This window comes from Lutra lutra, chromosome X (genome assembly GCF_902655055.1).
Source record: "Lutra lutra chromosome X, mLutLut1.2, whole genome shotgun sequence".
Taxonomy (NCBI): Eukaryota; Metazoa; Chordata; class Mammalia; order Carnivora; family Mustelidae; genus Lutra; species Lutra lutra.
The window spans coordinates 2,374,254-2,496,149 of NC_062296.1; the positions used below are offsets into that span (position 1 = coordinate 2,374,254).

Sequence of the window (121,896 nt, forward strand, 5' to 3'; positions counted from 1 at the left end):
TTGGTCCTGTTCGCTTTGCCTTTTGAAAATAAGTGGTATTCATCATAATTGTGTCCTTCATAGGGAGAAGTGGTCACAGGCGGCCAGTTCTTAGGATTGAGGATTGTTTCTGGTGCCCTCGTGCTTGACTTCTCTAACCCAGTGGATGCCCTGAGCCATACAGCCCTTCCACAGATCCTGGAGCCTCAGGCCCTACCTGCTGTCCCTCTCCCTCCCTTGAAGATCTAACCCACATATTCCTAAAGACTCTCTGAGTTTTCTAGGAGTCCCAGCCAGCCACAGCTTGTGCCAAGTTCCTGTCACCAGTCTCCTCCCAGCCCAAGGGATCACACAGCCTCTCTTGGATGCACCCTTGAATTTACCCCTGTACCACACCACAGTTGCCACCTGCCAACCCACCCCCTTCCCCAATGCCAGCACGCTCTTCACTCGATTGCCCACAGCAGAGACGAGACTCAGCTGACATATTCAATGAACTTTATTGAAGAGAAACATTTACTGAAACCATCGAAGACAGGGAATGACAACAGAGAGAGGAACATCTAACGGCCACTAGAGCCCATGGGTCATGGCCTCCCCCTCCTCTTGGGGTCCCAGACGAGGTGCCTCTGCTTCCCCCAACACCGTGGCCCTCCCACGTCAGTCTCCCCTCCTGGGGGCCCCCACGATCAACCTCTGGCCAGGACGACGGACGCTGGCCACGTCCCCTCACCCCAGGGCACGCACCCTCCCCTCTGGCCGACGTGCTGGGGCCTGGTCCCGCCCCATGGTCTGCACAGGACAGTCCCAGGATGGCGGAAAACGCAGCAGGGGACACTCGGCCAAGCCCGGGACACGGAGTCACAAGAAACAACGGGGTGGCACATCAGAGCACGGTTCCCGTGGAGACTCCCGCTGGCCACCTCGGTCCTTGGTCGGTTCCTCCTTCCCGAGGTCATGGGGCGAGCAGCAGCCGTGCCCTCGGGCATCCTTCCGGCCGTCTCCTGGAACTGGGCTGGGGATCTCGGGGCTGGGGCTGGGGACAGCTGCTCAGAGAAGCACACACACACATCTCCACGAGAACAAGCAGCGGCCGGCTTGAATCTACACCGAGAAAGCAGCGGTGGAGCTCACAACACTGGGAGAGAGCAGGCGGAGCCCCGGTCGCCACCGAAGCTCACGGCAGGCCCCCGGCCTGGGGGGTGGCTGCCCCGGTGGGCCAGGACACCCACCGCGGGCTCCTGCACACCTCAAGGCTCTGCACAGGAACGGGACCTAGTGGGGTGGGGGAGTAACGTGACACGTGGGTCATAAGGGCCCTAGAGAGACACAAGTGGGTTTCCCAGAACATGGAGCGACGTGCCCTGGGGGATGTACATGAGGGTCTCCCTCTTGGGCAACCCAAGAGGCTGGCACCCTTGAGGCGGTCCCTAACATCTCCCAGTCCAGTGTAGGTGGCAGATGGCTCTGGGTACCCCTCACCTAGGCTAGGGTCAGCCACTCAGGGGTGCTTCCCAGACTGGCTGCCTGAGTTGGCATGGATTGGGACTGGGGCTGGGGCCAGGTATGGTGCTGCCATGGGTTGGGGGGGGGGCACCTTTCCCCGCCCCATGTGGTGTCAAGTGTGGTCATCCTGGTCACTTGGAGGGGCTGATGGTGGTGTTGAGGTCCCCTTATGGGTGGTGGAGTGCCTCGGGTCTTGGCTTGGGCTGGGTGGGGCCTTCCCTCGGCCCTGCCCCCCATGTGGGGTGAGGCTGCTGCCCCGGCATGGCCTCCCCCTGCCTCCAGAGCTCTGCTGCCTGAGAGGAGAGGGGGGCCCTGGGCCTTCTGAGCCTATTAGCCTGAGGAGGACTCGGTGGGGATCGTCTCCCCAGCCCCATCCACGTTTCCCGATCCCTCTGGGATGGGCTCGAGCCCCTCTTCGGGGGGCTCTCCGGCCTCCTGGTCTCCGGCCTGGGGGAGGCCCTCTGGCTCATAGCCAGGACCTCCTGGGCCTGCCCTGGAAGCTTGGCCCATCTGGGCAGGAGTGGGGCCCCCAGGGGCCTCTGAGGGGCTTGCCTGAACTAGGTCTGCGGGGAGAGTGTCACGATCGTCACTGTCCTCCCCCTCCTCCTCTCCTCCTCCTCCTCCTCCTCCTCCTCCTCCTCCTCCCACTCTGGCTCCTCCAGCTGCCTCTCCTCCATCTTATCATCCTCCGCCTTAGCCCTGGCCTGGGCACCGGCCCCTTCCTCTGCCTGGGCACCGGCCCCTTCCTCTGCCTGGGCACCGGCCCCTTCCTCTGCCTGGGCACCGGCCCCTTCCTCTGCCTGGGCACCGGCCCCTTCCTCTGCCTGGGCTCCCTCGATCCTGGCTAGACTGGCCTCCCATGTCTCAGACTCCCGAACAATCCCCATCATCTCTAGGAAACTTGGACACCTCCCAGCCATTCTCAGCTTCCTCAGTACCTCGTCCAGAGGCTCAGGAACGATGGCCCTGGTGAGCATGTGCCTCAGGCGCAGGAGGTCAGCTGAGCCTCTGGCCAGGGCCCCCTTCTCAATGCCTTTCTGCAGCAGGACTTCCAGCCGCAACACGAAAGCGGAAAGCCCCTCGCCCGGCTGCTGGTGAGCGGTCAGACACCTCATCCGGATGGTCCTCTGGGTCGCGTTGTCTCCAAACACCTGGGTCAGGGCCGCCAGGCAGTCCTCCGCCGTCCTGGCAGGGTTGTCCGCCAGGAGCTCATGCATGAGCTGCAGGGCCGTCCCTCGAAGGCCTTCCATCAGCCGCCGCCTCTTCTCCCTTTCTGAGACATTCTGCCACACCTGTAGCATGTCGGAGGCATGGTCGAGCCAGGCCTCAAAGGGCTCCTCCCCCGGGGCAAGTGGATCCCTCCCGGAAAACACGCCCAGGCGCTCATACCGCAGGGTCTCCACCAAGGGCTGGATGGCCTGAGTGACCGATCGGAGCCAGCACACCCTGTGCAGTCCCAGCCCCAGGACCCCAGCCATGGTCTCCACCATCTGCCCCTGTTGCTCCAGGAAGTGGAACACGCGACTGAGAAACTCCTCGCCTGAGTAACGGGGCACAAAGACCACGTTCCAAGGACCCCCGGTGCCCGCGATTGCCCTGGGGACCAAAGCATAGTTGACTTCCCGGTCAAGCTCGACCAGGGCCGCACTGGCGTTATCCTCCTCTCGAAACACTTTGCCCAGCACGGTGAAGTGGCCCAAGGGCCACAGGGCGGCCTCCAGGGACTCGTGGAGTTCGGCTTCATCACAGTTCTCCGGGATTCCCAGAATGAGCAGGCCCCTGCGAGCGCTGACGCCCATCCACCTGCACCAGTCCTGCAGCAACGTCACCGCCATCGCGCGCAATTTCTGCCGGCGCGGGGCTAATACTACGGGCAGGAAACCGTTCCCGACGCAGACCGGGGAGGGTGCTACTGGGAGGGAGGAAAGAATGAGGCGGGGGGTGGGGTGGAGGGCGGCTAGGACTCGGAGAGAACGGCCCAGGTCTCCACAAGCCTGTGAACAGGAACCGGACGAGAGCGAGGTTAATGCCCACACCCTCCTCCCACCGCCAGGTGACCCTCCTCCCCCGGGGCGGCGCCTCTGCCGCTCAGCCTCGATCCCTGCCCCGCCTTCCACCGACCCGCGGGGGCCACAGCCCCCTCCTCACCCCGCCCCCCACCCCCTGCCCCCGCGGGCTGCCGCAGTCCCGCTGGAGCGGGCGGAGGGCGGCGGGGTCTCCCGGGGGCCAAGCGCACCCTCCCCGGGGTCTGGTACCTTCCTCTGGGTCGGGGTCCTTCCCGGCGGAGGTCCCAGCAGGAGGGGCGCAGGGGCTGCGCGGAGCAGCGGCCCGGTCGTGCTCGCCTCTTTCCCCGGCTCTCTCGCGCGGCTCTCCCGCTTCCTCTCGCGGTCCCTCTCTCCGCGCGGCACGTGGGCCCGCGCGCCGGCGCCTGCTCGCCGCCACTCTCTGCAGTGCGGACTCGGGGCGGGGGCGCGGGGGCGGCGGAGCGCGGACCCTCCGCGTCGCCCCGGAGACCGCCGGGCCATTGGCGCGCGCGGGTCACGCGGCCGGGCTGCGGCCACCGCCGCGGGCACCCCGGGACCGCGCGTGACGTCAGCTGCTCCTCCTCCCCCCCCCCCCGCCGCCCCCTGAGGGGCCGCTGGCACAGGTGGGGGGACCCGGGGGATCCGCGACTCGGTGCCCCCATCCCTCACCCAGCCCGGTCCACCGCCCTCCGCTCTCGGAGCGTGCCCTCGGGGCGTCAGCGTGGCGAGGGTTCCACATCCGCGGGGGCCCCAAGTCCGCGGGGGCCCGCCGGAGAGGGGCTGGGCGGGCCTGAGATGCGCCCGCGGGCGCTGCGCTCTGGCGTGGGTGGGGAACGGGATTGGGGAGGGGAGGGCGTCCTGGGGACCTCTTCGCCTGTTTCCCCCCTCCTCCACCCCACCCAAGACTGGTCCGGTCCCAGCTCGTCCGGGCAGCACCTTGTCCAGGTGCCATTAATTACGTGGAGGAGACGCCTCGTGCGCACACTCGAGCACTCACACACTCCACCCCAACGGAGGGTCTGCAGTCCCCGGGCTTGCTCGCGGGGGGGGGGGGGGGGTGGCGAGGGCGAGGCCCCTGTGGGTGCACGCAAGACCCGCCGACCCAGACCCACCGGCCAAGGCGCGTCGCTACCCCAGTGCCTGTGGCCTGTCCCTAGGAGGGTGCCATGGACTCTTCTCCTGTTTTGCTCACTCCAAGTACTCAGAGGTCGACCCCTTGGGCCTGTTATCTTGCCATGTGTCCTTGGGCAAGTCCTTGCCCCTTCTCTGGGCCTCAGTGGAACGGCAGAACTGGGATCTCTACCTGAGGGTGTGTGTGTGTGTGTGCAGGAGAGCTGGTGGGCTGGAAGTGGAGCCCTGGATGTGTCCCCTGGTCCCGGTGCCCTTGCCAGCCTAATGGGCTCCAAGACATTTGCTCTCTTGGCCCCTGAGGGCGGCACGGGCGCGGTGCCTCCCCAGAGACCTCCGAGTCAGCCTTCTTCCACAGATCCTTCCCCTTTCCTTTGCTAGCTAGGCTAGTCACCATACCAGGGCAGTGCTGCCACCACTCAAAATGGAGCTCCAGTCCCTCTGGGTCTCGGCAGCCTGCACCTGTCCTGTCATGGGAGTCTGGGGCCGTGGGCACAGCCTCTCTGCTGGTCCGATGGCAGACAGTTTCCCTCAGGGTCACACCCTCAGGCACAGGTGTTGTCGCCTGTCCACCCCCCCCTTCTCTATCCTTGCCTGGCATCTGGCCAGACATCCTCTCCCGTGACTTGCTTTGCACACTCAAGATGTACTGGTCAAGGCTTCCTCCGAGCATCCAGCTCACTCATGCTCCTGGCCGAATCAGAGCCCTGGTTTACTTGTCTGTGACCCCGTGGACGGGCATTCGTTCACACCGTTCCCAGTCTTCGGCTGTCAGAGACACTGCTGCCACCAGCACCTTGTGCATGCCTGTCTGAGCCGCTGTTGGCACGACAGGCTCTGGCACGTACACCAAGAAGTGGTTTTGCTGGGACTTGGGCCCTTGGGTGCCCGTCGCCGCCACAGCCAGGTGTTGCTAATCTGTTGTTTCCCATGGGTGGCGGAAGCTGTGTTCGCTCCCACCAGCAGCATGGGCGAGGTCCTGTGCGCTCCACAGCCTGAGCAGCCTTTGGTCTTGTCTAGCCTTGACCACTTGCCCACCTCCACAGGGAGAAGTGCTACCTCATTTTTGTGTGCCTTGTGTTTCCCTGGTCGGCAGTGAGGTCGGGCATCCTTGCACGAGTGTGTCAGACGTTCCCAGCTCCGCTTCTGTGAATCTCCTTTGCTCATTTCCTTCCCACTGCGCAGAAGCCTCACTGCCTGTTCTAGGAGAAACCTCCCTAGCATCAAGGCTGAAGGCACTCTCATTTTTTTCCGTACAATTACCCATGGCCCAGAAGCAGGCCATGTTGGAGTTGGTCTCATCGTCGGAGCTTGGCTGGCCCATGTGGTCTTACTCCCCCAGCTTTCTTATCTCCTGGGTGGTAAATGCTGGGTAAATGAGGAAACACAGGTGCTCTGTCACAGACCCGCTTTTCCCACAGTCGGCCTTGTGGGTGGGCTCCCTCCCTTTCTCCCTGCCGAAGGCCAAGACTGCCCCTCCTAATACAGGTGAACTGCTGCTCTTAACACCCACCGCGAGAATGTCTGTCCACCAAACCTTGGCGTTGGCCCTGCCATGGCTTGCACCCCACGTTGTCCTCTTTGTTGGTTTCTGCCATGATTTGTCTGGGATCCTTCCCCAGAGAGGGTGCTCCTGTGGGAACATATGTGGGTTCCATGTCACCAACTGGCCAGCTGACCTGCAGGCCGACTGTCAGTTCATTCCCTCTGCATTCAGCCTCGCCTCTCCTACTCTCCTTCCTTCCGTACCTGCTGACTCCGAGTCCAGGACTCTCTGGCTGTCCCTTGGGGTACCCGTTCCCCCCCTCTGCCAGGGCTGGGCTGTGACGCCCCAACTACCTTTCCTTTGTCACCTCTCGGCCCCCATTCTGCTCCACGTCTCAGCACAGCTGATGCTCCTTCCTTCTTGGCTTTTCCTTTCTTGGCTTCTGTGAGCCCCCACCTTTGGGCTAATCTCCTCCCTCTCTGCCTGCCCACCCTCGGGACTCCCTCCTCCGTCTCCTTTGCTTGAGTTCAGTGCGGGGCCGGTAGGCTCCCAGCCTCAGCCCCAGGACCCTTGGTGCCTCCAACACCATTCTCACTTGAGGTCCTCTCATCTGAGAGACCATCTGCCTACCGATGGCTCCAAATGTCTTGTCTCTGGGTGGGACCCCTTCCCTGAGCCCCACACATGCTCATCAAACTGCCCACTGGGATGCCCCATGGGAACTTCAGAATGAAGATGTCCCGACAGGAGCGCTCCAGCCCCGCTCGACACAGTAGCCTCTTCCCTGGGCTCCCCCCAAGGGCTCCACCTCCCACCTGGCTGCTCAGGCAAAGACGCCAGGAGTCTTTGTCCCCTCTCCTTTGTTCTTCACTCCCAGTCTAACCCGTTGTGGGATTTTATCAGCTCTAGTTGGTGACTGCTGATCCTCTCCACGTCTCCATGGTTCCTGGCCCCATCTCCTGCTTCCCCAGCCTCCGGTCCAGCCTCCGGTCCGGGCTCCAGGTCTACCTTACTCCCACCCACATGGCAGCCGAAGCAAAGGAGCAAACTCGTTGCAATCCCACCAGACCCCGATCCGTGCCAGTGACAAGTCGTCCCTGTGGCTCCCTACCTCCTCAGACTAAGGAAAACTCCAAAGTCCGCTCCCTGGCCGACAACCCCTCTCCACCCGTCCCCCCAAGGAGCTGGCCTCTCCTTTCCCTACCACCCGCTGCCAGCACCTCTCACCAAACCCCTGCTTCACCGGCCTTCTCGGCTGGCCCCAGAGCACCACACCCAGCTCCTTCTCACCGGTGGCCTTTGCCTTCCTTCCTCCTCTGGGTGGGACAACCCAGCCCAAGAACTTCCCGTGGGGGCCTCCTCCTCCTCCTCCTCTTCCTTGTTCAAATCTCGGCAGAAACGTCCTCTCCTCCCAGAGGCCTCCTCGGCCCAGCCACCCACATCAAAAGGGGGTGGGGGGAGGGCTGGAACACTCCCCGTCCACATTTCACATCAGCAACAGTGATTTATGGGTCATCCCGTGACACACAGACGTCAGAGGTTTCAGTCTCTGCTTTGGGGGCATTGCGGCTTTCCTCCCCAGGCGGCCTTGCCCATATTTCTCACCCGAGGGTCCCCAGTGCCTAGGACAGAGTCTGACCCACAGGAGGCTCTCAGTACCATCCTTCAAGCGAGCGCCCGAATCTGTCAGCCAACTCCCGTCTGCCAGGGGCCTGGGACCTTTACCCCGAGGGCTGTGGAGAGCCCCAGTGGGTTTGAAGTGAGGGGATGACAATGATCAGGCCCGCTGTGTGGTGAACTGGGCAGAGGGCGCCTTCTGCAGCAGGCCAGAAGGCCAGACCAGATGGGGGTGTCCTGGGCCTCCTCAGGCAGAGGGCTTGAGAGAAAGGAGGGGATCCGGGCTCCAGGGAGGGAGAAGGCACAGGGTGGGCTCGAACAGGGTCCCAGATTTCCCAGTTGTGTGTGAGCCCAGAGGATGGGACCGTGCTTCTCTGACATCGGGATCACGCCGGCAGTTGCCTTTCCTCTCACCTTTCGTGGGAAGGGGGGTTGGAAAGTGAGGTGGCAGAGGCAGGGATGAGTTCCTGTGGCCACGCTTGCGCTTGAGAGCCCTGTGTGACACCAGGTAGGTACACACTGTGCCCTCTTCCTCCTACCCACCCCCCCACCACCCAGGCCCTGTGGATGGCTGGGCTCCCTGCTGGACGTAAAGGAATTGTAATTGTGCCACCTGCTTGGCTCGGCTCCCAGGGTCTTCCGTCTTTTTGGCTTGGTCCGCCCGATTGCCGGTACTAGGCCCGGCACAGAGCCGGTGCCCAGCAGATGGTAGCCACGGGGAGAAAGAAGCTCAGAAACACTTCACTGTGGGGTGGCACAGAGACGCTTCAATCAAGATTCACAGAGGGCCTGGGCTGCTAGGGGACGGGATGCTCCCATAACACACCTCCTCGAGCAGTAGCTGTTGCGAATACAGTCCAAGGGACGACGGCCAGCCTAGCTGAGCACAGAGAACACAGGCAGGGCAGCAGAGGGGGCTTTCAGTGCTTCTTTTCACTTGGCTGCTGCCCGGCAGGGCGACCTCGGCTGTGTCCCTTAACCTCCATGGGTTGAGGGGGAGCCCTGTCTGCTCACAACCCAGGAAGGGCTTCTCTGCTTCGTAACGCAGTCACCAAGGGCCCAAGCCCTGCACAGCTGAATGGGCCCCTCCTGTCTCCTCCAGGGAGAGCCTGGGGTTCCCGCCTACCTTCTAACCAGGCAGTGCCCACCCACGCTTCCTAAACTATGGCTTCAGACCAGGTCCCTACCAGCCAAAGACGGCTCTGGCTGCTCGACAGCCCTCTTCCTCCACCACCCACTCTGCTCACACACCCAGCTCCCGCTCCCAGAGTCTGGGGGCTCCCCACCCTGCCCCAAACCTTCCATAGGTGCTTGGGCAGCCCGGCGGGTCCTCTCCTCCCTTTCTCTACCCGCCATTCCCTTGCTGGCTGCTCCTACCTGGGGAACAGTACCTCCTCAGCTCCTTCCAGGCTGCCAGCCCTGTGTCCAGCTGCCCGCTGGAACCTCACGGGTACAGGAGGCTCCCATTGGGCCCACATGGTCCTTTGGAGCATCACCCCAACATGGCACTCATGCATCCCTACTCAGAGTACTGCTGGGCTGGGTATGTGGCAGCATGCCTTCCGTCGGTCCTTCACAGACCTGGCTGGCTGCAGCACACTCCATAACTCATGACAGCCCCTCGGGGGGTGGGAAGCTGGGGGGCAGCAGGCTCGGTACAAACATGGGACACAGGACGTGGCCAGACTCGAGGGGTGGCCAGCCTGTCTCTGCCTTGGGTCAGGGTTTGGATGGTTCTCACGTCAAGAGTCGGTGATGGGAGCGTGAATTGTCAGAACATCTTTAGACATCTGCATGCGGTCCTTTTAAACAACCTACCCACCCTACCCTGTGACCCAGCCCTGGCACCCCTACTTGTTTACCCAGGAGAATGGACCACAAAGAGACTCACACAAGGATGTTCCCATCAGCTCTCATCCTAATAGCCCCATACCAGAGCCCACCCAAATGCCCATCCGCAGGAGGAGGGACAAGGGGCTTGCTGTGAATCCCTACGCTGTGGACCTCTGACCCTCACAACCACATGGGTCTGTCTCACAGACAATACGCAAAGTGAGAAAAGTTAGACGCCGGAGCGGGACACCGTGTGATTCCACCGACACAGAATGCAAGAGCGGGCAAAAAGGATCTGTGGTGCAGGAGATCCCGAGGACGGTTGCCTCCAGGGAGGCAGGAGTCACTGGCAAGGAGGTCAGGAGGTACTTTCTGGGAAGACGTAAATGCTTTCTAGCTTGACAGGGGGCTGGGTCAGTCCCTGGGCGGATGCAGTTTTCAAAATGCACCAAACTGTGTACGCTTCGAAGAGAGGCAGCAGTAAAAGGAGCCATGTTCTCTAAGCCTCCGTCCGTCTGTTATGGAGCACCCGGTGCTATGAATTTTGTCTCCACAGGGTCTGTATGAGTGACTGAGTGAGTGAGTGTGTGTGTGTGTGTGTGTGTGTGTGTGTGTGTGTATGCCCGTTTGTATGCGGAAGCCCTAAACCCCAGGGGCTGTATTTGGAGATGAGGCCTATAAGGGGGCAATTAACGGTTAATTGAGTTCCTAAGGGCCTGATCTGGTAGGAGTAGTGTTCTCCTAAGAAGAGATGCCAGAGAGCTCTGTCTGTCTGTCTGTCTCTCTCTTACTGCCTCTCTTTCTTCCCTCTCCCCGACCCCAAGTGCACAAAGAAGAGGTTCTGTGAGCACACAAAGAGACGGCAGCCACCTACAAGTTGGGAAGAGAGCTCTCAGCAGAAACCAGCCATGCTGGCACCCTGATCTCAGACTTCTCGCCTCCAGAACTACGAGAAAACCAAGGTCTGTCATTTAAGCTGCCCACTCTGCGGTATTTCCTGATGGTGGCCTGAGCCGGCTAAGACACCCGGGTTCCCTTGTGTTTGCCTGGGAGAGTCGCACTTCCTTAGAGAACCCCTGTTTCCTCATCTGTCAGTCAGGCTCATCTGCCTGTGCCACAGGGAGGCCGTGAGAATCCCCTGTGAGACGGCTATGTGGTAGTGTTCTGAAGATTCCGAGTTTTTGTATTCTCCTGAGGTGATATTGTGTTCCCCACCAGGGTGGGTACAGTGCCTCTACCCAGGCTCCGCCTCCTGTATATCCTGCAGGGTGGGTGGTCGGGGTCAGAGCCCCAGTGAGGGAGTGGGTAGTGGAAACTCAAGAGCTGTCAGTCATGAAGGTTCTGGGAATGGCAACTTCCAGGCTGTGGAGGGGAGCTACTGCCAGGCCGGGCTGGCCCACTGTTCTCAGGCTTGATCCCCATCTCCCAGCCCAGCCTCCCCAGAACCTAGCCATGGCCGTTGCCGGTTCCTAGGAACGAAGCCGCTGAAAGGAGGGCAAGTCAGTCTCTCCTGACCTGCCACCACTGTGCCTGGAATCAGGGTGTGTCCTGCCCTCTAATGCCTTGACCCAGGTGAACTGAGTCCACTTCCTCCCTCAGGGGCCCAGCCCAGCCCAGCCCAGCCCAGCCCATCCCGGCCCAACCCAACCCAGTCCAGTGCTCCCTCAGTGAGCCCTGAAGCCTTTGCCTACTTGTCCATGGCCCCCCTTCCCGGGCTGCCTCTCTCCTAACCAACCTCAAGCCTTCTCCAAATGCGAGTGCTCCTTTAGCCTCTGGGAACCCTGTGTACAGGGGACTTCCTGTCCCTGTCCCTGGGGAAGGAAAAGATATGTTTTTGTTTTATCTTTTCCCTCCCTCCGTCCTCCCCACGGGGAAGGAAGGAAAGTCCATCCCTGTGAACTTAGGGAGCTCCCAGGGCCTTCCCCAGACAAAAGGAGGACCTTCTTTAATTCATCCAACAAGGAGCTAAGCTGTACCCTCTACGTTCCACTGATTACACTATGTGCTGAGCCTACGCCTGGACATCAGAGCAGAAGAACACCCTGCCATAACTCAGGGCGTCGTCTAAGGGGTGACCACAGACCCTAAGGACACCATCCCCCAAGCAAACGCAGAGGGATGCACTCTGTCATACCCGTCAAGGGGATCCACTCCACCCCGACCCCAGTGCCCTAGCATCCACCCAGGTGGCAGCAAGTGCACTCTTTGTGCGCACTTCCTCCCAGGGGATGGATGGTACAGAGATACAAAGGTCAACCAATGTTCACTGAGCGCGTCCTCCAAGTCGAGTATGGCTCTAGAGTTCAGGGATCTGGGCAGTGAACGCAACGAGAAAAGTCCAAAGAGAATGAAAGGTGTACCTCTTGGCCTCTTTTTTCTTCTTCTCCCCAATCCCCCGCCCCCCCCCTCCTCTCTGCCTTTTATTTATTTATTTATTTATTTATTTTTCACTTCTGTGGAGCCTGGCAAAGACCATCCTCTTGAAAACCAGGACTCTTGGCTGTTGGGGTCAGGTGCTCGAAACAGAAAAGTTTCAGCGTCAAGACAAAACTTTGAGTGTCAAGACTCATCAAGTGTGTCGATCTCAGAGCATAGGCAGTGCCCATAAATGGTAGTGTAGGGAGGAGTGAAGGGAGGCCAAAGAACTGTTGTCTCATTCAAAAGGAACCGAGAGCTTGACCTGTGGATGGGTTGGGAGTGCACGTGGGAGGACCGTAATTCTGATCACTCCTGAGTCTTTGTGGATCTGCGCTAAGTATCATACCTGCTGATACCTATAGAATGGCAAATATGACTAGTGCTATGAAGGAAAGGCACACAATGCTGTGTGAGTACTCTCAAGGGGGATATGAATCGGTCTGGAAAGCCAAGGAAGTCTCTCCTAAGAAAATGGCACGGGCGCTGAGGCCTGAGGGACGGGTAGGGGATGCCCAGGGAAAGGAAGAAGGCAAGCGCATCCCGGGCCAAGGGTACAGCAGTGTTCAAATGTCCAGTGGTGGGAACCATATTACCTAAGGGGGGCTGAAATAGGACAGGTCAAGCGAGGGTGGAAGGCTGGCTTGAGATCATCCTGATTGGCAGACGCGTTATCAGAGCTCTCAGGCTGTGTAAATCAGGGTTAAGAATTTTGGCCCAGGGTTAAGAATTCAAAGCACAGTGGGGAGCTGCTGAAGAATTTCTAAGCAAGGGATTAATGTGGTCAGATCCACATCTTAAGGGATCACTCTTGCTGCAGTGTGGGGAAGGTTCTGGATGGGGCAAGGTGGTCTTTTGGAAGACCAGTTAGTGGGATACTGTAGAATCCCAGCCAGCAGAGAACAGCTTAGATGGGAAGGAGTCAGCGTTTGCTCACAAACCCTCTCAAACAATTCTGAGAAACCGTGGATCCCCTCGCACATGGGAGTTGACATCTAAAATGTTTCAGTCTAAGCCCAAGTAGTAAATATGTCATTTCTGCTATATCGTAAGTGTTGACATTTTTTAAAACAAAACTTGAACGTCACGGTTTTGATGGCACCCAGTGAAATCTAAAGATCCTGGCCATTTGACACCCATCACCACTGACCTAAAAACACAAGAAAAAGCTCTCCTTTAAGTTGGAAAATCGACATCCACATTTCGTCTCCGTGAACTTATATCTCCATCCCCCTTCCCTCACATAATGTTATCTGAATGTAATCTGTCTTTTATCCTCAGCATCTCTTGTGGAACCCTATAGTGTTTCTCTGCAACAAAAGTGTATAAACAAATCAAAATGCTATTTTATTCGTTGTGACTTTTATTCACTGTGCTAAGACTCCACATTTTTTAAGTTTCCACCACCACAATTATTGATCATAATACCCAGTTGCTCAGAATAACAAAGATAGTAGAGTTTTCAAAAACTAATTCATTGACCTGAAAAGCAAAATTTGGTTGGAAATGAATTTTTAGGAGAGATGTATGGGATTTTTTTCCCAAGGAATGAATGTTTTCATGGAGAAGTATGAGGTGTGTGAATGAGAGGCAAGATTATTTACCTTTTTTTTTTTTTTTCCCAAAATTTTTTAAAAATTTCTTTGGAGTTTTTTAAATCCAAAGAAGCAGGTGAGCCTAGGCACAGCAGCTGGGAAACAAGAAGAAAAGAAAACAAAACAAAAAGAAAAGAAAAGTCATCAAAATCAGAAAGGCAATCATTCTCAATGGAGAAAAACTGAAAGCTTTTCCGCTAAGGTCAGGAACACGGCAGGGATGTCCGTTATCACCACTGCTATTCAACATAGTACTAGAAGTCCTAGCCTCAGCAATCAGACAACAAAAGGAAATTAAAGGCATCCAAATCGGCAAAGAAGAAGTCAAACTATCACTCTTTGCAGATGATATGATACTATATGTGGAAAACCCAAAAGACTCCACTCCAAAACTGCTAGAACTTGTACAGGAATTCAGTAAAGTGTCAGGATATAAAATCAATGCACAGAAATCAGTTGCATTTCTCTACACCAACAACAAGACAGAAGAAAGAGAAATTAAGGAGTCCATCCCATTTACAATTGCACCCAAAACTATAAGATACCTAGGAATAAACCTAACCAAAGAGACTAAGAATCTATACACAGAAAACTATAAAGTACTCATGAAAGAAATTGAGGAAGACACAAAGAAATGGAAAAATGTTCCATGCTCCTGGATTGGAAGAATAAATATTGTGAAAATGTCTATGCTACCTAAAGCAATCTACACATTTAATGCAATTCCTATCAAAATACCATCCATTTTTTTTCAAAGAAATGGAACAAATAATCCTAAAATTTATATGGAACCAGAAAAGACCTCGAATAGCCAAAGGAATATTGAAAAAGAAAGCCAAAGTTGGTGGCATCACAATTCCGGACTTCAAGCTCTATTACAAAGCTGTCATCATCAAGACAGCATGGCACTGGCACAAAAACAGACACATAGATCAATGGAACAGAATAGAGAGCCCAGAAATGGACCCTCAACTCTATGGTCAACTCATCTTCGACAAAGCAGGAAAGAATGTCCAATGGAACAAAGACAGCCTCTTCAATAAATGGTGTTGGGAAAATTGGACAGCCACATGCAGAAAAATGAAATTGGATCATTTCCTTACACCACACACGAAAATAGACTCAAAATGGATGAAGGATCTCAATGTGAGAAAGGAATCCATCAAAATCCTCGAGGAGAACACAGGCAGCAACCTCTTCGACGTCAGCCGCAGCAACATCTTCCTAGGAACATCACCAAAGGCAAGGGAAGCAAGGGCAAAAATGAACTTTTGGGATTTTATCAAGATCAAAAGCTTTTGCACAGCAAAGGAAACAGTGAACAAAACCAAAAGACAACTGACAGAATGGGAGAAGATATTTGCAAATGACATATCAGATAAAGGGCTAGTGTCCAAAATCTATAAAGAGCTTAGCAAACTCAACACCCAAAGAACAAATAATCCAATCAAGAAATGGGCAGAGGACATGAACAGACATTTCTGCAAAGAAGACATCCAGATGGCCAACAGACACATGAAAAAGTGCTCCATATCACTCGGCATCAGGGAAATACAGATCAAAACCACCATGAGATATCACCTCACACCAGTCAGAATGGCTAAAATTAACAAGTCAGGAAATGACAGATCCTGGCGAGGATGCGGAGAAAGGGGAACCCTCCTACGCTGTTGGTGGGAATGCAAGCTGGTGCAACCACTCTGGAAAACAGCATGGAGGTTCCTCAAAATGTTGAAAATAGAACTACCCTATGACCCAGCAATAGCACTACTGGGTATTTACCCTAAAGATACAAACGTAGTGATCCGAAGGGGCACGTGCACCCGAATGTTTATAGCAGCAATGTCTACAATAGCCAAACTATGGAAAGAACCTAGATGTCCATCAACAGACGAATGGATAAAGAAGATGTGGTATATATACACAATGGAATACTATGCAGCCATCAAAAGAAATGAAATCTTGCCATTTGCGACGACGTGGATGGAACTAGAGGGTATCATGCTTAGCGAAATAAGTCAATCGGAGAAAGACAACTATCCTATGATCTCCCTGATATGAGGGAGAGGAGATGCAACATGGGGGGTTGAGGGGGTAGGAGAAGAGTAAATGAAACAAGATGGGATTGGGAGGGAGACAAACCATAAGTGACTCTTAATCTCACAAAACAAACTGAGGGTTAATGGGGGGAGGGGGGTTGGGAGAGGGGGGTGGGGTTATGGATATTGGGGAGGGTATGTGCTATGGTGAGTGCTGTGAAGTGTGTAAACCTGGCGATTCGCAGACCTGTACCCCTGGGGATAAAAATATATGTTTATAAAGCTGTAAAAAAAAAAAAAAGAAAGAAAGAAAAGAAAAAAAAATCAGAAAGGCAAAGTAAAACTGTCACTATTTGCTGATGACATGATACTTTATGTATGTAGAAAACCCTGAAACCTCCACCCCCCCCCAAAAAAAAAACTATTAGAACTAATAAATGGATTCAGTAAATTTGCAGGATACAAAACCAGCATACAGAAATCTGTTGCCTTTCTATACACTATTAACTAACTACCAGGAGGAGAAATTGAGAAAACAATCCCATTTACAACTGTACCAGAAAGAATAAAATACCTAGGAAAAAACTTAACCAAGGAGGTAAAAGACCTGCACTCTGGAAACTATAAGACACTGCTGAAAGAAATTGAACACAACTCAAATAAACAGAAAAAAACAGATATTCCATGCTCATGGACTGGAAGAATTAATATTATTAAAATGTCCATACTAATACTTTATGTGGAAAACCCAAAAGACTCCACTCCAAAACTGCTAGAACTCATACAGGTATTCAGTCAAGTGTCAGGATATAAAATCAATGCACAGAAATCAGTTGCATTTCTCTACACCAACAGCAAGACAGAAGAAAGAGAAATTAAGGAGTCGATCCCATTTACAACTGCTCCCAAAACCATTAAGACACGTAGGAATAAACCTAACCAAAGAGGCAAAGAATCTGTACTCAGAGAACTATAAAGCACTCATGAAAGAGCTCAAGGAAGACACAAAAGAAATGGAAAACTGTTCCATGCTCATGGATTGGAAAAACAAATATTGTGAAAATGTCTATGCTACCCAAAGCCATCTGCACATTTAATGCAATCTCTATCAAAATACCATCCATTTTCTTCAAAGAAATGGAACAAATAATCCTAAAATTTATGTGGAACCAGAAAAGACCCCAAATGACCAGAGGAATGTTGAAAAGGAAAACCAAAGTTGGCGGCTTCACAATTCCAGACTTCAAGCTCTATTACAAAGCTGTCCTCATCGAGACAGTGTGGTACTGGCACAAAAACAAACACATAGACCAATGGAACAGAACAGAGAGCCCAGAAGTGGACCCTTAACTCTATGGTCAACCAATCTTTGACAAAGCAGGAAAGAATATCCAATAGAAGAAAGAGAGTCTCTTCAACAAATGGTGTTGGGAAAATTGGACAGCCACATGCAGAAGAATGAAACTGGACCATTTCCTTACACCACACACAAAAATAGACTCCAAATGGCTGAAAGACCTCAATGTGAGACAGGAATCCATCAAAATCCTTGAGGAGAACACAGGCAGCAACCTCTTTGACCTCAGCCTTGCGGCAACTTCTTCCCAGAAACATCGCCAAAGGCGAGGGAAACAAAAGCAAGAATGAACTACTGGGACTTTGTCAAGATCGAAAGCTTCTGCACAGCAAAGGAAACAGTCAACACAACCAAAAGACAACCGTCGGAATGGGAGAAGATGTTTGCAAACGACATATCACATAAAGGGCTAGTACCCAAGATCTATAAAGAACTTATCAAACTCAACACCCAAAGAACAAATAACCCAATCTGGAAAGGGGCAGAGGACATGAACAGACATTTCTGGAAAGAAGACACCCAGATGGCCAACAAACACATGAAAAAGTGCTCCACATCGCTGGGCATCAGGGAAATACAAATCAAAACCACAACGAGATGCTGCCTCACACCGGTCAGAAGGGCTAAAATTAACCAGTCAGGAAATGACAGATGCTGGCGAGGATGCGGAGAAAGGGGAACCCTCCTACGCTGTTGGTGGGGATGCAAGCTGGTGCAGCCACTCTGGAAAACAGCATGGAGGTTCCTCAAAAAGTTGAAAATAGAGCTACCTTATGACCCAGCAATCGCACTACTGGGTATTTACCCTAAAGATACAAATGTCGTGATCCGAAGGGACACGTGCACCCCGGTGTTTATAGCCGCAATGTCCACAATTGCCAAACTATGGAAAGAGCCTAGATGTCCATCAACAACAGATGAATAGCTAAAGAAGATGTGGTATGTAAACACACACACACACACACACACACACACACACACACACACAATGGAATACTATGCAGCCATCAAAAGAAATGAAATCTTGCCATTTGCAAGGACGTGGATGGAACTAGAGGGTATTATGCTGAGTGAAATAAGTCAATCAGAGAAAGACAATTATCATATGATCTCTCTGATATGAGCAACTTAAGAGGCAAGGTAAGGAGTTGTGGGGGGTTAGGCAGGGAAAAAATGAAACCAGATGGGACCAGGGAAGGAGACAAACCATAAGAGACTCAATCTCCAGGAAACAAACAAAAGAATACATTATGTGTTAAAAATTAATTAATTAATTCAATGTCCATACTACCCAACGCAATCTACAGATTCAATGCAATCTGTATCAAAAATACCAATGGGGGGCGCCTGGGTGGCTCATTGGGTTGAAGCCTCTGCCTTCGGCTCGGGTCATGATCCCAGGGTCCTGGGATCGAGCCCCACATCGGGCTCTCTGCTCGGCAGGGAGCCTGCTTCCTCCTCTGTCTCTCTCCCTGCCTGCCTCTCTGTCTACTTGTGATCTCTGTCAAATAAATGGATAAAATCTTAAAAAAAAAAACCAATGACATTTTTCACAGAGCTAGAACAAACAATCCTAAAATTTGTATGGAATTCCAAAAGATCCCAAATACCGAAAGCAATCTTTTTTTTTTTTTTAAATGTGGACTGTATTTAATCAGTAAGTATTTTTTTAAAAGATTTTATTTATTTATTTGACAGAGAGAGAGATTACAAGTAAGCAGAGAGGCAGAGGCTTTAACCCACTGAGCCACCCAGGCGCCCCCCGAAAGCAATCTTGAGAAAGAAGAAGAAAGCTGGAGGTATTATGCTCCCAGGTTTTAAGTCATACTACAAAGCTGTAGTAATCAAAACAGTATGGTACTGGCACAAAAACAGAAACATAGTTCAGTAAAACAGAATAGAGAGCCCAGAAATAAACCCACCCTTGAGTCTTTTTTTTTTTTAATTAACATATAATGTATTATTTGCCCCAGGGGTACAGGTCTGTGAATCATCAGTCTTACACAATTCACAGCACTCACCAGAGCACATACCCTCCCCAATGTCCATAACCCAGCCACCCTATCCCTGCCTGCCCCCCAACTCCAGCAACCAGCAATTTGTTCTCTGAATTTGCAGGTCAGATTCTGCTGCTTGTTTGTTTATTCATTCGTTTTGTTTTTTAGATTCCACCCAGGAGTGAAATCATATGGTATTTGTCTTTCTCAGTCTGACTCGGTCAGACGAAAAATGACACGACCTCATCCTTTTTTTATGGCTGTGTGATATTCCATTGTGTGTGTGTGTGTGTGTGTGTGTGTGCGCGCGCGCGCGCACGCTCCACATCTCCCTTATCCATTTGTTTATTGATGGACATTTAGTTTGCTTCCGTATCTTGACTACTGTAAATAATGCTGCAGTAAACATAGGGGTGCACATATCTTTTCCAAGTAGAGTTTTCTTTGTCCTTGGGTAAATACCAGTAGTGGAAGTAGTGCATCATATGGTAGTTCTATTTTCGATACCCGTGTGCACTGTTGGTGGGAGTGTAAACTGGTGCAGCCACTATGGAAAACAGTATGGAGGGTCCTCAAAAAACCTAAAAAGAGAAAAACCATGTGACCCAGCAATCTCCCTTCTAGGTATTTATCAAAAAGTAAAAATAAATAAATAAATAAATAAAAACACAAATTCAAACAGGAATATGCACCCCTATGTTCGTCGCAGCATCATTTACAATAGCTGGGATATAGAAGCAGCCTAAATGTCCATCGATAGATAAATGGATAAAGAAGATCTGGCACATAGACCGCGAAATATTACTCAGCCACACAAAGAAAGGACATGTTGCCGTTTGGGGCAACGTGGATGGACCTACAGGGTATCCTGTTAAGTGAAATGAATCAGACAGAGAAAGACAAATAACTGTGTGACTTTACTTACATGTGGAATCTAAAACAAAACAAAACAAAATAGACGAAACAAAATAGAAACAGACTCATGGATACAGAGAACAAAATGATGGTTGCCAGAGGGGGAGGAGGGTAGAGGGGTAGTGTGGATGAAATAGGCGAAGGGGACTAAGAGGTACAGACTTCCAGTTATAAAACAAATAAGACACGGGGGATGTAGTGTACAGCATAGGGAATATATAGCCAATAACACTGTAACGACTTTGTATGGAGACAGATGGTGACGAGACTTACTGTGGTGACCATTTTGTGCTGTATACAAGTGTCAAATCACTGTGCTGAAAACCTGAAACTAATATAATAGTGTACATCAATTATTCTCCAGTTGAAAAAAAAAATCAGAAGAAAAAAAAGAAGAAGAAGCGGATGGGACCAAAAGCAGACTTAATGTAGTATGCCATCTCATTCTTTAAATTCCTTCCATGAGGCCAGCCAACAATCGCACAACAATCTCTCCTCAAAAGCTGTTTTTAAGGGCCTATCAATCAGCTGACAACTCACTTAAGTCCTTTAGGAAGCCACCTGGCCTGCAAAAGGATTGGTTCTCCACTCGTTAGAGCCCGCTGTTTCACAATTTCTGAGAAATAAACCAAAAGCCTTTGCAAACACATGGCTATAAATTCAATCTCTTACTCTTTCACTTAGAAGAGTGAGTACTAGGCTCTCAACAGATGAACGGGTAAAGAAGGTGTGGTCTATATACATACAATGGAGTACTATGCAGCCGTCAAAAGAAATATAAAATCTTGCCATTTGCAACGATGTGGGTGGAACTAGAGGGTATTATGCCAGGCAAAAGAAGCCAATCAGAGATAGACAGTTATTACATGGTCTCACTGATTTGAAGAATTGGAGAAACAAGACAGAGGATCATAGGGGAAGGGAGGGAAAAATGGAACAAGATGAAACCAGAGAGGGAGACAGACCATAAGAGACCCTTAATCTCAGGAAACAAACTGAGGGTTGCTGGAGTGGAGGGGGATGGGAGGGATGGGGTGGCTGGGGGATGGACATTGGGGAGGGTATGGGCTATGGTGAGCACTGTGAAGTGTGTAAGACTGATAATTCACAGACCTGTACCCCCGAAACAAATAATACATTTTATGTTAAAATAATACAGAAAGAAAGAAAGAAAGAGAGAGAGAGAGAGAGAAAGAAAGAAAGAAGAGTGACTACTACTTTGCTTCAAGTGATTTGCTTGGAAAAGTCTGGGCACACTGAGCATTAATTTAAGTAGGCTTTTGACAATAATTAGTTCTTGATTAAAATGCCCTTACCTTATGCATGTTTTCCACATATTGCTGCTAAAACTTTGAAGTTGCAGATCTAGCTCATTCAACGTATGGGGAATATATGCCCTGGAACTTTACTAAAGAAAGCCCTCATCATTGTCACGCCGATGAAGCCCATCGCCCTTAATTTCTGTCAGAACAGTCTGACCTTTTCCCCGCCAAGTTAAATGATTGCGTTAATACGCAGACGGAAGAATTTTTTTTAAAAAAGATTTTATCTATTTCTTCGAGAGAGAGTGAGCACGAGTGGGGCGGAGGGGCAGAGGGAGAGGGAGGAGCAGACTCCCTGCCGAGCAGGGAGCCAGATGCTGGGCGCGATCCCAGGACGCTGGGATCATGACGCGAGCCGAAAGCAGACGCTTCACTGACGGAACCATCCAGGCGCCCCTGGAAGAATATGTTCTAAACCACTAAGAAACACGTGATAGGATACCTCTTTGAATATTATATTATATAATAATAATAATAATAATATATTACTAACGTCTTCAATACTGAGGTTTAAATGCTCTAGAGGTATCACATTTTGTCCATTTTCTAATCAGTTGCAGAACTGGGTAACAAGACTCATCACCTGGTATGTTATAAACCTACGTGATCTGTAACTAAAACGCTATGCTATCAAATAAGGCATTATAATAGAAAGTATGGCAGGCATCCCTGCGTGTTTTTCGCTCTAGTGTTGGTCTTTTGGGAATCAATCAGTCACAATCATGTAAACCTCAGAAATAAAGTCACTAATTTTATTAGGCGTTGTGGTCAACCTTTCCTCATGTCATTTTAAGAAAAAGAAATGGGGGCACTGGGTGGTTTGGTTGGTTAAGGATCCAGCTCTTGATTTCAGCTCAGTCATGATCCAGGGCCATAATATCAAGGCCCATGTTGGGCTCCACATTCCGTGCAGAGTCTGCTTGAGATTCTCTCTCTCCATCTCCCTCTGTCCCTCCCTTTTCATGTTCTTTCTCTCTAAATAAGGAAATAAATAAAATTTTTAAAGATTTTATGTATTTATTCGACAGAGAGAGGGACAGGATGCACAAGCAGGGCGAATGGCAGGCAGAGGTTGAAGGAGCAGCAGGATCCTGGGAAGCAGGACACCATCCCAGGACTCTGGGATCATGATCAGAGCCAGAGGCAGATGCTTCACTGACTTAGCCACCCAGGTGAACCAGTAAAATATATTTTTTTAAAGATTTTATTTATTTGTCAGAGAGAAAGGGAGAGAGAGCGAGCACAGGCGGACAGAATGGCAGGCAGAGGCAGAGGGAGAAGCAGGCTCTCCGCCAAGCAAGGAGCCCGATGTGGGACTCGATCCCAGGACGCTGGGATCATGACCTGAGCCGAAGGCAGCCGCTCAACCAACTGAGCCACCCAGGCGTCCCAGTAAAATATTTTTTTAAAAAAGAAAGAGAACTGGATATATTGTTAAAATTAATTGAATGTGTTACCATGCTTAATGTCGTATGAACCATAGTATTTGAGGTGGTATTTTTGATTACCTGGTGCTATAAACTTATTTTGTACCCCCAATATTTGTTTGGTAAGTTTTAATCCCTAGTTCCTCAGAATGTGAACTTATTTTGCAATCAAGTGCTCTCCCCCGAGCTATATTGCCTCTGCTAGAATGTGAACTTCCTTTAAAATAGGTTCATTGCAGATGTAATTAGTTAAAATGGAATACAATTGATGCCCTTATAAAAAGTGGAAATTTGGACACAGAGACATACACAGTGGAGAATGCCATGTGCACACTGGATTTGTGCTGCCATATACTAAGGGTACCGGAAGCTAGGATAAAGAAATGGGACAGGTCCTCCCTCAGAGTTTCCAGAAGGATCAAACTCTCCTTATACCTTAATTTCCAACTTATATCCTCCAGAACTATGGGACAATAAATTTTTCTTTATTGAGAAATTGCCACCCAGTTGATGGTAACTTTTATTGCGTCTATAGGACCCTAATACACCTGGGAAAGGTTTATTCCTCTTGCATTTCCAAAGGAACTGCCTGGGTTTCTTTTTTGGCACTAGCTCTGAAGACTTTGCGATGCTCGCCCACATATTGTGGGAGGGTTGGGACCTCGGTTGCCAAGGAAACCTCAGGGTTTTGTGGGAGCTGGCCATGTGTATTTCCTATGTGTACTGCTCTGTTACCTGTCACCAGTTTGGGCTTCTGAGGTTAGGCCCCTCCTCTGTGTCCTTGTTGGTGGGTCTATAGGTGGTTTCCCCAAAGCTCTAATGAGCCGCAGACAAACCAGCCTATGATTTCTCCAAATCCCGAGTGTGTGTGTGAGGAGGGCAGTGATCAGGATCCCTGGAGGGAATGCCAAGGAAACGTTACCTTTAGGCAAAGAGGTTGTGAGCAATCCAGTAAACACTTATTACCAGGAGTGGTAGTTAACTGTAAACAAGTTGTTTGGCCTTAATTGGGATGACATACTGGGGCAAAGTCGGGACAAATCAATTCTGCCTGAGTTTGTGGTCCTCACACACTCCCTGGCAGAAATGAGCCTTTTCAGGGTCAACTCATACAAGAGTGGAGCCAGTAGAACATGGCCTCTAGACAGAACGTAGGCCCTCCCTCTTGAATTCCTCCTGTAGTTTTGGTTTAGAAAAGAGCAGGTACTAGCTGACAAAGACAGCTGCCTCTAGGGAGTGGAAGATGGTTAGGCAAAATGCCACTTTTCAATGGAGAATTTTGGCTTAGGTCTGCAAAGAGATCCTGTCCAACAGGAATCTGTTTAACTCCCAGCTTTGGTGTTCCTCTAACCTCAGTATATAACACTCAGTAGCCTCTGGGTTCACTTATCACCTGGATCTGTATAAGCACTTTTGATATGACACAAAGCTCCCTCTAGTTCATCACAAACACTTTTTTTCTGACTGACTTTTGTAGTTCACAGACATGAGCAGGTTACTCCTCTTCTTTACAAACTGCTAAGCTAGTGATACTTCCATGGAGATTCCCGCAGCCTGCTGCATATCTGGAGCAGAAGTCTGAAGATAGCATGGGCACCATAGGAACTGCACAGCCCCATACACGTTCCTTGTGGATCTGCTCCCTTTCCTTGCCCCTCTATTCATCACTCTGGGCCCCATCTACACTAACCTTTTCTCCAGGTACCAAATATCTTCTGACCATTTAACTCCTTCCTCTACAGGATGAGCTTCTTGGCTGTGGGGAGTTTGCCAAGATTGTGAGACCTGAGAGAAGGCAAATAACCAAGGTGAGGCCAAAGATCAGTGCTGCTATTGACATGGAGGTACATCACAGTCTACGGCATAGTGAGAGGGAATCCAAGAAGCAGTGGCAATCTTGCTGAGTTGTGGATTCGGATATTACTCCATTTTGCAAGCAGTGTACTAGAGAGAAGGGAACTGAGCATAGAAAGACTCCAGAGTATGGCACAAAGTTATTGCTGAGTTTATAACTGCATACTAACTCTGCATGCTCAGATTGAGACACCACAAGTTTGGATACAGAACACCCACCAGGAGCTATAAGATAGAGAGCTACGAGAGCTTACACAGGGTTCCCGCCAGCCAAAGTAGAGATACCACACTGAAGTCCCCAGATGTTCATCACAGAACCCAGTGTAGTCATACATTAGGAAAATGGCTCACGTAGCTCTATAAGACCTACATTAACAAAGCTTAACAACAAACCCTGAAAGGCTCATTCTAGTAAGTAAACAAAGTGCATAGTGGAAAAAAACTGAACACATAAATAAGATAAACAAAACTTAGACACTTAACAACATAACAACCAAAATGGCCTCTATGCAAAACTTCTAGATATGTGAAAGAAAGAAACATGACTCATAAACAAGGGAGAAATGTGCCAGTAGGTCCAGAAATGTGTAGGATGATGGGATTAACACACAGCAACTTAATACATTATTTTTTTAAAGATTTTATTTATTTATTTGACAGAGAGAGAGATCCCAAGTGCGCAGAGCAGCAGGCAGAGAGAGAGGGGGAAGCAGGCTCCCTGCTGAGCAGAGAGCCCAATGCAAGGGGCTCGATCCCAGGACCCTGAGATCATGACCTGAGCCGAAGGCAGAGGGCACTGAGCCACCCAGGCTCTCCTACACACAGCGACTTTAAGACAGCTATTGGAAATAAATATGTTCCAGAATTGAAAGTGAAACATAAAAATAATGAAGGAAACAATGAGGGAAAGTCTCTATAGGAAAGTTATATCTATAATGAAGAACCAAATGGAAAGTCTGGAACTGAAAAGTACAGAAGAGGGAAATATGGAATACCATCATAGACCCACAAGGACAGAACTAATTTTTTACCAACACTCCAAATAAAATCAGTGTCAAAATGAATTTTTTTCAAATGCATCCTGACCCCACACCTCCCCTGAAATACAAAAATTAATTTAGGCACATCCTAAGACCTAAATGCAAGGCTAAAACTACGGGGCTTCTAGAGGAAAACAAGACAATACCTTTGCAAATGTGGGTTAGGGAAAGATATCTTGGGCAGGACCCATTAACTAATTACTATAGAAGAAAAGAAAGGATGCAGTGAACCTCATCACAGTTAAATCCATCTGCTTATGAACAGACACCACTAAGAATGTGCATAGACAAGACATAACAGGAAGAAAATAGTCCCAACAGGTATATCTTATAAAGGGCTTGTAACCAGAGTATTTTGACAATTTCCACGAGTGAATAATGAAACGAAGGCAAGGAACCCACTTGAAAACTGGGCAAGAGACTTGAATAGGCAGTTCATTAAGGAGGATAGCTAATAATCACACAAAAAAGTATTCCATATCATTAATCATCACAAAAATGCAAATTGATAGCACAGTGAAATACCACAATGAGTCACTGACCAGAATGGATAAAAGTTCAAAGGTAACAACATAAAATTTTTGAGAACTCCAAGAAATAGGCACTACTGATGGGAGTCCAAATTATCATAACAGCTTTGGAAATCTGTGAAGAGTTTCTCATAAAGTTAAACATAACCCTGTTCTGTGGCCCAGCCATTCCAATGCTAGGTGTTTATCCAAGAGAAAGGAAAACAAAAGTCCAGAAAAAGCCTCACAAACAGATGTTCACATAGGCTTTGATCACACAAGAATATTAGTAACACACACAACTGTAGAAATCTTGATAAAAGTAACATGCCAGGGGCTGCAAATGGATGATTGCATAGTAGATGCAGCTGTAGGGTTCATTAGCTTGGTACCTACCAACATAAGTCTTGCTCCTGTTTTGTGAAGCACTGACATGTGTCTTGCTCTACCTTCTTCCATCTCTGTTTGATTCCTCAAAGAAATAAAAAACCACCATTTAACACATGCACTCACACAAGCGCTCACACATTTTCTCATTCATTCACTCATACACTAACACATGTACACTCACCCGTTAGCACATATTTACTCATACTCATATACATACTAACTCACGCAAACTCATACATACTCATACACCAGACATTTTTACTCTTCAACACTTTCACACACACTCACATACATTCGCTGACACAAATCTACTTATACACATTAACACTCATAAATATATACTTGGACACCCACATAGTCATACTCACACACAGTTATGTACAGACAAACTTGTACATGCTCACAAATTCATACATACTCACACAGTCACACACAGGACACATTAACCCATGTATACATTTACACACACGTGCATTCACTGACATCTGTTCATTTCACTCTCATGCTCATATATAGACACTTACACATTGACACACATTTTCCCTGAACACACTAACATATATAAACATACACCCACATACCTGCATACTCACATAGTCACACACACTCATGCACAAAGTGACACATACTCATACATGCTTACACTCAACACACATTTATATACATTCACTAACACAGTCTTACATACTCATATTCATACACATTCACTGACACACTTATAGGCACACATTCACAAACTCATATATATACTTCCACATATTTATTCATACACACACTTACAGATACAATAACACAGGCTGGCTTGATTTTGATGCTCTAGGTCTGGATGCCCAGAGGCCCAATAAGACAGGGAGGGATGCTGGGGCCTCTGGCTACTTCCTGCTGTCCCTTACCCTACCTTATTCCTGGAAGTTTCCTAAGTGCCCCGAGAATCCAGACAGCCACTCCCAGCTACGTTCTGCTCACTGGCACCATCTGGCTCTGCTTAGCTTTGTTCCCTTGCCAGGTCCATAAGCCAATGTTCCTTAGATGTTCACCACCTTTTGCAATGAACACACCGCCAGGCTGGGACACTTTGGTGGCTCAGTCGTTAAGGGTCTGCCTTTGGCTCAGGTCATGATCCTAGGTTCCTGGGATCAATTCGTGCATCGGACTCCCCACTCAGCAGGAAGCCTGCTTCTCCTTGTCCCACCCCCTTACTTGTGTTCCCTCTCTTGCTGTGTCTCTCTCTGTCAAATAAATACATAAAATCTTAAAAAAAAAAAAAAAAAGACACTGCAAAGTTCTCATGGAGCTTACCCCACATATACTCCCATGTTGACCAGGCCACTGTTTCCCCCCTACACCCACATCCCCAGTAGATCCTTCCCTCAATTGCCCACAGTAAACGCAAGACTCAGTTGACACATGAAATTAACTTTATTGAAGAAAACATTTACTGAAACCATCAAAGAGGGAATGACAACAGAAAGTGGAACATCTAACGGCCACGAGAGCCCATAGGTTACGGCTGCCCCCTCCTCTTGGGGTCCCAAATGAAGTGTCTCCGCTTCTCCCAACACCGTGGCCCTCCTGCCTCCCTTCCTGGGGGCCCCACGATCAACCTGTGGCCAGGACAATGGACGCTGGCTACATTCCCTCACCCCAGGGCACGCACCCTCCCCTCTGGCCAACGTGCTGGGGCCTGGTCCCGCCCCATGGTCTGCACAGGACAGTCCCAGGATGGCGGAAAACGCAGCAGGGGACACTCGGCCAAGCCCGGGACACGGAGTCACAAGAAACAACGGGGTGGCACATCAGAGCACGGTTCCCGTGGAGACTCCCGCTGGCCACCTCGGTCCTTGGTCGGTTCCTCCTTCCCGAGGTCATGGGGCGAGCAGCAGCCGTGCCCTCGGGCATCCTTCCGGCCGTCTCCTGGAACTGGGCTGGGGATCTCGGGGCTGGGGCTGGGGACAGCTGCTCAGAGAAGCACACACACACATCTCCACGAGAACAAGCAGCGGCCGGCTTGAATCTACACCGAGAAAGCAGCGGTGGAGCTCACAACACTGGGAGAGAGCAGGCGGAGCCCCGGTCGCCACCGAAGCTCACGGCAGGCCCCCGGCCTGGGGGGTGGCTGCCCCGGTGGGCCAGGACACCCACCGCGGGCTCCTGCACACCTCAAGGCTCTGCACAGGAACGGGACCTAGTGGGGTGGGGGAGTAACGTGACACGTGGGTCATAAGGGCCCTAGAGAGACACAAGCGGGTTTCCCAGAACATGGAGCGACGTGCCTTGGGGGATGTACATGAGGGTCTCCCTCTTGGGCAACCCAAGAGGCTGGCACCCTTGAGGCGTTCCCTAACGTCTCCCAGTCCAGTGTGGGTGGCAGATGGCTCCGGGTGCCCCTCACCTAGACAGGGGCTGACCACTCAGGGGTGCCCCAAGCCAGCTCCCCAGGTGGCAGGGACTGGGACTGGCCTTGGCATTGGCAGCTGCTGAACTGTGATTCATCAGGCCAGTCCCAGGTCTCCTTGGCCGTGGTCTCCCGGTCTCCAGTGATACTGTACAAACAAAAGCAGAAACACCTCCCACCACAAAGTCCTCCACCTTCCTCCTCCTCCTCCTCTCCTCTCCCTTTTCCTTCTCTTCCTCCTTCACCTTTTCCTCTTCCTGTCCTATACGTTTTTCTCCTCCTCCTTTCCTCCTCCTCTTTCTCTTTCTCTTCCTGCTTTGGAACAAAAGTTTTCCTGCACATCCAGTCACACTAGAGCCAGCTGTGGGGTACTGGTCTGCCAGGTATGTGGCACCCCACCTCTCAGGCTAAGCCAAGACTCTGTGAGGCCCATGGGTCTTCGCCTCACAGTCTTTGCTCTCCTTGCCCTCATAGCCCTTCCAGGCTGTACGGGAAGGAAGCTGCCCGTAGGCTGGTGCTAGGCTACCAGGGCGTTTGGGTCTCCTGCTTTCACTCGTGCAGGTGCTCGAGGGTTTTGCCTTCTTGGGGCTCCCCTAGAGCAGTGCAGACAACCCTAAAGACGGGCTGGACCGTGTGGCATCCGCCCCAGGGCATTCCCTCTTGGTTGTGCAGCTCTTCCTTGCTTGAGCTGACTCTTTCTGGCAGGGCTGGCCCTGGGGAAGATTCCTCCAGGCCCAATGTGGCCTGAGGGCCAGTAGGCATCTTCAGCTTGGAGCCCATGGGGTGGGCATATAGGGGTGGCCAGACAATGGGACCGATGACCAAGTCCCCAGCTGCACCTTCTTCAGCCTCTGCGATGTCGGAGTCTTTGCCCGCATCTGGTGCACCCCATGTGCTGAGTGTGGCAGCCTGCCACTTGTGTCTCTGGCACCTCTTCAGGGCACTGCTCTTGGCCATCACTGAGCCCCGTGTGGCTTGGTGAGTGGAGTCCCTTTCAGCTGATAGAGGATGAGGGGGCTCAGCCTGGGTCTGGCTTCTTTCCCCCTCCGCCCCACTCGAGTACCCTGCTGTTTGTGTGGACTGCCCCTTTCCATTCTTGCAATAACTCTTCCATTTCCTTGACCTGTAGTAAGAGGAGCTGCCCTGTTCTCCTGAGCCTACTTGGCCTTGGGCTTGGGATGGCTCTTTTCCCAAGCCCAGTTCCCATTTCCCGACTCTGCTGCAGCCTGTCTCCTCTGCCTTACCAAGAGCAGGTTTGGAGCATTGCTGCACTGTGCCTTAATGTGGCCATCTTCTCCACAGCTATAGCAGAACGTGTAGTGTTTCCGTTTTCCTGAGCCTCGAGACCTGGCCCTTAGCACACGTCCCCTTCGGTGCTGTCCTCTGCCCCTCCTGCGTTTGAAGCCTTGGGAAGGCCTGGCCTGAAGAGTGTTGCCAGGGGCAGGAAAGGACACTGCTCTGAAAGCGTTGGCTCTGGCAGATGACCTTATGCCTGCGTCTAGCCCTGGTATCCTCTCCCTGTCTGGACCAAAAGTGGCCTCCCACTCCTCTTCCTCACGTAAGAGCTTCACCAGTGCCAGGAAACCAGGTGGCTTCCTTCGCTGTTTCATCAGCTTAAGCCTGTCTCGAAGTTTGTCAGTAAGGGTAGCCCCACTTAAGACTTGTTTCAGGCGAGCCTGATTCACGTTCCTCCGTAACACTGCATTTTTTTCTACGGCTCTTTGGAGCAGGGGTTCCAAACGCAACACAAAGCTGGAGACTTTCTCTCCTACCTCCTGATAGGCCTTACAAAATTTTACGTGGGCGATTTTGCGGCTCTCCACAGGTCCAAACACCTGCTGCAGGGCGGCCAGGCACTCCTCCACAGTTATAGCAGCATTGCTGGCCCGCAGCCCACTGATCACCTGCAGAGCGGGGCCCCGCAAGCATTCCATCAGCCGCCGCCTCTTTTCACCCTCAGGGACCTGCCACATCTGTAGCATGTCAGTGGTGTGCTCAAGCCAGGCTTCAAAGGCCAATGCCCCTGGGATAGACACAGTGTTCCCAGAAAACACTCTTAGTTCTCTGTACAACACTTGTTCTAGCAGTGGCTGCACTGCAGCCCCCAGGGTCTGGGCCCAAGTCCAGAAGTCAGGAGATATGGCCAGTCTTGGAGCAGGACAGTTGATGTCCGATCCAAGCACCCTGTTCATGTCGGACACTGTCCGCCTCTCTTCCTCTAAGAAGCCGTTCAGTCTATTGAGAAATTCCCCATCTGAGTTACGAGGTTTTACAACAACTTCCCAGGGCCCTCCCTTTCCAGGTATTTCCCTGGGGATCAAAGAATAATCAATATCTTGGGCAAGCTCCAAGAGAAAGGCTTGGGCATTCTCTTCCCTCCTAAACATCCTACCAATGACCCTATACCTGCCCAGGTGCCTGAGAGCCTCCCGAAGAGTCTCCTCGAATTCATCCTCACCACAGTCCTCAGGAATCCCCAGGATAAGCATGGACCGCTGGGTGTTCAGGTGTTCCCCCCTACACCAATCCTGCAACAGGGTCAATGGCATGTCCCCAATCTCTGCGGAGTCTAGTTGAGGGGGGAATGATCACTGCGTGATGCACATATATTTGAGTCAAGTCCCAGGGCGACAGGAGACAGACCAGTTCTCCACAGCCTGTGAACAGGAACCGGACGAGAGCGAGGTTAATGCCCACACCCTCCTCCCACCGCCAGGTGACCCTCCTCCCCCGGGGCGGCGCCTCTGCCGCTCAGCCTCGATCCCTGCCCCGCCTTCCACCGACCCGCGGGGGCCACAGCCCCCTCCTCACCCCGCCCCCCACCCCCTGCCCCCGCGGGCTGCCGCAGTCCCGCTGGAGCGGGCGGAGGGCGGCGGGGTCTCCCGGGGGCCAAGCGCACCCTCCCCGGGGTCTGGTACCTTCCTCTGGGTCGGGGTCCTTCCCGGCGGAGGTCCCAGCAGGAGGGGCGCAGGGGCTGCGCGGAGCAGCGGCCCGGTCGTGCTCGCCTCTTTCCCCGGCTCTCTCGCGCGGCTCTCCCGCTTCCTCTCGCGGTCCCTCTCTCCGCGCGGCACGTGGGCCCGCGCGCCGGCGCCTGCTCGCCGCCACTCTCTGCAGTGCGGACTCGGGGCGGGGGCGCGGGGGCGGCGGAGCGCGGACCCTCCGCGTCGCCCCGGAGACCGCCGGGCCATTGGCGCGCGCGGGTCACGCGGCCGGGCTGCGGCCACCGCCGCGGGCACCCCGACCGCGCGTGACGTCAGCTGCTCCTCCTCCCCCCCCCGCCGCCCCCTGAGGGGCCGCTGGCACAGGTGGGGGGACCCGGGGGATCCGCGACTCGGTGCCCCCATCCCTGACCCAGCCCGGTCCACCGCCCTCCGCTCTCGGAGCGTGCCCTCGGGGCGTCAGCGTGGCGAGGGTTCCACATCCGCGGGGGCCCCAAGTCCGCGGGGGCCCGCCGGAGAGGGGCTGGGCGGGCCTGAGATGCGCCCGCGGGCGCTGCGCTCTGGCGTGGGTGGGGAACGGGATTGGGGAGGGGAGGGCGTCCTGGGGACCTCTTCGCCTGTTTCCCCCCTCCTCCACCCCACCCAAGACTGGTCCGGTCCCAGCTCGGCCGGGCAGCACCTTGTCCAGGTGCCATTAATTACGTGGAGGAGACGCCTCGTGCGCACACTCGAGCACTCACACACTCCACCCCAACGGAGGGTCTGCAGTCCCCGGGCTTGCTCGCGGGGGGGGGGGGGGGGGGGCGAGGGCGAGGGCGAGGCCCCTGTGGGTGCACGCAAGACCCGCCGACCCAGACCCACTGGCCAAGGCGCGTCGCTACCCCAGTGCCTGTGGCCTGTCCCAAGATAGGGTGATCCACCGTTCTGGTTTGCTTGGGCTTTTTCCATTTTGAGGGCGTCAAGTCCACTATCTGGAAATGGAGCCCAACATCTTGGGCCTGCATTTTCCTCCTGGCAGTAGGCTGTGGGTTGTGCTGCATCCCTAGGACCCCAGGGCCATCAGAAGAATGGAGGGAGTGGCTGCCCTCACGCAAAGGGTCCAGTGGTCTGTGTGCTCCTGCCTGCCTTGCCAACTACATCCTCGCCTCTTTTGGGCAGGACTCTCCCCAGTCACACAAGGAGGAGCCTGTGCTTGATGTCCCTTGGGAGGCTCACTCACCCAACCAGGTCTGGAAAGCCACCTTGTACCGGGTGGGGCATAGAACTGTCCACTCACATTCCCAGTTTAGATCCTAAATTGGTCCCCATAACTCTTTGAGTAGACTTGAGGCTATGTCTCTTTTGCTTGTTTCATCCACATTAGAATTTACTTCCACTCACAGTCCTGGTAAGGAAGAAAAATCCTCCTCGTATTTACTAGAGACAAAACTGACTACACCTCAGATTTGTAGGTTTCCTTCTGCTCAATCGTGGGAAAATGGCAAGACTGTCTAAAATTGTTTTCTCCAAAACTCGTGATTCACTTTCCATGGTATATGGAATGGGATCTAGTCAAGGGTGCCTTGAAAGTCTACCACGTGGGTCTTCTTTTTCCTAAAAACATCTAGGAGGTTACTCAGAATCCATGTCTCTGATAAAACACTTGGTTGCCAATTTTCAAATCAGCTTTTTGTGATCCCGGAAAGGCAATGAAATAGCATGGTGACCTGGAAGGCTACATACTGGTCCAAGTTTTGCCACTCTGAGGACTTAACCATCTGCTCAACTTACAGAGGCAGAAAGGGAGTCTCAGAGAAGGGACACAGCCAGCCCAGTCACACAATAAGTAAATGGCAAAGTTATGAGACATTATGGAGAGATGCAAAGTACAGCTGAGGCAAAGAGGGGAATCCAGAATTTCTCTTGGCGGAAGCATGTAGAGGTCCCAATCAGGTGCAATGAAGCAGGCTGTGGCTGTCCTGCATATCAGGAAAGAGGGGTTTAGGGACACCAGGGTCGAACTGATAGATTTCAACATGTTCGGTTTCAAAGTTTTTGAAAGCTTTTGTAATTGGAGTTAACCTTCCCTCTCATTTTCGGGCCTCCTCAACTCTCTGCTCAAAGGACAACAAAGAATTATGTCTCCTCCACTCAAATAGAAGACCCATGAAGCAAGTAAAAAGATCTTGTTTGTTTTTATGTCCACATTGTCTTGCATGGTAGCTAGCACAAAGGCACTAAAATTGAGGAACTGATAGATAAATGTCACTTATAAAGTGGAAGTGTAATACAGCATGAAGTAGGCCACCTCCACAGGGATGGGCTTCTCCTGGCTTAGACCCCTAGTGTCAGGGTTACCTAGGGGGCAAATTCTTGAGCCCCACCTCTGGGGATTCTGATCTGCTGGGTCTGAAACACACCTGGGAATTTTTTTTTACAAGAGCTTCTGGTAAGTAAGTAGTATAAAAAATACATTCTACAATATTTAACATACAAAAAGGTATAAAAGTGCAACCAATACTTCTATACCTAGTACCTAAGACATAAAACACTGCCAATGAAATTAACCTCTTTGCATATTCCTTCTCAATAGCCTCGGACTCTCCGCCCCATAGAGGGAGGCACTGTTCTTCATTTACATTTCTTTGTATTTCCTTATGTTCTCATGTTTTAGACTTTATATAAATGGTATCATATTTTCTGTATTCATCCATTTAGTTAACTAATCATGTTTGTGAGAACTGCCATTTTGAGAAATGCAGATTTGTTTCATCAATTTTCAATTCTGTATAATATCTCATTGTAGGACTGTGTATGTGTACAAAAATTCATTTATAAATTTCCCATTGACAGAAGTTAGTTTCTTATTTTTAGCTCTCACAAATAATGCTGCTCTAAATAATCTTGGAGAGTTTCACTAAGGTGTGTACCTAGCTGTGGCATTGCTGAGTCAAAGAATATTTTCAATTTTAAGATAAATTGTCCAATTGTTCTCCAGGTTGCTATACCAATTTAAACCTCTATCAATTTCCACATCATCATCAACATTTATTTTTTAAGTTTTAATTCAGTTAGTCAACATATAGTACATCATTATTTTCAGATGTAGTATTCAATGATTCATCTGTGGCATATAACACCCAGTGCTCATCACACCACATGCCCTCCTTTAAAAAAAGAGACTTACTTATTTATTAGAGAGAAATAGCTTGAGCAGGGTGAGGGGCAGAGGGAGAGGGAGAATCCTTGAGCAAACTCCCCGCTGAGTGAGGAGCCAGACACGGGGCCCCATCCCAGGACCCTGAGATCATGACTTGAGCTGAAATTGAAAGTTGGGTAATTAACTGACTGAGCCACGCAGGTGCCCCCACCAACATTTAGTAGTATGTGGCTCAAATATTATTTCATTGTGCTTTTATTTGGAATTTCTCTGATTATGAGAAATTAGGTTAAATACCTCAGTTAGGGGTCCATTTCTGATTCCTTTTGTTTGAAATTTTTATTTTTCCTTTTTCTTCATTGAGACATTTCTCCTTTTTTATGCTTCATAGAAGTTCTTTATTAATCTGGGAACTTTTTCCATTTAAGTTATTTTTGCTGTGTAACCAATTACCCAAAACATACTGGCTTAAAACAACCATTTTATTCTGCTTACAATTTTGTGAGTTAGGAATTGGGGGAAAGTTTGGCTGGGCAGTTCTTTCTTGAGATTTCTCATGTGGTTGAAGATGTAATTTGGAAATTTAATGATATGAAGGCTTAACTGGGCTGGAAACCCAAGATGGCTCATTCACATGGCTAATATCACTGATCATTTTGGTACTCAGAGCCAATAACATTCTAATTTTTACACACACTTGGACTACAATAGCTCTTTTGAATCACCAGTCTTGGATCAATGAAATTTTTGATGTGGACTATAAAAAATTTCTGTGGAAGAATACATGGATAGACAGAAATTACTCCCCTTAATTGTTCAAGATTGTTTTTAAAAGATTTTATTTATTTAATCACGAGAGAGAGAGAGAGGAAGAGGAAGAAGCAGGCTCCCCACTGAGCAGGGAGCCCAATGCGGGACTCAATCCCAGGACACTGGGATCATGACGAGCTGAAAGCATCCCCTTGACCATATGAGCCACCCAGGCACCTGATTGTTTAAGATTGTTATGTGTTAAATTGTGTCCTCCCAAAATTCATATGGTGAAATCTTAACCCCCCAGTACCTCAGAATGTGCCCTTATTTGCAAATAAGGCCATTCATTGCAGATGTAATTACTTAAAAGTTATACAGTCATCATTTTGCATTATTTTTAATTAATAAACTTTATTTTTTTAGAACAATTTTTGGTTCACAGCAAAACTGAGTGGAAAATATAGAGATCTCCCATATACTCTTTACTCCCCCCAAAACACAGCCCGCCCCCTATGTAATTGACATCTCACACTACAGTGGTACATTTGTTACAATTAGTCAAACAGTTTACATTAAGATTTACTCTTGGTCTTGTACATCCTCCTGGTTTTGACAAATGTATAATGATATGTATCCACCATTATAATGTCATGCAAAGTGGTTTCCTTGCCCCCCAAATCCTCTGTGCTCTGCTCATTCATCCCTCCTTCCGCACTAAACTCTGTCAACCACTGATCTTTTCACTGTCTCCAGTTTTGCTTTTTCCAGAAGGTCATGTAGTTGAAATTATATAGTATATATCTTTTCAGATTGACTTCTTTTATTTAGTAATATGCATCTAAGATTTCTCCATGTCTTTTCATGACTTGATAACTCATTTCTTTTTAATGCTGAATAACATTCCATTGTCTGGGTGCACCATATTTTATCCACTCAGCTACTGAAAGACTTCTTGGTTGTTTCTAAATTTCAGCAATTATGAATGAAGCTGCTATAAACATCCGTGTACAGGTTTTTGTTTGGACATAAGTTTTCAGCTCTTTTGGATAAATACTAAGGAGCACAACTGCTAATCATATGGTAAGAGTATGCTTAGTTTTGTAAGGTAACTGCAAACTGTCTTCCAAAGTGGCTTTACCTTTCACATTTCCACCAGCAATGAATAAGAATTCCTGTTACTCCACATTCTCACCAGCATTTTGTGTTGTTAGTGCTCCAGATTTTGGCCATTCTAAGGTGGGTAGTGGTATCTCATTGCTTTAATTTACATTTCCCTGATGACATATGATGTGGAGCATAGTTTCATGTGCTTACTTGACATCTGTATGTCTTATTTGGTGAAGTGTATTTTCAGGTCTTTTGCTCATTTTTAAATAGGGCTGTTTGTTTTCTTATTTTTGAGTTTTAAATGCTCTTCATACATTTTGGATAACAACCCTTTATCAGATGTTTGTTCTGCAAATATTTTCTCCCAGTCTGTGGCTTGTCTTTTTTTTTAATCTTTTTAAAATTTTTTCATGGTTCCAAGATTCATTGTTTATGCACCACAAACAGGGTTCCCTGCAATACGTGCCCTCCACAATACCCACCACCAGGCTCACCCATCCTGTCACCCCCTCCCCTCCAAAACCTTATTTCTCAGAGTCCACAGTCTCTCATGCTTCATTTCCCCCTCCGATTTACCCCAGTTCACTTTTCCTTTCCTTCTCCTAATGTCCTCCATGTTATTCCTTATGCTCCACAAGTAAGTGAAACCATATGATAATTGACTTTCTCTGCTTGACTTATTTCACTCATCGTAATCTCCTCCAGTCCCATCCATGCTGATACAAAAGTTGGGTATTCATCCTTTCTGATGGAGGCATAATACTCCATTGTATATATGGATCATATCTTCTCATTCTCTTGACATTGTCTTTCACAGGATTTTTAAAATTTTAATGAAGTACAGCTTATCAATTATTTCTTTCATGAATTGCGTCTTTGGTGTTATATCTAAAAAGTCATTGCCATACCCAAGGGCACTTAGCTTTTACCCTGTGTTATCTTCTAGGAGTTTTATTGTTTTGTGTTTTACATTTAGGTCTATAGTCCATTTTATTTTTTTAAAGATTTATTTATTTATTTGAGAGAGGGAGAGAATGAGCAGGAGGAGCAGAGGGACAGGGAGACAAAATTTCAAGCAGACTCTGTGCTGACTGTGGAGTCCAGGGTGGGACTGGATCTTATGACCCTGAGATCACAACTTGAACCAAAACCAAGAGTCAGACACTTAACCAACTGCACTACCCAGGCACTCTTTTTATTTTTAATTTTTTATTAACATATAATGTATTATTAGCCCCAGAGGTACAGGTCTGTGAATCGCCAGGTTTACACACTTCACAGCACTCACCATAGCACATACCTTCCCCATAACCCAACCACTCTCTCCCAACCCCCCTCCCCCTGGCAACCCTCAGTTTGTTTTGTGAGATTAAGAGTCTCTTATGGTGGGACGCCTGGGTGGCTCAGTTGGTTAAACGGCTGCCTTCTGCTCAGGTCATGATCCCAGCGTCCTGGGATCGAGTACCACATTGGGCTCCTTGCTCAGCGGGGAGCCTGCTTCTCCCTCTGCCTCTGCCTGCCTCTCTGTCTGCCTGTGCTCACTCTATCTGACAAATAAATAAATAAAATCTTTTTTAAAAAAAAAGAGTCTCTTATGGTTTGTCTCTCTCCCGATCCCATCTTGTTTCATTTTTTCCTTCCCTACCCCCCAAAACCCCCACTTTGCCTCTCAACTTCTTCATTTCAGGGAGATCATATGATAATTGTCTTTCTCTGATTGACTTATTTCGCTCAGCCTAATAGCCTCTAGTTCCATTCACGTCGTTGCAAATGGCAAGACTTCATTTCTTTTGATGGCTGCATAGTATTCGTGTGTGTGTGTGTGTGTGTGTGTGTGTGTGTGTGTGTGTGTGTACCACATCTTCTTTTTTAAGATTTTATTTATTTATTTGACAGAAAGAGAGATCACAAGTAGGCAGAGCAGCAGGCAGAGAGAGAGGGAAGCAGGATCCCCGCTGCAGAAAGCCTGATGCAGGGCTCAATCCCAGGACCCTAAGACCATGAGCTGAGATGAGGGCAGAGGCTTAACCCACTGAGCCACCCAGGTGCCCCACCACATCTTCTTTATCCATTCTTCTGTTGATGGACATCTAGGTTCTTTCCATTTTTTAATTTATTTTTGTGAAGGGTGTAAAGTCTGTGTCTAAATTTTTTTTTTTGCATGTAGATGTCCAGTTGTTCCAGCACCATTTGTCTAAAAGACTGTCTTTGCTCCTTTGTGGAAGATCTGTTGACTATATGTTGGTCATTTTATGGGCTCTCTATTCTGTTCTATTAATCTATTTATCTATTGTTTGCCAATACTACACCATCTTGATTACTGTAGCTTTACAATAAGTCTTGAAATTGGGTAGTGTCAGCCCTCCAACTTTGTTCTCTTTTAGTACTGACTTGGCTATTCTGGGTGTTTTGCCTCTCCATATAAACAGTTTGTTAATATCCACACAATAACTTGGTGGGATTTTCACTGGAACTGCATTCAACTTACAGATCAATTTGGGAAGAACTGACTTCCTGACAAAATTGAGTCTTCCTAATTTTTTCATGTTATTTGTATTTTTCATCATTTGCTTGATTAGTGGGGAGAAACACATAACTTGTAGTATTATAATGCTGAGAACTGGAATGGTGCTTTGAATGGAGATCGTATTGAACAAAATATGATGTTATAAACAGAATTAAGTGGAAAATAAGAATGAGCAATGGAACTGCTTGTTTCTAGGTAGGAAAAATATGGGTAATATTTTCATGGAAAAAGAAGACATGGGTTTTTTCAGACATTTGGGCACTCATAAAAAACACAAAGTAGAGATTTTGTGTAATACTTATGTGCCATTATGTCTTATAAATTTTAGGATTATCTTTGTTACACAGTAAGCTTGGACTTTGGGGTTCCTTCGTGTTTTTCTGGTGGTAAGGTGGGTTTTATTCCTTATTTCAGGCTGGCTTGTGTTATCATATTTACTTGACTTCACTTATTCAGGTCACAATGATGGCCATTCTAGAGTATATGATGACTGGAGGGTCCCAATGACTGAGGTTGAATTTTACACTTCTGAAGAATACATAGGAAGCACAGGGATGTTGTAGGCTAGAGAATATTGTCTGCCTGCCTTTGATATGATGAAGGAGGATTGCCTTGTGGAGGCAACATGTTAATGTTGCTCACTTGAAATCAGTAGTGTGTAGGCCTAGATTTGGACAAGCTGGAATGTCCTTATCTTGGTCAGTAGTTCTTGTAGCTAACCACTATCCTGGAAACCTTGATCAGCTCATGGAGACATGAGGTTTTGTTCATGCCTACCTACTGCTGCATGAGTCCTAGCCTTGAGCAGTGATCTTATGTGAGAGTGGTGACATATCAGTATCTGGCTCCAGATTTAACATTTCTTGTTCTCGGGTCTAATAACCCTGAAAACTCCAGAAATGTAGGTTTCCTGCCAGCCCTTGGGGAGGGGCTTCAGTTTTTCATTTTTGAGGGGTCAGTTTTCCAAAGGATGCCAAATTAACAGACCAGTAACAGTTCTCTATGCAAATGCTCCATTCAAGGGCTTAGCATTTCTATTCTAGACCTTTTAGTCTTTCACTTCTAACATTACTTGTGGTTCTTAGCAACCAAGGAGGATGGAGGTAGAAACACATTCAGTGAGTTTAGTCACCCCAGATTGTGTGCAAGCTCTTAATTGCCACAACAAAATTTTCACTATGCAAAAATTTCCTTTTAGTCCCATAAAGAAATGAGTTACAACAGCTAAACGCATACTTCAGTGAGAGATTAAACTTAAATCAGTATCTCAAAAAATGACAATAGCTTTCATATCCAATATTTCATAAATGGAGTCTTAAGTGTCCTTCACCCAATAAGGAATGTATATCAATTACACTTAAAACCTCAGCCTCAAGGACATGGGAAGGAAAGGAGAGACTAGGGGATGATTGGAAGCATAGGAGGCATTTTTCCTGAGCAACTGAGTAGTGGTTCAAGGATTCCCCAGGTTGTGAGTGGCTTTTGCCAAAAACAGTATTTCTTGAGCTCAGTCTGGAGAAGACAGGTATAGCTGGCCTCCAAAAGACTTCACTTTAAACACGTGTTTGTTCATTTTGCAAATTAAGTGTTGAATTTGTATGGCCATACATATCTGGACCTCTGAAGCTAATAGACAACTTCTAGGCTCTGGACAGAGTAGTTGAACTAAAACCTTAAATGTACTAACATCATTAGCTGCCAATACTCTACGGTAGCAGTTTCAGTTACCTATACCTGCATAGGATCCAATGTCAAATCAGGGAGTCTCCTCTAGGTTGACAGCAAGGCCAATGCTTACATCTAGAAGCTTTTCAGGAGCAGTGTCTTTGTTATCACTAACAACAGACTAGAAATATATCTAGTTAACCTGGAACATACTAAAGCTAGCTTGAAAAAGAAATAATGGGAATCCTTGAAAGTTTTTAATTGTGTTGCCCAAAGTAATGAAAAAATTCCAATAGAAGGGCTGATGACACTCTTGATGACTAAATTAGAGAGGTGAAAGTTAACAGTATCTCTCAGAAAGACAAAGAAACAGGAACCATGATGAAAAGAACACTGACAGGATTTCCCAAAAGCAAAATAGAGGGAAAAGGAAGACAACTTCTTCCCTTCCAATGTGGAGAGCTCCCAGTCCTGGGGATCCCCATCCCTCCTCCATACCTCTCCAGCCATACTGCTCTATTAGATGTTGTCTTCCTCTCTGTGTGTCTCCAGTAGGAAAAGGCTATTTCAGAGCATTATAATCTGGCTGAATCCACCACAGCCCAGAGCAGCTCTTTAGAGCTGCCTCTGCAAATCCACTTTACCTCTGGTTGAGACAATCCCAATGGGTTGTAATCTGCATATGTTTGGATAGTATATGATCTGCACACACATACTCCTTGCATGAACTGGAAACAGTTTCTTCTGCTCCCCAGCATCCTGTGGAGAGAGCACTCCCCTGGACTTTCAGGCTTCTGTGTAGGGGGAAGGGAACAGGGGAGAATGTAAAAAGCAATTCTCAGACCCTTCCTCCCTTTCCAAGTCCAGAGGCCATGCTGTATGGACTGCCACCCCCTGCTGGCGGGAGGTATTAGTACCAGCACAGTCCTGGAGTCTAGCCTAGGAGCACTGAGACCCTGATAGTTCAAACATCTCTTCCACTTCTGCCTGTTTTTAAAGGTATATGAAACACTAAAGAGAGTCTGATATACTAGTCTGGTACTTTATATTAATTTCTTAAGTGTTTGATTATATTTTTAGCCAATGCTCGAGGTTTTGGAAAAAGTTACTTTGTTAAAGCCATAAATAGCATGGGAATGTTCATTCAGAGGTATCTTGGCCATTTGCCTTTTTAGAATTATTATTATTAAACTGAAAATGTCCTTAAACTGGAGAAGGAAATAGGCACCCAACTCCAAGGAGCACAGAGTTTCAAACAAGATGGACCCAAGGAGGTCCACATCACTACACATAATAATTAAAATGTCAAAGGTTAAAGACAAAGAGAGAATCTAAATAAGTAAGAGAGAAATAGAAAATTACCTATAAGGGAAATCCTATAAGGCTATCAGCAGAAACTTTGCAGGCCAGAAGAGAGTGGCCTGATAAATTCAAAATGCTAAAAGGAAAAAGTCTGCAACCAAGAATATTCTACCCAGCAAGGTTATCATTCAGATTTGAAGAAGAGATAAAAATTTTCCCAGACAAATCAAAAATAAAGGAGTTTATCAACACCAAACCAGCCTTATGAGAAACGTTAAAGGAACTTTTTAAGTGGAGAGAAAATGACCATAATTAAGCATAAAAAATAATGAATAAAAAGATGTAATATGTGATAATATATACATAAAATGTGGAGGCAAAAGAGAAGGGAAAAAGAATAAGAAGGGGGGGCACCTGGGTGGCTCAGTGGGGTAAAGCCTCTGCCTTTGGCTCAGGTCATGATCCCAGGGTCCTGGGATCGAGCCCCACATTGGGCTCTCTGCTCCGCAGGGAGCCTGCTTCCCCCTCTCTCTCTGCCTGCCTCTCTGCCTACTTGTGATCTCTGTCTGTCAAATAAATAAATAAAATCTTAAAAAAAAGAAAAAGAAGGGCTTTTTCTTCTTTTAAAAATGTATTTGAACTTAAATAACCATCAAATTAATATAGACTGCTACTAACATAGGCTTATATATGAACCTCATTGTAACCACAAACCCAAAACCTATGATAGATACACAAAAAAATAAAGAGAAAAAAAATCAAAACCTAACACTATATAAACTCATCAATCACAAAAAAAGAGCAAAAGAAAAAGAAAGGAACACAAAAGAACTATACAAACAACCAGAATACAAATAACAAAATGGAAATAAAATACATCGGAATAAACCTAACAAAAGAAGTGAAAAACCTGTACTCTGGAAACTATAAAACACTGATGAGAGAAACTGAAGATGACATAACAAATGGAAAGATATTCTATGTTCATAGACTGGAAGAATTAATATTGTTAAAACATCCATGTTGCCTAAAACAATCTACAGATGCAGTGCAACCCCTATCAAAATACCAACAGGATTTTTCACAGAATACTAAGATTTGTATGGAACCACAGAAGACCCTGAACAGCCACAACACTCTCTCTCTCTCTCTTTTTTTAAAGATTTTATTTATTTATTTGACAGAGAGAGAGATCATAAGTAGGCAGAGAGGCAGGCAGAGAGAGAGGGGGAAGCATGCTCCCTGCTGAACAGAGAGCCTGACATGGGGCTCGATCTCAGGACCCAGAGATCATGACCTGAGCCAAAGGTGGAGGCTTAACCCTCTGAGCTAACCAGGTATCCCAGCCAGAGCACTCTTGAGAAAGAACAAAGCTGGAGGCATCACAATCCCGGATCCCAAGCTATACTACATAGCTATAGTAATCAAAACAGCATGGTACTTGCACAAAACCAGACATATAGGTCACTGGAACAGGATAGAGAGCCCAGAAATAAACCCACACTTATATGGTGTACTAATCTATGACAAAATAGCCAAGAATATGCAATGAGGAAAAGAGTCTCTTCAATAAATGGTGCTGGGAAAACTGGACAGCTACACATAAAAGAGTGAAATAGGACCACTTTTTAACACCATGCACAAAAATAAACTTAAAATGGATTAAAGACCTAAATGTGAGACCTGCAACAATACAACTCCTACAAGATTCTAGATATGTCTCTTACGGCAAGGGAAACAAAAACAAAATTAAACTACTGGGATTCCATCAAAATAAAAAGCTTTTGTGCAGCAAAGGAAATCAACAACAAAACAACAAGATAATGTACTGAATGGGGTTAATATCCAAAATATATAAAATATATAAAGAAGTTATAAAGTCAATAATCCCCAAAATAATGCAATTAAAAATGGGAATTCCCCCAAATAAAAATATTAGATCTGTGGATCTAAGCATGTTCATGGTTGCCTCTCAAAACTCCTAAGTCTGCTATGACCATCTAATCTTTAAAATTGGCTTACCAGGTGTTTATGGAAGTTGTGGCTGACACTTGAAAAATTAGATTTGGTCCTGTATGAGTTTTCTAGATCTGCTTTAACAAATTACCACAAACTGGGTGGTATAAAACAGAAATTTATTCTACTACAGTTCTGGTGGACAGAAGTCTAAAATTAGTATCACTGGATGAATTAAGGTTGGCAAGCCTAAACTCTCTCTGGAGGCTGTAGAGGAGGATCCTTCCTTGCCTCCCAGCTTCTGTTGGTTGCCAGCATTCCTTGGCTTCTGTTTACATCACTCCACTCACACAATTCAGTATTTTCTAGTCTCTACTCCTCCACATTACTTTCTTCCCCACTGCCTCCCCCGTATGTGTGTGTGTGTGTGTAACATAGAGAGATCTCCTCTGCCTCTCTTTTTTTTTTAAGATTTTATTTACTCATTTTACAGACAGAGATCACAAGTCCTCTGCCTCTCTCTTATAAGGACAGTTGTGATTGAATTTGGCCCACCTGGATAACCCAGGATAATATTCCCATCTCAAAATCCTTTACTTAATCATATGTGCAAAATTCTTTTTCCCAGATCAAGTGATATTTACAAGTTCCAGGAATTAGAACCTACTTTCTTTTGAGGTCTTTATTCAGCCTGCTACAGGTCCAAATTTATGCCCCTGCTCTGGTCCAACCCACTAGGCCCACCCCTCCCTTCCCCTGATATTTTTCTTGGAAACTTCTGCAGGTAATGGTCTAATAAATCCACACAATCAAAGCCTTGGCTTTCTTGTTGAAAAATTATTCTTGACCTTTATATACTTCTTCAATCTGGGAGCTTATAGTACTTGACTCCAGCTTTGTAGGGAAAGGGTGATTTCTACAGCTGTCAGTGAGATAGTCCTGCATAGGAATGGGCTTAGGTTTTTCACATGCTTCATAGTGGCACATGTGCAAGTCAAACAAGCTTCTTTCCTATTCATATAGACCATATCATATGACATGATCTCAATGTCATATCATGCTAATCTGGATATAATTTATGCAGGAGTGAGAATGGAGAGGAAGAAAGCACATAAAGGAGAGAGAGTTGGGAGTGCCTGGGTGGCTCAGTTGGTTAAGTATCTGGAATCAGGTCCTGGGATCGACCCTCACCCCCGCTGCTAAGCCCCCCACCCGCCGTTGGGCTCCTTGCTCCACGGGGAGCCTGCTTCTCCTTCTCCCGCTGCCACTCCCACCGCTTGTGCACTGTCCTTCTGTCAAATAGATAAATAAGATCTTTATTTATAAAGGAGACAGATAGACTCTGATATTCTGTAATTCAATAAATAAATGAGGTGCCTGAGAAAGAAATATTTTGCATAGCAGTAAATGTATGCTTTAATATTTTGCTTCATCATCTTTTTTAAATTTAAATTTTAATTTTTTAAATTTATTTTCAGTGTAACAGTATTCATTGTTTTTGCACCACACCCAGTGCTCCATGCAATACGTGCCCTCCCTAATACCCACCACCTTGTTCCCCCAACCTCCCACCCCCCGCCCCTTCAAGACCCTCAGGTTGTTTTTCAGAGTCCATAGTCTCTCATGGTTCACCTCCCCTTCCAATTTCCCTCAACTCCCTTCTCCTCTCCATCTCCCCATTTACTGCTGTGCAAAATATTTCTTTCTCAGGCACCTCATTTATTTATTGAATTACAGAATATCAGAGTCTATTTGTAAGGTGTATTTGTTAAGATGCAAGACTGATGACATGTTGGGGTTTTGTTAAATTATTTTTCTGGTTTCTGGTTGAAATTTTCCAGTGCTTCATATAAATATGATTGCTTCCATTTCTGTAAATGAAATATCTCTCACGATTTGAAATTGTGCCATAACCTCTAAAGGGACAGTGAATGAACAATATCATTATCATCCATTATACATAATCTTCAAAAGCACAGGATGACTCACCAGCAACCCTGGGTTCCTGTCCTGCATGTGATTCAGACTCACAAGTTTTGTGCATACATAAGTGTTCCTCCAAGCTTACCATGTTACCTCTAAGGGACCTCAATGGAGTCATTTTTTAATTCAGTTACATGAGATAAACTTGAAGAACAGAGTAATCATGAAAGCTACATCAAAGTATCTGAAGAAATGCCTAGGAGAAAGAGAATCAGATTATTACTACTCATTATTATTAATAATAATATTATTACAATTATTATTAATCATTATTATTATTATTCCTACTCAGTGGGAAGTCTGCTTCCCTCTTTCCCTTTGTCCCTACATCCCTCGTCACTCTGCTCATGCTTTCTCTAGTTTGTTGTCACTCCCTCTCTCTCACTCAAGTAAATAGATAAAATCTTTAAAAATGAAAAAAAAAAAGGAGACAGAGTCAAACCCTGCCATCTTCACCTCTGTATATAATATTCTGTCTACAGTTTTCATAGATACACACCAAATGATAACAACATTTACTTTTGAGGAGAACAGTGAAGTTCAGGAAAGAGTCAAAGAGATTCTTTTGCTCTTTATTCAATGGTATCATTCAATGTTGTAAACATCGAATAAATGTTTTGTTTGTCCAAGTTACAAAAAAGATAAATATATATATGACTTACCATTCAAGAGGGAAAACAAGAACCAAACAATAGTATAGAATGACCCCATTTAAATAAAATAATATCAAATTATATATGTATATATTTATATGTATAAATGTTAAGGGGACAGGCAGAGTTCTGGAAGGATGTTCACTGAGAGACTGACAGTGCTCACCTTTTCTGGAAGGAAGGGAATGGAGGTGGGAGTATGACTTTTAGTATTTCTTCAATATGTTTTTTGTTGTTTTAATTCTTTACCATGAAATTATAGTCAGGGAATATGGTGGTCAATTTTATGTGTCAACATGACTAAGCTATACTTCCCAGTTCTTTGGTGAAACATCTATACAAATGTTGCTGTGAAGATATTTTTATATGTGATAAACATTTGAATTAGTGGACTTTGAATAAAGCAGATTAATCTCCATAATCTGAATGGGCCATATCTAAATGGTTGAAGGCCTTAAGAGAGAAGACTGAGGTTCCTCAAAGAGGAAGAAAATTTTCACCAAACTGCCTTCAGACATCAACTGCAACATTTACTCTTCCCTGGGTCTCCAGCCTTTCTGCCTACTCTAAAGATGTCAGACTCAGCAGCCCCCACTCTACAATTGTATGAGCCAATTCCTTTTTTTAAAATTTTTAATTTTTAATTACTTTTCAGCATACTAGAATTCATTGTTTATGGACCACACCCAGTGCTCCATGCAATACGTGCCCTCCACAATACCCACCACCAGGCTCCCCCAACTTCCCACCCCCTGCCCCTTCAAAACCCTCAGATTGTTTTTCAGAGTCCATAGTCTCTCATGGTTCATCTCCCACTCCAATTTCCCTCAACTCCCTTCTCCTCTCCATCTCCTCCCCATGTCCTCCGTGTTATTTGTTATGCTTTACAAATAAGTGAAACCATAGGATAATTGACTCTCTCTGCTTGACTTAATTCACTCAGCATAATCTCTTCCAGTCCCGTCCATGTTGATACAAAGGTTGGGTATTCATCCTTTCTGATAGAGGCATAATACTCCATAGTGTATATGAACCACATCTTCCTTATCCATTCGTCCGTTGTAGGGCATCTTGGTTCTTTCCACAGTTTGGCGACCGTGGCCATTGCTGCTATGAACATTGGGGTACAGATGGCCCTTCTTTTCACTACATCTGTATCTTTGGGGTCAATACCCAGTAGTGCAATTGCAGGGTCATAGGGAAGCTCTATTTTCAATTTCTTGAGGAATCTTCACACTGTTTTCCAAAGTGGATGCACCAACTTGCATTCCCACCAACAGTGTAAGAGGGTTCCCCTTTCTCCACATCCTCTCCAACACACGTTGTTTCCTGTCTTGTTAATTTTGGCCATTCTAACTGGTGTAAGGTGGTATTTCAGTGTGGTTTTGATTTGAATCTCCCTGATGGCTAGTGATGATGAACATTTTTTCATGTGACTGATAGCCATTTGTATGTCTTCATTGGAGAAGTGTCTGTTCATGTCTTCTGCCCATTTTTTGACATGATTATCTGTTTTGTGTGTGTTCAGTTTGAGAAGTTCTTTATAGATCCTGGATATCAGCCCTTTGTCTGTATTGTCATTTGAGAATATCTTCTCCCATTCTGTGGGTTGCCTCTTTGTTTTGTTGACTGTTTCCTTTGCCGTGCAGAAGCTTTTGATCTTGATGAAGTGCCAAAAATTCATTTTCACTTTTGTTTCCTTTGCCTTTGGAGACATATCATGAAAGAAGTTGCTGTGGCCAATGTCGAAGAGGTTACTGCCTATGTTCTCCTCTAGGATTCTGATGGATTCCTGCCTCACGTTGAGGTCTTCTATCCATTTCGAGTTTATCTTTGTGTATGGTGTAAGAGAATGGTCGAGTTTCATTCTTCTACACATAGCTGTCCAATTTTCCCAGCACCATTTATTGAAGAGACTGTCTTTTTTCCAATTCCTTTTTATCTCTATGTCTATGTTCCCTGTTGGGAATACTAGAGGAGGAACAGAGATGAAAATATAGAAAATAAGTCATTTCACTCAGGACTCTCTGTTTCAAAGACATACTCTGTAGCTGAAAAGGCCCAGCCTGAAATTCCAGCTTCACCACTTTTAAATGTGTCATTCAGCAATTACATTAGACCTTACAGATTTCTGCTTACCCATCAGTATAAACAAGAAAAATAATGGAAGTAAAATAATCATTTGCAACACTGTGAAAGTTAAATGATGTAGTGCCTGATACATTGAGCATTACCACAATTCAGCAAATGCCATTTATTGTTACTAACAATGTTTTTCATTCTAAGAAAGCAGTGGGAAGCAATTGAAGGGTTTTGGGCAGGGAAGGAACATAATCTGATTTGTTTTTTAAAAAAATAATTCTGGCTGCTATATGAAGAATGTATAAGAATGAGGCAAAGTGGATGCAAAATCAATTTAGGAAGCTATTGACATATGGGAGTTATGGTCATAAATTGGACTAGGATGATGGTAGAAGAAATGAGGATAAGTGGTAGGGTAACATATGGCTAAAAAATGCTCCAGTGGAGAACAAGAAAATCACACTAAAATATGACCGTGTTTCCATCACAAAAAAGAAATGACAATTATGTGGAATGATAGAGGTTTAGCGAAGGCTAAGGTGGTAGCGTATTGCAATATATAAATGTATCAAATCAACACTTTTTTAGAGATTTTTTTGTTTTTATGATTTTTATGTTATATTTATTTATTTTAGAGAGAGGGAGAGAGCTAGAGGCAGGATGAGGGACAGAGAATCTTAAACAGGTTCCTTGCTGAGAACTGAGTCCAATGCAGGGCTTGATCTTACAACCCTAAAATCATGACCCAAGCTGAAACCAAGAGTCAGACACTCAACTGACTGCACCACCTAGGTACCCTTCAAATCAACACTTTTTATACCTTAAACTTACACACTGTTATATGTCAATTATATCTCAATTAAAATGAGTTTTTAAAAGTTACAGTGATGTAGGATAGTGTCATGAGTGTGGACTAGAACAGAATATAAATGAAGAGGGTCAAGGGAGTTCCATACCTAAAGCTTACCTGAATGATGGATTCATGGGTGTTTAATATTCCATTAGTTTTTAAAGAGTTGATATACATATATCATATTTATTTTGTATACATGCTATATTTAACAATAAAAACATTATTTATTTATTTATTTTGATGGGAAGTTATCAGAGAGGAAGAAAAACCATGAGAGACTATTAACTATACGAAAAAAAAATTTTTTTAATTTTTAAAATTTTTTTAAAGAGAGAGACAGCATGACCACACAAGCAGAGGGAGAGGGAGAAGGGAGCCCGATGCAGAGCTCAATCCCAGGACCCTGGGATCGTGACTGAGCCAAAGACAGATGCTTAACCCACTGAGCCACCTAGATGCCCCAAACATTGTTTATTTTTAATTGAAGTATAATTGTCATGCAATAATATATTAGTTTAAGTGTACAACATTTTGATTCAACAATTCTATACATTACACAGTGCTCACCATGATAAATGTAGTTACAATCTGGCACCATACAAGGCTATTACCATATTATTAGTTATATTTGCTATGCTGTACTTTTCATCCCTGTGAATTATTTTATAAGTGGAAGTTTGTACCTCTTAATCCCCTTCAAAATAATCTTGAGAAAGAACAGCAAAGCTGGAGGTATCACCATTCCAGATTTCAAACTATACTATGAAGCTATAGTAATCATAATAGTATGATACTGGCACAGGTAGACACTGGAACAGAAGAGAGAGTTCAGAAATAAACCCATGCTTATATGATAAATTAATCTATGACAAAGGAAGATGAATATACAATGGGGGAAAGACAGTCTCTTCAATAAATGGTGCTAGAAAAACTGGATGGCTACATGCAATAGAATAAAACTGGACCATTTTCTAACACCATACACAAAAATAAACTCAAAATGGATTAAGACCTAAATGTAGGTCCCAAAACCATAAAAATCCTAAGAGAAATCACAGGCAATAAACTCTGGGACATTGGTATCAGCAATATTTTTCTGGATCTGTCTCTTCAGGCAAGGAAAACAAAAGCAAAAATAAACAATTCAGACTACATGAAAATAATAGGCTTTTGCACAGCGAAGGAAACCACCAACAAAAATTTTTCTAAAAATCTACTAAATGGGAGAAGATATTTGCAAATCATATATCCAATAAGGGGTTAACATCCAAAAATATATAAAGAACTCCTACAACTCAATAACAAACCAAACAATCTGATTTAAAAATGAGGTGGCTTGGTTGTTAAGCATCATTGTTAAACTCGGGTAGTGGTCTCAGGGTCCTAGGATCGAGTCCTCCATTAGGCTCCTGCTCGATGGGGAGCTTGCCTCTCTCTCTGCCCTCCCCACTGCTTGTATGCATTCTCTCTCTCTCTCTCTCAAAGAAATAAATAAATAAAAATTAGCAGAGGTAAGGAAATGTTGAAAAAGAAACACAAAACTGAGGTCATCACGTTGCCTGATTTCAAGCTTTACTACAAAGTTGTGCTCACCATGACAGCATGGTACTGGCATAAAAACAGACACATAGACCAATGGAACAGAGTAGAGAGCCCAGATACAGACCCTCAATTCTGCTCAAATAATCTTCAACAAAGCAGGAAAAAATATACAGTGGAAAAAAGACAGTCTCTTCAATAAATGGTGCTGGGAAAATTGGACAGCTATGTGTAGAAGAATGAAACTCGACCATTCTCTTACACCATACACAAAGATAAACTCGAAATGGATAGAAGACCTCAACGTGAGGCAGGAATCCATCAGAATCCTAGAGGAGAACATAGGCAGTAACCTCTTCGACATTGGCCACAGCAACTTCTTTCATGATATGTCTCCAAAGGCAAAGGAAACAAAAGTGAAAATGAATTTTTGGCACTTCATCAAGATCAAAAGCTTCTGCACGGCAAAGGAAACAGTCAACAAAACAAAGAGGCAACCCACAGAATGGGAGAAGATATTCTCAAATGACAATACAGACAAAGGGCTGATATCCAGGATCTATAAAGAACTTCTCAAACTGAACACACACAAAACAGATAATCATGTCAAAAAATGGGCAGAAGACATGAACAGACACTTCTCCAATGAAGACATACAAATGGCTATCAGTCACATGAAAAAATGTTCATCATCACTAGCCATCAGGGAGATTCAAATCAAAACCACACTGAAATACCACCTTACACCAGTTAGAATGGCCAAAATTAACAAGACAGGAAACAACGTGTGTTGGAGAGGATGTGGAGAAAGGGGAACCCTCTTACACTGTTGGTGGGAATGCAAGTTGGTGCATCCACTTTGGAAAACAGTGTGAAGATTCCTCAAGAAATTGAAAATAGAGCTTCCCTATGACCCTGCAATTGCACTACTGGGTATTGACCCCAAAGATACAGATGTAGTGAAAAGAAGGGCCATCTGTACCCCAATGTTCATAGCAGCAATGGCCACGGTCGCCAAACTGTGGAAAGAACCAAGATGCCCTACAACGGACGAATGGATAAGGAAGATGTGGTTCATATACACTATGGAGTATTATGCCTCTATCAGGATGAATACCCAACCTTTGTATCAACATGGACGGGACTGGAAGAGATTATGCTGAGTGAATTAAGTCAAGCAGAGAGAGTCAATTATCCTATGGTTTCACTTATTTGTAAAGCATAACAAATAACATGGAGGACATGGGGAGGAAATGGAGAGGAGAAGGGAGTTGAGGGAAATTGGAGTGGGAGATGAACCATGAGAGACTATGGACTCTGAAAAACAATCTGAGGGTTTTGAAGGGGCAGGGGGTGGGAAGTTGGGGGAGCCTGGTGGTGGGTATGATGGAGGGCAAGTATTGCATGGCACAGTGGGTGTGGTGCATAAACAATGAATTCTGTTACACTGAAAAGAAGTTAAATTTAAAAATATAATAATAATAATAATAATAATAATAATAATAAAGAAAATCCAGAGGATTCAATGTGTGAAGGCCCCGAAGAAGTTAGAAAATGATCACAGTGGGGCAAGGGTCGGTGGTCAGAGAGTGGGATGATTGAATCAGTGATTCTCAAGGTGAGGCAGTTACAGGAGATGACAAAACCTGGGGTATGACAGTGGGAGAGAGTAGCTGAGGTTGAGGTCACTTTTGTTCTCATTGCATATTCTGTTCTTTTTGCCAGAGCATGACCTCCCTCGCCTGTTGATAACTCCTACTCATTCTTCAGGTTTCACCATTTATGTTTCTGCGACAAGGGTGCCTGACCTGGTGCCCCTGCCCCCATCTGACTTAGGTCCATCTCTAACATACTCTTGTAGTACTTACCCTTCCTAAGTACTTAACACAGTGAATACATATGCATTTGTACAATTCCTTAGCAATTCAAGGTTCTGTGACTGCAGGGACCAAAATTGGTTTTGTTAACCACCGTATCCCTATCATCTGGAGCAAGGCATGAAGAGCATAGCTATTCAGTATTTACTGAAAATATAACAGTATTACAGGGAATGTTGCCTATTTCCACAGGATTTTAGCCCAAATCTGAGGACAGGAGGTGCTAAGTCCCTGCACAGGCTCCAGTCTCAGTGAAAATACAACACAGTGCTTGCTATGTGAATTAGCCTGAGACAGCCTCTGTGTATTGGCTTCCATGTTTTTTATTTCTTCACTGCAGGCTGAGACCTGTCAGGTCAAAAGCCCACTTGTGCCAAACTCTAATTTTTACACAATTAATTATTTTTAGCCAGTTTAGGGCCTGCCTGCTTTGCATAGCCCAGGGTGCCTTACTTCACATCTGCTATTCATTGATAAAATAGAGGCTTGTGGTTATAAGATCTCAAAGCAATGCTGCCCTTTAAAATTGTGTGATTCCAAAGACCTGCCATCACCAAGACACTTATGCCCTCTCTGTGATCCCTTCTTCCTTGGAAGTTACCTTAGCCTCCTCCCTTTCTGGGTGGTGTCCCCCTTCCCACCCATAAGCCTCTGAATGGTCTCATGCTATGAAGGGTGCGCAAACTTGTCCAAGTGCAGCTATAGCTATATCCAAGTATAGCCTGTGTGTGACTGCCTCTCATGGTCTTGTATTTTTCCTTTACCAGCCCCAAATCCCTCAAATGAACAACCTACAATGCTGAATCTACTAAAAGATGGCAAAGCCACTTCAGCAAGCACCATCCTATCAAGGCTAATTGAAGGAAGATCACATATTTCCAAGGTGATTTTTAAAGGGAATTTGTAGGAGAAAAGAGTATGTTGGGTTTTCTCCTACTTTCTCCATGAAAGAAGAAAAAGAGGGGTTTTCTCTATCCCCTCCCAATCAAATGTGTCAGTTTGGGTCTTCCAGAAAGCCAAAATGGAGTTAGAAGTACAAAAGATTTACTGATAAATATAAAGGGGAGAGGCCACATGAGAGAGCAGGAAGACCCTTAAGACCACAGTGAATAAAGGGAGGATGGAAGAAAAGGGAGATGGAAAAAGGATTTGAAGAGAGAACCTCAGACTCTGGTGCTACTTTAAGAAAGTCTTGGCCAGCCCAACTGGGAGATCTCGTGCAAAGATGACCCATAGAGGAGTCTCATATTGAGCAGTGACTCTAGTAGCCCTGCTGTGCTAAGTCATTGACAGGGAACTGCCTGGGAATAGCATGACCTCTGCTGAAATGTTTCAGTGGATCTTGAAAGCATGTACCTCGATGCAGTCATTTGACTGCACGCCTCTCTTACAGATGGTCCACCTGTTGTACCACACAGACTCACTATTCCATATGTTCAGGGAGCAGTTTTTACATGGTTCCCATGGGCTTCTCTTCCTGAGGGCAAACTTAGAAGAAAGAAGTTGGTGGGACAAAGTACAACCCCATTGATGCAGTTCATCCTGTGGCTGCAATAGGTACTCATTATTTTCCTCCTCCACTCTCCATTCTAGGTTTTGCTTACTGTCGGCCATCACCTCTTCAGTCTGGTGACATTTCTTTATCTCTGGGGGGTCGGAGTACCTGGTATCCACATTGTTCTCTGGCCAGAATTGTTGCATTTGCCCATTCACAGTCATAATTGGACAAGGGGGTACCAAGAGTCAACCAAGGAGATCATCTGGGTTCCTCACATATTCCTCTCTGTCCCCATCATAATAGCAGCTCTACCTCATTCTTGATAAATATCAATTACCCCTGCCAAAATAGTGACTTCCTGCCTGCTGGTTTCTGGACAGAGCAGTCATATCTAAAGCACAACAGAACTCTGGTTGTGTGACCTAGTAAGAGTGCACTCTCTTTAGGGACTAGAACCTCTACCCCTGAAGAGTTCAGAGATCAGGAGATGGGAAGGTCCACCTCTGAATAGGTCACTGGGAAAGATAGAAAGTGGGGCCAATCTAGCTTCTACTCCTTAATTCCCAGATCCATGTATTCTTCCTAAGGGGGACAGAGCACCACATGGAGGTTTTAGATTTAATGCATATACTGTATCCTGGAGGATGGTACTCCACCCTTGCATAGTATTACTTCTAAGTTTGTGCTTCAGCTGCATGTTCAGCAGGACATTCTGACACTCTATCAAGCTAGTAGCTTCTGGATAATGCAATGGGTGATACCAGAGGATCCCATGCTTATGGGCCCAATCACACACATTTTTCATTCTGAAGTATATCCCCTGACAGTATATTATCTTGTGTGGGATTCTAGGCCCACAGAATCCCTTGGATAGTGATGTTGGCTGAAGCTCTGCCAGAAGGATAAGTAACCATTCTCAGAATAGGTGTCTATTCTTATAAGAAAGAAACAATGTTTCTTCCAAGATAGAAGGGGCACACATGTAGTTGGCATGGAAGAATGGTACCATAGTGTGGTCTCAACATTGTTCTCTGTTGCTGGAAGACTGGATATTCAGAGCCAGCAGTGGCAATGTAGGCCTTGGTAACTAGGATTAAATAATGCTGGACTCAAGAGTAGTGTCCATCTGTTCTACTGTGGCTACTCCATTCATGTACCCATTGTGTCAGTTCCAGACTGGATAATGATGAAAGGTGGCTAACATCAACTTGAAAAGTCATTTTTTTTTCTTTTAAAAGATTTTTATTTATTTATTTGTCAGAGAAACAGAGAGCGAGCACAAGTGGGGGGGCAGCAGGCAGAGAAGCAGGCCCCCCCATGAACAAGGAGGATGATGTGGGACTCGATCCAGGACCACGGGATCATGACTTGAGTCAAAGGCAGATGCTCAACTGACTGAGCCACCCAGGAGCCCCAAAAAGTCATTTTTTTCTCATTGGCTGTTAAGTTCCTCTTTAATTGTTGTTGCTTTCTGGTGGGCATTAATATGTGATATAAAATCATTCTCCTTCCATGCCTACTTTCATACACACACACACACACACACACACACACACACACACACACACACACACATTCATAGGCCTCAACCTCAGACCTTCCTGTCTCCAATCTTCCAGGTCTTTTCCCTCTATGCCCTCAGTTAGGTATTGGCCACTGCTCAGGAATCTGTATATAATCTCATCCTGGGCTACTTACACAAAAATGATGATGAAGTACTTCCCTTTTACCTCCAGTCACTGGGAAAATCTTCTTTCTCCATTGTCTTTCAGGGACATCCCTGGGTATATCTGGAATGTAGCAGCCATTCACTTTCAACTGTTACCTAAATACCAGGCCAATAGGGGATCATGTGATCATAGGTGTGAGCTGAGAGAGAGGTTATAGTGTAACTGTGATGGATAACATAAGTGTTTGGACTACTGTTCATAGAGTTTACTCTTACCTCTCTTTGTGCCCAGGCTATAATCCAGATATACCATTTACATCCTACAGTGAATTGCTGATGGACCATCTGAATTTGACTTCATGACTCTGATAGGACCCAGATCATAATGGGAAGTTCCAGACACACAGTCACTTGGTGTTCCATAGTCAAGAATTCTGTCTCTACCATGGCCCAGAAACACAGCAGAAACTGTATAGAAAGGCATATAACTCTCTGAGGTGCATGGCAAGGTCCTGTTCTGGAGCCCTATGGTCCAGGGTGGCGATTCTCCTACAAAGGCAGGTCTCAAACTCTATACTGTATCCCTGCCCACCACTGACACTTCTGATGCCATGGAGTCTGTCAGATGAGATGGTCCGAGTGGCTCCTTGCCCAGTAGCCTGCATCTGCTGCAGATTAATGTCCTGCACCACACCTCTCTCAAAGCTCTCAGTCTTCTATGTCACCTGATATATGGACCAGAGTGATAATCCTGGGGGTGGGATGTTTTGTCCCCAGAACCCAAAGAGGCCTACCAGGTACACTACTTCCTTCTTTGTGGTGGAGGATCCCAGACACGATTTGTCTTTTACTTTGGAGGTGGAATCCTGATATGCCCCTGACTACTAGACTCCTAAAAATTTCACTGAATTGATAACTTCCTGAGTCTTTGCAGGGTTTATCATCTACCCTGGGGAATATGTTGTGTCTTACAGAAGCCTTTTACTCATCCTGTCCAATCAGTATGATGGTGTCAGTGTAATGGAGATGACTGATGTTCAGATGTTCTATAGACTGTCCAGTTGGTTCATGTCTCTGACTAAATTATGAGAGGGTAGGTGTGACATAGGGCAGTAGAATTAATATGGCCCTGGAACAAATTGTAAATAAATAGTTTTGTCTGTATGCATGATTGACAACTGCTTCTTATCCTTTTCTTAATTGCTTGGGATAGACATGATTGCATTTATCAGGTCAGTAGCTATGTACTACGTACCTAAGGTGTTATTTTTAAAGACAAAACTTTAAATAAATTTATTTTACTTTAATTAAGAACTTTTACTTGAAAATGTATAAGTCATTTGATAAAAGTTCACATATGGGTCTTAAAATATTCCTTGGGTGCTTAGTTATGTCTTTTTGCTTTCCAGAATTAAAATAAAGCTATCATTCCACAAATATTTTGTAGTAACAGTTGAACCATTAAGACAAACAAGAGGAACAAAAATCTTAACCACTATTACCGGCACCAAAATAGCCACCAACAGATTCATTCCTGAGGCAGAGACATGCCATACTTTCATGAGAGATAGAGGGGCTTCAACATCTGTTTTTTTTTTTTTTTAAGAGAGTGCTCATACGTGGGTTGGGGAGGGGCAGAAAGAGAGGGAGAGAGGAAATCCCAAGCAGGCTCCATACCCTGATTCTAAGCTGGATGTGGGGCTGGATCCCACAACCTGAGATCATTAACTGAGCTGAAATGCAGAGTCCAAGGCTTAACTTCCTGAGCCATCTAGGTGCTCCAACATCTGATTTTATTCTATTTTTTAAAAGATTTTATTTATTTGAGGGAGAGAGAGAGAATGAATGAGCAAGCAGAGGGAAGAGCAGAGGGAGAGGGAGAAGCAGGCTCCCCACTGAGCAGAGAGCCTGATGCAGGGCTTGATCCCAGGACCCTGGGATCATGACCTGAGCTGAAGGCAGACGCTTAACCCACTGAGCCACCCAGGCGACCCTTGATCTGTTTTTTAAAAAACACTTTATTTAACTATCTTTGAGAGAGAGAGAGAGAGAGATAGCAAGTGAATAGGAGGTTTGGGGAGGAGTAGAGGGGGAGGTAGAGAGAATCAGAAGCAGATTGTGAGCTGAGCACAGAGCCCCTCACAGGGCTCAATCCCACTACTACTGGAAGATCCTAACCAGAGCTGAAATCAAGAATCCAGCACTTAATCAACTGAGCCACTCAGGCACTCCTCAACATCTGCTTTTATACTTGGTTCTTTTGGTACCTAAGGCCTTATTAATCTGGTTGGGCAATTATACCATGTCCAGCACACAGCATCTAACTGGAACTACTAGTCGGTGAAGTTCTGGTAGTATAGATGGGTAGTACCCATCATCTCTCCATCCTTTAGATCTTTAAGAGTCGCTCTAATCTTGTGACACTGTTTGTAATTCACTTTCTTGGCTGTGTGTGCATGACAGGGGGTGCAGTAGTACAGACTTTCATATGGCTTTTAACAATGGTATTGTTTCCAAAGACATAGATAGATGCCCCCAAATTTGCTTTGCATGCCGAGACTGATGACATAAAACACGAAGGCACACACATACACACAGATGTTCCTTACTTACATAATTGAAGAGCCCCTTTCGGTTCCTTGCGGGCACCCAGCCCGCCCGCTTTCTGCCGCCTCTGCCTGGAGTGCGGCCATGGTCCACACGGGGTCCGAGGGGCCTGCGGCAACCCCAAGGCCGGTGACGCCGCCGGCTTCCTCCAGGCCCGCGGCGCCACGGCGGCGGGAGCCCGGCGCGGCCCTGACGGAGCACCCGGCCCATTTCTGATCCTCGCGCGCCATCTAGCGCCCGGAACCAGCACGGCAGAAAGAGAAGCTGCATGGGGGCCTTCGCAGCCTTGGACAGCCATTTCGCTTTCGGGATGGTCGCATTTCCCGATAGGCACTGCGACCCGAGCGCCCCATGCAGGAAATGGCGGTGCGCGCAGGCGCACAAACTGCGGCGCGCTCGCCCCGCCGCGCAGGCGCACACATGACGGTGTCGCCCTCGACTAGGGGCCAATTAGGAGTGCATGCGGGAAGCTGAAGGCTTTGTGTTCCTGCTGCCCAGACCTCTGGAAGGCTGGTGGAATCTCACCCTTTTTCCTTTCCAATCGAGAATCTCTGGTTTTCCCACAAATATCTTGAAACCTCTACAACAGTAGCTGTACTAACTGAATAGATATGAGAATAAACTGAGGAGCTATTAAATATGTATCTGTACTGCAGCATCAATCCACGACTCCATCCGCACGCTGTCCCTGAACTTTGGCCTACACCCAGCCTAAATCCCTTCTGAGAATAGGCTGGCCTCAGGGGAAAATACTCTCAAATATACTATGTGATCATGTCACGTTTCAGCCCACTTTTCCACATTTGGTTCTTCCTAGCCTTTCTTACTCTTCTTTATAACAGAAAGACACTTTTTGCATAATCCAAATGCTTTCAGACCTTATGGTCACAGCACAGCAGTCTCCCTATTGCAATAATCCCTCTCCCCTCTAGTAGTTATTATTCTAAATAAAAGCTCTTCTTACTAAGTCTATATTTTTTATTTGACAATACTTAACATACAATAACACACACCCAATTTAAGTGTACAGTCCAGTGAATTTTAATAAATATACGCACATACACAATCACCATCCCAATCAAGATTCAGAATGTTTCCATCACTGCATCAAAGAGTGCGTACTGTATAATTCCACTTATGTAAAACCCTAAAAAATGCAAACTAATCCATAGTGACAGAGAGATTACAAAAAGGCACATGGAAAGAGGATGTATGCATTCACTATTTTAATGGGGTGATGGGTTCACAGATGTATACATGTGTGAAAACTAAATGAATACATACTCTTTAAACATGCTGTTTCTTATATATTAAATATCTATTAATAAAATTAAACACATACACTTTTTAAATATGCTTCACTTCTTATGTGTTAAATATCCATTAATAAAGCTGTTAAAAATAGGAATATGAATGGAACCCTCTTGCACTGTTGGTGGGAATGCAAACTGATGCAGCCAATCTGAAAAACAGTATGGACATTCCTCAAAAAATTAAAAATAGAGCTACCCTATAACCCAGCAATTGCAGTCCTAGGTATTTATCCAAAGGATCCAAACATTGTGATCTGAAGCGGCACATACACCCCAATGTTCATAGCAGCAATGTCCACAATAGCCAAACTGTGGAAAGAGCCCCGACGTCCATTGACAGATGAATGGATAAAGAAGATGTGGTGTATATATATACAATGGAATATTCCTCAACCATCAGAAAAAATGAAATCTTGGCATTTGCAACAATGTGGATGGAACTAGAGGGTACTATGCTAAGCAAAATAAGTCAGTCAGAGAAAGACAAATACCATATGATTTCACTCATATGTGGAATTTAAAAAACAAAACAGATGAATATAGGGGAAAGAAAAGAAAAATAAAATGAGATGAAAATTGAGAGGGAGGCAAACCATGAGAGACTCTTAACTCTAGAGAACAAACTGACGGTTGCTACACAGGACATGGAGGTGATGGAGTAACTGGGAGCTGGGCATTAAGGAGGGCACTTGATGGCATGAGCACTGGGTGTTATATGCAACTAATGAATTATTAAATTCTACCCCTGAAGCTAATAAAAAATATGAATGTGCAAACAGTATTCACAGAAAATGCCCTATAGTCATCTCTCACAGCCAGAAAAAACTTTAGAGAGAGACATACATATTTCCAAGGAGAAAGTAGGTACAGAAGGCACCCAGAGGAAGAGATTGTGCTGATCACATTACAAAGAATGCAGCAGACAAAAGGAGTACCTGGGATCACAGACAGCATCCATTGGCAGGGCCCAATTTTTGGAAGATATTCAGAGGGAACAGAATCCTACAGATGGTATTAGATAACAGGCCTGGCACACAAGTTACTCCCTGGAAGACAGCACTGTGCTGAAAGTGTTCAAAAACAGAGCATAATGAGGAGGGCCTGGAGAATGGGTCTTTCACAGAACAGATGGCGTGGTAGAAAACATTCACAGGCAGAGAGCATGCTGCAGAGGCCATTCATGTAGAAGAAGGCTGGGTAAAGATAGTGTTAACAGGGAAGCTCATCAGGAAAGCAGTGCCAGTCTTTCTCAAGCAGAAAGGCTTGAAAACAGGGAATCAGTTGTTTACACAATCAATATAAGGCTGAAGATGCAAAGATCAGGAAGGCTGCCACTGGCACACAAGAGGAAAAAAATTAATGATTGCAGCATACCAAAGGAATGTTATGGATGATCTTCAGCAAGTTTCCCAGAAGCCACTGGGAAAAAAACATGTGTACCCTATTTTTGACACCCCAGCGTCCATTGGTGCTGCCAGAGAATAAGGGCTTCTTCTCTTCTGCCTTCCAAATCTGGTAAAAGTATCTCTCAAGAGTACTTGAGTACCTGGAGGACTGAGCCCAGAAACACGCTGATGATGTATTCTGGGATGCATATTTCTTAGGATTTCCCTTATATTGAGGAGAGAATGTACAAAGAGGAAAGCATTCTGCCTAGTTGCTAACAGTCAGTCTAACATGGCCCACTTCTTTGACCACTCATCACCCATAATACTCTTCTATCCATATTTTTCTCTTAAATGATCAATAGCAACACTATGCTTCATATAGGTAACTATGACTTCACTTTCTCCTAGAAGGGGTGTCAAAAATCCCACTGGGCACACTCTCATTTTCTGGGGGATGTCTGTTCCTTTTCTAGTTTGATATGCTGTAATCCATAGACTACATGTAAGATTAAGCATCATCCACACAATTTAAATGAAGATTAATAAATATTACTAATAATTATAACGTCCTTCTTCCACTAGTGTTTCAAGTTCCCTATGACCTCATTCAGGTGGTTGTGGTTGTTTACCTGGTAGGAAGATACAAATCTTCATTATTGACCCTTAGTGGTCCTCCCTGCATGAGTCACTATAGTCTTCCATTAACTTATACTCTGAGGATCAGTCTCCTAGGTTGCAGACATGGTCCTTCCTGCCCCCACTGTGTAGCAGCAATCCTATTTCCCCTTGATAATCAGGAGCAATCAACCACCCAGTAACCCTCTTCTTTGTTTGTTCAGTAGAATGAGGAGCCCCAAATTGCCAGGTGGCAGTATAACTTTCTATTCAATGAAACCAGTGTTGGTCCCCCTGGTGAAAGCCTTCCTTCCTTGGGACATTCACAGAAAGACGATATTGTGCAAAGAAGCATCACAAAAATAATGCGTTCCATGGAGACTCACAGGTGGAAGACATTCATAAGCAGAGTCCTTAGAGGGCACATGAGTATGAATGGCTTTGGGGCCCTCACAAGTGTAGATCTATGGGGGAGGAGACCAAGTACTGGGATCAACCTGCTTGATAGAAACCTGATATGCTAAATGATTTTTTAAAATAACACTACTGTATTTCTCTTTTAGGTATTTGTGTTTTATATTGTCACCAAGAGAGTCCTAGAAATATCTGGTTAGGAGCTATTGCTGTAGTCCTTGTCTTTTGAAGTAGTAAAACCTCTTTTTCCTTTCCCACTTGTATTCCTGTGGCTAAGACAGTGCCTGAGGTTGGGGTGAGATACTAGCTCCAGGTACACTAGTTCGATAGCTAGTGAACATTGGTTCCAAGGTCCCTGCTCAGCGGTGGAAGGAATCCTTTGTCATGTCTGCTATCTTTGGATTGACTTAAAAAAAAAAAAAAAAAAGGTTTTATGTATTTGACAGAGAGAGACAGAGAGTGTGCACACAAGCAGGGGGAGCAGTAGGCAGAGGGAGAAGCAGGCTCCCCACTGAGCATCGAGCCTGACACAGGGCTCAATCCCAGGACCCCGAGATCATGACCTGAGATGAAGGCAGACACTTAACCGACTGAGCCACCCAGGCACTCCCAGACTGACTGTTTGATCGCCTTTTTTTTTGGAGGGGGGGGGTCCCTTGGCTAGATCAAGGCATAGATAGCATGCAAATTGTATTTTTGGATACAAAACTCAGAAGCATGGATCACTTGACAGATAGAATGACAATTCAGCAGGATTCTGTAGCACTGGCCTTAGTGAGCAAGATGAAAATCTTGACTGTTGGAACACATCTGGAGGAATGGATTTGGATGTGTGTGGGGGGGCACCTTTGAGAGGTGTTTGAGAGATGCATATATTTAGAATTACTGTCAAAGAAGAGTTGGTGGGGCCAGGGGTGTTGAAATAGGAGAAGACTTGATGAAGGGAGAACCCAATAAGCATCGTCATCTAATTTAGGGGTTGACATATAGGAAAGGGATGATAGATTACCAGTGGGCAGTAGTTAAAGAGAAACAGATTCTAACTCAACTGAAGAATGCATTTTCTTTTTAAGAGATTTTAATTTATTTACTTGAGAGAGAGAGAGAGCATGAGAGGGGAGTGGAAGAGGGAGAAGCAGGCTCCCTGCTGAGCTGGGAGCCAGATGTGGGACTCAATCCTGGGACTCCAGGGTCATGACATGAGCCGAAGGCAGTCGCTCAACCAAGTGAGCCACCCAGGCACCCAAGAATGCATTTTCTGAAACTGGACCTGTCCACAGGCAGAATGACCTTTTCCTTCTGCCTCCTCCTCACCAGCTTGTGCTCTCTCTTGATCACTCTTTCTCTCTCATAAATAAATAAACAAACAAATAAAATAAATAAAATCTTTAAAGAAAAAAAGAAGAATGGCTTCAGGTAATAGGAGAAAACAAATCACACCGGCAAATACACCAAGTTAGTACACTCAAAGAAAGGAAACCTTAACATTGACACTTGTAATATCTCAACATTTATTTTAATTGTGTACATTAATCTGGGTTAAGTAAATATGATTAAAACACTAGACAATTAAAAAGAAGCAAAAATATAATGCAACCACATTTCTTAAATCTGCCGAATTCTGTGCCTTTTTAGACATGAAAGGGGCTGTTTTGAATAGAAAATCAATGTTGATTTTACAAGCTTTCTTTCAATTTCTTGCATATTGACTCTAAAACCCCTTTAAAGGCTAAGTGTATCTTAAAGGTGGAGAAGTCAGCCTATCTTGGACCTCTTTATCCTGTACTCCATCAACTGACTCAGGGTTGGTATGGCCCACAATAAGGAGCAGGCTTTCTTTCTCTTTTACTCATTCATTCAGTGTCTCCTAAGAGCCAAGTCCCATCGTGTGGGCTACACTTGAGTAATACCAGCTCACATTCAGTGTTGGTACATGACATATTGTACAACGTTTCCCCTCCAGTGCGAATCTAATGCACACCTATGCAAATCAATGGGGCGTTCCCCTCTGATCATTTGGTGGGAAGACAAATCCACCACCCAGTGTGCACAGGACTCACAAACTGGAGAGAGATGGGGAAATTTTCTAATCAAATCAAGAGAAGATACCCTCATTTTTCATCAGAAAAAGTCGCAGGTTGTTTCTTCTCTCAAGGACCTTACACAGGGATGCTGGTCCCAAGGGCAGAGAAGCTTAGTTGAACGTGAGCAGAGTCATGGATGGGCCTGCAATCTGTTTAGACAACCAACATGTTTCTGTGTTCCAGGCACCTGGGAGCCAGTAGTTGCTGCTATCTTGGGATAGTCTGTAGTGAAAAATAAGTTACTGAAGGCCCTGGGCTCAGATCAGTTAGCTTACTGGGGTTTCCCTGCATTGACAAGCTCTTCTTTGGGAAGGTCTGTGAGTCAAATCTCTATCCAGCAGAGAAATCTGAGTTCAGAAGAGCATCTTAGTTCAGAATTGTTTTCATGGAAAGGGGAGGAGAGGGAGGGCGGGCTGTTTGGCATTTGTGGTACTTTATGGGGAGACCTAGGATGCCCAGAGGAGAAGCATGATTTAATACTTTCCTGTCTTTGTAAGAAGAGTATGCCTCAGGGGAGGCCTGTGGAGGGCAGTGTTACCTGGTAAAATGAGATACACATACTGCCCAGTACACAGTCACTACTAAATCAATGCTTGGTATTGTGCTCACTGTTACTAAAGAGAACATGGGTTCTGGAGAGAGAGAGTAATGGATCCAAACAATGCAATGACCACCTTCCGAGCCTCAATATCTTCATCTGTAAATTGGGGACAAGAATACCCTGTGCATAGGATTAGTATGAGAATTAATGCCATCCCTTTGTGACAACGCCTGGTATGTAGTAAGGCCTTGAGAAATGTTAACCACTTTCCTCCTTTCTTAATCCTGCTGGAGTCTATACACCATAAAACCTACTTTAGAAGATTTCCCTGTAACTATTGGGAATCGAGGGCAAAGGTATTAATCAATTATGAAGATTCAGACACAGAAGTTTCTTCGGCCAGTGGCCTTCTAAGGATCACACCCTATGGAATTTAAACTTAACTGTATAGGTTGTCTAATACATGTCCACATGCCTATAGGAAAAGAAAAAAACCTCAATTTATAGTGAAAAGTGGGAAGGAGAAGATAATTAAAATCTGCTGTATAATTCACTCAAAAGCAACTAGCTACTTCTAAATGTGTATGGAAAGTTAAAAAAATTTTATATATATATATATATATATATATATATATATATATATATGAAATACATGCCAATCCCTAGCATTCAACGTCTGCAATTTACCCACCAGACATCATCAAAGATCTTCAACCTGGCCCCTCAGAAGCTTCAGGGGATCTCCTGCTTTCAAGTCCCAAAGACATACTTAGAGCTGTGACGTAGAATGTGGGTTTGCTCTCTGTCCCAAAAGTCAGGACACACTGAAACCCATGCTCCTGCCTATCGTACCAGGCCACCTTAACTCATCAGGAGGCCAACCTGTCTTAGGAAAGCTAAGATTAAATTCTTGTTCAATCCTTTTTTCTTGGGCCTGAAATAAGGCCATGGACATAAAGTGCTTTCTGAGTTATAAAAAGCTACACACATAAGTAATTATCATAGCATCATTAAGATACTCTACTGGATGTAAGCAGTTCAACTTGAGAGAGGGGCAAAAGCACGAAGAAATCAAATGGGGAGGGAGAAAGTGAGGGAAGAGGAGCCAGCAACTTGGGGCAACTGGGGACAGCCAAACTTGTCCAGGACTCATCAGCTTCTCAGCTTGGAAGAGCTAAAAGAAAATAGTAGCAGCCATGAGATTGGAAATACACATCCAATCCAATAACCAGTCTGAAGTTCTTCGGGTGGTTGATGTTTCCAGGCATTAGGAGTAACAGTACAGGTTAATGCATCTTCTAGAGAGAAGGCAGAACAGGCCTGTAGCTGGTAGAGAGCCTGATTGCTACCCATTCCCATTGCCTTCAAGGTAGATATTCTAGCTGAGGAGGTGCTAAGGAGAAGGGGTTGCCAGGATCTGGACAGGCAGCATCCTACGGGCACCGGGCCCCATGCAGCTCAGACACTGAGGTCAATTCTGCTGGCTTTTGCATGAAAACCTGTCTTCAGGCTGTGTTGAAAATACAGTCTGGAGGCTGCCCAAGCAGCCCTTCCTGGTTAGGCCAGCCGCAGGAGGCACCATCCCTGCCCACACATGCGCTATCCTGGTCTTTACCTGCTGCTGGCCCCCCACCTGTATCTTGTTTTATTGAACACCTTGGATTTTGAGTCCTGATCTGATGCTATACAAGCAAGAGTGGAGGCAACCCAAGGGAATGTAGCAGAGAGCCCTGGATTTGAATTCAAAGTCCTGGGTGAGGTCCTGATTCTGTCATCCAGTAGCTAGGTGTTTCCCCAGGCCCTTCTCCTTTTTAGGTCTTTATCTGCTTGCCCTCAAATGAGGCTAACAACACAGGCCTGGCCAGCATCCCAAGATAGCTGGAGGGCTCACCTGAGGTGGTTCATGGAAGGTGCTTCTTGAGAGGAAGAGACCATGACCCCTGCAACTTAGAAGTATATGTGGGGAGGGTATTTATCTGTGCCACCTAAAGCTTCAAAGTCTCATAGGGCTTCCCTAAACATAAAGGTTAAGAGAGATAAGGATATTCTGGGTTGAGACTCGAGGAGAGACCAGGGCACATTTCTTCTCCCTAATAAATTTTCTGGCTCCTTGGCACCCACCTAGAAGAGCTTCTCATAGCATTTCCCGCAATGGACGGTGTCGCGGTGGATGAAGATCTGATCCAGGAGCTCACCCATTGGTTTACTGCAAATCCCACACTGGAAGAGAAAGCAAGCTGGAGGTCAACATGCAAATGAAGCAATGGAAATGGGATCACACAGTAACTAGGAGCCCAGGTTTCAGAAATGGGCCTGGGTTTGAGCCCTAAATCCACTCCTTATTAGCTGGATGAGCTTGGGGAAGTTGCTGAGTGTCTCTTTCTTCATATACAAAATAGGTACAGTGGCAGGTTAGCATGAGGATATAGTGAGGTAGTCAAACTGGGGTCATACACAAAGGAAGTCATTGCTGTGGGAATTTAGTTGTGACGTTTAAGGTCCAAAGAAGGTGATATGAAATACTAATAAAAGGGAAGGCTATCATAGGAGTATAGCTCTGCCGTCCTCATGACTCTTACACCTGCCACTCTAGTGGCCACCTACAGAACAAGAGTGGCCAGCTATCTGCAGCAGGCCTTCTTGCAGTTGGTCTTGAATAAGAGGAATCATGAGTCTCCAGGTGTCTGGGTCTCCAATGATCTCCAAGACTACCCTGTGCTGAGCCTTCTGCTCATTCAGCTCCGAGTCCTGCCAAGCCTCTGACATGGAGCACAATCACACAGAAAACAAGCCTTCTTTACACTCTTTGATCCAGAAGGCTCCCTAACTCTGGACCATGTTAGGAGCACCACCCTTCTTCCTTACCTTAAAGCAATAGTCATGGCAGCAGATGCCAAGATGCTCTAGGGTAATCTTTGGACAGTCTCTGATCTCCTGGTTGCAGTAAGTACAGATCCTTCCACTTATTCTGTGAGATGAAAAACAAGACCTTGGCAGTCAGGCTGGCATGCAGACTACTGATGTGACTCGATGCCCAGATACTCAGCCTGCCCTCTTTTTCTGTAGTGTGCAGTTGGTTGCATATCCCTGGGCTGGACTGGATCCGAGCCCACAATAGACCCTAATGATATTTCCAGAAGGTGGTCATGTATCTTTATCCTACTTGCAATCATAAGATGACCAGAAGACTTCCTGGTATGATTCTTACTCCAGGCAGCTTGCCTCTCCCTGACCCCTTGCTTAGCATCCTGGGGGCACTAACCCCCTCTAGAATAGGAAGACCCATGTCTTCCTCTATAGGAGACATGCCCTTGTATGCCGTACCTGGCCCCCGGTCTTGATGGCCCTTCTCTTCATGCCTGTGACCAGTAAACCCTGCCTCTCAGATCCTATACTCTTGAACCTACCCTGACCCATGATACTCTAAGGACCATCACAAAGACAGTATGGCTGTAGAGCCTGCTGGGACCTCATGTTGAAGTTCTAGATACTAACTTCTAGGTTGCGTATCTCCCCACTTTGAGGATCCCTGCCTTTGTTCTTGAGAGTCACCCCTGCTTTTCTTCCTCAGAGAGAACCTGACGAAAGTGCCTGCCTGCCCTGATCCTTCAGGTGTAAACTGGGAATGCTTTCTTTTAGAGATTTGAGTATGCTTTTGATGGGAACTAGGGGTGGTGCTACTGACCTGAAGCCACATAGGCTTCTCCCTTCAAGGACCCAGAATTACTGTGAGCATCTCAGGTTTGCCTCCTTATGCTCCTGGACCAGGGCTCAGTCTCTTGACAGTGTTGTTAAGGACTCCTTCTTTCCTCAAGGCCCTGTTCCCCCCATGTATTTTGACATGACCAGTTTCAGCTCACAGGCAGATAATACAGTAGAAACATCTCTGACCTAGGAGTAGTCATGGACCTGGGGTTTTGTCCTGGCTCTGCCACTAGCTCACTGTGTAACATATGGCACATTAGTTATTCTTTCCAGTCTTGTTTACTCCACTGTGACCTGAGTGAACTGCATCTCTAAGAGTCCTTTCTCTTCTGTTTCAAGAATTTTAAAGTAGGACTTCATTATCATTAAGACCATCCTGTGACCACTGTCATCTAGTGACAGCTTTTGAAACTCCTGAATGGGAAACTTTCTGCAGCTTCATTCAATTCAAATGAATGGTTCTGTCTGGCTTCTTGATGATAGCAACCCAGTTTTCTTAATTTTCCACCCAGCACTCCCTTTTGTAGTTTAGCTTTTTAAAATTTCCGGTCATATGTGCAGGTTTCTTAAGTGACCATTTATGTTCTAATCCCAAGGGCCTCTCCTGCTGACATGAGCTCCCTGGCCTTTCAGACACCACCATGTGCCTTCAGTAGCCCTTTGAGTTTACCTTCTGGTCTCAGCTGGGTTTAAAGGTCACCACAAATGTGACATCCCAATAAGGGAAGCACCATCCAAGGAGTGGCGTGAGACACCTGCAAGTGGACCAAAAGCAGCCAAGCAGAAGACGAAAGCAAATGGACTTAGTGTGGAAATGTCCCTCAGTTGTTTCTTCTCTGTAGACCTGAGAGCTCCCTGGTAAGATAGTAGACTTACCTCTCAGAGTACAGAGAGCTGTCACATTCAGGTTTCTTCTCCACGTCACATGAGTCTCCAGTGTTTCTAATACTGCAGGGAGTGTGATGGGGAAGAGGAGGGCAGAAGATGGGAGCCAGATGACTACCACCATCATGAGAGGAAATGCTTTGCTGATATTATTAACCTTGCGGCCACAAGCTGAGACATGACTCTACATGACCTGCCATCATCTGTTATGCTGAGTGGCAGGGGAAGCTTTGAACTTCATGCCAGGGAGGCATAATTCTATTGGAGAAGAGCCTTTCCAGTGGGGGGCAAAGAAGACCTGCCATGCTGAAGAAGAGGACAAAAGGAATGGCTGCAGTTCATTGACCAGGTGGATGGGATCAGGGCTTTTCTTCCCACATACGTGACTGCCTTACAATGTGACAGTCACCAGGAGTCCACTCACAGCAGAAACCAGGCATTAGGAATGGGAACAAATAAAAGAAGGAAATATTCTAACATACTACCTATGCTTGAGTTACAGGGGGGATTGAGGAGAAGGGTTTTTTTGCTTTTTGTATCTTCATTTTTCAATAATATGACTTTTGATAATAAACATACATGGTTTTAAAAATAAGCCCTATTGCCAGGAAAGTGTGACTAGCTACAAGCCATAGGACACACTTTAGTGATACTGCCTTTCTCACAGGACCCATGTGGTGGCCTTAAGAGGTAGCCAGAAAAACGGCTGTGCAGAGGTTAAGTGACCTGGAGTAAGCCATGAGCTAGAATTTCATCCCAGGTTCTGTTTTGTTTTTGCTTTTAGCATTAAGTTTATCTCTAAGCTTCCTGGAAGGTAAAGCAAAAGGGGAAATCACACTAGACTATATGATCTTCTAATAAAGAAACTCTATTGTTTTTTTCATAAGATACAACATTTTAACTGAATGTAAAATTCAATTTTAAAATAAATTTAATTGTCAGACTGTGTAAGAATTAAATTTAACAGAGTGGTGGCAATGGAAAAAGAAAAACCAAGAGTACAGTCAAGTGACACTCATAGACGCAAATGCTAGATGGCAAGGAGAGCTCCCTGAAAAAAAGAGAAAAAAAGGCCATAGAGACAGAAAACAGATCAATGGTGGCCAGGAGCTGTGGCTGGTGGTATGGGGGGTTGCTAATGGGTATGGGGTTTCCTTTTGTGGTGGTGAAAATGTTCTGGAATTGGATGGTGTTTATGATTGCAAACATGGTGAATGTACCAAACACCACTGAATTATATACTTAAAGAGTGAATTTTATGAGATAGGAGTTGTATTTCAAAAAAGTTATTGACAAAAACCACCCTAAGGAGTTACAGATGAAGAAACTAAGGTTCAGGAAGATAGAGCATCAAAAATGACCCAACCAATGGGGTCAAGCTGGGGCTTGAACTTGACACCTATGGTCATTATTCCACAGTACCAGTGAAAGCTGGTTCAGAATCCCCAGAGGCCCAATCCTGAAATAAGGCATGATGTTCCTCTCTGTTACTAAAATCTTCATCCTAGCAGCAAGATGATGTGTCATAAAAAAAAAAAAAAAGACATTCCCAGAGGAATGCTGTCTCAGTGCGGATTACTTTTTAACTGAAGGTGGCATGAAGATATCTTTCAGATGATGAGTGAAAAGTTATGCATATATCAGAACCTGCAGTCAAGCGTGTGTTCCAGTACATGCAGTCAAATGTGAGGCATCCTGGCATGCTGGAAAAAGCATGGGAGCTTGAGAGAGGAGCCCTGAAATACAATGGAATTAACTAGGTAAAAAGTCCCTCAGGGCCTCACCAGCTCTGTAAAGAGCAGTGCTCTCAGAATTTTACTACAGAAAGCTTGTCTACCAAGAAACAAAGCCAGATGGAAAGAAATGGCACTGGAAGTGGGGTATAGGATGAATTAACAATAGAGGGGGAACACAAAGGCACTGATTTAGGTAAAACAGCTTGAGATTCATAAATCATGACTGTGGGTGATTACAGCATTCACCCACTCAACAAATGATTACACAGAAACAATCCTGAGCCAAGCCCCAGAAGAGGTACTGAGGATTCAGGATCATGGAAGGATTTGGGACTCGCTCTTACCTGCTGTAGCATGAAGACACTGGCTTCCCGGAGGATACCTCACTAGCATTCACGTATTCCTTCACAAAGAGAATCCCTTTGCTGTAGAAGGAGCACAGTAGAACAGAAAGAAGTATACTGAGAGATGCCAGGGGACAGGGCCTGGCCCAAAGGAGGGGTCCAGGGCTGGGACGGTTCCCACCTGGTTTGAAGGAAGGGAAGACACTTATGGTAAATCCTGGGGGTAGAAGTACTGATGGGCTCTAGCCACCACCAGGCAAGGAAAATGGCAAACAGGAGCTGTTGCCCTGCTGAGCCCACCACGGACTAGGCTGAAACTGAAGCCTGTGGGTTCAGCTTTCTATGTGCAGATTTGAGAACCCTAGAAAAAAGCTCCTGGAGTCAATGTCAATATGCTTTCCTTCTTCATGCAGATCTCTATGCTATGGGAGGCTTGTCCCCCACATCCCCAGACTCCAGTACAGTGAACTTTCCATCCTTTTGACTGCACGTTCTTTCCCTTTTATCTGGCACAGGATAGCCTCAAAGCTGCAGACATAGACTGTTGGTCCTTGCCACGGTGTGTGAATCTCCATCAAAAATCTAATCTCTCCCTTCTCAGTCCTAGATATGTCCCTGGCAACAGTGGACATCTGCCTCATGTTGGGCTCACCAAGCCCCGAATTTGGTCTTTATCAAGCTGGCTTGATGTTATCACAGGGACCTCTGATTTCGCTGCCCCCCCCCCCTCCACCTCCTCAGTCTCCCTGCAATAATGGGATAAAAACCAAGTTCTATCCTCTGGGAGGATATAGCCCAGAGAACACTTTCCAGGTTGTCTCTTCTTACCTGGATGAACTGGAGTCCAATTCACTTGGAGAGGCTGGGACATAAACATGAGGCTGCTCAGGAGAGGCAGTGACGGTAACAGTGACCATACAATCCGAGGGGTTTCTTATCCTGAAGGAAGGAAATGGAGGGGTGAGTGTGTAAACATCGAGAGCTGACATCTTCCAGCATCAAGCAGGGTTTGGGGGACCTACCCCTGAGACTGCCACTTCAAGGAGTTTAAAAATATGCCAATGTGTTTAAACAACCCGTGCAAATCATTGAGCTTGTGTTTTATAAGGTTCCTGAGATGAATGGGTGGAACCCCTTACTTTACAGATAAGAAAACCCAGGCGAACTGACCAGTAACACTGAGAGTCAGTGGCAAGACTTTAATTTTAGAGTATCCTTCCCCACTACAGCCAAAGGCCTTGACCTGTAACTCACTTGGTTTGAAGAGAGTATAAGGACTACCAGGGCCTTGACAGACACAGTCCGGCTCACGTCAATCCTGAATGGGACAGCCCCTTCCTAGGATCAAGCTCTACCCCCTCATACTCCAGAGAACTCTTTGGAGAATAGAACACCAAGGGAGAGAAGAATAAATACAATTAGGCAGCACTAAAGAAGAGACTTGGATGCCCCTCATTCTAGAAGGCATTTGCCATGGGCAGAGGCAAGAAACTGACAGGTATAATGGTTTGCCTGAATTTCCCTCACTTGGCTGTACACACAGCTGTTGGCCTGAGATCTGACCTCCTAGCTGACTCACAAGGTTTTTTTTCTGACCAGGCCTTTACCTGCTCTCATTCTGCCCTCTGTAGGTCAGGGTATTCTGGTGGGCACTGCCACTGTCCCCCCTCGCCACTGTGTGCCATCCCCTTTACATATACCCACTCTTCAGCGGCCTTGGGACAGCTCTATGGGCACACACTGTCCTGGGCTGAATTTGGCTTCTTTCCAACATGTTGCTGCTCAGACCAACCTCTGGCCTGGGCTCTGGGGCCACTGGGGCCACTCCCTTGCTAGAGAATCCAGTGTCCAAGAACGCAACTAGTTTAAGGGTGGGGGGGTTGGGTAACAAGCATAGTCTTGCACTTGCCTAGCTCCCCAGTCTCATCTTCTCAAACTTTGTCATATATACCTGAATCTCTAGCCATACTGACTGATCTGTCTCGTACCTTTGCACATAACACCACCTTCTCCTCTGGGAAGCCCTTCTGGAGTACTTGCTCTCTCACCCTGTTTCCTTGCGCCTATTCCTATGTCACCTTATGGTATAGGAATGAACCATAGAAACTGGAGGAGGTGGATTAGCTGGGAGGAGAGGCCTCATGGGAACCTGGAAAGACAGATAGGGGATAAAATACAAAGCCAGAGAGTTAGAGAAAAAGACTTCGAGAGGAAGGCACAACTAGCAAGTGTCTGGCATCTTGTGGTCCACACCAGCACAAGAGTGGAAAGGGCAGCAGAACCAAGCGGGCAAGGTAAGAAAATATCCCATGGGGATCCTTCTATGACTGCAATGTGAGCAACGACAGACTTCCACCAGGTCAGGTAACATCCCATCTCTCTCTCACAGTCTCCTCCTTCTAGTCTACAAGGCTAGAAGTCCCTTCCAGTCTGGCTCCTCCCTATGCTTCAGGTCCTGACTGCACTCTCCCCTTCTTAGCAGAAAAGCTCTCCCCAACCATCCTAGCTACAATAGCCCCTGTCCTGGCCTATCTCCAGTAGGAGACCCAGTTTTCTTCTTTTCTGGGCTTATCACAAATGGAGAGGCAACAGATACAGCACAGTGCTAAGTAGTAAAGGCTCTGGACTCTGCTTTCTAATCCCTGTTAAGCCACTGCCTGGCTGAATGACTGTTGGCAAGCTAGTCAACCTTCCTCTACTTCCATTTGATGTTCCTTAGATCTGAGATAATAATAGTACCTCCACTTTATGGTTGGTGTGAGAATCAAGTGCACAAGAACAGTGCCTGCAAATGCATGATGGTTATCATTATGGTGTTACTCCTATCGTGTTTATTCATTGGTGCACCATGTGCTCCCTGAGGGTGAATGGGCAGGGCCCTTCTTTGCCTTCTTATTCAATGTGTGTGTGGATGCTACCTACAGCTGGCTCACAGGAGATACTTATATAGTTTCTAGGCCCATAGCTCTTGGTTATTTCCAAACTCATGGCCACCTTGTGGAAAGATCTCCAGGGAGGAAAGGGAGCACCCAAATGTTGCCATGCAAGCCACGCTGGCTGGCAGTGATGGCAGTGGAAGAGTTCATCTCACATCTTTTATCTCCTGGGAGCTCCCATTCACAGAACAACACATCTTCCTCAGAGATCTTCCATCTCCATTAATGGCAGAGGCACTCCATATCCTCTCCTGACCCAGGTTTTCATGCTCTGAATGGCTGCCAGAAAGCATGGTACTCTGTGCACTTTCTTTGTTCCAGGCTTGGTCTAACAGATAGGACGCAATAGCTCCAGATTAAAGCCCAATAAGACCTATCCCTGGGGCATTCGTTGCTGGTCACCTTCCCACTACCTCCTAGCCACTCACACCTGCAGAGAGTAACAGATTTGCCAAACATGTTAGAGTTTGTTCTGCATGGTAGCACATCAAAAAAAACCTGGGCTGTAGCAGGGGCCCAGCACAGCATAGCCCTTACCTGCTGGCCTGGCTGTCCAGTTCCACAAGCTGCTCAGGTCTTCTGGGGCTGCTCTGTGGCTCTGGGGTCCTGGGGGGTGCAGGCTGCTGGGAGGGTGCAGCTGGATCTCCCTGGCCACCTCTCAGGGCTGCGGGCTTCTCCTGCCAGGTCTCTCCCACCTTGGCAGCCACATTCTTCTCTTCAGAACCAGCCAAGGTGCTGAGGAAGAGTAAATACCCTTATGGAGCAAGTGCTTTGGGACCAGTCCTCCTTTACCCAATGCTTGTTGATGATACCTCCTGTGGCCACAGTGGGCTCTTTTTCCAGAAGATGGGGAAGAGAAGAGCCCAGTATGGCCCCCACCACACAGAGACCAATCTTTTTTGTCTTTGGGAGAACCCCAGGACTACTGATCCCTTCCCACTTGACAGAGTCTGTGAGAACACATGATGACTTCAAAGAGGTTTTGAAAGACAGTCTTTCTAGCTGGAAACAAACAGTGGTATTCCTGTCCCCCTTCTCCCACTGCCATCTTTCTTTTCTCCAAGCCTTCCCCATTCCAGTTCATCTGTCCTGCCTAAAAAGCCTCAAGCCATCTGGTCTTCAAACCAGGCCCTGGTACTCAGAAGAATTAAGAACACAGGCAGCCCCACATAGGCCCAGCTCTCTCAGAAGGAGCTTCTCCCCTAGGCTCCCCTGGCGAGCTGGGTGAGGGTAACAAAAGGGAAACAGTATCATTTTGCTCGCTAATTTTCAAACAGGCGGGTGACCCCATAATAAGTCACCAACACCCAAAGACTCCCAGCCAGAACGGAAGTGTGTGACTCAGCTCCATTTGTGATTCTCGAGGGCCATCTGCTGGACGGTATGGGCAAGAGAGCAGCTTAAAGCATGCCGAGATCTATCTTGCCCAGGGCAGCCATTTTCCCTATTGATGGTCACATCTCCCAGGGGACACCTCTGTCGGAGCTCTCGGCTGCAGGAAATGGCGACGCATGTGGACGCACACACCCTGAAATGTGTAGGAGCGGAGCACATGCACAAGCAGGCACATTCATATTGTTGTGCCAGCTTTATTTTCACAGTTGGTAGTAATTTGTCCTTTATTTCTAAGTAATCACAGCTATTATTATGAGTCAATCGCATTTTCATCCCCTTTTTACGGATGAACAATCTGGGGTGAGGATCCCTTTGCAGCTCATAAATGGCAATCAAAGGGCGCCTGGGGTGCTCAGTTGGTTAAGGGTCTGCCTTCAGCTCAGGTCATCAGGTCATGATCCCGGGGTCCTGGGATCCAGCCCCACATTGGGCTCCTTGCTCAGTGGGGCGCCTGCTTCTCCCTTTCTCTCTGCCTGTCACTCCCCCTCCTTGTGTTCTCTGTGTGTCTGTCAAATAAAGAAATAAAATCTTTTTTAAAAAGACCCTTCTCACCCTGTTTCCTCCCCAACAACAGCCAAACATGGCAGAGCTGTCCACACTCACTCTTGTGACTTCTTCATTCCTTTTCCCTTGTCAACTCCCCCCCTGAAGCTACGACTGCTTCCCAATATCCCAAATTATCTGTGCCCAGCACCACTATGTGGTCCTTTAGGTCCGGGCACCCACTGGGGGCTCTCCAGGATCTTGGGGATCCCAAAAGCAACCATTTGAAGCTGAAAAACATAATTTGAATGCTCTAGATATTTTATCCAGGTAGATGAACCTTGAGACACCCCAAAGGCAGTCTCTCCTTGATCCGCCCCCCCCAAACTTAGTCTACAGTCTCCATAAGATTACTATTAGGACAAAAAAACCTTCCTTTTAAAAAAAAAGATATTATTTTTGTTTATTTGACAGAGAGAGAGATCACAAGTAGACAGAAGCAGGCAGAGAGAAAAGGGGAAGCAGGCTCCCCGCTGAGCAGAGAGCCCGATATGGGGCTTGATCCCAGGACCCTGAGATCATGACCTGAGCCGAAGGCAGAGGCTTTAACCCACTGAGCCACCCAGGCACCCCAGGACAAAAAAAATTTCTTAAAAGCTTCCTTTACAAATATTAGTAGGAACTGTTACCCTTCTTGTTGAGCAGGTAACCTCAATTTGTCCCATCTGCCATAAACACAACTGTCATAAAAAAAAATAAAGTGGGCAAAGATGAGAGCCAACACTTATAAAACCAGTGAGTTTTGTGGCTGGGTGCTTATAACTGACTCATGGCTGAAAATTTAGAATTAAAGTCATGAGATCTCTCTTTTTCTGTCTGTATGTTTATGTATATATGTATGTTATATATGTGTAATATGTTCCTATCTCTGGAAAGTATACCAAATTAACTTACAAAGTCCCTTATTCTCTATTCCAAATGACGCAGAGATAAATAAGCACTTATGCAAATTAAATATTCCTAAGACTTTCATAAAATAAATAAATTCTGAATTTTGAATGTAAAAAACCAGTGTTCTTATAAAAACTAACCCAAATGTTTTAAAAATTCAAGTTTAAGACATTTAGCTGAATCTTTGGCAAGCAAGACTAGTTTAACATTCCTAGTTTAATAAGAACAGCTATGTCTTGTGAGTTATCAACCTTACATATGATACAAGCACACATTTTTATTCTACTTGAGTATAATCTTCCTAAACTTAATGGGTTTACTAGCCCAGTAAGCTAGTATTACATCTATTAGATGTTTAAGATTATAAAAAAACACATTTGCTTTTAATCAAACTGTCATTATTCTGATAAACTCTATTTCAACAGTAACTATGTTTTATAATATGTCAGCTTAAAGACAGTTTCCAAGATCTTTTTGGAAATTTAAAACCTTACATTCATGCTAAATTAAATTAACAGATATTCCCTAAATACCTAGATAATTTCAAAGTAAGAAAAAATTGTGCAACACTAGTTACTAAGCCTAAGTTTATATACTTTTTGCTGCTTATTTTTTATAGTACAAAGAGGCTGTAGATAGATTTCTTGATAAAGTCTTCATTTGTCTACATTGAAAAATTATATTATAAAAAGTATATAACTGAAAAATTTTGAGATATATATTCATAAGCTTTACTAGTCTACTGTAAAATGCTGATATATGACAAACAGTTCAAAATGATCTACCTCCTACTTTTCTTTGTAAAACAGAAGTTACATTATTAATAGTTAAAAATTATAATCAATATGTATAAATGAGACTACTAAAAATAATAACAGCAAAGGAGAACAACTTCGGGTTTTTTTTTAAAGTTTTTATTTACTTATTTGACAGAGAGAGAGATCACAAGGAGGTAGAGAGGCAGGCAGAGAGAGAGGGGGAAGCACGCTTCCTGCTAAGCAGAGAGCCTGATGCAGGGCTCGATCCCAGGACCCTGAGATCACGACCTGAGCCAAAGGCAGAGGCTTTAACCCACTGAGCCACCCTGGCGCCCAAGGAGAACAACTTTGTATGCAAGGAATTCAAATCTATTTTTGTTATATAAATATAAATATATATTTTTATAATATATTTTTGTAAATATAAATATATTATATATAAATATTTTTGTAAATATAAGTTTTGTGCGGTTCCAAAAATTTTGCAAGATGAAAGGTAAATGGATATTTTTAAAATTATAAAAGATTTATAGAAAAGAAATTTTATTTGTGGTTAAAATTTACGAAAGTTTAATGAGATTATAATATTTTCAAAAAGAGCTCTAGTATCAAATATTGTATGATATAAAACTAAAATTTGGCTTTCTCTCTGTTAAAATAAGATTTTCTTGGGCTGACTGTGTAGCTCAGTCTGTTGAGCATCTGACTCTTGATTTTGGCTCAGGTCATGATCTCAGGGTCATGAGATTGAGCCCCATGTTGGGCTCTGCACTCAGCATGGAGTCTGCTTGGGATTCTCTCTCTCCCTCTCCCTCTCTGTCTCTTCCCCCAATAAGTAAATAGAATCTTAAAAAAAGATTCTATTTGGCCTGCTCTTAATAAAAGGTTAATGGTCTTTCTTTCTTCCTCAGTAATCTATTGTGAAAAATAATGAAGGGAAACCTCACTAAAATGAAGTCAGGAGGCCAGAAGTGGGAGTTCTCATGACCTATCACTCCTTCATGCCCTTTGCAAAACCAATAGAAAGAAGCCTATGTTTTACTATTCCAGAAAATCTTCCAAAAGGAATCTTCTGGAAGATTTTCTCCTCATCTGACAACAGCCAAGCCCATGAGGAGTTGTCACAACTCAGCTAATGAGAAGCCACTACACTTAGAAGTCCCAGTTTACTCCAATGGACTTTTTGTTTATAACAAGGCCTCCCAATGTGTTTCCTTTTCTTCTATAAAAAAGTGTTCTTCTCCTTTGTTCTCAGACTTGGTTTTGCTATAGTTTTTGTGTCCTGAATTGCAATTCTCTGCTATACCCAACTAAATCCATTTTGCTGGTAAATAAATGCCAATTTTATCTTTGAGGGTAACATGATCTAAAAAGCTAAGTTTTTATGTCTTATCAAACTAATGTCTTATTTTTTTGTTGACTTTATCATGTCCTCAATTATTTTTAAAAGGCCTCAATTTTAAAAGAGCTAAGAGTGTTTACAATCATGTTATCTTCTATGTTTACTTAAAATTTTTTGTCACTTTGATTTAATAACCAAGTATTATTTCTCACTATTCCATAATCTTAATCAAATGTCCAAAACTCCTGATAACATTCGACATTTTGCCTTCTCCAAATCAAATCTGAAATATCTTTTACACCTAAAACTGACACTGGGATTTCCCAGAGGGCCCAAACAGTTTGTTCTTTTACCTTTTAACAAGAGAAGTGGTAAACTAATTATGTTTATTTAATTCTGTATAAATTTTATGGGAAGCATTGTCAAATCAAAAAATAATAATAATGCTGTGTCTTTCCTAAATTAAATTTTAAGGAGTAAAATTTTAATGATAAAAATATTTCAGAAATTATATAAAATTCTTAGGGATTTGCTAGTGCCCTCACTGTCCATGACATTTCTCAGAGTCCTGGTGCTGCCTTGCCCAATATTAAACAACAACAGCTCAATGTTATCAGTCACAATTTCAATTATTTTTAAATGTAACTTAAATATATTCTTACTACCATATTTTTTTAAAAGATTTTATTTATTTATTTGACAGACATAGATCACAAGTAGGTAGAGAAGCAGGCAGAGAGAGAGGAAGGGAAGTAGGCTCCCTGCTGAGCACAGAGCCCGATGTGGGGCTTGATCCCCGGACCCTGAGATCATGACCTGAGCCGAAGGCAGAGGCTTAACCCACTGAGCCACCCAGGCGCCCTTTACTACCATATGTTTGTTCTCTCACAGCTTGAAGCTTTCCCTTTTAAAAGGGCCACTATTATTACAAAAGGACTGCTAAGCTTTTGTTAGAACAAGTACATTCACATGGGGAATTCTGGCTCTTTCAAGTGACTCAGGAATCCATTTCACCAGTTAAGTCATGTAAGAAATCCAACAAGTTTGGGACTCCTGGGTGGCTTAGTTGGTTAGGCATCTGTGTTTGGCTCAGGGTATAATTTCAGGGTCCCAGAACCCAAGTCTCGCACCAGGGTCCTTGTTCAGCAGGGAGTCTGCTTCTCCCTCTGCCTGCTGTTTCCCCTACTTGTGGGCACTCTCTTGCTCTCTCTCTGACAAATAAATAAAATCTTTAAAAGCAAAAGAAAGAAATCCAACACGTTCTTCCTCTATCCCCAGTTACAGTGTCGTTATCATTGTTGGTTTTCTGAAATGATAGCACTCATGAATTATAAAAATTAAAGCTTGCTGGGGTTCCTGGCCGGCTCAGTCAGTGGAACGTGAGACCCTTGATCTTGTGGTTGTAAGTTTGAGCCTATGTCAAGTGTAGAGATTACTTAAAAATGGAATCTTTAAAAAAATTAAAGTCTGCTAAACTGTTGGAAGAACTCAATCTCCCACGGCCTAAGGTTTTACCCTTAGCATAGAGTGTCCTCTGATCCTCTTCTGCTGGGTTACACCAATTCTCTCCATCTGAGATAGTATCCACCCAGGAGAAATCCCTATTTTGTCTGGGCTCTGGAAGAGTTTAACTTGGTTAATTCAGACATTCTAAAATAAAAGGATTTTTCCAATCCTCTGTCCATTCTCCCTTATAATTCTGCTGTTATCATTGCCTACATCACTGCAGTTCTCAGTCGACCTCACTCTACACTTCCTGGAATCCCAGGTGAGTTAAACCTTATCCACTAGTAGGTTTGCGTTGACTGGCTTTCCTCCTGGTGTATGTCCAGACTGGGGTTAAGGGACTGCTTACTACTTTGGACTATTAGCAGAATTGGTCCTTAATCCCCTGGCTCACAAATTCCAAATGCCTCCCTTCCTGATGAGCCTAATCTACTGAGATGCTATGAGTGGCCAGAACCAAAGACTGGAAATAGAAAACCCAGCCGGTTCTAGAAAGAAAACTGTCTATAGTTATAGCCAGCACACTCCAGGATGTGGACTACTAGGAGGAAAAAAAGGAAGGACATTTTCAGGGTGTCGATGAACATCTTAGAAATAGAAGAGTGTTGCCAGAGCAACACATCCAGACCAGCCCAGGCAGAGCTTCCATCTGAAAGCCAGAACCTTGCCTCAGGTTCCCTTGTCTGCCAATTTGTTTAAGTGTGCTTCCTTGGCTTGGTATCTCCATGGATGGGGCATTGGCTCTATTGGCTCCAGGCAATGAAGCAGTAGCTTGGGGATAACCTGGCCACAACCTCGGCCAGAAGGACTCACACACCCCACCATGCCCATGGAGCCACAAATATGGCTTTCTGACTTAACGCTCCCCCTTCCCTCACTGTTCCCCCAAGTCTTATCAGTTGCCCAATTCTAGGTTCATTATAGTTATTTAACAGTTCTGTCCATATCCATAACTACTACCCTAGTGGGAGCCCTTCATCTCTTACTTGGTGGACTGGAACCACTTTGTAGCTCTTTTCCCTGCCTCCACTCTTCCCACTTCCAGTTTATTCTTCACACTGCCAACATAGAGATAACTCTAAATCACAACTCTGACCATATCACTCCCTTGCTTAAAACTTTTCTGGCTCTGTGTGTTGGAATGTAAAATGATAGAAAACAGCCACTGTGGAAGATAGCATGGTGGTTTCTCAAAAAACATAAACATATAATTACTACATGATCCAGCAATTCCATCTCTAGGTATATACCCAAAAGGACTGAAAGCAGGATCTCGAAGAGATATATGTACACTTATGTTTATTGCAGTATTATTCACAATGACAAAAAGACAGAAGCAGCCTGTCTATTGACAAATGAATGGATGAACAATATGCAATGTGTCTATATTATGCAATATTAATCAGCCTTAAAAAGGAAGGATATACTGACATATGCCACAACATGGATGGACCTTGATGACATTAGGTTAACTGAAAGACGCTAGTTACAAAAGGACAAATACTGCATAATTCTACTTCTATGAGGAACCTAGAGTAGTCAAATTTATAGAGATAAGAAGTAGATTGGTGGCTGCCAGGGGCTGAGCAGAAGGGGCTGGGGAGTTATTTCGTGGGGAAAGTGTTTCAGTTTCACAAGACAGAAAGTTCTGGAGATTGGTTGCATAACAACATGAATGTACTTAATGCTACTGAACTGCATACTTTAAAATGGTTAAGATACTAATTTTTATGTTGCATGAATTTTAAAACGATCCTTTAAAAAAAACTTTCCTGACTTCTCTTTGTCCTCTGGAGAAAGTCCAAGTTCTTGTTAAGGCATAATGATCTGACCATGCCCATCTGTAAACATGTGGCTTTTGTCCTTTATGAGATTGATACGGTGTGTTGGTATCCCTAAGACCGCCCCCAGGGTCAGTGATTCACTAGGAGGACTCCTAAGACTCAGTGTATAGTCATCCTCAAGGCTAAGATTTATGACCATAGAAGGATACCAAGCAAAATCAGTGAAAGGAAAAGGCAGTGTTTTCATTATAGCCCAGGATTATTATTGGAGACTGGTCACATAGGCACTTTCTGCATGTACCGAAATTCCCAACTCCCAGGAGGCAAGCAGAGATTCAGCATAAAGTATATTGTTTGTACTGGTTATCCAGGTTGTCAGCCTTATCTCTTATCATTTAGGTAAAGGTTCAAATAAGTGTAGAGAACCGTTTACCTTTTCAAGTTCCCAGAGGCATATCTTACAAGCAGCACGAACTACAGCCTTATCAAAGCACAGGGCTTATCACAAGGTGCTCCTCCGGCATGCAACACTGCCATCTGCCCTTTAGCACAGGAGATTCCCGTTACCCCTGGAGTCCTCCTTCACCTTCTCATGAACTTCTTCAAGAGGAACATTAACTGTCACCTCTGTGAAGCCTTCCCTGATTCAATGAGGCCAACCAAGTCACATACTCCTACTATGCTCCCATTATACCTTATCCATACTGCCTTGAGGTCAGGGACCAAATCTTGTTTGTCAGCATCCCCAGTGCTTAGTACATGGGCTAGGAGTCACTAAGTAAAATTTGGTTTAATTATAGAAGGTGTGGCTCATTAACTCACAGAAAGAATCAAGAAGCCCACATTACTCTGCATATTCCTTCTACTGCCCTCCAACCAGCATTTGCACTCATCCTTCCCTTCCATCTCTAAGACAGCCATCTCCTTCCTTCCCAAGTCTTTAGAACCTACCACCCTAAGCCCTTACCATAAATTCAGTGATCCTTCACCTTTGGGTCTGCTCACTCTTCAAATATCAAACTCTCTTTACCCAGAGTGTATTTCCTCACATGGGCACATAAGCATACACTTTAGAAAGCCCTTACCATCATCCTGTAGCTGTATTTGTCTGCTCACCCATCCAATCTCCATCACCTCCTGGCCAACATTTTAGAAAGAGTTGGACACCTCCACCAACTGCGCCACCTCACTGCCCACTTCTTCCTCATTCCATCATAAGTCTCTGCTCTCCCAATCTACCCCCTGCCTAAGGCAGCCATAAACTCCATTTTACCAAATCTGTGCACTTATTTAAGGGTCTGCAGTATACTGGAAAGTTAGCTCAGCCTGGCTTAGTTTCTATGATGGTACTCTTTCCAAGTTCTTTCATTTATCCAAAACTTTCCTTCTCAGTACCCCTCTTCATGTCCTCTTCTGCTGTAAGACCTTTCAATATTACTATTTAGAATTCTGACCCATCTGTATTTCTCTCTCATTTTTACCTTTTTCACTGTAAAGACTCAGAGTTTTAGGGGGCCAATAATTAACACCTCTTTTTTTAGATAAAAGAAGAATGGAAAATGGAGATAAATGTCAGCCGATGAAGCAAGTGGCTTTACATGTAGAGCCAAAAGGAAGGCTCCCCTTGCATCCTTGAACCACAGGTCCTTACTCACCAGCCAAGGCCTGGCTGGACAATTGGCCCTGGGGGCTTGTAGGCAGAAGCAAAGAATTCAAGGGGAAACTTCTTGGCTGTACATCTGAAGCCATCTGCTTCCAAATACAAGGAGAATTACTGGACCAACTGGGTTTATGTAGTTCCTATTCCTAATTTGGCAACAAATAAGCCATTCTTCCCCAAGAGAAGAGGAAGAGGAAGGGAGGCTAATAGTATAAATGAGAGACCAGGGAAACTCCATATTCATTAAACAAAAACAAAACTGACATTAATAATATTAATATGTTACATTCATCATGAACAGATCAGACATGACTTGTAGGAAGATTCCCTCCAGCTGCCATGTGGACAATCAGCCAGGGGATATAAAGTAAGATGATACAGGAAACCAGTTAGGAAACTGCTCAGCCAAGGGAGGGATGATAAGGCCACAAGCCTTGTTGTCTTATAAAAGGTACAGATGAAGGGAAGTGGGAACCAAGGCTCTCCCAAAATTTTGGGATTGGTCAACTGGATGAATAGTAATGGCTCCAAACTGAGAGACAGCAAGGAAGTTGGGGGGAGGTGCCATGCAGAGATATGATAAAGTCATTTGAGTTATGCTGAATGTAAAGTTCCTGTAGGGGATCTGGATAATGATGTCCAGCAGGCTATTGAGTAAACAGGTCTGGGGCGACTGAAGATTATACTTGGGGATAGAGTGGATGAGGTTGCCTAGAAAATGTGTCATTATTCAATCTCAATCTATCTCTCTCTCTCATTCCCTCATGGTGCCATTTTATACATACAAATAATCCTCATCCTATTTGGTACCCCATCCTGGGATGCCTTCCTGCTCCACATGCTGGAAATTAGCCAGGGCTTCTTACCTCTGGGTACACACACCTGCTTCTATCACAGTCCCTATCCCAGCTATTTGCACCACAGGAAGCCCCTCAACACTGCTTCACACCTAGGGAGTCACCATCCCAACTCCACTCATGGGGCAGGATTTTGAGCACCTGGTTGAGTGAGTGCCAGGCACTGGCATGAACATGGGGTAAGTGTGGATCCCATCTAGGGTGCTTGGGTAGCTCACTTGGTTCAGTGACCAACTCTTAGTTTCAGCCCAGGTCATGATCTCATGGGTCATGAGATTGAGCCTTGCATCAAGCTCCACATGCAGTGGGGAGTCTGCTTCAGGATTCTCTCCCTCTACTCCTCTCTCTCTGTCTCTGTGAGGTTTCTCTCTCTAAAATAAACAAATAAATCTTTTTTAAAAAGTGGGTCCTACCCAGATCATGGCCCCTGACAAAGTTTCAGCTCAGGTAGGCAGGCGCCCAGCACAGCATAACTCTTACCTGCTGGCCTGGCTGTCCAGTTCCACAAGCTGCTCAGGTCTTCTGGGGCTGCTCTGTGGCTCTGGGGTCCTGGGGGATGCAGGCTGCTGGGAGGGTGCAGCTGGGTCTCCCTGGCCACCTCTCAGGGCTGCGGGCTTCTCCTGCCAGGTCTCTCCCACCTTGGCAGCCACATTCTTCTCTTCAGAACAAGCCAAGGTGCTGAGGAAGAGTAAATACCCTTATGGAGCAAGTGCTTTGGGACCAGTCCTCCTTTACCCAATGCTTGTTGATGTTACCTCCTGTGGCCACAGTGGGCTCTTTTTCCAGAAGATGGGGAAGAGAAGAACCTAGTATGGCCCCCACCACACAGACAGTCTGTGTCCTCTTTGGAATGACCCCAGCACTACTTCTCCCCCTGCCACTGATAAAAGCAGTCCCCACTCACAGTAGACAAAGCCTGAAGCTCTGATGCTTTTGCCATCCCCTGAATCTGGCAAGAAGAAAGTGGCTTCTCGGCTATCCCACACTTCAAGCTCTTTGGGAGATCTTTCTTCCTCCCTGGCCTCATGTCACAACTACACTCAAACAGCCTTACCAACACCATCCCCATCTGAGATCCTTCCAGGGACACTGTTCTTTCTCCTGGTGCCTTCTGCATGCCTTCTTCATGACGTCTATGTGTAATGGTACTGTTACCTGGAGGCCTCAAAGATATATGCTCAGTAGACCAAGGACACTGAGTTGTGTTATTGAGCACATAAGCCCAGCATTCTAGAAAATAAAAATCTAGTTCATCATTACTTGGACCCTGGCTTAATCTGAACTCAAGCCTCACAACATCAGCACATGCCTGCAATTACTGGCAGGGCTACCCAGGGTCAAGAAGATAACACTACCAGTTACCACTAACCCTGAGACTCTTTATTCATAGAAGTTAATCCCATAATAGCTATGCTCTGTGCCTTCAAGCTGAAATAACAAAGGGAGCAATGTGATTCTTCAGCCTCAAGTGACATAAGCCAAAATACCCTAAGCAGGGATAATAAGATTATTACCATTACCAGCTGCCCAGGAAAATCTGCAGGCAAGTAGATGTTGTCCCTCTCTGTGCTGCTTCTAACCTGATTGTCTGTTCCAGTCCAGCTAGATGCCAAAAGTGGTCTTCTCAGATAATGCCAGTCCCTTAGCCAGCAAGATACCCTGACGCACCCACCGCACCCCTATTTGCGACATACATGCTTGAATGAAAGACAAACCTAGAAGGCCTAGAGAGCTTCTTTCCTGCCTCTGTAAGCCCTGAACTAGCTTTGCCATGGAGTCAATCAGAATCCTGTCCCATCTCCTGTCCTTCATAAAATTATGGTAACAGAGATTGACATCATCAATTTGTGAATTACATCCAAGATTCTTTGCAAAGAGTAATTTGGGGGTCCACTACAACACAAAGACAAGTGGATGAATAAGGTTTCTTTGCCCTAGGCCTCAGTGCAAAGTCACTACAATTATAGGAGGTATAATCCATCTGGCCTATAAAAAGGAAATCTTAGTAAAACAGTCACAGGAGAGATGTCCCCCATGCCCCTAATAAATTGCCTGGAAGTCAAGTGTTTAGTTCTAGCTGTAACTAGATTAAAGATTCAGTAGCCTAATAGAGCTTCTATTTTGCACACAATCGCACTCCCCACATGGAAGATAACACCCCCTTCCACTCTTACACTACCTCCAAAATACTCCTCTGCTGGTAGATAATGGTTGTTCACAGCGAATACATGAGCTTAAGGTCTACCTGTTCCTCATACAGAAAGAACATAAATGTGGAAACCCCAGCCTTGCAACATAACAAAGAGGAAAACTCTATGTTTTAGATGTAAAAATACCAGAAGTTTGCTGGGGAGGGGATGAACTACTCTGTGTCTTATTAAAAGTAATCAGGTCAATAAAACTGTATAGGGGAACAACAGCCAGCTTTCCCAGTATTTTTTTAATAGTTCTAGTAAAAGAAGGTATTCCTTTGGGGCTGCTTTATTTAGCTTTAAGTATTTATAAAAGCGAAGTTTGACATAAGTACTTTGTGCCAGTGAATGTCCTATATACTTTACACAAACAAACTCACTTAACCGTCACAACAGCCCTGAGAGGTAGCTACTACCACTATTCTACAGGTAAGGAAATACAGATTGTAATAGGAACAAACTTAGCATGTTTGACTCCATATTGCTTTCCATTTTCCTTGCTACTATGACCTAAAGCTTAGAAACTTCTGTTTAGCCCTGCATGTAGGCACGCTACAGCCATGTTTTTCAAAAACCACTCTTTACCCAAAACTTACCTCACCAAGGAGATAAGTAGGCATGCTCAGAATGACTATGTTAAGATTTACAGGAACAACATGACCAGATTCCTGTGAACAAAGATAAACTGACCAAGTACATAGAAATTACACAACCTTGCACTGGGATGCCTATGGATGCTAGTCACCTTTTAATTCCACCCCCTCCTTGCCCTTCAGCTAACTTTCTTTTGATTTTTTTTAGAACCTCAAATTTCATGCCAAGAGGAGACAGTTCCTTAGATAATAGTCCTCCATCTCCTTGGTTTGCTGGCTTTCTGGATAAAGTCACTTTCCTTAGGCTAACATCTTGCCTCTCCACTTACTGGCCTGCCCCGCAGTGAGCAGAATGAGCTTGGAGATGCGAAATACACCCAAGGCCCCATAGCGAGTAAGTGATAGAGCTTCTGCAGGATCTCCTTGCCCAACCCCAACACTCTTCCCCACACAACTCTTGGAAATTAAGCTGCCAGAACCCCAGAGCCCTACAGACAGATCCGCCCAGGTGGTCCCTCGTGGATGGAAGATTGGCTGCCCTCCCGTGTGTCCACAGGCCCTGCCTCCAGACAGCTCTGAAGATCAGTGGCCGGAGACAACCAAGGCCAGAGCACCCCGGCAAACAGGTTGGGGCCACAGGAACCCCTTTCGGTTCCTTGCGGGCACCCAGCCCGCCCGCTTTCTGCCGCCTCTGCCTGGAGTGCGGCCATGGTCCACACGGGGTCCGAGGGGCCTGCGGCAACCCCAAGGCCGGTGACGCCGCCGGCTTCGTCCAGGCTCGCGGCGCCACGACGGCGGGAGCCGGGCGCGGCCCTGACGGAGCACCCGGCCCATTTCTGATCCTCGCGCGCCATCTAGCGCCCGGAACCAGCACGGCAGAAGGAGAAGCTGTACCCGGGCCTTCGCAGCCTTGGACAGCCATTTCGCTTTCGGGATGGTCGCATTTCCCAAAAGGCACTGCGACCCGAGCGCCCCATGCAGGAAATGGCGGTGCGCGCAGGCGCACACAAACTGCGGCGCGCTCGCCCCGCCGCGCAGGCGCACACATGACGGTGTCGCCCTCCACTATGGTGGGCGCGCGCCAATCAGAAGCGCACGCGCAAAGCCAGCAATGATTCTCACCCCAAACTGGACATGAAAATAAACTGAGATTTTTAAGATTTGGGTGCTGTAAGCCACCACACAACAATTAAATCTAGGAGCGCCTAGGTGCCTCAGTTGGTTAAACAACTGTCTTCAGCTCAGGTCATGATCCTGGAGTCCTGAGACTGAGTGCAGCCTGGGGCTCCCTGCTCAACGGAGAGTCTGCTTCTCCCTCTGACCCTCTCCCCTCTCATGCTCTCTCTTTCATTCTCATTGTCTCTCAAATAAATACATAAAATCTTTTAAAAACCAATTAAGTCTAAACCTCTGCATGGGGCTCAGGAAGTTTTTTGTTTTGTTTTGTTTTGTTTTTTAAACTTTCCTGGTGATTCTCAAGTGCAGCCAGAATTTTCTCTATTGTCATATTGCATAATAAAAAGAGAGATCCTGCCCCAAGTTTGGGGAAAATTGGATGAGATCACGCAGACAGGGTGCTTTACACTTTAACTACCTAAGACTTACTGGTTCTGTATCTTGAGAATCTGTTTCACACAACAGATTTCATAAAATAACTTCTTGAAGTTATTCCTGAAGTGTTGTTTTTAGAGGCTCTTGCATTGGAACTCAGCTTTACCACTTGTAAGCCCTTGGATGAGTTACTTAACCTTTCTCTGCCTCAGTTTTCCTGGGTTATTCATTTTATGGAGTTGCTGGAAAGATTGTAAAGCATCCAGCAGAGCTCACTATAGGTGTCAGTTACTGTGTTCACTGTGTTAACTGTCAATGCAATTTGAACCCAAAAAGCCACATAATAGGGCTTCATGCCTGATAGCTTACCAAAGCCCTGCTCTATCTATGGTCCCTGTCACTGGCTAGGCTCCAGCCACTCTAGTGTATTCCATGGCAAGGTTTGTCTGCAGTTCTCTATCTGCAACTCTTTTCTCCTTGATATTCCTAGAATTGGTTCCTTTTCCTCCTTACAGGAACTTTCCCAAGTTACCTCATGTGAGTAATAGACTTCTTCACTGCCACCACTCTGTATCAGCACCCTGGCTATTTCTTTCAGAGCACTGTTCTTCCCAGGGGGGCACATACACGTAGGATCCAGACCTTTGTTCTTCCTTCTAATTAGGTGCAAACCTCACAGGATTGTGGGGAGCACTGTATAAGACACAGTGAGTTGAGGACTGTGCACATAGTAGGTGACCCAAAGTTAAATGGTTGTTGTGATCATTAACAATATCTGGTATTAAATGCCAACCAGCCCCTTCTATTCCACCAGTCCCTGACAAGGACCCTCAGTACTAGCCACACTCAACTACATATAGTGCCCAGGAAATAGCCGGCTGTTTGGAATCCTTTGCATATCCTGTTTCCTTTGCTTGAAGGACCTCTATTCACCTTTCAAGATTCGGCTCAAAAGCCACCTAACCCATGAAGCTGTCCCCCATTTCCCTGCTTCTGTGTAATATATAGTTGCAGTGTGGGCCAGGCTTTGCCTCCCTTCAGCCATATCTGATTGCTCCAGCCTCCAGCACAGGGTAGGTGCCATTTCAGTTATTGTTGATTGAAAGAGTGGGTGACTTCCTGATTATGGAAGACTTCCTGGCTGGAGGCAACAAGGCGTAGTGGAAAGTTTTGTGGCCCCAGAGGCAGAGGCCAGAGGGCTCTAGCTGGGGCTTCAGCTCCTGCCACATGCTCACAGGCCTTGCTGGCCTCACCCTCTAGGCCAAAGGCTGATGCATACCTGACTTGCTCTCTCCACCTAAGAAGCTCAGCACTGTTGCCTGATGCCTTACCCCTTCAGGTGTGCCTCTCTGTCCTCCAGGTCTGCTGGACTGTCACTCTTCTGATCAGCTGGTCCAGCAGAGGCCAGAGTAGTACTGGAACTGAGGGAGAAAGCACACATGCCTACTGAGGCAGACCAAAGGAGACTGGAGTCCTTTCCCAGCTGTCTTCTCATAGGAAAGGGGGAGCAATATCTGGCCATAAAGGATGGCATCTCCCTAACTCTTAGCATCTGAGTTCAAGATCAAACACTGCTCCTGATCAGCTCTTGGTTTTGGGTTCCAGTATCCTTGCCTGACCTACATCTCCTGGGGCTGTGTGGGAGTACAGGAAGATTGCTTCTTAGTGAATGTTCTACACACCCACAGCAAACTAGCCCCTCCTACTGGTGGACTGATAGATGAAATAGGGCAAAAGCCTACTGTGTAGGGATGCACAACCCCTTCCCATTGCCCCTTAGCACCCCTGGACCCATATGCCCTCCTCACCCACTTCCATTTGCTTCCTGGGACTGAGCCTCCTAGTACTGGTTGGCTGTCCCTGGGATTCCTCCTCCTGACTTCTGCTTGCTGGGTTGAGCTTCAGTCCCTACAGGGTGGTCTCTGCCTTAGCTCTGTCTCCCAGTGCCATCCCTTCTGCTACCTCAGCTTGGATCCTTGTGAGTAGGTACTAGGCTTACAAGGCTGAGAGTTAGCACTACACACACACATCCTGATCATTCAGGAAATGGGGGGAAGCCAGCAGCTAAGCAGAGTCTATGAAGGAGTCCAAGCTTGGTCTGGGTTAGGACTTTGTGTCTTTATGTCTATTCCCTCCCCAAACAATGGCTTCCATCTCCAACAGATGATGAGAGCTGAAGGGCTGTTCGAATAGATGCTCAGGGCATAATACTCACTAAGCAACCACAGCTGCCTGACAATGGGGCAGTATATGCTCCCTGAAGGCACATTGCGTACATTCAAATCAGCACTTTGCTACCTCCCAGCTGTGTGATTTTAGGCATATCACTTGACTTCTCTGGACCTCAGATTGGTCATCAGTGAAATGGGGATAATAACTGTGTCCGCCTCATAAGTTTTCCAAGAATAATACATGAATTAATATATGCCAAGTACTTAGAATAATGCCTAATCCGTATCATGTGCTAAATTGCTTCTGTTATTATTACTGGGGCCTGTGGCCACTTATAGAAGCAGCATCCCTTTGCAGTCCATCTGTATCCATCAGCTTGATACAGACTGAGTGAGTAGGTTGCTGAATTGCCCAGTCTTCCTAAGGGTAGGTTGCATTCTTTGCCTCTCTGTAAATCAGGCAGATTGATGCTCACAGCATGCTGAGCAGTCACAGCTCACCTCATCACCTATGCAAGCCTACACTCATGTTTGTTCTCAAATCCGTTTATCCCAGTTGCACTTACAACCATAATTACTAAATTCAATTATTCATAAAAGTGAATGGGGGAGAAAAGTGAATGGAAAAGCAGTGATTCTTTCCTGCATGAGAAATAACATTTTCTGGGACGCCTGGGTGGCTCAGTGGGTTAAGCATCTGCCTTCAGCTCAGGTCATAATCCTAGGGTCCTGGAATCAAGTCCCACATCGGGCTCCTCACTCAGCAGTGAGCCTGTTTCTCCCTCTGCCTGCCACTTCCCTTGCTTGTACGCATGCACACCCTCTCTCTCTCTCTCTGACAAATAAATAAATAAAATCTTTAAATAAAAAGAAAGAAAGAACATTTTCTGGAGTGCCTGGCTGGCTTAGTTGGTAGAACATACAACTCTTATCTCATGGTTGTAAGTTCGAGCCCCACATTGGCTGTAGAGATTACTTAAAAATAAAAATCTTAAGGGGCGCCTGGGTGGCTCAGTGGGTTAAAGCCTCTGCCTTTGGCTCAGGTCATGATCCCAGGGTCCTGGGATCGAGCCCCGCATCGGGCTCTCTGCTCAGCGGGGAGCCTGCTTCCTCCTCTCTCTCTGCCTGCCTCTCTGTCTACTTCTGATCTCTATATGTCAAATAAATAAATAAAATCTTAAAAAAAAAGTTTTAATAAAATAAATAAATAAATAAATAAAAATCTTAAAAAAAAGAAACAACATTTTCCTTGGAAATATAATAACAGGAAGTTTCTTAAAAATCATAGTAAAAATAAGGATAGGTAAAACAACAAAAAAAAAAACTCTTGAATCTTGAAAGGTTAAAAGGCATAAAAGTCTAGACGATTCTTCAGATATTTTGTAAGGTAACTTGATATTTGGCTTCACTTTAAAGAAAATGAAAGCAGAAAGCAAAGACTTCATTTTATGAAGGTGTGTAAGTAAGAAGGGTGATTTAGATGAATATTCAAACATGAAGCAGAAGTCTACAACAGCAATAAGCAAATTCATTTAATAACACAACCATGCTGGCCAGCACAGGTGATGCAGTCTGCAAGTACTGGGCTCTCAGAGAGCCCTCCCCACTAGTGGCACCTAAAAGAGCCAAGGCCCCAGCACAGCAGTCTTTCCTTGCAACTGCTGAAGCACAGTGGTAGGGCAGATCCCGGCTTTGTCATTCTTCTTTGTTCATTTGCTCTGAACCATAAGGGAGCTAGCACAACTTGGAATTGAACAAACTGGGCCAACATCAGCGTTCCCATCCTTTGTCCCCAAGGATGACTCATGCTTGGCTTGAAACCACTTGGGGACAGGTAGGACCTTGCCATTTCCTGAATCACCTGAGAAAGCAGCTCCTGACTCCACTCAGGTCTAGGAATTTGAGCCCAGCCAGACATGCCTGTCTTCTCAGAGGGGCTACTGCTTTTCCTCTCACTGAACCACAGAGCATAACTGGCCAGGAAAGGCTGGTGGGGCAGGAAAAGGAGATTTGGGGCTTCTGGAAGGGAATGGAGAACGCAGCGATGAAGGACCTTCTTCAGCTGCAGTCCTCAGAGCTCAGCCAAGAAGAAACAAATGACGATTATTTGGTCATTTTTTTGTTTAGTTTGTCCCTTCATTCATTCCCCACACATTCATCCTACCTCCTGATGCCTGCCCAAGAAGGAGCTGGGCCTCCAGCTGCAAGGGGGCCCTTGTGTCTGCTCTGGAGGATCTTGAGAGCCAATGGCAGAAGGTAGACAGAACAAAACTCAAGCGTGGGCAATTCCCTTAAGTGGAAAGCCCAGAGACAAAGGATGTGGTGGCAGCAACTGGAGAAGCATGCTATAAACAGGACTATGGGAAATGATAGAGCTCAGTCCCCAGCACCCCAAGCAGTTCTGGCAGCTTGACCCTGGCTTGTCACCAAAGACATGAGAGAATCAATAAGTTGGAGCCATCTGTCTCCCCCAGACAGCTTACCTTCCTCTCTCAGAGCCAATGTCTGCTCCAGTCAAGACTTCAGGTAGGAAGCCCATGGCTCTGGATCCCACATTGCCATCACTTGACTGTACACTTGACCTGTTTTGGGAAGAGAAGCATTTGCTGACTCTGATTAGGTTTTGATCTAATATAACTAAGATGTCTTGAGAGCAAGCCTCAAGGACTAGAAACCCCGGCTCCCGGCTGCCACCCTGTGCTGCTCTAACTAGAGCCAACCTGACATTAGCAAGTATTTCTGCTTTTCTTCCAAACCTGATGGACTAGGAGCAAGAGTGGAGCCAAAAAACAAAAACAAAAACAAAAACAGAACAAAGTGGCAACTCAGGAGGAGGCTAGCACAATGGAGGGATCAATGACTGACAGAACAAGGGGCAAGGCATTTGGGATCACTAATAAACCACAGAGCCCAGGGCAGAAACAAGATCCCCAAGACATGTGGATTCCCTTCCTTTGTTTCCATGGCTGAGTCTACACTGGGGGTCCAGAACTCCACACTGAGAAAATGGTGGCAGGCAGGCAAGGTTGTGGCTCTTATCCATTGCTGGCTACTAGCATCTCATTGAAGAAATGACTAATTCTCAGCCACTGCTCACCACACCCTTGCTTCCCTGGTCTGTCTTGGAAGACAACTCAATGAGATGGTCACAGGATGGCTGGGCACAACCGCCCCTTCTGGACTCACTGTCTCCAACTAGCTCTGCCTCCCATCTTTGCCAGCCTCTACCATGTCTCCCTTTAGCCACAGGTCATCCTGGAAGTCCATGCTAGATGTTCTGTTGAGGCGCATGTGCTCTTCGATCACTAACTACCCTAAACTGATCACTTGGCAGCCTTGTTTGCCCTGGTCATCAGCAGGACTGCTTTCAATGGGGACAAAGCCACAGTGAAGATAGGCCAAGGGCTGGGGTGGGGGTGATCTGGCCTAGAGATTTGTCCAGCTCTGCAACTGGCTCCCTGAGGGAGGGACCTGCCCCTCTCCAGGCCTCATGCATTCCTTCATTTATTCTTTCAACAAATATCCACTGAGGACCTGCATTGCCTCAGACACTGGGGACACAGTGGGGAACTGGACAGTCCTGGTCCTAGCTCTACCCATTGACCTTAGACCAAAGGCCACATGGGCTCTACATCCCTGTACCAAATTACCTTTCAGGGTCTAGACTGGGGCTCTTGCAGGCCTCCTCACCAACCAAGTCTCTCTTGGCCTCTCTAAGGCTGGGGACCTCTTTGTCTTTGGAGCCTGGGGAAAAACTATGGAGGAAAGAAACATAAGTCAACCACCCAGTAGCCACCCACACTCAGATGAAGGCAGTTAGCTCATCCCTAAATGCCAACTGTCTCCAAGGAACTTAAAATTTGATATTGTAGGACTGGCCAATTCTCAAATTCTCATTACTAATAGTGGCTGTTGACTGGAGGTCAGACTCCATTCTCATGATTCTGCATGCATTAATCCTCCAGGTAAACCCCAGGACATGCACACTGTATCTGTCCATGTCTACTTTCTAGATGAGTGAATGAGGGCACAGAGAGCCCAAGCAATGTGCCCCAAGTTCCCCAGGTAACAAGGGGAAGAGCTAGGATTTGAACCCAAATGGTTCAAATTAGTCCAGAACTCTGGTTGCAGGTTCTGGACTGTAATTCTCTATGATGTTAAGACTGCTCCTAACCTCCTAATTCAACCTCCCTCTGTTCTTTCTGACCTAGTGGGACACCTCTGGCTTCCTTCCTCCATCTGTCTGTCATAACTCTGTGACACCATCTCCTACCTCCCTTGCCATACCTTCCCAGTAGCCTTCACCTTTTCTCCTCTTCTGCCCTGTAATTTTGGTGTTCTCAGCATTCCTTTCCATGCCCATGCTCCACCACCATGCCCACCTCCTCTGTTCCCATGGCATCAACTGCTACCTTTAAACCAGTGACTTCCACTTGTTCCGACCTCTCTGTGCTCCTGACCCATACCTCCAATGCCATCAGGCTGCCCTCAGGGGGGATGACCAGGTAGTTGCCACCTCCACACAGGGGTCTGTGCTTCTTTCCTTGACTCCCTTGACACTGTGCCCCATGTAAACACTGACATTGAATCCCACTGTTTCACTTTAATCTGTCTGCACATAACATGGAGATTTCTTGAGCCCTAACCTCTCTCCAAAACCTCAACTACAAACCCTCAAATACCGCCTGGCAATTTGCATTTGGATGCCCACAAGTAAAATCACATAGTCATTAAAAAATACCAAGTATTTATATCACCCCAAAAGGCATAGAGTGGGAGTCAAGCAGCCTCGGTGGGAGTCCTGAATCCGCCTGTTCTTGGCCATGTTACCTTGAGCAAGCTACTTGACCATTCAGAGTCTCAATTTCCACATCTATTAAATGGACAGAGTGACTGCGTTTACATCCTGCATGGGGATACCTGCTAGGCTGTTGGGGCAGGGTAGGGCTTGGTGAATTCTAGCTTTCCCTCTTTCTTCTTCCCCCAATTTGATTCTCCCATTGGCAAGTGGGAGATCAATGGGTTGTTGTAGCTTTGCCGCTCCCAGACAAAGTACCAGAAGCCTTGTGGGTTCTGAAGACAGGAGACACACCAGGGATGTTCACTGGAGGCAGCCTGACTTCCTCCTACATCTCTTGGGGTCACTTTGCCCTTGTTTCTCAGAGATTGGTCACCTTAGGGAAATCAATGAAGCAGCTTTCAATATTGCCTTATTAAAGAAATCATTCCAGTAATAAACACTCCTGCATTTCTGTTCTGGTCCAAAGGGAATGTATGGAACACTTAACTGCAGGTGCTCAGAGTTCTTGGGGAACAATGATCTATGAGTGGACAACTGTGCACCGTCAGGATTTTCCCCAGGGTGCCGGCATAACTACTTCTGCCTTTTAGAAATCTCACCCAGGTAGAGATGTGGAGTGTCTAGGGATGGGGCAATAGAAGATTAAGAAGAGGAAACATCCCTAAAGTAAAATGGGTAGGACTCAGTGCCTGACTGATGTGGGGATGTGGAGGAGGAGTCAAAGAGGAGAGTAAAGGAAACTAGAGATCCATCAGGCCTCATCTTGGATGCCACTTCTCCCAGGGAGCTTCCCCTTAACCATCCCCACCTCTAGCTGGTGACGGGCCCCTGCTTGGAGCTCCCACTGCTCTAGTGGGCATACACTCTGGCCTCCCTCCCCAGACTCTGGCCTTCATGAGGCAGGGACTCAGGGGTCGGGTGTGCATCAGGAACTCAGTAAATGGTAGCTGACTGAATAGCTAAATGAATAGAAGACGGATCCCACCTTTCACTTGTCCCTTCAGAGAGAATTGGCACCTCCCTGCTCAGATCTCCCATTGCCCCCACCCCATCTTCCCTGGATCCCAGCCCCTAGCAAACCCTGTAGGCTTCCCCCCACCACCCCACCATCCTGCCTGCCTGTTGCATGACTCTCTCCCTCCTATCTCAGGGCAAGGACTAAGCCCTCTGTGATCCCTGCTGGCTGTGGTCCCCCTGTCACTCACCTTCCCCAGCACCGTGTGCATCAGATGGTTAACATTTCTGGCCAGGGGGCAGTCACCCCTGGGGTGGAAAGAATGAGATAGGGGTAGGGGACCCAGGTTGACCATGTCTCTCACCAACCAGCCTCTTGCCCTGACCATTTGTATCCCTTCCCTACTGACCCCACCTCTAAAATGTCACGGAAGGAGCCCAGCAGGGCCCCCATACCTCATTCCTTCCAGGTCTGGGGCCATCAGGTGGAGTCCTGCTCCAGGTGTCGTGATCTGCAGGCGGACAATCTCCTCACCTCTTGTACTATAGCCAAGGAAGAGAGCCAGGGAGTTGCTGGTAAGATAAGCCTTCCTGTTTCCCAACTGTGCCAGGGGTCCAAGGGCATTCTCCCTCAGGAGCTTTCTGGCTAATGCCGTGGGACACCCAGATCCATTGCCTTTTATCTCCTCCTTGTCTCCTCTTTGGCCTTAAGCTTTCTTGGTGCTACAGCTGAGTGTGGGCCACTGACCTCCAGGCCCCAGAGGAAGGAGAGTGAAACAAACACCCCTTTACCAATCTCCCACCCACAAGCCCAGACCCCCTTAGGCACAGCAAAGGGCCTTCTGGGCGGCAGTGGGACCACCCAGCTCCAATGCTCTGTCTGTAGCTGCTGCCATGATGCTGCTATTTGCTTGCAGAGGTGAGGCCTGGATGTGGTCCCTCTGGAAAGTCCAAAATGGCTATTTGTGAGGCCAGTGGGAATTCTGTATATATGGACTGATGGGGACTGATGCCCAACCAGATACTCGGGAAACCTACAGACCAAATTTGGAGTGTGAGCTAGTGAGTGTAGGATATCAGGGACTTGGGGCCTGAAAGCAAGTGACCAGGTACCTGTGAGCTAGAGGTGGGGGAGGAAGAGGCAGAGGTTGCCAGGGTGAGGGCTGGGAGGCAAATGGTCTTCACTTTGGGTGAACCAGAGTGGCTTGGTTGCTCTCCTTTGAAAGTCACCTTAGAGTTGATTCTGACATCTAGCTCCAACCTTAAGAGGACTGGGTCAGTGGGCTGCTTGTTTATGTCCCTCCTGGGACTTGGCTGAGACCTAGCACACTGGAGATGACAAGAGGGAAATGGAAGGGATTCCAGGGACAGGGTACCTGGTGCACAAGGGCAGCTCTGATTTCTTTGTCCTCCCATGATAGCAATGATGACAGCATAAAGCACGTGGCTGGGACACACGCCACTTGAGAACATCATAGGCAAATAAAAATATACTTCTTCACTGGTGTTGTCATGTCAGGGAGGAAATAGGAACAAAGTATGACCCAAGCCTGTCCAAGCCGGTACCTCTCCTTCAATGCCTTCCTCCTTCTTTGTCATCCCCTTGAGCAATTCCACAGGGAGGCTGTTATGGGTTGCACTGTTGCTCCTAAAAGATGTGATGAAGTCCTCTCCGGTATCTGAGAATGTGCCTTTATTTGGAAATTGGGCCACTGCAGATGTAATTAACTTAGGGTAAGACTGGAAAAGAGTGAGTCCTAATCTGATATGACTGGGACATTTGTACTTAGACACATGGAAGGAATACAGCCATGTGAGAACGGACACCTACAAATTAAGAACCAATAAGGATTGCCAGCAATACTGGAGGCTAAGAGAAAGGCCTGGAACAGATTCTCCTCCAGAGCCTTTGGAGGAAACATACAGCCATACTGACACCTTGATTTAGGATCCCTGGCCTCCGGAGCTGTGAGAGGATAAGTTTCTGTTGTTTAATCCACCGAGTTCATGGTAACTGGTTACAGCAGCCTCAGCAAATTGGTACAGGGACCTTCCAGCCTCTCTTCTCCTGCAGCAGCCCACCAGCCCCACTCCCCTACCAGAGCTTTAGCCACAGATCGCTCTAGTTCAGTCTTAGGTCCTCAGCTAGGCTGAGAGCCACTGGAGGTCTTGGGCACTCATCTAGTGGGGCCCCAGCTGCCTGTGGCATTTAGAACTTGGGGCAGCCTCCCGAGGTCGGTATCACTATTCACTGCTGTATACACAAGGACACTGAGGCACAGGGGGTTAAAGTACAAAGCTTTGTGCCGGAAGCTGTGCTATTACTGTTCTCCAGTTTGTCTGCCGGGCAGCACGCTGGGGCACAGCCTACATGCCCTGTTATGATCGGGTGAGGTAGAAAGCCAAGGAAGCTTGACTACTGCTGTGATGGGGACAGCAGCCACTTTCTCTGGAATAATGTATTTGAATAAGCTCAGTCCAGAAGGCGGGTAGAAGTCATTCCACAATGAGAAGGTTCAAGACAAGATGAACTCAAGAAATCAAGCCCCAGGGTGCACGGAGGGAAGACCCCTTCCACGGTTGAGCAGGGGGAAATGGAGGGGGTGACTAGAGACAAGGAGTTCAGATGAACTTGGAGCTGAGAGGCCTTTGGGATGCCAGGCAGGTCTGGTATCTGATGGAAGGAAAGTGATAGCTGGACAGCCCCAAGGACACAGCCTGCAGGTCCCAAACTTTCAGCCCTCCCTGAAGTCCCTGAAGGCTTTGGGACCTAAAACAAGGCCTTCCCTCCTGGGAACTTACTGCGGCAGCCTCGGCAGGGCCATAGCTGGGGACAAGGCTGTGATGTTCTCCTGCCCCACTCTGCCATAAGCCAGCTTTTTCTGAAGTGTTACAGAACCCAGAATTTGGTTAAGGTCACTGCTCCCCGTAGGGCTTGGTTCCTTCAAGGCCACATCCAGGCCTGGAATTCTCAAATAACCAGGCAGAGCGAAGCTGGGTGTGGGAAACTGATGGCGGCTACCTGACCCGACCAGTGCAGGACCTTCCTGATGCAGCGGGGTCGGAAAGGAAGGCAACTCAGGACCAGCCGGCGGCTCACCTGGAAGCTGTCGAGGACTGCAGATATTTTGCAACTACAGAATCTGAGGGCAGCATCACACGGAGCCTCGCTGACCAGCCCCTGTTGCCTCCTCCCCGCCCCGCCCCCGGGGCCTCACAGGCAAGTTTGATCTTGGACTTCTGGCCTCCAAAACTGTGACACAGTCTATTTCTGTTGTTCAAGCCACCAGTTTGGGAGACTTTGCTACTGGTGCCCTAACAAACCACTGCAGCCAACTTGCTATGACAGCCAGCTGATGGGTAGTAAACATCCAAAGGAATTTTTTAGAATAAATGTTAAAATGCCTCTCAAATACATGATGCAGCACAACCCAATTCTTCTTCCTCTTTTAAAAAAACACCTGAAACCATTCATTGTCTTTCTTTCTTTTACACAAAACACAAATAAGGCGAAATCAGAGATGTACACTGTTTGGGGCTGAATTATGTCCACTTCAAAATTTATATGTTGAAGTTCTAACCTCTAGTGCCTTAGATGGGAGCCTTATTTGGAAACAGGGTCATTGCAGATGGTACTTGTTTTTGTTTGTTTGTTTGTTTAAAGATTTTATTTATTTATTTGACAGACAGAGATCACAAGCAGGCAGAGAGGCAGGCAGAGAGGGACAGGAGGAAGCAGGCTCCCCACAGAGCAGAGAGCCTGATGTGGGGCTCGATCCCAGGGCCCTGGGGTCATGACCTGAGCCGAAGGCAGAGGCTTTAACCCACTGAGCCACCCAGATGCCCCCACAGATGGTATTTGTTAAGATGAGGTTCTACTGGAGTCGGACAGGCCCCTGATCTAAAATGACCTACGTCCTTATGAGGAGAGGAGATCAGAACACAGACCCACACAGGGAGGAGCCCGTGGAGACACACATGTGGCAGAGGTGGCTATCTACAGACCAAGGACAGGCCTCCCTCCCAGGCCTCAGAAAGAACCAATCCTGCTTACACCTTGAGTTTGGACTTTCAGCCTCCAGAACCAGGAGACAAGATATTTCTGTTCTTTAAGTCCCCACCAGTCTGCGCTACTTTGTTCTGGCAGCCCTAGCGAACCAAGACAGCCCCCAAGTCCCATCAATGCTGCCTTGTGAAGAGCTCTCAAATCTTCCACTTGTTTAAAAGTTCTTATGGATGAGAGTTAACACAAACAAGGGAGTATCAGGGCGCCTAGGTGGCTCGGTCATTAAGCGTCTGCCTTTGGCTCATGTCATGATCCCAGGGTCCTGGGATCCAGCCCTGCATGGGGCTCCCTGCTCAGCAGGAAGCCTGCTTCCCCCTCTCCCACTCCCCCTCTTGTGTTCCCTCTCTCACTGTCTCTCTGTCAAATAAATAAATAAAAGCTTAAAAAAAAAAAAAAAACAGAAAAGCAAGGGAGTATCCAGAGAGGAATGGAGTGAAGAGGAGGAGCCGCTGCTGGGCTGTGACCTCAGCTCCCTCCAGGCACAGAAGATCTGCAGCGCTGCTCACCCCCACAGTCTGTCTACGGCAGGTGGGCACACACAGATGACTGTGGGACTTGAACTGGGGAGGGGAGTAGGGGCTTGCCGGTAAGTGGACTAGGCTCAGTTCACTGCATAGTACAAGGAAGTACTGCTTGCTGTTTGTGGACAAGCGAGCACCGTCATGTGCGCAGATGCTCAGGGCTCAGAAATCAGAGCAAATCAGGGCCCCCTCTGTAGTGACATCCCCAGTGCTCAGCCTGCTCTTGCCCTGGCGTTCCACTCCCAGACCCTCCCATATGACTGGCTCACAGGCCAGAGCCAGCGCACAGCACCCACCTGGGCTCCCAGCTCCCTGCAGGGCTGGGCAGACTCAGTGAAGCTGGGGACTGTGGAGCCTCCTTCTCCAGAGGAGGCGGTGCACGGTTGGCAGGTTGAACTTGGACAACTTACAGTAGAGCTCTAAACAAGCCCAAGAATGGCGGGGCTAAGACCCTGATGGTAGGCCCTCTCAAACCCTAAGGCTAGTACTTTTTTCTAAGGTGTTGTGGCTGCCATTAGGTTAAGTTAACACAGATAAGCATCGAACAGACAAGAGCGACATGCTGTCCCTGGACATCAGGCTGTTGTGCTCCGTTCAGCCCTAGAACATCCAACCACACAGGCTCTTACTGATTTCTATGCCCCATCTTGTCACTGGGCACATGGGGACGCTGACCCTGAGGCCCTGCAAGGCGGCGACCCAGCAGAAGTCCTACAGTGACACTGGCAAGGCAAGTCGGCAAGCCCCCAGCCCGAGGCAGAGATGAGTGGTTCATTACCTCCTTGAGCCAGGAGGGAAACTTGCTAGAGCAGGTGGGTCTTGGCTCTTCTCAGAAGGCCTGTCCTCATCCACCACCTCAACCCTGGGGACAAGAAGAGAAACAGATGCACTGCTTGTCCCCTGTGGTGTGCTCAGCTGAATAGTGTGCCTCCAAACTTCATGTCTGCCTTGAACCTGTGAACGTGACCTTATTTGGAAATAGGGTCTCTGAGGATGTAATCAAGTTAAGATCAGGTCACTCTGGAGTAGGGTGAGCCCTACATCCAATGACCAGTGTCCTTATAAGAAGAGGGAAATGTGGACACAGACACAGAGAGAAAAGGTCCATTAGATAGAGGTGGAGACTGGAGTGATATGTCTGCAAGCCAAGGAATGTCAAGGGTTGCCTGTGGTCACCAGAAGCTGGGAAAGAAGCCTGTGACGTAACATCCTGATCATTCCCTGTGAGCCCTGTTCACCCTGTAGGGCCCATCTACAGTGTCACTCTCACTTCCAAGGGCCTGGCCAGGCAGAGGCTCCCAATGACAAACCTCTGGACCCTAGCCCAATAATCCCTCCTGCCACGGCATTGTCCAACCTATCCCTGGCAGGGCGGGAGGGATGGGAACAAGTCCTTTTTGCCCTGGTAGCTACTTTTGCTTCAAAACATCAGAGGCCCTTGGAAACTCTATGGCTCTGTTGGGGGTCAGGGCCCTAGCCCTGTTAGCAAATGGAAGTTTCCAGCCAAAGCTACGTTCTGCTGGCCAGATCCTGCCTACACAGAAATGGCCGTTAAAGCCCCCAAGTGCCACTGCAGCCACCTAGTTGCTCACCGGGTCTCTCGACAGAAGCCACCAGCCCCTCACAACTTCCCACTCTAGGCTTGCCTTCCACAGAGCTCATACTCCACCCCTGCTGGCAGGAGACCTTCTGTGTAGCCAGCGAGAAGCTTCCAAGTCTTCCCTTGCCGACATTTACCTCTTCGCAATGAACGGGGCCTGCATCTCCTGGGTAGGGCTGCTGAAAAGGAAGCAGAAAAGGCAATGTGTTGGACAGAACCCGTGGACATGTGACATCATGACCACTCTGCTTTACAGGGACCTGGTCTCCTCTCTCACTAGTCCTGCTGGCAGGAGCCAGACCTCTCCATTTTCCAGAAAGTAAATCCCAGAAGATCTGGCTAGGAGGGTTCTCTCAACCAACCCCTCACTAGCCAAAGGAACCCTGGAGCCCTAAGGGGAGGGGAGCCGGTCGGTAGCTGGGCTGGCCCAGAGCCAGGCCCCGCCGTGTCTCCCGCTGTGTAACTAACCTGGTGCTCTTCTTGGCTGCTGACAGAACATAAGAGTGCTCGCGGGGAGCCGTCTTCCTCACCACGCTGCTTGCGGCCTCTGACCTGGGGCGGCACATGGAGGGGGCATCTAATGGCATAAGGCGGGACTCACTCTGCCAGCATAGCCAAATTAGCACCTGCTCCCAGAACTTACAGATAAGGAAACTGAGGCACAGGGAGCTTTAGTGACTTTAGAGACCTCCCAGGGGCAGGGCCTATTTTGGTCCAATTTGCTCAGGACCCTTTCTAACAAATTGATATAAAGTCCCAAAGCACCTTCCTCCCTCCAGCCTGTCTGCCCACAGTGGAGGCTTCTCACAGACCCTCATCTCCTAGGTTTTGCTCCATAAAAGGTTCATAAGAGGGTCTTCTGAGCTGGCCCAGCCCTGAGTCGGTGGTTCTGGGACTCAGTAAATGAGTAAATGGTCAGCCACTTCTCCAGTATGACCCACACATGCTGTGCATTTCGTCACCTCAACTGGCGCAATTCCTATGTCACTGGTCCACGCAAACGTGGGCCCCTGGCCTGCCCGTGGGACGTCAGGTGGGCGCCATTACCTCCGCCTCTGCTCATCAGATGAGAAGGGCACCTCCTCCTCTTCAGCGGCCCCCGAAGCGGAGCTACGGCGGACGTTGTAGGGTGCCCTGGGGGAGGGGAGGGGCGGAGGTTACTGTCAGTGGTGGCCCCTCCTCCCCCATCTCTGCCCAGGCTGGTACTGCTGCCTCTGAGCCTTTGCTCATGCCACTTCCTCCTCAAGGGCCAGCCCCCTCCTCTCTCCTTGGTCCAGCCCTAACCGTCCCTCAAGACCCAGCTGAAGCCTCTCAACTCTCTCATCTCCTTCTCCAGAGATTTCTTAGCTGCTCCATGTCACTGGATGATTGTGGGGCCCCTGGGAACTATGGGTACAACCCACACCTCTGTCCACAACCCCCCCTCCCTGGGCACATTGTGGGGGGCTTCTTTGACAGGGCCCAGAAGGGGAGCCCAGAAGATTTATATCCAAGAAGCCACTCAGATTTCTGCACAAAATGCCAAGAACTGATAGACCGCTAGGACCATGAGCTTGCTTGGGGTCATCAGGCCTCAGTCCAGCCTAGCTTGAACCCCAGAGGGGTGCAGAGGCATGTCCAGAATACAGAGCCAACTAGCAGCGGCCACAGCCATAAGCCATGACCCCTTTTGCAGACCCACTGGTCCCTTCAACAAGCTTCTTTACAGTCCTTGCTTTGCCTCCGGTCAGAAGTGCAACGTGTCCAGCTGTCCAGCTTTCTGGGGTTTGTCACTCTGTTGGTAAGCTCCAGGTCACAGCGGCAGCTAGCACTGATGTCAGGCGGGCAGAACTGGCATTCCTGGGCCATGCGCAGAGGTGAGCAACCAGCTGCCCTCAGCAGACCAGGTGTTTGGGCTCGTCCTTGGAGGGAGCTGAGCTAGGTCTGCAGTTACATACTTACAGCTTCTTGTAATCCTCAGTGGTCATCTTATAGCCAGAGGAGGAGGGGCGGGGAGGTCCAGCAGGAGTGGCTCTCAGCAGACCGGTTGCGCTGGAGAGGAAAGGAGTTTCCATGTGCCCACTCCCAGGTCCCGTCTTGCTTCCAAATCTGCCCACATGGCCCAGGAGACATGAGGCTAGGGGCCTTTCCTCTTTTCTCTCACCACCCTGAGCAGGGCAGCCCTCCTGCCATAGGTAGGCCCAAGCCCCTTAGCCCTGCCTCTCTGATGGAGCCCAGGTTCACCTTGACACTGAGGTGCTTTGATGACGTGTCACCTCAGTCTGCCAGGAAGAAGGCAGACTAAAGCACAAAGCTCAGTGCAGTCAGCTAGCAAGTCAAGGCTGGGAAGCCCTCTCAGCCTCCTCCCTGTGTCTCTGCCCCGGAGACGAGGGCCAAGCAGGTGGTGGCCCAGGATCTCCCAGAGGCATGGCTGCTGGGGAACCCAAGTGTCAGACTGGACCATACATCCACCTGGGGCCTTTCTGTCCCAGCACTGCTACCCAGGGCCCTGATCCATGGAGGTAGAGAGCTGCCACCTACCACCCCTCCTGCCCGCCCCCTCTTACTGACAGGAAGAATCATCTCTGTGCCACGAGCTTGGCATAGGCCCTCACCCCATGGACACACACCTTTTTGGAGCTCCGTTGGCCTTGGGGAAGTGCTGCTGGGGCTGGCACGAGCTGTCTATGGGCCTGGTGAACACTCCCCTAAAAGAAAGCCCAGAAGAAGTCCAGTGAGAAGCGGGGGGGTAGTGCGGGCAGGCATGGGGAAGTGGGCAGGATCCTGTGGTCACCTACCGGATGATATAGCCAGTGGGAGCCCTTGTGCTTGGAGGCCTGCCAAGGGAAAGGAAGGTATGAGGTGAAGCAAAGATGCCCTACTTTCTCTTGCACCTAGAGAAAGCAGAGTGGATTGGCCGGTGGGTGTCCCAGTGTGGTCAGAGTGAGGACAGCAAGAGGGGCAGCCACCCCTTCACCCAAGCCAGGGTGCCTGTTCTGCTCTGCCCATTTCTCATGCTTCCCCAGGAAAGGGACTTATGGCTGATTCTTCCAGGACTGGCCCAGAACGGTCCTGGCTCACACCAAGTACCAGGCAGGTGTATTTCAAGGCTGAGCGTTTCCTGAAGAGGGTTCCCCTCCAAACTCCAACTTTTCCCTGGCCTGCCAGGGCCCAACAATCCCATGAGAAAGAGGTCATTTGGGATTGCTGACAGAGCCCGCTCACCCTCTATTGTCAGAACTGGAGGCTCCATGGCCAGAGGCCATGGTCCTTGACCTGACATCTCTGCGCAGCCTCCTTTGGGGAGGCTCGTGAGGGCCCCAGGGGTAGAACTGAAGCCAGATGCCCCTCCCTTCCTGCTCCTTGGGGCTTCCCTCCTCCAACTCCTGAGACGTCCACATCACAGTCTGGATGCACGTCTGGGACTGGAGGGTGTGGCTGGAAAGCAAACACAGTGCATGTGCTGGGTGCCTCCTCCGTGGGAGCAACTGAGTGGCAGGGACAAGGAACAAGGATTAGGCAGAGGAGTTTAGTGCTGGAGCAGGGGTGGGGCAGTGGATCTAAGGGAACCCCATGCAAGCACATCTTGACAGACCCTGTCCTCAGTAGGGACAGCCTCCTGGAAGTGACAAAGTTACAAGAACTCTTGGGGTGGGACCTGAGAAAGAAAGGTCATTTTTCCCCCATTTAGCCACACGTACATTTTTGGTTGAAATACCCATGCCTTGGAGAGAATGAGAGCCAAAGTTTAATAGACTTTCAGGTACCCCTGCTCTAGGCCCTGAATCATAGTCCCAGGATATGCTTTCCAAACAGAAGCCCTGGGCGAGACCTGCACCACCCCCCCAAAGTGAACAAGTGCCCCAGTGAGTAGACCGTCTTCGAACTGCCCTCAGGTCTTCACCAACCTTGCCGATGGCAGCGGTCACAATTCATAATTCTCTTTTATAATCTTCTCTCTCCTTGGGTCATGCCTGTGTACCCTGCTAAGATGTCAGTTCCCTGAAGGGAGACCTGTGTCCTCTGTGGGTACCGAGTCAGTGAACAGTGGTGATGGGCAAGTCCATAGTTATCAGGGGCAGCCCTGGAACTCAGCAGTGCACTTGGACCCCTCCCTCCCAGCTGCTGCCGCTGCCTTTCCCACCACCTGAGAAAGGCCCTGGCAACTGCACTCATTCTGACTTCTCAGGAGCTTCAGAGCATCCCTAGACACCGATATGTGAAAGTCCTCAAAACTGGGAGGCGACTGGCTATTCCCTTTGGCCAGCTGTCAAAAGAGATCATCCTGAATTAGGGAGACAGTTGGACCAAACGTGTGCGTCTCCTCTCACGTGCTGATTACCAAGTGTCCTCAGCAATCCAGGCTCCAGATGGGAGAGAGTCATGTGTGACTCTCAGCTGCTCGATCCCCTGAGAGATGTTGTCTCACCGCCTACAGGGGCTTCTCAGTGTCCAGTAGACAGCCGGAACCATGGAGGCCCATAAGGCAGCCAGCTTCAAGGTCACACAGCAAGGCCAGGCACCTGAACCCAGTGACTCCTGCATTCTCTTTCCCAAAAGGAAAGAGAGCAGAAAAGCCTGTCCTTCCTGTGGAGTTGAAATGACTCTGACATCTCTTCCGAGCTTGGGCTCCTCCTTATCCCCTAAAGACTGCAGCATGAGTTCCCCCCACCAGCCATCTTGGTGCCCCCTCTTACCTAGCCTTCGGGACTTCCCCAGCCGATGAAAAGGATGTGGCACGACTCCGACCAGAGGGCAGCTCTCTGAGGAAACAGGAGTTGTGAAAAAGGGGCGCCCTACTATCCTAGAGGCTGCCTGCTGACTCAAAGCAGGGGAGCCGGGGTGCAGTGCATGCACGTCAGCAACTTGGCCCACCTTTCCCATCTCACCTTCGCCTGCCCTGGCCTGCCTCCACACGCTGCAGGCCTGCATGGACACAGCCACGCAGCAGCCAGGGCTTTCCCACCCCGTGACTTCGCTCGGGTCTGGCCTCAGCTGGATTGCTTTCCTAAGCTCCGCCCTCCCCAGCTGGCCTGTGGCCACAGGGCCAGGCCGGGGTCTGCATGGTCGGAGTCCCTCAGCACCCCCAGGTGCTGACAGGCCCCAGCCCAGCCCACGTTTGCCGGCTTACAGGGTGCGGCCCTCCGAGTTTCCCTCCGAGTCATCCTGCTTGGTGATCCAGCTCTTGTCCCCCTTGAGCGTGGTTCGAACCTTCATCTGCTTGAGGACATTGTTGCGTTCCTCCTCGCCAGGTGGTAGGGCCTTCCCTGGAAGGGGCGAGGCCAGGCAGCCTCAGAAGAGGAGCCCAACCCCAGAACCGTGAGGCCTCCCTCCCAGTTCCCCCAGTCTGCTGCTCTCATACCCTCCCAGTTCCCCTAGTCTGCTGCTCTCATACCCTCCCAGTTCCCCCAGTCTGCTGCTCTCATACCCTCCCAGTTCCCCTAGTCTGCTGCTCTCATACCCTCCCAGTTCCCCCAGTCTGCTGCTCTAACCTTTAGCGCCGCCTCCGAGAGCTGAGATACTCATGGTGCTTGCTGTGCAGATCCCGTCTCAGCTGACTTGACTGGGCTCCTGGGGGCAAAGGCAAGCACACAGTTTGTCACTTCATCATGCGGTCCCTGACACACCAGGGCCGTCCAGACTGTCCTTTTGGCCCTGGGAAGCAAGAGCTGATGGAGTTCTGGTGGTGGGTAGAGGCCAGGGAGTGAGCACACATTGCTTCTTCTCTCCAGTCTGCCTCAGTGCCCTCATTTGTAAAATGGGATTTTAAAAAGTCTACCCTTCAGTACTGCTATGAAGGCAGAATGCACCCGTGTTCCTGCAAATGCCTGGCACCACCGGGCACAGCAAAGATCTCAGGGCAGTTGGACAGGAGCCAAGCAGCAGGGGTTCTCAGCCTGTCCTCGCTGGGCGAGAGGACTCTCAGTAGTCTTCAACCAGTACAAGCCCAACCTGAGGGTGTGCTGCTTTCTTTCTCTTCCTCTCTGTATTCTTGCCCTGCTTCCCTCCTTGCCTCTTCTCTGCCCTCTCGCCGTTGCTTCCCTCCTGTGGCCAGTGAGGGGTGGACCACGGTGGTCACTCTCTGAGGCCTTCACAGCACCATGAAGGTCTTTGCCCCAGAAGGGGCTGGGGTGAGGAAGCTGCCTCTCCAGGCAGGGACTAGCACTGTGCTTCAGGGAGAGGGAAAGCCCATATGGTGAGTTTAATCCCAGCCCTGGCCTGCCACAGTTGGCACAGTTGGCCCAGTTGGACCTGCCACAGTTGCACAGTTGCAAGCGGGCATGATGGGAAGGAGGGGCTGTGGCTCTGCCAGAAGAGTCCTGAAGCAGAGCGGCCTCCCTCTTAGGAGTCTGCCACCCTCTGGGCCTCACCAGGGCCAGGCCCAAAGAGGCCGGGCCCTGCTGCCAGCTGGCAAGCCCTTGACATGTTTCCTTAGAGGTCAGGAGCACACTAAAATAGGTAAGGCAAGGGCCAAGAGCAAACCAAATTTGCCGCATCAGCAAGAGCTGGCTTTCCCATAAACCACACTGGATGAGCAGTCCAGGAGGCCCAAGCCTGCTGCGTGCCAGGAATGGCACCTCATCACAGTGAATGGCAGCCCCACTGCCCAACCCCTGACCAAAGCTGCCACGTCAGAGTTCTGTTGAGCAGAACTCATTCCAGAGGTGATCCTTGGACCTCATAGGTCCAACTCTCCCATCCAAGCAGCCCATGGAGTAACCCTACTGGGCAGGACACACAGACAGAGTTGCCACCTGGGATCTCAGCCCCTCAGTGTGCTAGTGCCTCTGACTGACTCTGAGACCTTGAGCAAGTCCCTCACCTTCTCTGGGCCCAGCTCAGGGACTCCTACTGCTGAGTCTTTAGGTTCCTTCAGGAAGTCATCAGTTTCCCCTTGACAAAGCTGTGGCCCACATTGCCTAGAAGTTTTCTGCCCAAATCAGAACAAACCAGCTACCTCCAAAATCAGGACACATGCACACACATGCAGGATGACAGAGACAGTGGGCCCACAGGAACTCACTGGCCAAAGGGACAGAGACACGTGTAAGAGTCCACAGCAAGGTGGAGTGGAGTTGCTTCGGGTCCCATCTTTACAGCTGAGACCCCAATCAGAAGACTCAAGACTAATTGCTCCCACTTCACCATGCAAAAAGCATCTCAGAAGTCAAATGTCCTTTTTTGATAGGACAATAAAACTGAAAGAGGGAGGAAATAGAGTCTTCCCATGGGATTGAAGAAGGCAGCTCCTTGGACCAAGGAGCCTTTAAAATGGACAGATGGACACATGAGGTTTGAATTCATGTCCCAGCTGCAGAGCTGGTTTTTCCCTCCACCTCACCACTCCCACCTTCCCCCTCCCCACACAGCCCTGGACCCATTTCATCTGTTCCCAGACAAGACCTGCTCCCTCTACCAGCCTCAGCAATCGGAGAACCGAGGCACCCCACCTCACACCCCAACACACACCCTGCACTGAATACCAGCACTGGAAGCTGGCAGGAGCCATTCTTCTGACTAACCAAACATTGCCACCCCTCCTCGGACCCAGGTCTCCTCTCAGACCTACCATCCCCTTCATCCCCAATCAATGGACAGTCAGAAAAACCCTCACTACAGACAGGCATCTCTCATGCACTGTTGGTTCATGGGTCAATGGACACATCTTTTCATAGGATAAATCTCTATATGTATTGAAAACCTTAGCAGGGTAAGACCATTGGTCCTTCAGCTCTCCATCATAGCAATCTCTCCTAAGGACACAAATGAGTAAGCAGAATAAAGTATACTAGAGGGGTGGCATCCCAGTGTTGAGTAAAATAGTGAAAATCAGGCAATAATATAAATTCCCAACAGTCATGTTTAAATAAATTCTGATCCATTCATCATTCAAGCAAATACTAGGTAGTCATTACAAATGATATTGACATATAGTGATATTTAACATGCCTTCATGTTTCCTTATAACATAAAGTGAAAGAAGCTTAAAAAAAAAAAAGACACGTAGAGAGCGACTGAGTGGCTCAGTTGATTAAGCGTCCAATTCTCGGTTTCAGCTCAGGTCATGATCTTAGGGTTGTGAGACTGAACCCTACATTGGGCTCCAGGCTCAGAGTGGAGTCTACTTGAGATTCTGTCTCTCCCTCTCCCTCTTCCTCTTCCCACACTCTAAATAAATAAATAAATAAATAAATAAATAAATAAATAAATAAATAAATAAGCTCTTTAAAGAAAGTACATTACAGTGCACAGGGAAAGAAACACCTGAATGGATATATGCCAAAATACTTTGCTCTTCTGTGTATTCTATTTTTCCTATAATGAATGTAAATTGCCTGTGTGATAAAGACTAAACAAACAGTGGTTTAAGCAAGTGAAATGGGAGCTGGGACTGCTTGGATAGCCAATGATGGATCTCAAAAGCTGATGCCACGTGAGCAGTGCTGAGGAAGGACTGGGAAGTGAGGAGAGTCACGGATGCAGCGGGGAGTTCTCTCCCTCCCTCAGGGTAGACATCCTGGGTAGGGGCGGTGTGCCCTGGGCCTATAGGGACCCTCTGTGCTGCTCTGAGCCGAGCCTTGTCACCTGCAGGCACACACATGACCTCCTCTAGGCTCTTGGGTCTTCTTTGCCCATAGCTCACATAGGAGGGAGAACAGGCATGTCCCCCCACCCAGTTCTAGTTTTGCTCTTCTTCTGGGTACTTGGGCTTCTTTCAAACCCTTCTAGGCCCCCCTGGTACATGAGACCTGCCATCCAGTAGGGCCACCTGGCCTGAGAGCTCACATCTTTGCTCCTCATCCCTAAGTGGGTTCACATGGCTGTGGCATCGTCCTACTGTCTGGGCCTCAATTTCCTCATCTGTAAAGTGGTGCCAAGCCACCAAGCCCATGGACCTACTCATTGGGTCTCATACTGGTTGGATACCGCTAAGCCAGAGCATGTGTCATTGCCTAGAATGTGGTGCCAGCTCTTTTCCATCCCATAGTTTGGGTGTTATGATACTAGTGGCTGTCGTCATCTCCTAAATGGCCCGTGTGAGTGCATTTCTAGTCAGGACAGCCACTCTGTGTACATTTCTAGTACTACAGCTCCTGTTTCGACCTTGATATGGAGAAGTCTCCTGGTACCGTAGGAACTGCCATCTCGCCCTGCTTAGGAACAGTGTCTTATCTGCCACTTTCCCTCATAGAGCAACTTCTTGTGCCGACTCCAAGCAAGGTGCCACAGTCAGACCACACCAGCCTGTCCCAAGGCAGCTCAGGACCAGGTCCAAATCCCCTGAGCAGTCCAGGCCACCTCAGACACCAGATGGCCTCCAGCCCGCCCTCTTGGCCCTTCACACCCTTCTCTCTACCCTGCCACTGCCTGCAGATGCTTACTGGGGCAATCAGGGGGTGCCTCCTTAGCAAGAAGGAGTGGGGGAGATGGGGACAGGCCCTTCCTGACGGAGATGGCCTCCAGATGTACCTTCCTCCCTACTGCTGAAGCCTCTCAAAGGCTTTCCAGCAACCTCCCAGGAAGGGGCCTCTGGTCCTGATTAGATAGCAAGAAGGAGTGGGAGAGATGGGGACAGGCGCTCCCTGACGGAGATGGCCTCCAGATGCACCTTCCTCCCTACTGCTGAAGCCTCTCAAAGGCTTTCCAGCAACCTCCCGGGAAGGGGCCTCTGGCCCTGATTAGATAGAGAGAAGCAAAAAGCCAATGAAAGAGTGCAAGGAGCTTGCTCTCCCCAGGCCACAGTAAGCCTGGTGTGGTCAGGGAGTGGAGGTGGAGCTGATGTGGGCAGATCAGCAGGAGGGAGGGAGCCAAGGAGTTGGAAGAAAGTGACGCCAATGCTTGGCTGATGCACAGGAGACAGAGATGGCGAGAGAAGCAGCAGGAGGAGGGGCATCCCATCACCCCACAAGGACAGGGCGTGCTCTGCCTCCAAGATGAGAAGACTAATTTAGAGAAAATTTTCTGGAATTGCCACCCTGCTTGATTTTCCATGTCGTACATGCCTCTTTTCTCAAGCAGGCTTTGGTGTCTTTACCCTTGCAGCTACCTCCTTGCCAAATGGCCTCAAGCCCCAGCCCAGGCAGCATCTCCCAGAGGAGCCCTCAAGTCCCACAGCTCCTTGGCTGAGGAACACAGGCTGGTCCCAGTCTCAGCTGCACTGCACTAAAAATGTCTGCATTTTCCACTAGCCTGGAAGGAAAGGGAACCAAAGGAGAGGAAGAAAGCGTAGAGAAACAGAGCTCACCTGAGTCAGACAGCATAGCAGTGTGCCCTGGTGGCAGTCTCTGGCCACCAAGTGTCACCCGCCCTGGAGACTTGCCAGCCTGCCCCAAGACTGAAATGTCCTGTTCTGCCTCTGCCCCCCATACAGCTGGGACAGGCTGGCTTCTTCCAAACAACTGGGCGAACACCAACAAGGGGGCAAGGCTGCTGAGCCTGCGAACGTATGCAGCCTGGCCCTTGGTCCCACCGCCCCACCCCCGCCCTGGGGACCGTGGCCTGGGATCTTTGTGCCAAGGGCTTGTGTGAAAGAAGACAGAAAGCTGAGCAAGTGGCTGGCTGGGGACTAGGGGAGTGCTGGATACCAGGCAGAGACCTCCCAGCAAACTGGAAGGGAAGAGGAACAAAACACCCTTAGCTTCACACGTGAAGGAGCCACAGCCAAAGGACACAGGTGTTGGGGCTTGTCTGAATGTGTGTGTGCTGGGTGCTGGCCATGGTGAGCAAGCACGAGCGGGCACACCACAGACAGAAGAGCAAGGGGCAGGACTTCCTCCCCAGAGGTAAGTTTTGACAATCTGTACCCAGAGGGCTGAGAGGGAGCCCGGCTCCTTTCCCTATGCATACCAACTTTCTGTGGGCCCCACCCCTGGCCAGCAGGAGTCACATGCAGTTCTGTCTTTTGGAACCTGAGCCCACAGCTCAACTCTGGGTTGACCCTTTAACTGTAACTCAGGGCTTGACTGAGGAAGCAGTGGGTTAGGACAAGAGGGTCCCCCATATAGTCAAGCAAGTGATCAAATACAGTTGTGGCAAGTGACATCTACACGAAGGTATCAAGGCCAACTTCAGGCCACGTTTGAGTAAAATTCTCTCTGAGAACTTTCATGGGGCTCCAAAGCAGGGAGCCCTAATAGAGGGACAGCCCAAGAATCACTTCAGCAAAAATGTAAGTGCTCCCATCCGGTCATGAGGGAAGAGGTAAAATGGTGAAAAGTCCCGTATCTCTCAGCAACTTGTTCCTAAGATGGGTAAAGCCAGCCAGTTCTGATCATTCCACTGGGCACTGTTAGGCAGTCTCACAGAAGACAGCTGGCCTGGCAGGAAGGAGACTCCTTTCTCCCATGGAACCTTGGCTCCCCATCACTGGTGAGAGAAAGGCCCGGACAAAGAGATGAGTGGAGTGAGACCACAGGCAGGATATAGCATGGAGTGTGAAGGGGCCAGGGATGCCAAAAGTCAGGGAGTTTGACCCCCTCCCCCATACTGGGTGTGACCCTCACCCAATTCTTTCTTTTTTTTTTTTTTTTAAAGATTTTATTTATTTATTTGACAGAGAGAAATCACAAGTAGGCAGAGAGGCAGGCAGAGAGAGAGGAGGAAGCAGGCTCCCTGCTGAGCAGAAAGCCCGATGTGGGGCTCGAACCCAGGACCTGGGATCATGACCTGAGCCGAAGGCAGCGGCTTAACCCACTGAGCCACCCAGGCGCCCCAATTCTTTCTGAAGGTACTTGGCCTAATGTCTAAGTTTAGACCCAGGCCAACACTCGGGCAGCCAATGGCTGGAATGATCAAATGTTTTATGAAGCAGCCGCCTATGGCCAGGTCTCACGATGGAGGACATCCTGATTCCCAGTCTCACCGTCTGGCCAGACGACAGTACACAGACAGCTTGCTTTCCTCCAGCAGGGGTGGGCCCTGTGCTGCCGCTCCAAGGATTCCCAGCTGCCCTCCAGGAGTAGGGGGCCCTTCGGAGGCCTGCCAGAGCGATGGCTGCGTGGCTGGGTTGTGTCCGAGCTCCCCACCCCCAGCCTGCTGCTGAGCAGAGTACCCGGGGACTCCTGCATGGAGGCGAATAGGGCAGGAGGAAGGAAGCGCACCAGCCAGAGGAGACTTGGATCACGGAGGCAAAGATGTAATGTGGAAAAAGAATGTGTATGTGTCGGGGGGAAGTATTTGTAAATGTGCTTTACAGGTAAATGACTTCTACATGAAAGTCTGGAATTTCACCTTCCCACAGCCCTCCCCCAACATCCCAGAATCTAGACTTCTCGGCGTCAGTGCTGGAGGGCCCAGGGAGGCAGCTGTCTGAGGGCCTGAGGGCCAGCTCTCTCCAGAGACAATGAAGAATTCTAGCCCCAAAGGGGCAAAGTGAGCCCATGGCTGCCTGTTCCTCTTGCAGGCCTGGGATTTCTCCTGGCTCTCCTGTGCCCATTTTCTAGTTATCTACAGGCTGGATACAAGAGATTGCTTGGGGTGACAGAGCCATTTCAGAGGTGGCTCAACCTCGAGGGCCGGCAAGGGCTTCTGGGCAGGGCCCTCTGACATGCGCTGTGGAGGCCAGGGGCCTGGGCAGGGCCAAAATGGCAGGGATAGCAGAGCCCATGAGGTCTTGCTCCAAACAGAACCCCTTGCCAGAGCCTCCCGTATGGATTATTCCCATTGTTCCCAGGGCCTCCACCTCCCCTGCCGCAGCGTGGGAAGGGGCCCAGCAGAACGGTGCGAGTCCTCCTTCAGGACCTGAGCAGGCTCTGTCCTCCCCTCCCTGTACCCTCGTAGCCTGGGAACCACGCCGGTCTTAAGCCTATCACAGTGGGGCAGAGATGCTATCCCAGTCTGCACACAGCCACAGGGGCCGAAAGGGACTCAGCGGTCATGGAGCCCAGCCCCAGCTCAACCAACTCCCCTCTCCCTGTACCGTCACTGCTGCCACCTAGTCAGCCTTTGCCAGAGCAGGCTTGGTGACAAGGAAGTCCCCCCCCCACTTGCCCCTAACATTGGCCAAAGAATTCCTTTTGTCCTAGTTACAGGTGAGTAAAGCTCAAGAGGAAGAGAAGTCCCCAGATCCCTCCCCTCACCCAACACCACCTCCCACCACAGCAGAGCTCCAACCCTCCCCAGCTGTTTTCTCCCCTTCCTGTCCCACCCAAATCCAGTATCCGGCACTCCACCGTCCCATTATCAATGTCCCCATTTTTGATAAGAATATGGAGACTCAGAGAGGAGAAAGCATTTGCCCAAGGCCACATTTTCATTTATTCAACAATCATTTATGGAAAGTTGGCAGCCAGGCTGGGTGCTAGGCAGACAGACAGACAGACAGCCAGGAACCTACAGCTGCCCTTCTAGGGCATTGCCAGAATGCTGCATGTCCCCAAGGAAGTGCCCGTGGCTCAGGCCTTCCCAAAAGAATGAAAGAATGAGTAGGAACTCAGCAGGCAGAAGTAGTGAGACAAATTCTGGGTCTTTGTTTTTTTAGTCTAAACTGGGCACAGCCTGATGTAAGCCTTTTCACCCATTCTCGTGATTGGAACCCTTTGTAACATCAAGCTCTCTGGAAAACTGACCTAGTCATTAAAAAGCAGTGTGCTGAGCCAATGATCACAGGAACCAGATGAAGGGGTCCAAGGCCAGGACCATCAGTGACAACCTGTGGCAGCATGGGACCTGCCCACCACTGGCCCCAGAGGCCACATCTCCTCTCTGACCCAGGACATGGCCACAGGGCCCCAGAGCCACCTCTACCATCACCACGAAAGGCTCTGCTTCTTGGCTCTCTCTTGAAGTAGGAAGTGAGCATGCCTCCCATGGGAAAAACCTAGATGGTGCTCCTGAAAGTGACCTCTGGGTCCCTCTAGAATCCAAAACTCCTGGGACATGTGCTTAAGCTGTAGGTTCCTGCCTCCCCACATTAAGAGTTTGACAATGCGCCTCTTAACTTTGAGTTTTTCAGACCCTTCTCCGCCCAGACCTGTCCCTCCTGCTTTCCTACCCCTTCACCTTCTCAGTTCTCAGTCACTGCTGTGCCCCAGCGCCCAGCACAGGCAAGTAATCAGCAAACACCAAATGAGTCTTTAGCGAGTTCCTTTCCATGCCTCAGTTTCCCTTTCGGAAAACAGACCTGACACTAGCCCTGCCCACTTCCTGACGCCTCCATGGCCACTCCTCAGTGAATGTTACTGTCACACAAGTGTCCCTAAAGAAAATCCTCAGAAGAGTTCACGACAGGGAATCCACATGAGGCCTTGACGGAGTTTTTGGTACCGTTCTCACAACTTTTCTGTGAGTTAAGTGAATCCAAGATAAACAGTTAAAAATGAAAACAGCAAACATTAAAAAAAAGCCAATCACATTTTAGTAAGCATCCAGAAATGATCTAATAATTGTTTTGTGGCAAATAGTTTAACTGTGGGTAGACACTATACGCATCATTCGGACAGACTAGCAGTGATTTTTAAACCCTTTTTCTTTAGGTGGGGAGCCCACATTCTTCCCAGCCTGGCCCCAACCTCCCCCTTAGGGGACACTGTGGTCTTGGCTCATCTGTGCATCAGCCTCCCTTCTCCAGCAGTGACAAAACCAAGGCCTCCCCAGAGGTTGTGTGATCTGCTCAGGTTTGTCCAACCGGATGGTGGCTGAACTGGGGTTCGAACCCAGACTGACCTCTGAGCTGCTCTCTCACCACTAGGCTGTACAGGCGCCTTCCTGTTCCAGCACACACTCTACGACCATTCATCTCCTTGCTCCGCTTTCTGAGCTCCCGCCAGCTCAATGACTCTCAGAAGCAACGATGCCTACTTCCCCCAGCTGCAGTGCCCTTGTCCTGCCATCCAGTTCCCTGCAGGCCAGTGGAAATGAATGAGGAGGCCCTGATGGTGTCCAAAAGTCTGGGCCACCACGTGGGCTGCTCTTCAGAGCTCTGAAGCCATGGAAAACAGCTCTCCTCTTCTCCAGCCAGGGTCCCAGCCCATCCCAGGAGGGCCGGGCTGTGGAGGCAGCCTCGGGGCTCAGCAAACAGGAAGCGAGCCGAGCCGGTGCTATGCATGGGCTGTGGCTTGAAGCAAGATCCAGACCGAAGGGATCAGTCACCCGGGGAGGCCAAGTGTGGAAGGAAGGAGGCAGGCTTCCAGCTTCCAGAGGACACTGAGCCAGATTTGGGACTTTTCTTGGCATGAGACTGAGGACGGTTTAGGGACCAGGGCTGCTAGATGTTGGGAGGATACAGGGGCACTAGGCAGAAACACAAGGGGTGCCAGGCATGCTGAGGGAGGCTGAAGTGAAACACGGGCCACCCCTGAGCTCACTGCCCTCAGGTGGGGGACTGTCTGAGATCTGGACTCTAACTGAGGAGGAAGTGAGGCAGACACTTTCGATGCCGGCGGCAGCTCCCTACTGAGTTGCTGTCCATCTTCCAAGCCAGACTGTCACTCCTTGGGGCAAGGCCGGCATCTGATTCCTCTCCAGGCCGCCACTGCCCGGCTGTGGGTAGAACATACAGGGGCTTGGGAAGAACTGCCTTTGGTTTTTCAGGAATAAGAGGGAGGCTAGACTCATGCAGCCTAAAAAGATATGGAGACCTCACCTTGCTTCCAAGCCCTCCTTCTCTAAGAAGCACTTCCCTGACGCTCTGAGCCAGAGTAGCTCCTCTGTTCCTGGCTCTCACAGCCCCTTGTGTTTATACCACTCAGAGCTGCAGCACCCAGTATGGTCATGGGCCACCTCTGTCGCTGAGTTGTAAATAGCCAAAGGTTTGAAATGAACAGATCTCGAGCACCCGCTGAGTGCTGCTCTGGGTACCTTCCACCAGTTTTCCACAGCTGCGTGTAGAGCCCCCAGGTAGGCCAGAGCATCTGAAGTCCAGGCCAGGAAGGCACAAGGGCGGGAGCCTATAATGGTGGAAGGAGGGGGTAGGGCAAGTGAGGTGGATCTGCTCCTTCCCATCTGGGTTGGCCCAGGGGTAATGAGACAAACAGTACAGGCACCAAGGCCAGCCAGCAAGCTGGCCCCTGGTCTATGCATCTGTGTCCTGGCTAGATGCTTCTAAGTGGCCCCTGGGCTGCCCCTGATTTTTCAGATTGGGCAGTGGAGGCCTTGGGAAGGTAGGACCATCCCCTTCTTCCCCTTCCACCCAGACCTGCCCTGCAGCATTATGTGAGCTGGTGAGGAGGGAGCAGGAACCCAGAGCACTTCCCCGCTGCCCAGGCTAATCAAATGGCCCATGGGACCCTGCTTCCTGTCCCCAGCCAGGTACCGTGACCAGAAATCTAAAGGGCCATGAGACTGAAGCGCAAGTGGGTCCAGGTGTGGGAGGCCTCAACCACTGCTGAATGCGGTGGGAAGGGGCTCTCTCAGGGTTCACAGAGTGCGATCCTAAGATGCACAGCCTTCCACAATGTCAAAGCAAAGGACAAATGGCTCAGGGAGAACACAATTCCTACCACACGTCAGATGTTCCAGAGCCCAGTCCCAGTCACACTGAACTCATCTGAGCCCCCAGGAGGCCTGGGTGGGAGGAGGCCTGATGTGTTCCTTCCTTGGACTGACGGAGCTGCCCAGGTGCCCCCAGCTCAGAAGTGGCAGGTATCACTCTGCCTTTCCAAAGAGGACAAGGCTCTTGGCTCCCCTGCCCCACTCCAAACAATTCGGCCACAGAGCCTGTTGATAGCACCTGGTGATACTTGATTCGGCGCCTTCTGTCTGGGACAGCTACCTTTCTGGTAGCCTTCCAGGAGGTTGCCCTGTGGCGAACGCATCCTCATCACAAGCAACCCCCCAGCCCCCTGCTCTGGGCTTCAGGGTGAGCCAGCCTCCGGCTCTCAGTGTTCTTACCTATGAAATGGACATGCGAACTAGCTGATCTGAAATGTCCTGATTCTTTTGCCTGCAGATCAACTCTCAGAGCATCCTGGCCGCAGGCCATTCACTAACAATCAATCCCTCTTTTCCAGAAAGTCTTTTTTCTTTTGCCAGACTTCTTTGCCTCTCTAGGTTAGTATCTTTGCTTACAGTGAAAAACCAGAAAACCAAGTGCCTTGCCTCCCTGGTGGAAGCCCAGGAGGACTGCGTGGAGCGGGTGAGCATTATGGAAGGGGAAACTGAGGCCCCGAGCCGTTCCTGCCACCTGTCTGGCCATGGGCCAGTCCCCCCCGCCCCTTCGCCCCCCCCCCCCCCCCGCCTCTCTCCACCGGGCCGCGCCAATGGCGACTCGACAGCCCTACCTGGCACAGGTGCTCGGCTCGCGGGGCGGGCAGAGGATCGGGCGGGCAGGAGGCGCGGGCTCCCTCAGGTGGACAGCGTCCAGCCGGGCCGGGCCGGGTCGGTCCGGGGCGGCTGGTGCGGGGCAGCGGACGGCGGGTGCAGCGAAGAGCGCGCAGGGCAGCGAGAAGGCGCGGACTGGGCTCCACCCGCAGGAGAACAAACAGGTTTTCACCGGCGCCCAGTGCCTCGCCCCTCGCCCCTCCCCTTGGCCGGCCCCCTTCCCCTGCCCTGTCTTGGGGTAGGTAGATGCGCCTGGCACATTCCGCACATTCTCCCGCGGGTGTCCTCGGCTGGCCCGCCCCTTCCCAGCCCCGCCCCGCGGGGCTGCTGGAGAAATCAAGGCCGGGGCTCCCCACGCCGAGCCCAGAGCAAGCTCCAGAAGGGTCTGCCACGGTGGAAAACTTCCAGACAAATTCCTTTGGGCTTGCGGCCCTAGGCCGGGAGTTCTCCACCACACGAAGGGCCCCGGCGGCCTATTACGCCCCTGCCCGCACCCGACGGGATCCGGCCCCCAGTAGGGCCAATGACTTCCACA

General features: G+C 47.7%; 3 protein-coding genes across 14 annotated transcripts; all 3 read right to left on the reverse strand.

The window, feature by feature from the left end:
- Window positions 1–460: 460 nt before the first annotated feature.
- On the reverse strand, window positions 461–4,046 carry LOC125092409 (paraneoplastic antigen-like protein 6B). 5 transcript variants are annotated; one of them, XM_047716868.1, is made up of 4 exons: window positions 3,741–4,046; window positions 2,310–3,479; window positions 2,121–2,213; window positions 461–2,079 (listed from the first exon to the last, which is right to left on the reverse strand). In XM_047716868.1, the coding sequence occupies exons 1-4, from the start codon at window positions 4,008–4,010 to the stop codon at window positions 1,816–1,818; spliced, it is 1,797 nt and encodes a 598-aa protein (XP_047572824.1). In that variant the 5' UTR covers window positions 4,011–4,046; the 3' UTR covers window positions 461–1,815. The 5 variants fall into 5 exon arrangements, with proteins under 5 accessions (XP_047572824.1, XP_047572823.1, XP_047572822.1 ...); XM_047716867.1 differs by having other exon boundaries at window positions 2,121–3,479; XM_047716866.1 differs by having other exon boundaries at window positions 2,118–3,479.
- A 25,068-nt stretch (window positions 4,047–29,114) lies between these two features.
- On the reverse strand, window positions 29,115–31,989 carry PNMA3 (PNMA family member 3). Its single transcript, XM_047716819.1, has 2 exons — window positions 31,747–31,989; window positions 29,115–31,485 (listed from the first exon to the last, which is right to left on the reverse strand). The coding sequence occupies exon 2, from the start codon at window positions 31,375–31,377 to the stop codon at window positions 29,986–29,988; it is 1,392 nt and encodes a 463-aa protein (XP_047572775.1). The 5' UTR covers window positions 31,378–31,485; window positions 31,747–31,989; the 3' UTR covers window positions 29,115–29,985.
- A 31,943-nt stretch (window positions 31,990–63,932) lies between these two features.
- On the reverse strand, window positions 63,933–121,478 carry ZNF185 (zinc finger protein 185 with LIM domain). Of its 8 annotated transcripts, XM_047716522.1 has the most exons (23): window positions 121,322–121,478; window positions 109,595–109,673; window positions 109,234–109,369; window positions 108,800–108,865; window positions 106,901–106,939; window positions 106,733–106,810; window positions 106,065–106,154; window positions 105,171–105,257; window positions 104,592–104,675; window positions 104,261–104,302; window positions 103,302–103,385; window positions 98,393–98,479; window positions 95,832–95,936; window positions 94,665–94,763; window positions 91,342–91,431; window positions 86,155–86,352; window positions 75,476–75,673; window positions 72,831–72,941; window positions 72,003–72,083; window positions 69,914–69,985; window positions 68,198–68,300; window positions 67,454–67,552; window positions 63,933–66,506 (listed from the first exon to the last, which is right to left on the reverse strand). In XM_047716522.1, the coding sequence occupies exons 2-22, from the start codon at window positions 109,626–109,628 to the stop codon at window positions 67,454–67,456; spliced, it is 1,983 nt and encodes a 660-aa protein (XP_047572478.1). In that variant the 5' UTR covers window positions 109,629–109,673; window positions 121,322–121,478; the 3' UTR covers window positions 63,933–66,506. The 8 variants fall into 8 exon arrangements, with proteins under 8 accessions (XP_047572478.1, XP_047572480.1, XP_047572482.1 ...); XM_047716524.1 differs by lacking the exon at window positions 104,261–104,302; XM_047716526.1 differs by lacking the exon at window positions 95,832–95,936.
- Between the last annotated feature and the right edge of the window lie 418 nt (window positions 121,479–121,896).

Bases quoted from the DNA above. Each gene is read 5' to 3' on its own strand.
- LOC125092409 (XM_047716866.1), bottom strand. From the start codon at position 4,010: ATGGCCCGGCGGTCTCCGGGGCGACGCGGAGGGTCCGCGCTCCGCCGC. The intron at 3,480-3,740 runs GTACCAGACCCC...TCCTGTTCACAG, and splicing joins GGACCCCGACCCAGAGGAAG to GCTTGTGGAGACCTGGGCCG. The intron at 2,080-2,117 runs GAGGAGGAGGAG...GAGGAGGGGGAG, and splicing joins CAGAGTGGGAGGAGGAGGAG to GACAGTGACGATCGTGACAC.
- PNMA3 (XM_047716819.1), bottom strand. From the start codon at position 31,377: ATGCCATTGACCCTGTTGCAGGATTGGTGTAGGGGGGAACACCTGAAC.
- ZNF185 (XM_047716522.1), bottom strand. From the start codon at position 109,628: ATGAGTATCTCAGCTCTCGGAGGCGGCGCTAAAG. The intron at 98,480-103,301 runs GTAATGAACCAC...CCTTGGCTATAG, and splicing joins TTCCCTCCTGGCTCAAGGAG to TACAAGAGGTGAGGAGATTG. The intron at 69,986-72,002 runs GTAAGAGCGAGT...CACTCCCTGCAG, and splicing joins GTGTCTTCATGCTACAGCAG to TATTAGAAACACTGGAGACT.